General features: G+C 37.5%; 14 protein-coding genes and 2 pseudogenes across 19 annotated transcripts; 8 read left to right on the forward strand and 8 right to left on the reverse strand.

Annotated features, from left to right (window-relative positions):
• Positions 1-1,014: 1,014 nt before the first annotated feature.
• On the forward strand, positions 1,015-5,039 carry LOC137728086 (uncharacterized). Its single transcript, XM_068466972.1, has 2 exons — positions 1,015-1,186; positions 4,663-5,039. Exons 1-2 carry the CDS (start codon positions 1,015-1,017, stop codon positions 5,037-5,039), a joined length of 549 nt encoding a protein of 182 aa, XP_068323073.1.
• Positions 5,040-7,692: 2,653 nt separating this feature from the next.
• LOC137729905 (beta carbonic anhydrase 5, chloroplastic-like) lies at positions 7,693-10,844 on the reverse strand. 2 transcript variants are annotated; one of them, XM_068468957.1, is made up of 9 exons: positions 10,568-10,844; positions 10,415-10,482; positions 9,592-9,753; positions 9,457-9,505; positions 9,182-9,295; positions 8,989-9,042; positions 8,678-8,760; positions 8,444-8,546; positions 7,693-8,089 (listed from the first exon to the last, which is right to left on the reverse strand). In XM_068468957.1, exons 1-9 carry the CDS (start codon positions 10,661-10,663, stop codon positions 7,886-7,888), a joined length of 933 nt encoding a protein of 310 aa, XP_068325058.1. In that variant the 5' UTR covers positions 10,664-10,844; the 3' UTR covers positions 7,693-7,885. The 2 variants fall into 2 exon arrangements, with proteins under 2 accessions (XP_068325058.1, XP_068325057.1); XM_068468956.1 differs by having other exon boundaries at positions 8,444-8,549.
• Positions 10,845-19,402: 8,558 nt separating this feature from the next.
• On the reverse strand, positions 19,403-21,588 carry LOC137727960 (uncharacterized). Its single transcript, XM_068466823.1, has one exon. The coding sequence runs from the start codon at positions 21,442-21,444 to the stop codon at positions 19,606-19,608; it is 1,839 nt and encodes a 612-aa protein (XP_068322924.1). The 5' UTR covers positions 21,445-21,588; the 3' UTR covers positions 19,403-19,605.
• An 8,764-nt stretch (positions 21,589-30,352) lies between these two features.
• Positions 30,353-43,792, forward strand: LOC137729120 (probable ubiquitin-like-specific protease 2A). Of its 2 annotated transcripts, XM_068467951.1 has the most exons (16): positions 30,353-30,691; positions 30,986-31,179; positions 31,425-31,515; positions 31,624-31,673; positions 33,848-33,923; positions 34,522-34,597; positions 35,270-35,398; positions 36,071-36,271; positions 36,366-36,421; positions 36,506-36,599; positions 37,034-37,124; positions 37,490-37,609; positions 41,662-41,946; positions 42,063-42,101; positions 42,988-43,458; positions 43,541-43,792. In XM_068467951.1, exons 1-16 carry the CDS (start codon positions 30,481-30,483, stop codon positions 43,556-43,558), a joined length of 2,202 nt encoding a protein of 733 aa, XP_068324052.1. In that variant the 5' UTR covers positions 30,353-30,480; the 3' UTR covers positions 43,559-43,792. The 2 variants fall into 2 exon arrangements, with proteins under 2 accessions (XP_068324052.1, XP_068324051.1); XM_068467950.1 differs by having other exon boundaries at positions 42,988-43,792.
• A 3,468-nt stretch (positions 43,793-47,260) lies between these two features.
• Positions 47,261-49,743, forward strand: LOC137728087 (uncharacterized; annotated as a pseudogene).
• Positions 49,744-50,155: 412 nt separating this feature from the next.
• LOC137730300 (uncharacterized protein At4g38062-like) lies at positions 50,156-53,671 on the reverse strand. Its single transcript, XM_068469366.1, has 2 exons — positions 50,789-53,671; positions 50,156-50,386 (listed from the first exon to the last, which is right to left on the reverse strand). Exon 1 carries the CDS (start codon positions 53,669-53,671, stop codon positions 50,804-50,806), a length of 2,868 nt encoding a protein of 955 aa, XP_068325467.1. The 3' UTR covers positions 50,156-50,386; positions 50,789-50,803.
• A 2,678-nt stretch (positions 53,672-56,349) lies between these two features.
• On the reverse strand, positions 56,350-59,591 carry LOC137728864 (uncharacterized). The gene is made up of 6 exons (XM_068467649.1): positions 59,251-59,591; positions 59,041-59,136; positions 58,182-58,222; positions 57,791-57,908; positions 57,026-57,106; positions 56,350-56,780 (listed from the first exon to the last, which is right to left on the reverse strand). The coding sequence occupies exons 1-6, from the start codon at positions 59,452-59,454 to the stop codon at positions 56,718-56,720; spliced, it is 603 nt and encodes a 200-aa protein (XP_068323750.1). The 5' UTR covers positions 59,455-59,591; the 3' UTR covers positions 56,350-56,717.
• A 6,711-nt stretch (positions 59,592-66,302) lies between these two features.
• On the forward strand, positions 66,303-69,235 carry LOC137728958 (beta-ureidopropionase). Its single transcript, XM_068467773.1, has 6 exons — positions 66,303-66,631; positions 67,298-67,405; positions 67,701-67,889; positions 67,989-68,216; positions 68,299-68,523; positions 68,714-69,235. Exons 1-6 carry the CDS (start codon positions 66,509-66,511, stop codon positions 69,077-69,079), a joined length of 1,239 nt encoding a protein of 412 aa, XP_068323874.1. The 5' UTR covers positions 66,303-66,508; the 3' UTR covers positions 69,080-69,235.
• A 1,145-nt stretch (positions 69,236-70,380) lies between these two features.
• Positions 70,381-79,343, forward strand: LOC137729247 (protein EXECUTER 1, chloroplastic-like). 3 transcript variants are annotated; one of them, XM_068468118.1, is made up of 13 exons: positions 70,381-70,815; positions 70,955-71,071; positions 71,170-71,235; positions 71,406-71,512; positions 72,350-72,431; positions 73,976-74,677; positions 74,772-74,895; positions 75,602-75,771; positions 76,043-76,117; positions 76,258-76,350; positions 76,466-76,613; positions 77,434-77,616; positions 78,788-79,343. In XM_068468118.1, exons 1-11 carry the CDS (start codon positions 70,426-70,428, stop codon positions 76,556-76,558), a joined length of 2,019 nt encoding a protein of 672 aa, XP_068324219.1. In that variant the 5' UTR covers positions 70,381-70,425; the 3' UTR covers positions 76,559-76,613; positions 77,434-77,616; positions 78,788-79,343. The 3 variants fall into 3 exon arrangements, with proteins under 3 accessions (XP_068324219.1, XP_068324218.1, XP_068324217.1); XM_068468117.1 differs by lacking the exon at positions 78,788-79,343 and adding an exon at positions 77,833-78,216; XM_068468116.1 differs by lacking the exon at positions 78,788-79,343 and having other exon boundaries at positions 77,434-78,216.
• Positions 79,344-79,882: 539 nt separating this feature from the next.
• Positions 79,883-86,628, forward strand: LOC137729862 (KH domain-containing protein HEN4-like). Of its 2 annotated transcripts, none has more exons than XM_068468909.1 (7): positions 79,883-80,873; positions 83,414-83,845; positions 83,927-84,202; positions 84,346-84,642; positions 84,728-84,792; positions 85,462-85,576; positions 86,115-86,628. In XM_068468909.1, the coding sequence occupies exons 1-7, from the start codon at positions 80,232-80,234 to the stop codon at positions 86,250-86,252; spliced, it is 1,965 nt and encodes a 654-aa protein (XP_068325010.1). In that variant the 5' UTR covers positions 79,883-80,231; the 3' UTR covers positions 86,253-86,628. The 2 variants fall into 2 exon arrangements, with proteins under 2 accessions (XP_068325010.1, XP_068325011.1); XM_068468910.1 differs by having other exon boundaries at positions 85,465-85,576.
• A 430-nt stretch (positions 86,629-87,058) lies between these two features.
• Positions 87,059-88,731, reverse strand: LOC137728880 (costars family protein-like). The gene is made up of 2 exons (XM_068467675.1): positions 88,559-88,731; positions 87,059-87,597 (listed from the first exon to the last, which is right to left on the reverse strand). The coding sequence occupies exons 1-2, from the start codon at positions 88,637-88,639 to the stop codon at positions 87,385-87,387; spliced, it is 294 nt and encodes a 97-aa protein (XP_068323776.1). The 5' UTR covers positions 88,640-88,731; the 3' UTR covers positions 87,059-87,384.
• Positions 88,732-91,595: 2,864 nt separating this feature from the next.
• On the forward strand, positions 91,596-95,691 carry LOC137728878 (GATA transcription factor 18-like). Its single transcript, XM_068467672.1, has 7 exons — positions 91,596-92,023; positions 92,162-92,245; positions 92,362-92,495; positions 93,677-93,787; positions 93,939-94,044; positions 95,148-95,219; positions 95,330-95,691. Exons 1-7 carry the CDS (start codon positions 91,754-91,756, stop codon positions 95,435-95,437), a joined length of 885 nt encoding a protein of 294 aa, XP_068323773.1. The 5' UTR covers positions 91,596-91,753; the 3' UTR covers positions 95,438-95,691.
• Positions 95,692-95,873: 182 nt separating this feature from the next.
• On the reverse strand, positions 95,874-97,386 carry LOC137728879 (non-functional NADPH-dependent codeinone reductase 2-like). Its single transcript, XM_068467673.1, has 3 exons — positions 97,067-97,386; positions 96,256-96,679; positions 95,874-96,104 (listed from the first exon to the last, which is right to left on the reverse strand). The coding sequence occupies exons 1-3, from the start codon at positions 97,330-97,332 to the stop codon at positions 95,874-95,876; spliced, it is 921 nt and encodes a 306-aa protein (XP_068323774.1). The 5' UTR covers positions 97,333-97,386.
• A 2,986-nt stretch (positions 97,387-100,372) lies between these two features.
• Positions 100,373-101,800, forward strand: LOC137728088 (anthocyanidin 3-O-glucosyltransferase 7-like). Its single transcript, XM_068466974.1, has one exon. The coding sequence runs from the start codon at positions 100,373-100,375 to the stop codon at positions 101,798-101,800; it is 1,428 nt and encodes a 475-aa protein (XP_068323075.1).
• Positions 101,801-103,441: 1,641 nt separating this feature from the next.
• LOC137728089 (non-functional NADPH-dependent codeinone reductase 2-like) lies at positions 103,442-112,841 on the reverse strand (annotated as a pseudogene).
• A 17,524-nt stretch (positions 112,842-130,365) lies between these two features.
• On the reverse strand, positions 130,366-132,017 carry LOC137729857 (protein FLOURY 1-like). The gene has a single exon (XM_068468904.1). The coding sequence runs from the start codon at positions 131,545-131,547 to the stop codon at positions 130,699-130,701; it is 849 nt and encodes a 282-aa protein (XP_068325005.1). The 5' UTR covers positions 131,548-132,017; the 3' UTR covers positions 130,366-130,698.
• Positions 132,018-141,985: the final 9,968 nt, after the last annotated feature.

Here is a 141,985-nt window from a genome sequence, read left to right on the forward strand (position 1 = left end):
TATATGTTATTCCAGAATGCATGATTTTTGTGTTTGTTCATACCACGTAGCAGTGCAAGTACAATTTGATTTGAAGGGTACGCCAAATACAAGTGCAAAGAAGACCAGCTCGCCGAGGAAGAGGTGGTTCTGCTGCTGCCGTTGAGAAGAAAAGGTGGCCGAGGTTCAGGAGCTGGTGCCAAGGGAAAGAGATGAATGGGATGAAAGAAGAGATGAAACTTTTCCTTGCTGTGCTGTTGGCACGTTTTATAAGCGAACGTAAATAGATATTTGCTCCGTACATGAACATTTTTGGTAGGAGAGGAATGGTAGGATTTCCGGTTTTAGCGTCGGTTTGCAAGGTTGATGTTTATACTGATACTATTGAGCTCTAGTTTTAGTGTCGTTTTTAGCGCTTTAGAAATGTGTAGACAAGTTGGCTAGAGCAGTTACTTTTCATCTTCATTCCAAATTCAAATAGCTCTTTACGTAATTTAATTTAAATTAAATTAGAATATCGCTCAACTAACATTTTCATAATAGAAAGGTGAAATGCCAAATGTTTGGAGAAATGGGCCATAGCCGGTAATTGGTAAGTGTCGAAAGATTTTCTTATAATTGAGCAAGAGCAAGGATACACCACACCACAATATTATATGGAAATTGATCATGACAAAATTATTCAATTTTTCTTCGTTTTACACAAATTATATTGATAAATGACTAAAGTTGCCGGCAAAATACTTGTAGCTCAATTGACTAATAACATTCTATCAACACTGCAACACCAAACGATTGAGGTCCCCAAAACAGATCTAGCTAGAGGGATCCAATGAATCCACCTTTATTTAACTGCATTTGGAAACTATAATAATATCATACAATAGCAAGTTAGTGCCAAGATATATTGGCAGATGCCAACTTATAATATATAAAAGACATACATAATATATATATATATTTATTTATGTGTGTATATATTGATGGTTTTAAGGGGTGGTTGGGGTGGTAGTGGTAATTGAAGGTGGAGAGACGATGGGGAAAGTAAGAAGTGGAGGGAAATCTGGAAGTGAAGTAATAGGGGGAGGCAACCTGTATTCTGGCCAAAGTGGTGTGGGTGGCAGAAAAGGAAGGTCGATTGTGGGTGGCAGAGGAGGAGAGTTGAGTGTGGGTAGCAGAGGTGGAAAGTTGAGTGTGGGTGGCTCAGGTGGAAAGTTGAGGTTTGGAATATTAATATTGGGCACATTATAAGGAAAGGTTGGTGCTAAGAGTTTTCGAGGGGCGGCGCCGCCCAAGGCTGAAGAAATTAATAATGTGAAGAGGATAGAAGTGACAAACAACCACTTCCAGTTATATGCCATTTTAGACTTGTGATGTGGAACCAAACCAAAGGGAGTGAGCTCGAATTAGCTAATTCACGAGGAAACTCAACAAGGTTAACTTGAGGTAGAGAAAACCCAGGAGATGGTGAATTTATATACGAATGGTTGAAACCTAGTGGTTTTAATTTGGACCCCCCCGAAAAAAATGGAGTAAAGGTTTGGTAGTTTGATGGGGTACCATCGAATTTATATTTGGTTTTTAATGCTGTAATATTCTGATATGGGTGTAAATGAGTAAGACACATATGTCAGATGCAGGTTTCGGTCAAATTTAAGAATAGCAGCAGCAAAAGTACCAATAATTTGCACACCGCTCCTGTTGACCCTATAAATCACAGAGACTACTTGGTGTACATGCTGAAATAATTAAGGAGCTAATTACGTTTTTAGGCAGTTAATTGCTAATGTAGGCGTATCGGTTTGCTACCGAACTCGATTGGGCGAATAGTTTGAATGTAATGCATGTGGTCAAATGTGCTTTTGACTCCTGACTTGAGCGATTTCGGCCGAGAAATGAACACGGTAGGTTTTGAATTGTATAACTTGAAGACAAGGTTATGCAACTCACTATGAAGCTCTGGATCTTGTGCACCGGGTTCAGCAACCTTGACTATATTGGTAAGAGTATAGGTCCGTCACTTGACTATATTGGTAAGAGTATAGGTCCGTCGAAATGGTATCTATAGGGACAAAAGTACTCAAAGGAAATAAGCGTCTTTATTGTAAAAGTAGTTTGGCCGTCGCGGTATGTCGAACTCTGAATATAACTTGGGAGTATCCAATCATGAAAACACTTCATTTTGCCGAGAAGGCTAATGAAGTGACCTTGTTCGGCCAAAAACTTTTCACCAAAGACGTGAGATATATAATTAGTCGAACTTGGGAAACTTGTTGTTTAACTAAACTGTTAAGACTCCTAAGACGAACTGTTGCCTCTGAAATACTTCGTTTAACTACTTAGTATTTTTCTCAGAAAAATGAGATAATTTATGTAAAGCGCTGATTTGTATATTGAGTTGAGACCTCTTTACACTGCAAATCCTTGTATATTTGTAGAGACAAATTGTTTGATGCCCAAGTCGTACTGCAGAGTCTGACGGCATTACAACGCATCAAGTCCTCGTACTGCATGGACTGACGGCGTTACAATTCCTTGGAATATTATCTCGATATACTCGAAATCACCTCCAATTTCCTCATAACCAATCCAACTTTTGTTATCTTAATGCAATTTGCTACTAGACCTATATTCCACGTAGACACCAACTTTTGAAATAATCTTCAATATTATCTTGACAGTCGACCTTTTCTTGATAATTTGCTCATCAGACTACCAAGATAATTTCCCCATGGTCAGTAAAGCCTTATCTTGATATTCTAAAACCCGATAGCATCTCAATCTCCAAGACTCTTTAATTATCCATTCAATTTTAAGATAATTTTCAATAACTCCTCAGATAAAACCATAATTATTAAAACCATAATATCTAGAAAAATTATTAAAAATCACATTGACCGGTCGATAGTGAAAAAAATCGTGTCCAAACAGTTGCATTGGAAACTTTGTAGTTGGCAGTTATCTATTTATTATCATTGTCCCTCTTGGTTTATCCAATTATAAGAAGTTCATTGTCTCGGTTTTCATTTTAATTTTCCAAGTTATTCTACTTAATTTTAGTGGTTAAAAGTGGTTGTTCTATCTTAGTGTGGAAGTTGAATATAAAGAAATGACTAAGGGACTTTGTAAACTTTTGTGGTTAGGGAGGTTTGTCACAAAATTGGGTTTCTGATTGTGTGGTGAATCCATATGGCGACAATAAAATTGCAAATAACATTGCTCATAATTTAGTTCCGTACTAAGCATGTTAAGGTGGTCATATATTTCATTTAAGAGAAGCGAGAAGATTAGATTGTTCAATTCAGTTTGTGAATCAAAAGACCAACTTGCTGATATCCTAAGGTCATCTCCAACCAAAGGGTCCAGAGGGCCCAAAATAACCTAAAAACCGTCTCCAACCGAGGGCTAGGCCAAATGACTCGTGGGCCCCACGGAATCTGAAAGGGTTAAAGGGCCAACCGGCTGGCCCAATCCAGCCAGCCCCAGGCCAAGCTGGATTTTGCATTATTAATACTTTAGTGTCGGATATATCTGATAGTATTGTCATCTGTTTTTTCTTTTTTTTGAGCCAAATTTTTTTAAAAAAATTCCTCATTTTTTCCTATAAATACCTAAGCCAATCCTACACCATTTCTCACATAATTTTTACCCTTTTTTAAATTTAAGTTGTTTTAGTTTTTAGATTTAAGTTGTTGTAGTTTTTAAATTTAAATAATAAATTATGTTTGGCCCTCGGTTGGAGACGGTTTTTTGTGACAGGGCTAAAACGAGCCCTATGGTCCTTTGGCCCTCAGTTGGAGATGGAGGCAAATATGATCATGTATTGTTCATTAAAATATTAATATCTTGGAGAGCCAGAAGGCTAAAACGAGCCCCTTAGCCACTCTTTGATTGGAGATGGCCTAACGAAAACAGTTTCAAGTAAAGCGCTCTACAACTCACTTTTATAATTTCATGGAAATTAGGTATCCTATTATATTTATAATGACCTGTAAAGTCCTCTTGTATATATACTAGCATATGGACACACACAAAGTGTGTGAGAAAATTTTTTATTTTTGTTTTTGAAATAGAAGGAGAGAGGAAGGGAGTGATAGAGAACGTGGGAGTGGGATGTTTTTTTTTTTTTTTATAATTAGAAATATGTTAAGATTATATGTAGGTGAGGCTTTGAAAAAAAAACAACAAAATTTGGTTGTGTGAAATTACATTTATGCCCCATATTTCTTATTCATGTTCTGTTTTAATTAGAGAGTTAAATCGGTAATTTCATGAAGTTTTGGTTGACAATGAGTGTTTTATTAATTAGTAGAGATACTTCCACTGTAGATAGGAATAAGATATCAGAAATTTACATAAACTTAAATTTCGCATGGCGAAGTATATGAAGAAAACAAATTAGGTTATAGGTTCGATTTCACATTATAAAAACAAAGCACAAATGAACTTGAAATATGTATATGTATAACAACACACCAAATCAAGCTTCATTGGACATAAAGCATATCAAAGCATACAGTACATATTATAATGATAGAAATACTTAACCAATACCGTGCATAAACAAAAGCATATTAATAAAAAGAGAAAATGAAGATCCAATCCAACAGTAGCTAGTCAGCTAGCGTTGCTGCGTCTGCATGTGCGAACATATATGCATGACTTACGGTTTACGGGCTGCAGGTGGTGGAGAGAAAAATGGGAAAGAGGGAATTACGGTAGGGATAATGGTTGGGAGTACTGTGGGAAAGTTTGGTGGCAGTGGAGGCAGTGTAACCTTAGGGATTGTAGTAGGGAAATTGGGAAGTGGAGGCAGCTGTGTCTGTGTGGAGCCGCCGCCGGTGGGATTAGGTAGAGATGGTATTGGCAAGTTTGGCAAGTTTGGCAAGTTAGGCAATGTGGGTTGTGGCAGAGGAAGGAAAGGTGGCAGTGTTGTGCCAGGTTTAGGCAAAGACGGTGCAGTCGTCGTCTGGAGAAGATTGCGAGCCGCTACGGAGACATGGATGCTTGAAGAACACAGGATAATGAACAAGATGGCAGCAAAGAAGCAGTGCTTGTAATTGGCCATTGATTCAAACTGATCGATCTAAAAGGTTTGGAAGTAATTCGAATGAGTAACTAAGTATATATGACCAGTTGAGTTAATGTTGATGATGAGTTTGTGCATGTATATATAGCCAAGGAAATATATATTATATTTATTTTTTTCTATGGTTGTGCTGTTGTTGGTTTGCTCAAATATGGTTGGAAAAACTTGACATCATGACCCATGCATATTTGAGTTGTTAATTAGTTCACCTTCTTGTCCACTACTCGTCAATGAGATAGAGTCGGTCTCTTAAGTTGTTGGCTTCGGTTGCGGTTGGCTATATATAGCCAATTATGACTCACTACGCGCTCGTCTAGTCTAAAGATATATATTGCATGCAACGTAAGATTATTTCTTCCGCGGTAAAAAGTAGAGTTATTAGGTTATCTAATTTAGCTACTACGGCATCTTTTTGACAATCATGGAATCAAATCTTGACTTATATATTGCATTCTTTTATAAATTCATATTGAATTCAAAATTTTGTTCACTATTTATCGCTTAATACTACGATTTAATGATATTACTTTTTATTTGTAAGTGAAAGTATTACTTCGATTTTATAGATGACAAACCAATGCTTATTCACCTACGATTAATATTTACAACCAACTGTTACACAATTTGTAACCAGTTAAATTTAGTTGTAACAACAAAATCTACTTGCATCCAGTTAAATGTAGATTCTCATCACTTCCACACAACAATTCCATTTATCATTGCCTTCTTACAATTACTTCGATTTCGTACAATTACTTGGATTCAAAGGGCAATGTTATCCACATATTCATTTTTACTTCTCACACACGTCTTTTAATTTTTGACCGTCGGATTAAATAAATTGAAAAAGATCAATAGCAAAAAATTAATAAGAGTGTAGAAAGTAAAAATGTATAAATAGCAGCCTCCTTCACAAAATACCAATGTAGTTGGACACATGACAAATCACGGCTAGATTGACCTTCATTCACAAATATATCGACCACACCCAAACATAATTTTCACGCCCAATTTTGCACATTAACATGCCTCCGCAAAATTTCTGTACCACTCATGTTTCTTTCTCTATATCATTCAATTCTCATCCTTCTACGCATCATTCCATTGCATTTCAGTCAACCCTAACAAATTGTCTATCTTACTGCGGAATATAATCCAGAGAATCATACCCATCAAATATAAGAACGGCCGTCGGCAGCACCTACGCCTCTCCACTATTTTTTAGTGTGCATTTATAATGGTTTGGTATGTCATAGTACAATTTGTTGGAAATTTTTGTTTTCAAGTTTCCAATCGACTATATTATTACACTTGATGTACCAGACTGTATTCCTGGTACACTAACAAATCTTTCCCTGATGAACTACATGAGTTTCGTGAAAGAACATATACAATGACAAAAATGCCCTTATGACCAACCGTAGTAAAAAATGTGAACCAAACAGAACGAAGCACACAGGAAAGGTATTTCGCTTTAATTTTTTTTTTTTTTTTTTTTGTCAGACAATAGATTTATTAAATTAAATTTTAGATTAGGGAGCCGATGGGGTTTGAACCGACGCTGTGACTCAAAGGTATTTCACTTTGATTATTTAATTCCACCAATTTAATGAACAGAGATTACATGAATTAGTAAGGCGGTGGAGAGCTACTTGTCTTCCAAGTTTTGTAACGGTCATAACTGGAACTCTATCCTCAAATATTAAACCAACTCTAATGACTCCCTACTCATAATTTCATTATTCCCCTATCATATGAAAGCCTTAGACTTTAGAGCTCGCACAAGTTTTTCTCTCTCCCTTTCCGTCCTCAATCTGCAAACCAAAACCTTGATTCAACTTGAATCTCGCTCTCTCTCTCTCTCTCTCTCTCTCTTCGCGTCAAGCAACGTTGAACTTAGTACAAAGTACTGCCTTGAATTTCATGTTGGTAACTCTGATCATGATAGCATAGCAGTGAAATGAAGAACAATGAAAATGGTTTCTCTTCTGCAGAACCTTGTGCTTAATCAGTTGGGGAAACAGTTTCCCTTCTGTCCAGGCAGAAGAAAGGAGACGGCACACAATTAATCTGGAGATTGAATATACAAGTATAAACAGAACGCAGACACGAGTTTGAAATATAGCGACAGAATTATGGAAGGAGTCATCAGGCATTGACGCATTGTTGAACTTAGTAAACAGTAAATACTTGAAAATTCATTTTGTAACTTTGATAGCTGATGCAAGTTCATACCTGAGCTCTGAGAATCACAGAAAGGCTGGAGTCTGCACCAGCAATCACCAAACTGAATAACAGCAAGTGATACATTGACTTGGTCACGTAGGTCAACAAGAAATGGTTCTTCTTGGTGTTCTTAACTTCATGCTCCACACTTAGTAGAGAACTCTCGCTAATTGTCCGACCTAAATTTAAGTTACATCTTGCACCTAATCATACGATCGATGTCTTCAAATTGCTTCCTGCAAAAAAATAGCTTGATGCCAGAATGATAAAACGCTTAACACCTCTCATTCATAGAGTTGCGTTAAATTTAATTTTCGGAACTTCAGTTTGGATAACTACTGAATCACTGATCAAAAGAGTTTGGCAGTTTCTTGGCCCAAAAGAAAAGAAAATAAAGCAAAACAAAGAGCATCAACTCTATCAGATGGAAAACACAAAAAATTATACACATTGTTTTATTTTTGTTATTTCAATACAAACCAAATCATTCTAGATTATTTTTCGAATTGTCCTTAGCTTAATCACCGTTCAAACAACATATATTTAAATAATTTATTGGATGAATTAGATCATACAAGGCCACGGATGAAATCAGGACCAAAACAAATGATTTTTGACTGAAATTCTGCCATGTTTCTCCTTCAAGTTGCCTTCCTTATAATCGAGCGTCCATTTCTCAAATGAACAGTCAACAAAGTCATAATAACCACCATGTACAGCAAGAACACCTTTCTTCACTTTTTCTTCTATCCACGGATACGTGAGCAGGTTCAACAAGGAACGGTTGATTGATTCCTGCACAAGGATGTCATTCAATATGGGCAACGTTTTTTATGAATCTGGAGCATCCTTTTATAATACAAGACACCCGACATTAGTTACAACCCAAATTTATGCCGCAATGGGAGAATCTAACATGGCCCTCAAAAGAATTTGGTTTAACTCCCAGATACATACAAGGTCAACTACGACTAAAATAAATGGATCAGGAATTTAATATACCAGTAAAACAGAATGCTGATACAAGTTTCAACATATACAAACTAGAAGTTCATTTAGGTTATAGTCATATACTGATGAAATGAAGAAAAATACAAATGGAGAATAATTACGTTACTTTAAAAGAAAATAAGAAATATAAAATGTTACCTTCTCACAATGTTTGCACTGCTGGTCAAAACTGAGCGTGGAGGCAGCAGCCTTTGTCCACGACCTTGCATCCTTCCCAACAACAACCCAATTTTGGATAAAGCTACTGCATAAAAGAGTTTTGGCAAGTGAAAACTACAGCTCGACTGTACTTGGACAAACAAATCAAAGGCAACCGTACACATAGACCACATGCAACAACTTGAAAAGTATACAAGAAGAAATTTAGTGAACCTTTTCTCTATTTCATCATCCATGCCCATAAGAGCACGAATGCCTCCACAGCAGCTGTGACCAACAACCAATATGTTTTCGACCTACAAAATAACTACGGTTAAGGATTTATTTCCTTCTAGCTTTCCTTGCTTCCCTTTTCTATTAAGAATCGCACTAAATGTGGGAGACTCAACTTTTCACGTGGTACCTCTCTATTGCCACTCTATAGCCTTAAAGCCATCACTTAGATAGGGATTTGGTTGTAACAGATAAGACTAGCAAGGAAATAATTGGAAATTTCTTTTAGAATTTATTCCCAGAATACTTACTTTCAGAGAATTCACAGAGAATTCCAATGCAGCATTTGTTTCTGAGGGTCCACTCTGCAAAAACAGAAAAAAATAAAAAAACAAATGTAGTAGATAATAATATATCATTTGATTCGTGAGTGTTCACTTTTTCGTAACCTTCCACAAATCAGAAATGGAGCAAAATAATTCAACTTTGATTTACAATGTATACCTCAAAGGAGGGCACCAAATTCGCAATGTTGCGCACTATAAATGCTTCTCCCGGTTGGAATCCCAGAATGGTTGAGGGGCATACCCTAGAATCTGCACAAGAAATGACCATGAACTGTTCTAGAAACATCAGTACACACGCATATTCTCCCTGACACTCAACACCAGATTGAGGCAAACAGTAAATGAACGACATGTCCTAGTAATACTTATGAACATCAACTGTTAATAACTAAATTTGAAAAGAAAAAAGAATCTACACGTATACTATACAACCTTTGGCGCTTGACCCTTTGCAAGGTTTTGATAATGTTCCAAGTTTTCCCTATTCATAATAAAAGCCAAATTAGGAAACAGAATTACTTTACTTAAAACTAAACAACCTTCAGACCTGAGTCCTTGGCCGCTTACATGTATTTATGTTTTTTGAAGTCAAGAAACCGTTGTTTCATATCCTCAAACAATTCGCTCCGATCATCAGTTTCAGCTACTCTCTCCAGTTTGTTGTTTTTATGTTGTTCAGTGATCCCTAAGGACTCTCTTGAAGCCTTTACAGTCAAACCTGGACAACTGCTGCAAATATGCCGAACGGAAAGGATTTCAGCACCAACCAATTATCTTTGGGATTTTGAGTTCAACAGGTTACTCGGATAGCGAGTTAAAAAAAAAAAATAGAGACATTCTTATCTGTTAGATCAATCCGAAGGTTGCATGTAGTCGTAATCTTATATTGTAAACATCTCCTATATACAAACCATCAAACAAAGAAAATTAGAATCTTTGTGATGGCACACAACAGATCTAAGTAAATCCATCAAATTGATCTCACTAATAGAGTCCATGGATTTGTAGCTGAGGTATGAACAACTGACTAAACCAAAAGAATGGTTAATAACATCCAAGCCAAAAATCAAATTTTCCCAGATTATACCAGTAACTTTAGCCATGATTCTGGATTTGTTTTTTCTTACACAAATTTAAAAATTAAAAAATTTCATGGGAGCTGACAGAAATTCAATGTCATTTACATTTCCTTTCTCAAATCAGTAAAAAATAGTAAATTTTGGAGCTCAAATGGACATATTTGGAAAGAGGATATAAAGCAAAAGATTCAAAATAAAATATGACATAACTAGATCATGAATTGGGTCGGCTGAAACATATATACCAATTAAGAAAACATAACAAAAATAATAAAAATATGAGCAGAAAGGTGATGCATTCAGGATCTTACTCGGAAGTAGTCAGTAATCTTAATTGGGTCGGCTGAATTTTTCCTGACTGCAGCTTAGAACCAAAGATCTGCAGCAAAAATGACAACAAATAAACAAAACCAAGAAACAAATGAATAAATGAAATGGAAAAGAGAGAGAAAAGGAGGGTTTACTGGTCGTGTGTTGAATGGGACTCTGTGAAAATCCGAGGAGGAGGAGGAATTGGAGATTGAGTCTTTTGAGACAGAGGTTGGCGTGAGAACAGCCATGGAAGGGGGAGAGAGAGCTCTGAGATGGGAAATGGGGTTTCAGTTTGCAGAGAAAAGAGCGTTTAAAGGGATGGAAGGGAAACGAAGGGAGTGGGTGAGTTGGTTGGTCGGATCAAGAAACATTTGTCGGCCTCCCACAAAGACGGAGAAGTCGAAGTTAAAGTACATCAAATCTATAGCTTGTATGCTATTATGCTCTGCACACACGCAGACACTACGTAGCTGCTTCCTGAGTCCTGATGTTGTCCCAACTGTCTTCCGGAAATGACATATTTGGACATAGGTCTGGCAAACGGGTCGTGTATGTAGTATTTGTGTCATTTTTGTGTAACACCTGTTATCTTAACGGGTCGTGTCGTGTCATACCCGTTATCTTAACATGTCCTTAACAGGGGTAAAGTGACCCAACCCGTTATGACCTATTAAGAAAAATATATTTTTTTCTTAAATTTACACATACCACACATTACCATATAAATATTACTTCAAAACATTAAAACATATTTTTCATTTAAATACTACATCTACACTAAAAAATAGGAGCCTAATAAACAAACATCTATACACTATTAGTCTATTACAAAATATTAAATGTGTTAGGATATGCACAATGAAAGAGTTTTTGTTTTCAAGGTTATGAAGCATTTCTCAAAAGTTTAAACATTGACAATGGAACTCAAAATTTGCAGGTTATTCCTTTTACAAAATTCTCGATTTTCATCAATCATCATGACATAAGATTTTGTGGTATCCACTAGTGTGAATATTTTAAATTGAAGATCGATTTCATTCATGGTATTCATATAGGGTCAAGGAGTGTAGATGTAAAAAATATCAAAATCGAAGTTAAAATAACCGTTAAATCATGATTTTTCTTTGATAACCGTCGAAAAATTTTGTCCTGTTACTTAATCTTAAAATTTTTTTTTTTTTTTTTTTTTTTTTGCGATTTTTGGTATATGCGATCTTGAAGCATACACAAACAAGTTTGACGGTTGGATTGTTGAAATTAGTTTCGTAAAATGCATATCCCATCAAAACGATAAATTCACTAACATTTAGAGTTTATTTATACTTTCATTAAGTATACAGTAAATTACACTTTCATACCTCAGGTTTGGGGTCTATTTCAATTACTTACAACATCTTTAAAACAGTTCACTTTCATACCTTATGTACTATTTTATTTCAAAATAATATCTCCGTTACATTTTCCATCCATTGATCTGTTAAATGATGATTTGACTGCCACATATATGCCATGTGGCTGCCAAATGTCTGCCACATGGAAAATAAATTATTTTTTTAATTTCTTTTTAAAAACCTGAATTTTCTCAAAAAAAAGAAAAAAAATTGAAAAAAAAATAAAAAATTTGAAACCAGTGCCTCCCCCCCCCCCCCCAGCGATCCTAACCCAGAACCTAAAAACCTGCAAGAAGAAGAAGAAGAAGAAGGAGAAGGGGAAAAAAAAAATAGCCCCAGTTCGTCCCACTCAAGCCACCCATTTCTCCCATCCCTCATCACCCTTCCCAAAAATCCCCCATCACCCACAAAAATTTCACCTGAGATTAGGTGGATCTACCACAAAACCAGTCCAAAAATCATCTCAAACTCAAAGTATTTTCAAAACTCACTCATACTGAAAATCACGAGATCCTGACCCGAGGGGGGCGGGGAAGGGGGGAAGTCACACGGCACCGGGGTCGGGGGGTGGGGACGAACCAGGTTTGGGGTTTTTTTTTTTTTCCTTCTTCTTCTTCTTCCTGCTGCTGCTTTCTTCCTCCCTTTTCTTCTTATTCTTCCTGCTACTACTGTTGCAGGTCTTTCTTTCTTTCTTTTTCCTTCTTCTTCCTTCCTCTTCTTCTTCTTCTTCTTGCTACGCAACAGGTTTTTTGGGTTTTGGGTTAAGTATGTGGGTCGTTTTTTGGGGAAAAGGGGGGGGTGGTTTGGGGCGGGAAGGATAGTGGGTTTCATTTTTTTTTTCCTTTCTTTTTTGAGAAAATTCAGGTTTTAAAAAAAATTAAAAAATTATTTTATTTGCCACATGGCAGACATTTGGTAGACACGTGGCATATATGTGGCAGCCATTTCAGCATTTAACAGATTAATGGATGGAAAATATAACGGATGAATTATTTTGAAATAAAATAGTACTTAAGGTATGAAAGTGAAATGTTTTGAAGATGTTGTAAGGAATTGAAATAGACCCTAAACCTGAGGTATGAAAATGTAATTTACCCTTAAGTATAACATAAGATTTTGTGGTATCCACTAGTGTAAATATTTTAAATTGAAGATCAAATTCATTCATTGTATTCATATAGGGTCAAAGAGTGTAGCTGTAAAAAATCATCAAAATCAGAGTTAAAATAACCATTAAATTGTGATTGTTCGTTGATAACCGTCGAAAAGTTTTGTCTCGTTACTTGATCTCTGAATGTTTTTTTTTTTTGCAATTTTTTGTGTATGCGATCTCGAAGTATATACAAACATGTTTGACGGTTGGATCATTGAAACTAGTTTCATAGAATGCGTATCCCATTAAAACAATAAATTCACTAACACTTAAGAGTTTATTCATACTTTCATTAAGTAGAACATAAGATTTTGTGGTACCCACTAGTGTAAATATTTTAAATTGAAGATCGAGTTCATTCATTGTATTCATACAGGGTCAAGGAGTGTAGATGTAAAAAATCATCAAAATCGGAATTAAAATAACCGTTAAATCGTGATTTTTCGTTGATAACCATCGAAATTTTTTGTCCCGTTACTTGATCTCTGAATGTTTGTTTTTTGTAATTTTTAGCGTATGCGATCTCGAAGCATATACAAACAAGTTTGACGGTTGGATTGTTGAAATTCGTTTCATAGAATGTGTATCCCATCAAAACGATAGATTCAGTAACACTTAGAAGTTTATTCATACTTTCATTAAGTATAACATAAAATTTTGTGGTATCCACTAGTGTAAATATTTTAAATTGAAGATCGAGTTCATTCATTGTATTCATATAGGGTCAAGGAGTGTAACTGTAAAAAACCATCAAAATTGGAGTTAAAATAACCAATAAATCGTGATTTTTCGTTGATAACCGTCGAAATGTTTTGTCCCGTTACTTGATCTCTGAATGTTTGTTTTTTGCAATTTTTGGTGTATGCGATCTCGAAGTATATACAAACATGTTTGACGGTTGGAACGTTGAAACTAGTTTCGTAGAATGTGTATCCCATCAAAACAATAGATTCACTAACACTTAAGAGTTTATTCATACTTTCATTAAGTATAATATAAGATTTTGTGGTATCCACTAGTGTAAATATTTTAAATTGAAGATCGAGTTCATTCATTGTATTCATACAGGGTCAAGGAGTGTAGCTGTAAAAAATCATCAAAATCAGAGTTAAAATAACCGTTAAATCGTGATTTTTCGTTGATAACCGTCGAAAAGTTTTGTCCCGTTACTTGATCTCTGAATTTTTATTTTTTGCAATTTTTTGCTGATGCGATCTCGTAGCATATACAAACAAGTATGATGGTTGGATCGTTGAAATTAGTTTAGTAGAATTCGTATCCCATCAAGTTCAATGGTGTGTGTGTGTGTGTGTATTAAGTAGATTTAAATTTATTTATTTTGTATGTATAACACTTAAGAAATTGAATGGTATGTAATTTAAGCCAACAAATGGTCACCAATTTTTAATATTTAATTTAATATATATATATATATATATATATATATATAATTTTTATAGTTTTTAGGGGTATAAAATTGTTAAATTAATATATATAATTATTATAGTAATTTTTTAGGGTTATAAAATTATAAAATTAATATTTTGGTTATTAGGTATCGTGTTACTCATGTGTATACCCAAACCAACCTGTTATCTTAATAGGTGCTTATCGGGTTACTCGATAACAACCCTATTCGTTATCGTGTCAACTCGAACATCTGTTAATTTCGTGTTATGTCGTGTCGGGTTATCGGGTCATATCAGGAATGCCAGGCCTATTTGGACACCATGTCACGAATGAATTGAAGAAATATTATTTTTACCTACTTACTAATCTAATGAATATAAAATCGAACAATTTATTAGGAAAAGCTGATACACTTACCCTACAATCCTATTTCTTCACCCACCTTATATTTTCACCCCGCATAAAGAAATTAAAAAAATAAAAACACTATTTTCTCACCCCCTAATATTCCTAAAATGTCCTTGCATTAATTTAACTTTTCACTAAAAATTAAAATAAATAAAAATCGAGAATAAGAAAGCCACCCGAGCCTGACACCACCAAACTTTACTCGACGACAACCTCTTTCACTGCCAGCCGACCTTCTCTCTATGGAAATTTGGAGGAGAAAACATTAACTAGCAACGACATCCTCGATGGAATTGTAATTGTTCACAGACCGACAATGACGATTTCAGTTGAATTGAGTTTGATTGAGATGGAGAAAGAAAAATGATTAGGGTTGCAGAAAAAAAGAGGATGGCTGCAGTCAGAAGTCAATTTGATTTGGGAGTGGCTCTGGCTTGTGGTTTTGGGGGTGGGGGGAAGGGGTTGCTGTGATATTCCCTTTTCTTCTAATTTTCAGTTTTGTTTGCTTCCAATTTTAACATTGATTGGATCCGTGGCTCAAGCTTGTAATATTCTTCTCGGATGGGATTGTTCATGGCTTCTCATATTCTTCTCCGATAGGATTGTTCATGGCTTCTCATATTCTTCTTCAGAAATAAAAAATTGTTCTTTCACTTTTATTTTTATGTTTTTTAGCTAAAAAAATAGATTAGGGTTCATTTTTATTAGGGTTTTAAAAGTCATTTCACAAATGGCCAAATATGACATTAAATTTATTATTAAAAAGTGGGTGTGAAAAGAGGTTGAGGGGTGGATATAATACCACTCTTTTTAATACAAAATATTGAAAACTTACTTGTATAACTAATGCTTACTATTTGAACCTAAAGTTTTTTAGAGCTGTTAAATCCTACTTTACCCTAGCAAGGGACTTTTACCACAGTGGTAAAAACGAATTGAGCCCTTACATGATGGCTTGAGTTCGAATTTTGTTGGTAGCTAATCTAATATTTAATCTAACAAAATCCATCGTTTAACAAAAAGTAAAAACCTATTTTACCCTTTGACAAAAACTAAACTAAAAAAATATACATATAAGTAGATGCTAAGGCTATCTTCAATCGAAAAGTCTAGAGGGCCAGAGGGCCGAAAATAACCCTAAAACCATCTCCAACCGAGGGCCAGGCCAGATGGCTCGTGGGCCCCGCTAGACAAAAAAGGGCCAAAGGGCCAACCGGGCAACCCAAATGAGCCAGCCAGTTAGCCCCGGGTCTGGCTAGAATTCAAAAAGCAACGATCTGCTAGCCGTTATTTTTCAATTATTATTTTTTTTTTTTTACAAAATTTGTTTAATTATAGGCCCAAAAAGTATGTTTGGTTGAATGTTTGGGTGTTCTTTTTATCTTTAGAGCTTGCTCAAATCCCTCCTACAGCCGAAGTGGGACTCCCACCCACTTCCATTTTTTGTTTTTTTTTTTTTTTATACTTCTCCCACAGCCGATGTGGAACTCTCCCACCCACTTCCCTTTTCTTTTTCTTTTTTTTTTTTTTATTTTTTATTTTTATTTTTTTATACTCTAAATAAAACCTCTCACATTTGACTTGAAATATATAAATTGTATTTTTTAAATTTTAGTTGTAGTTTTTAAATTTAAGTTGTATTTTTAAATTTAAGTTGTTGTAATTTTTAAATTTAAATAACAAATTATGTTTGGCCCTATAACCCTCGGTTGGAGATGATTTTTAGTGACAGGGCTAAAACGAGTCCTATGATCATTTGGCCCTCGGTTGGAGATGGTAAAAAATATGGCCATGCACTGTTCATTAAAATATTATTTTCTTGGAGGGCCAGAGAGCTAAAACGAGCTATCTGACCAACCTTTGGTTAGAGATGGCCTAAGTTGGGAAGCCCCTCTCAAACCCAATTTTGGATTGTCCTACGGTACCTCCTTCACCGCCTTCCCGTTCCTTTCAACTCTCTCACCGAGTCCTCGGCATACTAGTATTAGTAGTCTAATAAGATCCATGTTAGCGATGTGCTGTTTTCACATCGAATTCTTAAATTTCTTTATTTGTGAATCCAAACACATAACTAGGCGTGTAATTTTAGAAGTTGTGTGTTTTGTTCATATTCCAAACTCATTTCACTCATCTAAACGCATGATCATAGAACTAAGATGGTCTATTTTGGTACGATTGCAAGTGTTGTTCCTTTTTCTATTGTGAAGAACCATTTGTAGAGCCTCCTGGAGCCGAGTTTCCATGACGTGACTCCACACCGGCTTTGTAGTAAGTAACGTGTAGAATTACAGGTACGAGACTTACATCTGAATGATGGGCAATGATGCCAAAGCAAACGTTTGATGGACGTGCACCCACCACAATTACAAACATCAATAACTGCGGCCGTACCCATACCAACCGGCCACCGCAGCATAAATGCAAGTACTAGGGTGAACACTGAAAACATATTTTCAGTGAAATCAGTACCAATTCTTCAGCATGACATTATGCCTCGGCATATCGATGCCGACCTATATTTTCCATCCTAACACTACCACCATGTATCCGTTATGAAAAAAGAACAAAGAATGGTAAGTAGATCACCCACAGTATAGCATAAAACTTCACACAATTTCACATATATTTGCCTCTACCTATAAGAGTGGAGAAATACGCACTAGAAAACATTTACCACACTAAACCGTAGACGACACTATAACCCGAGCATTGAGTCTCCTATTCCTAGTGTTTTCCTCAATACTCCCTTTACACCTTGCCCAACAGTGTGATTTGTAATCCATTAAACGACTGAATGATTAAGTGGACAACGAAAAGGATGAAGTGTTCAGATATTCGTTGACTAGACATGAAAAGACAAACCAATTCCAAAACAAGCAAGACATTGCCAAAGAAGATAACACCGTTAAACGTGCCCACGGGACTGTTTCCCCTAGCTTCCTATACTTTATGACATACTCCTTATGTACAGAACCATTGCAGAGAAGAAAAATGGGAAAGAAAATTAAAATAGAACTTCAAACGTCATAGCGACGAAAATGAAGAAATAATTCTCAATACAACACGATATGCAGATTGTTGCACAACAGGCAGTCATCAAATAAAGAAAGGAAGGACCATGCTGCTAAAGAGTAAATCAATTATCCACGTCTAGTAGAATAAGACACAAAAATTCCAGAATCAAAGTGCTGCTAAGCACCCAAGAATTTTTGTTTTAGAAATCAAAAGGCCGATACGCAGATTTGTTTGAGTTGTAAAAGAACGAAATGAAAAACCACCTCAAACAGCAACAGTTAATTAGTTATCCTGCCACAGAGCACCGGGACACTAACCTAGGAACAATACAGCAATCCTTTACTCTCTAATAAGTAAGGGCATATACAAGTGATTCACGGGAACAACAGAGCTCATCAAGACTGAAAAACATATGGTTTACTCATGACCACGGCACATCAAGACCGCAATACACATGGTACACTAATGACCGCTCTTCCTAAAATACTTACCATACCCACAAAAATATAGCCTCCTTTCCTCTACAAAACCCAACAGTACCCTTATGCAACCTTTTGAGTCCTCTAGCAAGTATAGATCGACATATTGCACTATATTTAAAGAACAAGAATATGCGGAGAAATAAATGATAATGGACCTTGTATAAATAGATTCTTCCACAGAACTAAAACATTGATGAATCACATCAGGAATCCATTTAGAAATGAAAAGCCTACAATCACTACGGCTTGGTGATTACCATGTTGCTCCATTTCCAGCTTTCAATGTCAATAATACCATTGTCATTAGTGAAAGAATGCAATTTGAATACCCATCTAAACTTGGAGCCGACTGGCTTTTTATGAGCCCAAGTTGGGCCAGTGCTATGATTTCCAACAGACATTCCATATGCTCCAGAAAGAACAACAAAGGCATCATTTAGAGCCAAATAAGCTTTACCATCATGTTCGCCAACTGTTCTTCTCCAAAAGTTTGGCCAGATACCTCAATAAACATGACCTCTTTGAATAACCCCAAAGACCTGGCAACCTCCGTCATGGTCGGGGAAATTAAACCCATCAAACTGCCATTCTCCCAACATACACGAAAATTATCTTCCTTTTCATCAGTTCATTGCCCAACTCAAGAGTAGCATCACTAAACATATTCCTTGTCATCAGTTCTTACTCCTTGTGCTGTTTTCTTCCATTCACAACTGCTACATTTTATAATATTTATAGTCGATCCCAAACCAGCTGGGAAAAACAGGTTTTGAGTTCCCTATAAGACACCTAGGGATAATAAATAATATATCAAGTAAATAACGCAAGGGAGGCCCATTCCATTTCCTTTCTAATCCCAAAAGAATGAGCTTATAGCACACCAACATAAAAAATGTTAATGGTCTCCTAACAAAATCCTAGTCATAAGATCAGCAATAAGATAATAAATAAACAAGCTTCAACCATGACTGACGAAAAAAAAAAGCCTCTGCATTATAATATACGAAGATTTCATGATTTCAGCACAATGGAAAAATCAGATTATCACCAGAACTGATGCCCCATGTTAGTCTATTTTGGGGTTGAAGTCCAAACTTCAAAGATCAATCCTTCCACCACAAGATAATCTACGGAAATCACATTAACATTTTCTAAAACTAAAAACTGAATTAAGTTCACATTGCTGCAGATTATATAACAGATTCAAACAGCGAGAGCCATGAAACAAAAGGCATAGAAGCTCTACATCATTCAATACAACATGCATCCATAAAGCAATTACAACAGCTAAAGCAGCAATGACAAAAAGGAAAACTCTTACCCTTACTTCCCTAATTTGCCTTAACCTTGTCATCTCCCACAACATTAAGTATGGGCAGACTACTCAAAAACTCGTCAAGACCTTCAAAAAACCCGATCCCTTCCATATTATCCTCCTCCCCATTTGCTGTCCCATTCCCTTCACTCATTGTCTGAGCCGCAGGCTCTTCCCCCTCATTATTACTAAACTCCACATTCAAATCCAACTTCCCCAATGCAGCAGCACTTCTCTTTCTTGCACCAGAAGTTGATTTCTTACTTGATTCTGCCTTCGACAGAGACCCAGCACCCACACTCCCACCAGTACCCTCCTTACCCTGCCCACCAGCATTCTGACTCCCCTTCCTTAATCTATCCGAAGCTCTCACCGGAGCCTTAGCGGTGGAAGCTTTACCTTTTGCCTTTACAACTCTCTTCTTCCTCCTAACCCTCTGCCACTCATCATCATCATCAGAGTCCTCACTTGGATCCGAAACATCAAGCAACGCTTCCTCATCATCATAATAGACCCTTGGCCCCGAATTAGCAATCTTGGCTCGTGCGGTATTCTTCTTCCCTTGTATTGGGCAAGCAAACATTGTCGAAAATGGTGTCCACACCTCCGCTGATCCGCCTGTATCCTTACTATTCTCCAGTAACCCCAATGGGAAATACCCCCAACAGCAGAAGTTCACATCTTTCCCCGCCTGAGGCGGTGCCGCTATCGCCATTGCATTGAATGCCCTCTTACAATTCTGGCACCGAAGCATGCAATCCTCGTAAGCGCTGGGATACTCGAAGAGGTTGTAACAGTAAGGACATGCAGTCCAGAAGCTCCCCGTTTTGGACACTGTTTGAGGCCGAGTCGACTCAGAAGGGGGAGCTGACTCAGAAGGAGGAGTTGACTCAACAGGGCCAGTTGATTCGGAGGGCGGAGGAGTTGACTCAGAGGGCGGAGGTGCAGGCTCGGTCACATTGATGGGAATCGGAATCGGCCTTTCCTCCTCCATCGACGGTCTTCCGTCCTTACTTCTAGGGTTTTTACTCACTTCTTGTTGCTGCTGTTGTTGCTGCTGTTGTTGCTGCAGGTGCTGCCACAGCTGGGGAAGTTCCTGATATTGTTGCTGCTGCTGCTGCTGAGGAGGTTCGTGGTGATGTTGCTGATGGTGCTGCTGCTGATGTTGCTGCTCTGGCGGTGGTTGTTGTCGCTTTTGTTGAAAATTCCATTGCGGCTGTGGTCTCTGCACTTCTGGTTGTGGTTGTGGTTGCGGCTGCGGTGGCGGTTGAGGCTGGAATTGTAGTAGCTGTGACGGTTGGGGATGAAATAGAAGTGGCTGTGGTGGTGGTGGCTGTGGTGGCTGCGGCGGCTGTTGCTGAACATGATGCATTTGCAAGAATTGCCTCTCGAACAGCTGAGTCGACCCGGATGGGGGCGAGTCGAACCGGTTGAACATGCTCAACTCGTGGTCGTACATGGCCTTCTTAGTGGGGTTAGAGAGGACGTTCCAGGCCTCGGAGACCAGCCGGAAGGCATGATCGGCGTAAGGGAAGCGATTCCGGTGGGGGTTCAGCAGAAGAGCGAGTCGGCGGTACTGAGTCGCGACGATTTCGAGGTTCTGAGTGTACTGGGCGAGTTGGAGAATAGCGTACCAGTCGGGCTGCTGGTTTTGGTTGTTGATCTGGGATTCAGCGGCGAGGAGAGTGTCGGCAACGGCGATTATCTGCTCAGTGGCCTCGAGCCTGGGGTCGGTCTCTCGGGCTCGGATCGCGAAGGTCTTGGTTCCCTGCAAGTCATGCGCCGACAGTAGCTTCACGGCGGTGCTCAGCCACCGCTCCGCTTCCGCCCTGTTGGTGTTGAAATTGAACTCCATTTCTCTCTCTCTCTCTCTCTTCTCTATCTCTCTCTCACTCCCCTCTTTGCCTTTCTTGGTTTTCGGTGAAGTTCGGACTGAGTAGAAGAGTGGGGGAATTTGGATGGACGAAAGAGGACCTGGGTTGTGACTGAAATGACGGGGATTGTTTGGTGGTGGGGTGGGAGAATGGGAGGTGCAGTAGGGGTATTTTGGGAGTTTGGTAAAAGTTTGATCTGATATATCCGGGACTGGTTTTTTATCTGGATGCGCAGTGAGAGTGACACGTAACACGTTGTTGTAGAGGGTTTTGAGCACACTTGGACTTGGTTAATGGATTGAGATTTTAAACCAATGGAACTGCTACTCTTTTGACTTTTGACTACTACTTCGTCCAGTGTCAACAGCAGAACTAGTCTTTCATGACATCAATAGATGTGATGTGAAATGGGGCGGATCATTGAACACCAGCACGACGACCCCCTGGAAGTCGACATTGGGTCTCCTGTTTTGATCACCGTAATGGTTCGCGTACTAAGTTGTTATCATAATATAGGTAAAATTGAATTGGCGAGAAATACAACTGAAGGAGAATTGAAATCCGATTGTCTAGAATTGAAGTAGAAATGATGCTGAAATTATATGATACTTGCGTTCCCTGTTAGAGATCAGCTCATTGCCCCTTTGACATGGACCTATCTAAAACAAGATAACTTTTATTTTGCTTCAAGAAGGAGAAAAAAGAAGGCTGAAATTTTCTAAACCGAATCAAAACAAAAATGTATAGAAACCGAAAATTACTGAACTTTTCGATTCAATGTTCAAAATTGAATTGAAATTATTAGTGTATTTGGATGAGATTAATCTCAACCATTGGTTCATAAAAGAAAATTCATTCAGTCATTCTCGCATTCAATCATAAGGATAAACGTAATACGGCCTATTTATTTATTCCTTGTCAATTTTATACCTAGGTATCTAAGTTGAAGTTCCAAATAGAACTCAAGGTGAAATACTACTTCCATTACCCCCATCAACTCATCCAACGCCTCAACAATATCCACCTCCACGTTCTGCAACTTGTTCAACTTCAAGAGGAAGGGATCAAGCTTCTACAAGGGTAAAAGTGGCAAATCAAACCATTGGGTTATTAATGAGTACTCGTTAAGACCTGTTTAATTTCATATCATCATAATATAGATGTGAGATTGGTAATAGTAGTTATAGTGTAAGGTGAAATCAAACTAAATAAGTGTTCATGGACACCCATTAACAACTAAATGGATCAATTTTCCACCTCTAACAAGAGAAAGGAGACAAAGGAGCCGAAGAAGCGGAAGGGATTAAGCTTCTACATCAAGCTTTTGAGTTTGAACCCTAGATTTATTTTGGGTCATTGCTTATACAATTGAACATCCTTCAGTCCATAAATTTGGGTCATTGCTTTTAATGATAGAAAATGGTCATTGATAGATATAACTTTACAGATCAAACCCTCTTTTAATAACAAATTGACTAAACGGAGGATGATCCATCTAGACTTTCTATGGCAGCACGAGTTTGACGATACCCACTCTCTATATTATGGCACATTAAATGAACAACAACTATTCATACTATATCAATCTGGAAAATGTGTACGGTTTCATACTTTAAGGAAGAAAAAACAAACTACGAACAATGTGTTTTTTGAAAGAAATATTAGTTATGTGATTTTTCAGAATCTACTTAAATTTTTACTAATGATTACTTTTAAAAAAAATTTCACTAAAAATATTTTTAATTATTTTAAAATTACTTTTAAATGAGTCTTTTATGCGAGCAGTGACAGAGCCACCTTAAGACCTGTGTACAGGTTACGCTCCAAGTCAAAGTTCTTTCGTAAACTTCTCCTGTCATTGATACTATATATATATATATATCAATAATTGACCCAAAAAATAAAAAATAAAAACTAAATACCAAGTGGATAAAGTTACTCCAATGTATCAGCTTGAGTTTGTATCATTTGGAATTATTTTCAATCCAACAGATAATGAGGCATAGTTTTCTGGAATCAGATATTCAAAATTACAATTTCATATAGGGATGTGATATCCACACACCTTATTTTACTTCTCACACACCTTTTTAATTTTCGGTTATCGGATCGAATGAATTGAAGAAGATTAACGAATAAAAATTATCAAATGATGTCTGAGAAGTAAAATAGGGTGTATAGATAGCACACCCCTTCCATATAATGATACTGGATGAAGATCTAAAGATCTTCTGTCTTTGGCCTGTTGCGCGCTTGTCCTTGCAGCCTATTTGACTCAAGCGTATGGTAATTAATATATTGTATAGTAACTTGTATAACCTTGAGATCATGTCGTTTATTTTGTTTGATTTCTTTATTTCCTTTATTTTCTAACCTATGCTTTCAAAAGAGAAAATGGTTTATGTGGAGTTCAAAATAAATCCAAATATTCTAGAGGCGACACGTGAATTTTTACTAAAAAAAAAAAAATAAGATTACTCTCATTAAATGGGCATGCTTCTCAAATACTTTCATGCGCAGTTCAACACCCTAAAGGTTCATGCTCACTTGCACATGACAAGAAAAAGTCAAAGCATTAAAGATAAAAATTAATTACCCAAATCCTATCTCTAATACATTCCAATTGAAGTTTGACTACATGTAAGTAATCTCTATTAACTCAATTAGGGAAATTTACAATTTTACACCATTATCTCAAGATATCATTTCCTACATAATATCTTGAGAATATTCTCTCCATGAACCTTGTCCAATAGAATGTCGTCATGTGTATGGTAAAACCCTAACAGCATGGTTGGCCCTCTCCCCTATATATATCTCTAATTCTACCAAATTTCGGGAAATTTTTGCTACCCCTAAAAGCCCTAAACACATACTCTTTTCAAAGAAACTAACTTAGGCATCAGATATTCATTGGCCTAAACCCCCCCACCTCGTGGGTGCGTGAGGCTTAGGTATTTGATCAAAGGTGTTGATTGTTTTCTAGGTGCATTTTTGTCAAAACAAAAGACGGTGGAAATTTGCATTGACAAATTGGTGCTTTCATTGAGAGATAATTCAAATACTCGAAGAAAACTCTCATAATTGATTTTTGGAATTTTCTGTTATGTTGAATTTCTCACACATTGTATCAATTAATTTATCCTAGAAAAGTCCATTGATCAATCCCTAGAGAAAGGATACAATGGTAGGAAATTCTGAAATCACGACAAACAAGACCTCATATGTTCAAGGATTTTGACCAGATTGGAGACGAGGACATGGCCTCACTACAATGATCCTCGAGGCTCAACACGTTGGCAAGAGGTGGCCCACCACCGCAGAGCAACATGACCACATGGCCGTAAACTAGCAACCACGACAGGGCTACCAGGGCATGCCCAAATAGCTGCATTGCTGCCCTTGTAGCACACGGACCCCCAAAACCTTGGGGCAAAAGGCCCAGGTTCATCCACCAGCCCACGGGCAGGAGGCCGAGGCCTTCCTAGTAGCAGGCTAAGCCAGGAAGCCGAAGCCACTGCAGCTCAAGCCATCAGCTAAACAGCTAGAGCCCAGCCAACAGCCAAAGCCGCAACGGCCTAAGCCCAACTTACTATAAATGCAGCTTGAGCTCAGCAGAAAGTGCGAGCAGCGCATATCTAAAGGCAAGTGGCCCACGTGTGAGCCCAACGCACTTTAGCACACAGCTCAGCCAGCTAGGAAGGTTGGCCCGCCCCATGACCCGACCCATGGCCCAGACCGGTCTAAGGCCATTTCAAGCGAGCCAGATTCCGACCACCAGATCAACGATCGACCCAGGGATTTTTTCACCTCATTTTTCCATAGGTATACCTGCTTCGGGCCTAAGTTTTGTACCTGCAACTCATTACACTTACACCACATATGGAGACACCCATAATCTAGATTTTTCCACTCCAAATGGTGAACATCACCTGCCTCGGTAGGTCAACAACCTAAGTAGCACCCTCACGCAACAGACAACCTTGGTGAATCAACTTTTTGAGTGCATCGAGACGCAATATATGCCCCAAACGAGGTGTTCAAAAGTAGGATAATGGCAGATGATCATGACTTTTTCCTGCGACATCTCGGTAAGCAGTCGTTTAGCCCGCCATGAACTAAGTGTTAGGATTGTTTATACTTTCGTCTCAGCCCTCAGGAAAACGTCTTCTTCTACCTTAATGCACAGAGAAACGTTCATTCCTGACTCAGCCCATAAGTCAATGTGCATTCGTGGTTGGGTTCACACTTTGACAAGCATTCCGGACATTCTAGGCAAAGCTGCCACACGAGACTAGGCCCATAAGGAGATCTTCATGCGAGGCACTAGAATAGGCAGTTGCACTAGGAGAGCACGAGAGCAGTCCTGCTCAAGTTTAACTTGACACGCCTCAATCCCATGCTAGCTAACACCCAAGGGTGACACAAGCCATTTCATGAATGCATATACTAAGAGCATGAGGAACATGCATAAAAAATTTCACGCATAACCACGCAATATAGTATTCAAGTACAACCTTAATAAAATATAATAATCAATTGCCAAGAATTTAAAAGTGATAATGCATGACATGTTCATAGCATACTACTAATTCGAAATACAAGCGGAATGAATATTAGAAAGTGCGATTACAAGAGATGTCTTACACAGAGAGGAGAACACAAATTCACTGATATGGAAATGCCTCGTAGCTCGGGTCGTATGACTTGTTCATAGGTCCTAAAGGGGGGCGCAAAACAAAACATGAGTGGACCAAGTTTATATATAGTAATACTAAATCAATTACTCTTTAAGCATACTAGCCTCAGTTTTAGAAAACTCATATAGCATAATAAATAGTAGGTTTTCCGAAAACCTTAGCATGCCATAAAACCTTCATAAAATATATATCGTATATAATATGCTTAATCTTGGTATCATAATCGCCTGAAGGCACTACATCACCACCTCGAAGGCATATATATCTTTCACTCGAAGGCACTACATCGCCCACCTGAAGGCACATATATATAAATATCCACCAAGTAAGCATAGAAAAATCCTGAACATAATCTTTCCAAAATATATCTCATCGGAGCTCAATACCTCAAAGTTTATGAAAACATCAATGTACTAACCCCCAAAGTTTATGAAAACTCAATAGTATAATATGTAGTAGGTTTTCCGAAAACCCTAGCATGCCATAAGACCTTTACATTAAACATATATCGTATATAATGTACTTAGTAGTGTTATCATAATCGACCAAAGCCACTACATCACCTAACCAAAAGCCAAATATAAATATCTTCCGACCGAAGCCATGTATAAGTATCTTCCAGCTGAAGCCATCTACAAACGCCAAGCCAAAGCCATATATATATATATATCATTTGCCCATATGCAATATCATTGAATAACCACTAAGTAAGCATATAAAAACATTAACATAATATTAGGTCGATTAGGGTTATGGGTCGGGTTTAACCACGCGCGGCATGGGTTATAGGTTAGGGACCCACGCGTGGCCTGGGTTCTGGGTTGGATCGAGTTCTATAACCCAATAACTTTGGGCCGATTAAGGTTATGGGTTAGGTTTAACCCGTTTTCAGGCCAAGGTTTGGTCGGTTTCTAGGCATAACTTCAAACGCCTATAACTTCTTGGATGCTCAACCAAATCAAGTGATTAAAAACCAAAGTTGTAGTACTCAACGAGATGAAGAGAATAATACCTTGCACAACGGCTAAGTCGTCGTGGTTTGGTTGGAAAATGCCTCGAAATTGGCAGTGCTCGCCGGAAAACTAAGAAAAGCTACCCTGAGTTATTTTTTGCGATTTATACGTATGTATAACTCAAAACAAGCTTCGATCTAACCTAAAATGCATCCCAAGGGTTTGAGGGAACTTACCAACTTTGAAAATGTCATGAAACATGTCGGAGTCCGACGGAGAAGATGGTGAACAATGACTTCGTCACTGTTGGGGTTCCACAAAGGTTTGCCTGGGTTTCTCGAGATCCCTACGTCTAGTGGGAAGGGTTATTGTTGTTATTAAGCTTAGGGATGAGGATGAGGATTCATTGCAGATGAAAGAGAGGGTTCGGGGAATGTTCGAGAAAAAGAAAGAAAGTGATTAGGAGAGAGAATGAGAGAGAGAGTTTCACAAGGGAATGAGGAAGAAGAAAGCCAAGTGGGCCGGGGGACAAAATCAAGGGTGGGCCTCTTGGGCACACCAATTAAGACCAAAAGCAATTTTAAAATAATTATCCCAAACTTAGTGCAATTACAAAAATGCCTTTTCGTTCCGTAAAATCCAAGATGGGTTGTTACACTTCGTTACCAACGTGCCGTTCAACAATAAGGATGACGGGGTCACCTCAAACGACACACCTAAGCACAAAATAGGACAATTTAGTAAACCCTAACATTGAATTTGAGAAAACAAAAGTCGTAATTGGATTCAGGACGTCGAAAAACCTAACAAGGGACCTCGAGTTCCCTCACGCGTCGTTACGGGGCGGCAGCCCGGAAGGCCATGCGTCACAGCACACACCGAGTTAAGTTGCTGGAAAGTTGGCCAAAAAGTCACCAGCGCAGCCATGGTCGCCGCATAGCACAGTACCTCCAAGAAGGCCTGTGTGCTCTATGCGCTGGCCATGGCAGCCCTTCACAAGCACCCATACGCCACAAGTACGCTGTACTTATCTTCTCCACGAATTCTACAAATTTTGCAGGCGGATGGGCTAACTTCCAAAGCTCATTCCGAGCTTGATACAACACCAAAATGAGTAATTTAAGGTCATATGTAAAGCTAGAAATATAGGGAAGAAATTTATACCCTTTCGAGGCTCGACAGAGGTTGGAGCTAGTTGAAAAAGTGACTAGAAGGTAGCCAAATAGCCACGGTTAGGTTTTCCAAAAATGCACAATGCCTCACATCAGGTTTTCCTTGTATCCACGCGTGGTCAACACCTAAAACTAGCTTGATTGAACACTATAACAAGATCTAAAAGGTTCTAGGGGGCTTACCTTTACCGTAGATGGCAAAAACTCGTCGAATGAGGGTTGCATAGTGACAGTGCACAGTGCAAGGAAAGAGAGGAACTTGGGGTAGAGGTTCCTCCTTCAATCCTCAGTTCGTGGGATTCATAGAGGACGTGGGGAAGAGGGAGATGGTGGTGAGTGGTGTCATTGCTAATGTTGTTGTTGTGTGTGGTACCTTTAGGGAGGGTTGGTTCGAAGAAAAGAAGAAGGCCAAGAGGTGAGGGAGAAAGTTTTTGAGAGAAAGATGATGATGAAGTCACGGGAAGAAATAAAAGAGGGGGAATGAGAGAGAAATGGTTGAGAGACAAGGGAACACGTGAGCCTCTAGTTACAAAATAGGGTTCACTGAAGGCAAAATATATAAATATCTCCCAAACGTGAAGTATCTGAAAAACGTTCGACGTCTCAAAATTTGTAAAAACTTCATTATAGCTCCAAATTCGAATCCGTTCCCGCCCACACGTTCGTGGCGATAAGTAAAATAAGAATAAATAAAAAAAGTTTAGTCACAAGCGTTATGTCGAGACGGTCAACAAAAGTCAACGTTTATGCCACAATGGCAATTTGATAATTTTATATGTTCGATAATATAACATACGAAAAATTAAGGACAGGGTATCACATAATTGGCGCCCCTCACCAAGCATGACAGCGAGCAGCTCGTACCCAGACCATAAACGAACCACGTGCACCGCACCCGCAACATAAATGAGTAGAACATGCGAAAAAGCAATATAGGGCAGCAGGTCAACATAATGGGTAGTTGATGGCTCCGCTGCCTTAGCAGAGGCAAATTTAGGATGAAGTACAAAGGTTCGTAGCAGAATAGCTGCACGGATTCCAGTGCATTAAAACCATCGATGAAGGTCAACCCCGTCAGGCGCATATCCAAAAAAGATCTGAATGATCCTGGATATGAAGTCCTCTACTACTCTAAAAGAGATACAAGGTCTTGCCAGACGAGCAGCAACACTCAACCATTTCTGCTTGTGATCTACCGACCAATGAAAGCTCTTTTTCAAGGCGATCAGGAAGGTGCGATGAGATAAATGTACCAACCGATGCAAGCTTTTTTTTGAAGAGGTACCTAGCATGACCTCCTCTATTATCTAACTTAGAAGCAGCGGAGGACCTATACATCTATGTGGTGATATCTCAAGTAGCAGTGAGCTTAACCCTCATACGAGAAGAGTTGGGGGCCCGACTACCTATATTCCACAGTTCAAAAGCTCTTCTCGATGTGTAATCTAGATGCTCGAAAATCAAAACATTGATTTTGGCGCTAGTTGTCGTAACTCGGAAGCTCAAGTCGTACCTTCAAACGTATGCAGTCATCATCATGACATAGTATTTCCCATAATCCAGACGTGTCATGATAAAAGCACAAACATTAGCGGACATTTTGATGAACGCAATAACTTAGCCCAAAGGCACGCTAAGGGCAGACTAGCACTAGAAAGATGGATCAGCCCAACCTGTAGGAGAGTTCCTCCAACTACTAAGGATCAGAAGCAAGCCTTATCTTCATTACCTAAACAATTCCATACATGGAGCAGCTTAGCACCAACAATCGAGCACCGCCTCTGATGCGCTCAACTCAGCCCTTGTTCCAGAGACAATTATGTCCAATTATTTTAATCGGAACCTTGTCTCCAACTTTCCACCAAAACCCACATGACTTTATAACAGTACAGATTTTTTTTATTTGTATTTTTATTTTTAAACAAAAAGACCGTATCAAAATTAAAAAAAAAAAAAATTGGAACGGAAGTAATGCAGTGGCGGTTCATGGAGCCCACCCCACTCCAGTCTCCCACTTATTCCCTTTTTTTTTTTTTTTTTTTTTGCAGAACTCTTCTTCTTCCTTCCATTTATCTTAGACTTGTCTAGTACGCTTCTCGACTTTCTCCTCTGTCTGTTTCTATATCATTCAAATTTCTCGCAAAATTTTTCGGCCATTTTTCTCGTTTGCGGGTTTTGAGTGACTCGGCTTCATGACTCGGCGGTTCGCGTCCGACTTGGAGTCTACGAGCAAGCGATTCGAGGCGTTCGAGTTCAGCACCGACGACCAGGTGGTGGAGACGCAATCCGCCAAGATGATGGCCAAATTCCGAAACTTCATGAAGAAGGTACCCAGGAACGCCAAAAAGGCCAAGAAAAAGTGCCTCGGTTCCCCACTCACCAAGTACACGTTCCTCCAGTACTGTAAGTTTTCACCGTTCGCTTTTCCTAATTTGCCTTTTGAATTGTGGTTTCTGACTAAATTCGGGAACAAGAAATTGGAAATTTGGGGATTTCGGAAATGCATCGTTCTAGCTCTCCAAAATTGCGCCAATTAATTAACTTCAAATTATCGAATTTAAATTCTGCTTCAAAATGTTGGAAATGAACCGATTGACTTCGACGGTGGAGGTAGTAGTAGTAGTAGGGTCATCACTGCCTGAACCCTTTTACTGATTTTTAAGTTTTCTGAGTTTTTTTCTTTTACTTTCTGTGTAGTTGCAAAAGAAGCAAAGAGTCCACAAAAGAAAATTAGCACTGTATTATTATTAGACGATGATTCTGGTACTAGTGCGGATCGTCAATGTGGATCGTCTGATTCCTTTCATGCGGGTACATTAGCAGAGGATGGCGCTGCAAGACGGATGTCTGGGTCGGATGCTTGTGCTCTTTCTAGTTCTTCAAATCATCAAGTAAAATATTCATGCTTTTTCCAATTGCTTCAAGTGTCTAACTCCTAACTTGTCCTACTTGGGCGAATTATTTTTAGTGAGGTTTGAAAACCTTAAAGCAACTGTATTTGGCCCTGAAGTTTTAAATATGATCATACTTGGTTTCTTTCCATTTTGCTAGACTCATCATTTTACTCGTTTTAAGGGGATGACAACTGTTCACTTTGAGCATATTGTTGATAACGACTTGATTTATATTGTTGCAGAGTAAGCAAGTTTTTATAATTTCAGATGACAATGACAGATTTGAGAAATGCTCCTCATCAACTTTGGCCGTTAGTCCATTAGAGAATGAAGGTGACTTTTTAATTCTGTGAAGTACATATCATATAGTTATGGTGCCTCTTTTTCTCATTATTTTGTGAATGCCATTTATCTTACCCAGTATTTTTTGCATGATTTTAGCTCCATTAGAAGAACAAGCATCAAAGCCAAGTTCTGGTGGATATGCAAGGGTAAGCTTGCCTCCCTTCCCCTTGTTATATTCCCCTTCTTCCTTTTAAATGGTAATTTGAATCTTGTTATGGTAAATATAAGAAACATAGCAAACAGGATGAGCAAGAAGACAAATATAATATAGAGCGTAGAAGTATGAAAAAATGAAATGTTTGATGAAAACTACCCCCCAATGTTTTTTTAATCTCCAGATAGTAGGATATCCTCTCATAATTCTATTCTAAATGTTTGAGCTTGGTGGATCACGAAGTTTATGATAACCATTGCGTCATCAGGACTCGAATTGAAAGGTTTGTTAGAGTTATTCCTATGAGGCTGGTTAAGATTTTGCATCTGAATTGGAGAACATAAAGAAATATGAATGAAATAACTTTGAAATTAACCTAACTCATTTTTATGTCAGCTGGATGAGTATCCGAAACACTTCACCTCTCCTGTCTTGGGAACTTCTTTGAACCAACCTCTTAATCAATAGCTTGATGCTTGGATTTTAGGTTTTAATTGTAAGAAGTTCATGAAAGAGTGGTGTACATGCGGAGGAGGATGCTTTAAAGGGGACATGTATGTATGACTAGTAAACTATGAGCTACATGCATAACAGTGTGCTGGAAAGATGTCATTTTGTGTCTTCCTGACAAACTTAGGTATAATATAAGTCTACTCGGGGGTTTTTCTGGATCGTTCCTCTAGCCTGTTTAACCTTGGCTTCATACCCTTTGCAATTGCGGTGGAGATCCCTAACCATAAGAGTTTGGTCTTTGGATGCCCTGAAGAAGGCTATTATTCTTTCTTTGCAAGTCTTCCTTAAACCAGCTGGTCTTGAAAGATATGTGAAGTGTTGCTGTTTATTTATTTTTTTTTTTCAAGAACCAAATGTGTCTAAACAATAGAAAAGTTTCCTTTGGGTTTTAGCCTCATTAATCATTATGCTACCGATATTAACTACGCATTTTCACATCTAGCTGCATTATGATCAAGCGTCCTGTTTCTTTTTTTCTTTTCATCCCTTCTAAATGCTTTTCAAGCATGGCTAAGACTAGATGTAACTAGGGTTCAGATGATTAGTGTTGGGGCATTCAGGTAATTTTGGAATTTTTTGAGATTGGAGTATTTCTCGATATAACACGTAGCTGCATAGTCATTCTAAGGGATGCTTTCAACCTAAGGTAGCTCTCGATCCTCAAAGCCTTGTTTAATAGATAACCTGTTTTCCGCTTTGTGAAATGGTTTGATGCTAAATATTTTGAATTATTGTTATTAGCTTAGTTGGATGATCTCTGGTTTATAGAAGATATGTATAGCACAAGAAGTACTACGTTTGATCTAATACCATTAGACCCGTGACAACCTTAATTGTTGACTTCCTAGTTACAAAGCTTACTAGCATGAATTTGGTATTGTGATGTTTATTTGGGCTACAAGATTTAGTTTTTGGGAATTGTCCCTTCCAATAGAGATCTCTGTATTGGAGGGGAATTATATTTGAGATTGTTTAGCCATATCTGCTTCTACACCACCCTTAAATAGGCAATTGGTAGAATAAATAAATGAAGGTGAAGCTGTGACTATATTACAGTGTCCACGGCCCATCATTATTGCCAACTGTGCCTTTAAACAAAAAAGTTGATGATCAGATGGATGTTGAAATGTGATTGATCTGTGATAGGGGGAGCATTATCAAGTTAAAAATTGTCTCTCTCACACCAAATAAAAAAAATTAAAATATCAATTAGTTTGCATTGAAGATTTATTGGTGTAAAGGAAACAAGAACATTCTATGGATAGCTGTTGTTTCTTTCTTTTGCATTAGGGGAGTTACATGATAGTATATTCACATAATGTGTGTGCATGTGGATAAAATACATTGCTTAGACATATCAGTTTTTTTCAGTTTACATTTAGTAACTTTTTGTAGTAAATTGTTATTTTGATAGATTTTAGATACTTTATGTGGGACAGAGAATCTCAGTTAATTTTTTTATGCTGTTGTCTTTAGGTAGATGGTTTAACTGTAAATGGGAATTTGAGCCAAAGGGAATGTTTATCTTGAGGTGGTAAATTGGTGATATTATTGAGATTTGAGTCAGAATGGTGTGGCAGGGTTGGCTGCAACTGCTTTTATGTTCCCTTTTATTTATAAAGGAAGACTTATATGCAATTAAATTTGGTGTAGGTTGAAGAAGCTACACTCAACCTTCATCTTAAATCAAGGGATTCTAGAGGAGCTGGAAATGCAAATAAAGATTCAGGTTCGTGCATATTTAGATAAATGGTATTGGATCTTTGTGATATTGGATTGTATCATGTATTTTTCCCCTTAAACTCCTTATAAATGTGTAGCGTTACATATTTACTTGAAAGATTCTACCTATTTGATTGAGCAAATAATGATTTTTTGTCTACAAATCAATGTGGTTTACACTTGAATATGGAGTGACTTAAACAAGCACGATTATTTTTAAAAAGGCCTTCTTCCTAACACTTATTTTTTTACTTTATAAAACTTAATATGTAGCTTCTTTCTTCCTCAATTTACACTAACATTAGATTTTATACTAAAGAATTGGTTTCAGCCTATTCGTATTGAGAATAGAAGATCAAATTTGATATTATATATATTTGGTTTTACTTTATCTCCATTTTAACCCGTCTTGCTTTGCCTCTCTGCTGTCTTGGATAGGAAGACATTAGATAATGGTATGTTTTGATGATTTACATTTTAATAAAATTTTTGTTTCTCTTCAAATAAAATCTAAACCTTTTGAAGAAAAGTGAATACTACTTTTGAAAATTAGCTAAACTACTTAAATGTTCCATGTGTAACATTTGACTTTGTTGTCAATGCAGGGATTGAGCAGTTGAGCTGTTCTGTTTATGAACCTCATGTGGACAAAGAGGAAGATACTAAATCATTGGATGAGAGGTATGGACATGGTGGAGTTTTTGTTTTGATGTTCACCAGATAGTTAACTATTAAAAAGAATTTGAAAGCTCACCACCTTGAATCTTGAGGAAGCAATGCACTTTCACCAAACTTAAGCTTGGCTAGAATACTAGACCTCCAAGGTTTGTTCTTGCATGGCACCAAACAACAGCAGAGTCACTTATCTGACCACAAATACCAATACCAGAGAACCAAATATTAGCATGGTAATCTTACCTAATTTAGCTATAAGGGACATGATAAGACACTCCAAGCATCAGGTGTCTAAGAGCAGCACATTTGTAACTGTTTCTCATCTGCATAAGGCAAAGCAATAAACTATACATTCTTAAAATTTAGATTAGCCATCTCAATTTTTTTTTCTCGATTTGTTTTTCATTATATTGTGTTAATTTATGTCATTGTAATTTGCAAACTATAGTTTTTTTTTTTTCTTTTTTTATTTTTTTTTATTTTTTTATTTTAAATCTTTTATTATTTCTTTGCAATTTTATACTACCTTTGTTGAGTGTATCGCCCATTATATTTAAAACTACTTGTTTTGGTGTTAAATTTTTGGCAATCTTCTTACACGTGCGTTTATTGGCTTTGATATTATCATTCTCATCCTTTTTTATTTCCATTATGATCCATGTTGGTTGTTTATTGTAGTGCCGATAAGCCTTTTGAAGTGAGTTATCCAGAAGGAGATCCTGATGCAGTTTCTATAAGTAAGAGAGATCTTGAGCTTCTACAGCCGGAGAAATTCATTAATGACACTATAGTTGACTTTTTTATTCAGTAAGTTTGACCTGGGCCACTTTCAAGTCTAGTTTCTCTATTGGAAGCATTAGAACTTCCTTTTTTTTGCATAGGCATTATAACTTTCAGAGAACTTCGTTAAATGTGTAGGGAGGCTTCTTGTATTTTTTTTATCTTTTATTTCTGGATTTGAGCTTTTAAATAGTGCAGAATTTCAAATTTGTTTGGGTTTGGGCTGCCTTCGTGTTCCATATAATTTACCATATTGTGTAGATCATCAAATTGTCAGGCACACATGATGCTTTTTCCTTGCCCAATCCTTATTGATCTGATGCTAATTGATATTTACAACTTGAATGTCTATATTCATTTTGAATTAAACATCAGCTTCTTTTTTTTATTTATTTTTATTTTTTTTGAGGAACTCATATAACCATATTAATGTGTAAGTAAGACTTTCAGGACAGGTACTTCAGAGAGGAATCTATTTCGTTGATGAAACAAGCCATTCCCCTTTCTGAGATCATAGTATTCTTTTGATAGTTTACCACCTTTACCTTTAATTATCAAACTTGGGAACTACAAAGTGTAAAGATCTACTTGCAGTTTGGTTCTAGCTCCTATACCCTTTCCTTTTATCTGATTGTACTTCCTACTTCCAGATTAAAAATAGTCGATATTGAGTAATTTTGATTTTTAACTTTCTCACAGATATTTAAAAAGTAAAATTCAACCTGAGGAAAAGCATAGGTTCCACTTCTTCAATAGTTTTTTCTTTCGGAAACTTGCTGATCTAGACAAAGACCAACCAAATGCCTGTGAAGGCAAGGCAGCATTTCAGGTTGTTCATAAATGGACTAGGAAAGTGAATGTGTTTGAAAAGGATTATATCTTCATTCCTGTAAACTACAGGTGAGAAAATGCCGTGCATTATTTTTGTTGCTGCTTGTGGCATTGGAGAATTAGAACACCGTTTTAATATGAATTATTACTATATCTTGTGCAGTCTCCATTGGAGTTTGATTGTCATTTGTCATCCTGGAGAAGTGGTTAATATCAAAGGCAAGATCTTTTAGGACTGTGATTAATTTCCCTTATGTACTATGGTTTTATTGTTTCAGTTTGTTTTGTCTAATTATCTTGCAGATGAGAAAATTGAAAGCTTATCAAAGGTTCCATGCATCTTGCACATGGATTCAATTAAAGGAAGTCATAGAGGCCTCGAGAATCTTGTTCGAAGGTAGCTTCTTATAGCTCAACCTCAATAGTCTCCTTCTGGTTGCCAGCCATAAAAATTCATTGTTCTGGATTTCAACAAAAGCTTTTATGAATTTTTTATTCATGCTTCTACTTGTGTCTATTTTGGATTCTATCAGTCTTCTGATTTTGTTTACATTTGGTTGATGCGGAAGTTAGAATTCCCATTCTAAAAAATTAATGGGCCCACTTGTGCAAATTTTTTCTATCAAACAAAAATAACGATTTCATTAACTAATAGTTGAGGTGTTAGATGTAAAAGAATATATTGCTTATATTGGAATTTGTTCTCTTATCAAATTATAAATTAATCCCAATGATATGCTATAACATTGAAAATTTGAAACTATGTCCTTCAGTTTGAGACTACTGATCACAAGGATTTCCCTGATAATTTACATTGTCATGAGATGACAGATACCTATGTGAAGAGTGGAAAGAGAGGCATGGTGACACATCAGAAGATGATTATTCAAAATTCTTACATTTGAGATTTGTAGCTCTGAAGGTAATGCCTTGTGTTTTTAGTGACATCCGTATCATTAACTAAAGAAACAATCTCTTTCCACTTTAGATATCTAACTTTTTCTTAGTATTAATCATGGAATTTTTTTAAATATTGGGGAGGAGTTGGATATTCTGGGGATGATTGGCAGCTTCCATATCAAAACATTTTAGACTCTTCAGTTTGATTTGTCTTGATGGGGAAATATGATTTATTGTTGTGTTTATGCAGTTAGTTTTTAGTTCTCTTCTCCAAGGTGTCCTTTTTGTCATTCTTTCCTTGTGCCCTTTTTTCCTTAATAAATGTTTGTCTAACAAAGGGAATTAAGTTACCATTTGTGATATTTGCTTTTCTTTCATATTATTCAGTTACCACAACAGGAAAATTCATTTGACTGTGGCCTCTTTTTGCTTCATTACGTGGAATGTTTTCTGGAGGAAGCTCCTGTCAACTTTAGCCCTTTGGAAATCACAAAGTCCTCCAAATTTGTAAGTCATCCTATCTCCTTTCACCAGAGCCTAAGCAAAAAGATTGTATATGTTCTGTTTTCCAGGCCTTTATGAATGATACAACTTTTCTTAGTCCTATGATCCTATCTCCTATCAGCATAAAAAAGTTTGTTTCGTTGTCAAATTTTCCCCTGTACCTTCTGTTGCTCTCTCGTGTTTTTTGGTTGACTTGTTCTACTATTATTTATTGATTACACTCAAATTTAATCCATAGTAATCCTTAAGTTGTCAAGCTTATGTTGCCTCTGCATGTTGTCAAAGTCATGTGCACCATCCATAGTATATACTGTTGGCCACATTTTTTATGAAGCATTGGGTTTGAATGGATAAGCAACTATTTTCAAAGGAATGATGAAACAAGAAATGACAAATTTGTTGCCAACTTGGTGGTAGAAGATGGATTACTCAAGAAGAAAACTTCTCCCTTCTAATCCTCTAATTCCTATTCTAATCTCCTTAAAGTGAAAATCATTCTCTTTGACCTTAAATTTAGAGGGTTTATCCATTCTAGTCCAATCCTCTACCAAATGACGCCAAATAGGTTGGCAGATATCCAATACATCATGCCTCATGGTAAGTTCTTCACCAAAGAGTTCTTCACCCTAGCAGCTTTTGACGATATGTATAAGCAACTAGATACCAAAGAAGGAGAGTTTGATATCTATAAACTAGCTAGAGCAAGGGAAAAGAAGACAAGGGACCTAAACCAGGTGAGGTGCATCAAGGATGAGAATGGAAAGGTTCTTGCTACAGAGAACGCGGTCAAAGACAGATGGAGAGGTTATTTTCATAATCTTTTCAATGAAGGACATGAAAGGAGTACTTCTTTGGGGGAGTTGAGTAACTCAGAAGAGTGTAGAAACTACTCCTTTTACCATTGAATTAGGAAGGAAGAAGTTGTAGCTTTGAAAAAGATGAAGCATAGAAAAGTAGTGGGCCCAGATGATATACCGATCTAAGTGTGGAAAGTCTTGGAAGAGACGGGTGTAGCATGGCTCACAGACCTTTTCAATAGGATTTTGAAAACGAAGAAGATGCCAAATGAGTGGCGAAAGAGCACTTTGGTGTCTATCTACAAGAATAAGGGCGAGATACAAAATTGCATGAACTATAGGGGTATTAAGTTAATGAGTCATACAATGAAGCTCTGGGAGAAAGTAATTGAGCATAGACTGGGGCAAGAGACATGGCTCTCGGACAACCAATTCGGGTTCACGCTAGCACGCTCTACCATGGAGGCAATCTATCTGTTATGAGGATTGATGGAAAGATATAGAGATATGAAAAAGGATTTGCACATGGTCTTTATAGATTTGGAAAAAACGTTTGATAGGGTCCCAAGAGACATTCTTTGGAGGATTTTAAAGAAAAAAAGGAGTACGAGTAACATATATCCAAGCTATAAAGTATATGTATGATGCAATGTTTTAAAGAACTCGCCTCGGGGCGCGCCTAGGGCGCCCTTGAGGCTGGGCGGAGAGGCAAACGCCTCAGTTTTGCTGGAGTAGGCGAAATGCTTCGCCGGAGACGCCGAGGCGGCGGAGGCGCGCCTCAAGGCGTCTGGACGCCTTGTCAGACCTGTTTTTTTTTTTTTTTTAAAAAAAACCATCCAAACCCAGTCTTCTACCCTACCTTCGAATTCGATCCCATTTTTCTGCCTCTGCCTTTTGCCTTCTGCCTTGTTGCGTCTTCTTCTCCCGCGCGCCAGAGGCTCAGAACGTCCGTCCAGTCGCCACGCCGCCACGCTGCCATCACCCCGCCGCCGTCACCTCAGCACCATCAGCCCAGCCTCAGCGCCGTCAGTAAGATCCCAAAGGTTAGGGTTTCTGAAATTAGGGATTTAGTTTTCTGGGGAAGGTTTTGCAACTTTTGCTATAGAGGGGTTAATAGTTTTCTGGGGATTTAGTTTTCTGGTTCTGGGGAAGGTTTTGCATTTTCTGGGGAAGGATTTCTGCGAGAGAGTGACAGAGAGAGAGACAGAGAGAAAGAAGCCGAGTAGAAAACAGGGGAATAAGCCCACGGTTTTATTTGTCTGTTTTGCAATTATACCATAAACTGTTTTGCAATTATGATTATACCATAAACTGTTTTGCAATTATAATTTATACCATAAACTGTTTTGCAATTATGATTATACCATAAATTGTTTTGCAATTATACCATAAAATGTTTTGCAATTATGATTATACCATAAACTGTTTTGCAATTATAATTTATACCATAAACTGTTTTGCAATTATGATTATACCACTGTTTTGAATGACTATGGATTTGAGTGAAAAATTGAGAATGGATGTTTATTTTACATAGTATTATTTTTTATACAATTATATGTATAATATATAAAACATATATATAAAAAAAATTAAATCCTGTAAGGCTTCGCCTCATGCCTCACGCCTCACGCCTAGGCTAGGCTTCGCCTCGGACGCCTCGCCCACGCCTCACGCTTTTAATACATTGGTATGATGGAGTGAGGACTGCCGTAAGAACTCATGAAGGACAAACCAAAAGCTTCCCCATAACTGTAGGGTTACATCAAGGCTCATCTTTAAGTCCTTACCATTTTGCATTGGTAATGGATGAGTTAATGGGACATATTCAAGATGATATTCCTTGGTGTATGCTTTTTGCAGACGATATAGTGTTGATAGATGAAACTCATGAAGGAGTAAATGCGAAGCTTAACCCTTGGAGAGAAGTGTTGGAATCTAAAGGTCTTCGTCTAAGTTGGTCAAAGACAGAGTATATGGAGTGCAAGTTCAATGCAAACGGAGGCTCAAATGAGTTAGGGGTGAGGATTGGAGACCAGGAAGTACCAAAGAGTGATCGCTTTTGCTACCTAGGATTTATCTTGCAAAAGAACGGAGAATTGGATGTAGACCTCAACCATAGAATACAAGCTGGATGGATGAAGTGGAAGAGTGCATCCGGCGTGTTGTGTGACCGTCGTATGCCACTGAAGCTCAAGGGAAAATTTTATAGGACGGCAATAAGGCCACCAATGCTTTATGGCACAAAATGTTGGGCGGTGAATTATCAACACGTACATAAAATGGGTGTAGCAGAGATGAGAATGCTTCATTGGATGTGTGGGCACACGAGAAAGGATAAGATTAAGAATGAGGATATCCGAGGTAAAAGTAGGAGTAGCAGCCGAAATTGAAGGAAAGATGAGAGAAAATCGATTATGGTGGTTTGGACACGTGAAACAAAGGCCTATTGACGCTTTGGTTAGAAGATGCGATTACGGGACAGAGGTTAAGGGCCGGAGGGGTAGAGGAAGACCTAGGAAGACTTTGGGAAAGACTCTAAGAAAAGACTTAGAGAGAAAGGATAAGATTAGGAATGAGGATATCCAAGGTAAAAGTGAAAGTAGTAGTCGAAATTGAAGGAAAGATGAGAGAAAATCGGTTATGGTGGTTTGGACATGTGAAACAAAGGCCTATTGATGCTTCAGTTAGAAGATGCGATTACGGGATAGAGGTTCAGGGCCAAAGGGGTAGAGGAAGACTAAGGAAGACTTTGGGAAAGACTCTAAGAAAAGACTTAGAGTACTTTAGATCTAACGGAAGACGTGACACAGAACCGAGTGCAATGGCGTTTTAGGATTCATATAGCCGATCCCACTTAGTGGGAAAAGGCTTTGTTGTTGTGGATCATCTAACCGCTATTATCCCAGCTTGAAAACCCATCTTGTATTGCACCCCAAATGGGAACAAACAGATGAACAAATTTATTATTGATAAAATGATGGATTGTGGGGCCTAAGGTTACTTGTTCCCTACTATTTCCTTGTGTTTAGGATATGGAGGCAGGGAATTCATTGTTCTTCTACCCTCTGCCAAGGTTGATAAAAATTTTACTGTTTCTTCACTTGTGGAAGAAACTAACATAAATTTTTATTCTACTTTTCATTTGAGAGGATTTACTGATGCATTTGACCAAGTATTTTTATCTTTAACTGGTGTATGACTTTGTAACTGTGGGAAATTAATTTGATATGCTACAAAAATGTTATAATTTTTCAGCTCACAAAAAATTGGTTCCGTCCTGAGGAAGCTTCTGCCAAACGATCTCATATTAAGAAGTTAATTTGTGAAATCCTTGAAGATCATTCTCGGGAAGCACTAAATGCTGATTGTACCGATAAGCATCCTTCCTCTCAAGGGATGGACGAAACACACAAGCTAGAAACTGGCATGAAGTGTCCTGAAGATCTGTCCAGCTTAACAAAAAAAGTTCATGGTAATTCCTCCAGTTCCAATGCTAGTGGAATTGAAATTTCGTTGTTAGGAGATTCTCCTCCTGTACAGGTACGGTGCTTTAGAAAAGGTTTTTTTTTTTGTTTTTGGGGGGGTGGTGGAGGGGCGTGGTGTGGGTTGTAACAAGAAGTTCTTTCGGGTTAATTTCTGATGTAAATTATCTGCAGGTTGCTTCTCGGGTTATGAGTTTAATGTCGCCAATAGAGGTAATCCTTTTTTATTTATTTATGATCCAGAAATTCCTTTGGCTTTTGGGTGTTATTATTTGCAAGTTGCTAATAATGCGTACCATGTTTTTGGAACTTGACTGAAAATTTAGTGCTGGATGACATTACGAATGTGCTCCACCATGATTATATTGCATCAGTTTGACCACATTACATGCCATTTATATGTATCTGATCGTTCAGTGTACCCATGTGTGCTTTGTATTTATTATGATTCCAAAGATACTTGACATGCAACTGATTATAAACTAACTGCAAGTACAAAGAAAATGATTTTGCTATTTTCATAGAAGATTATTTTACATAGAAACAACGATGGTGCATTGCCAAAAAACCGTCCAAAGAAGATTATTTTACATAGAAACCGTACAAAGAAGATTATTTTCCATAACAAATATTTTGAAGACAAACTCTGCTAGTCTCCAAAATTTTCCCAGAAACTGTTGGAGCATCTGCCCTTTGGCCATTAATAACATCAATGTTTTTTAGATTTTACTAGATGCTTTGTACGTTGCATAAAGTTCGCAAGGTGTCTGTGATCCTTGCTCCCAAGAGAAGAAAAAATAGTTTTACCTGCTTTTATTCCTTGACAACTCGTCAGGCATGTTTAGTTATGATATCTGGGAATGCTGTCTAAAGTTGCAATGCCTCTTCAAAGCTTATATTGCCTTAACAATAGTGTTCATATGGATTGTCATAAAAGAGTAACGTCAGACACGTGTGCCATGCATTCTATGGAAATTTGCTTCCAGATTATGTCGTGTGTAGTGTGCACTATTATTAATTTTGTTGACATTATACTCTGAGAATGGTTGAAAATATTTCCAAACAACTAAAGGTGTCCACTTTATCTTGCTTGATACAGGAAGTTGACGATGGTGATGATCAGATTGCTGATTCACCGGTCAACGTGGAAGATTGTCAGCAAGGGACTGGATTAGCTTTGAAATCACTCCCAAAATCCTGTTTTGAGAATAGATTTAGAGTTGCTAGGCATATCGGGGGAAATGTTGATGCATCTAGTAGCGGATTACAGAATTTATCTGCAGTGTGGATAGATGAAAACCGTTCGATAATGGAAAATGAGGCCTTGAACTATCCAAGGAAAACAGATGCACCTGAATCTTCAAGTGAAAATTACAAAGATTATGTTGTGCTGGATTCTCAAGATGAAGACGACATGCAAGGCGACTACAAAGATTGCGTTGTGTTGGATTCTCAAGACAAAGATTGCGTTGTGTTGGATTCTCAAGACGAAGACGACATGCAAGGCGACTACAAAGATTGCGTTGTGCTGGATTCTCAAGATGAAGATGAAATGCAAGACGACAATGAGGTTAAATACTTTTCTTCCTCTCTAGAAAACGAACCTTCATTTCATCAAGATTCTGACTCAATGCAAAACATCGATCGCGAAGGAATTCAAACGCGAGTGAGTCGTGAGGATCCAGAGGCGGGATCAGTCGACCAGCAGCCTCGAAAAAGGCAACGGATCACTCGTGCAGGACGTAGAAGACGGCTTACGCCCCTTTTAAGGGGGTTGCATTTGTTCTGGTCGTTTTGGTAATACAGCACTAGTGATGTTTTACTGTATTAAGAATAATTGCTTAGTAAAAAGCAGTGGAAAGGGTAACGAGTGTTCGGAAGTAAAAAAGCTAACACAATGGTTCCGTCGTGTATGCCTCCAAGATCTTACGGTGGATGAAGAAGTGATTTTCGTTTAATTTACTCCCTCGAATAATTTTGCCAACGAAGAAAACAAATCTCATCACCTGCAAGTGGTCTTTTACTACAGTGGTAGAAAGGTGTTGAGCCTTTGTATGACGACGTGAGTTCAAACTCCAGCGGTGGCTAATCTAACATATAATCTTACAAAAATTCATCGTCTGACCAAAAAAAAAAAAAAAAAAAAATTCTCACCACCAACACTACTTTTTTATTATTATTAGATGAGTTTAAATTTTAAAATTTGTGTAGTTTTGAGCGGTGATGAATACGGTTGTTAGAGCATCTTCAATGGAAATCCTCATTTAGGGACTCTCACCACTATTTTGAGTACTTATTTAAAGACTTAAAGTGAATCTTTGTGTTCCTAAAAGAATACAGTCTCCAATAGTAAAGTCCTTATAATAGAATCCTTAAATTTGAAGTTTTTAGGGGGCGTTTGTTTGCCCTCACTAAGTTGGACTGGACTGGACTGGACTAGCTATTAGTCCAATACTGTGTTTGTTCAATGCTGAGACTAACATTAATGAGACTAAAGGGGACTAGCATGGACAAAACCCTTCACTAAGAGGTCTTAGCGAGACCCCCCAATAACCATGGGACTAGCTAAGACTATCTTCTCTTTCTCGTCCTCGTCATGCTCAACGACCACTCTCGACAGACTCCTCGTCATCTCCGGTCACCTAAATCAATCATTAACTTTCCGACTCTCTTTCAGATCCATTTCACAACCAACTTTCATACAAAATATACCAAATTGAAGCTGGGAGTGACAAGATTACGATTTTACTTGAATCGAGGCCAAAATGTGGTCGAATGTGGCTGGAAAATGGCCTGGAAGTCTCGGCCTGTTCGGGCTTCTTCAAATCCATGACAGATTTGAGCATTCAAAGCTAAGATCTCGGTCCAGGAATGGTGATAAATTTTTTGGCGGTGCTAACTTCATCCAATTTAACGAGGAAATGGTAGGAAAAAATGAAGAAAAAGATAAGATCATAATAAAATATTAATAATTTATATATTAAATAATATAATATTATAATTTGTTATTATCCAGCTTCTTAGTCCAATACTGCACCAAACGCTTCACTAAGTTAGTCCAGTTTAGTCTAGTCTAAGCCAGTCCAGCTTAATCCTTGAAGCTAATCCAGTCCGAGATAGTTCAGCGCAACAAACGCCCCCTTATAGTTTTACGTGATAATTTGATTTGGTGCACAATTTTTGCTTATGTTAACTCTTCTTTTTTAATTAATTAAAAGCATTAAAAGAAAAATCTTCAATCAAGATTGTGAGTACAGTTTTCCACTCAAGGTGTACTGTTTTTTGTTTATGTTAACCATTTTTTAATTAATTAAAAGCATTAAAAGCTACAATCAAGATTGTGGGCTTTGTTTTTTCACTTAAAGTTGTCCCTATAAAGTCCCTATATGTGGGACATACACTATCTCACTTTCCGATCCATTACAGATTTATTTTGTCCCTATATTTTTATACTCATTTTATACGATGATTGTTTCTATTTAGGGACTCTAACGGAGATGCTATTAGCAGTACCCCATTTAAGGATGGTGAGTGAAAATGCATCCAAACAAAGTAATTTCTAATAACACACGTATGTCTAGCGTGGCTTTCTCAATTTCTTTATTAATTAGGTAATGCCAGTGTATGCGTACATGTAGTCCACATAGAAATAAGCCTTCCAAGTTTTTGTGTCCTCTGTTACTTTAGTATTATGGTCTAGTCGTATTCCTTTTTACTTGTAAGTAAAAAGTTTTAAATTCGATTCTCGTCAAATGTGCATTTGAATCATATTATTATGGTTAATCCATTGTAAGACTTAGAGGGGTGTATTCAATTAGGAATTTAAGATATTTTAATGGATTTTTATGGAGTTTAACTGATTTGCAGAGATTCTATGTAAAATTTTGAATTCAATTCCCTCAAAATCTTATGGAGAGAGGTGAGATTTGTGGATGCTTAAAATACATTACTAAATCTCTCTAATTCTTTCTAATTCTTCAACTTTTCCAAATTCTTTAAATTCTAATTCTAATTCTAATTGAATACCCTCAAATGTTATAAAATTATAATTGAATTTACTTGGATTTCTAAGGATTTTAATAAACTATCTTAAAATTCTGATTGAATACACATTAAATTTCAAAGAATCACTTAAAATACTGTCTAGATTCATGAAAATAATTAAAATCCCTCAAAATCTCAATTGAATGGTTTCCTACCTTCTTAATATAAATACTTTGTTAATAAAATTCCGCCACAACCAGGAACCGACAAAGTATTACTAGCAGGTTTAAAATTTTTGAATTAAATGGTCCGGACCATATGGAAGCCGCCAAGCCGGACCCCAAAACAAAATTAGAACTTAGCATAATATCTTTCTATACAATTTTTTTGGGAAATTTTATTTTGAACCCATGTAACCTCTTTTTACACTTAACTTATTTTCTTCACCTATATTGTTTTTTATTAAAGAATTAATCTCTCTTTAAACCCAAATTTATTACCAAAACTATCATCTCAAACCCAATTTAAAATGTTAAATTATCTTTACAGTCATTCCCTTTATAAAGTAACATTTGTAATTGAATATTAAAAAAAAAATAAATAAAAATAACATTTGTAATTGAATATTAAAAAAAAATAAAAATAAAAAATAATAAAAAAAAGATGCATCCTTGCTCCACCCCCTCTTCCCAATAGCCTTTCCATGGCTACTTTTTTTTTTTTTTTTTTTTCTCTGCTACCAAACTCAAACATTTGCTTTTTTTTATTTTATTTCTATTGATGTGCATAAGTAACAAATCAAACAATTCATCCTCTTACATTTATCAACAAGCAAGAAAGTTTATGATCTAAAAATATTGGTAAGAAGTTTTTCCTTAGAATTTTCCAATTGCAGAAAGTTTAACAAACCATTCGGGATATTGATAAAAAAAATTGAAACCCAAATACTCATCTTCTAAACTTTAAAAAAATTGAAATCAAACAAACAAAATATTCATAAATTGAGTCATATCTTAGTTGGAGGATTCAAAACTTCAAAATCACCATCCATCAATAAAAAAGTTTGTTTTTCTCTACAAGACCTATTAGGGTTTTAGCTAGAATGAACATAGGATAAACAATAAGTGATAGTAAGGTTTAATGGGTTTATTGATAAATTTGAATTTTATTATTAATTTAATTTTATACTTAATAGTAATTATGTAATAGGGTAAAATAGACAATTAACAATTTAAATTTAAGTTGGATGTAGAAAGAGATTACATGGATTTAAATAAATCTCATTTCTTTTTTTATTTATTTATATGGCCTAATTCATCCAGGAACGCAGGCAAACTGGAAGCTTTACATTTGAAAGTGAGAGAAAGAGAGAGAGAGAGAGAGAGAGAATGGATGACGACGATGGGGTGAAGGCAGAGGCTTTAGAGATACTGGGAATGTTCCAAGTGCTTCCGCGATTGGTTGTGTTCGACCTTGATTACACCATCTGGCCTTTCTATTGGTACGCCATTTTTTCTCTTTTTTTCTTTCCCGACTACAACTTGTTTGGTTGCCCAGAAAAGTCAAGGAAATTCTTGTTTTTCTCTCCTTTTCCCATGAAGCAGCGAAAAGCTTCCATTAATTGTGCTAACCCAGATGACTAATGAATATATGTAATCCTACTTTCCCTGTCAACTGGAAACAAAACCATGATTTGAGGTTTCGGATGTTGTGAATATTCTTCTGCATGGTCCATTATGAATCCTAGAACGCCACAACTCTTGGTTTTGTACATTTATGAATCCTAAAATGCCAAAACTCTTGGTTTTGTACATGTATTCCGTTAGCTCCACATACTTCGATTCTTTTCTTAAATCTCTTTTCAAGTCTTCCTAGGTTTAGGGTTTAGGGTTCACATTTGTAGGCTATAAACCATGGACGGAGCTAACTTGCGCTAGGGGGGCGGATGCGCGTGCTCAATTTTTTCGTAGGAAAAAATGTCCATGCTTGTGACATTAGTAAGGTGTATCACTAGTTAACTTGCTTGTAACATTAGCATTTATTTTTTTTTAGTATATCCATATTTTTACACTAAGGGAAGAGAGAGTTAACTCTTTTAGTTGCTACTGTCAACGTTGAAAGAGCATGTTCGTTCATGAAATTTTTGAAGAATCGATTGAGAAATCGAATGAGAGATTTGAATGATAACATGATTATTTTTATAGAGAGATATTTGATGATATTGATAAAGAAGTTGTCATGATATTTGATGGTCTTAGTAAATACTTTAGCCTTTTAATTTATGACGGTTGTTTGAGGATGCCCCCATCCGTCCAAATCTCTAGCTTCACCCTTGCTATAAGCTATCCATGGATAGACACAAAGAAAAGAGGAAACAATCTGTGAACTGAGTTATGTCTAACATACACAGTTTAGCATGTTCTCTTGCAAACAGTTTTGGCAATTTTATGTTCAGCTCAAACTTACATTTGTATTCTTTTTTCAGTGAATTGCGCTCCGAAAGTGAAATGCCATCGATGTATCCCCATACTAGAGCAGTATTGAATGCACTGAAAGAAAAAGGAGTCGACCTCGCCATTGCTTCGAGGTCACCAACTGCGGATATAGCAAAGACATTTTTTGAAAAATTGAACATCGAGTCAATGTTCGTTGCCCAGGTGATGCTTCAGAGCACAATGCGTTTTTCTTCCTTCATTTCAATTGGGATTAAGAGAGCTGCCAAAGATGTGCTGACTGTAACACTTCGTCGATTGAGTTTTATTTGTAACTCTGAATTGCTGTTTATACAGGAGATTTTTTGGAGTTGGACGCACAAGACAAATCATTTTCAGTGAATTCATACGAGGACTGGGGTCCCCTTCAACTCAATGCTTTTCCTTGATGAGGAAAATAGGAACGTCCAAGCGGTAAGATCATGCCTTCCATTTCTTCTGTTGCAATTGTTCTTATTGCTATTGTTACGATTACCTTTTGGATTTGTGTTATCAACTTTTGAATTATTATATTTCTCACCATCACCAGCACCGTCGTCTCTTAATATCATGAAAATAAATATGAATAAATCATCTGTTGACCCTTGATCGTTTCCAAATACATGACTTTTGCCGAAAATATTTTAATTTAAAAATAATGAAGAAAATTTGTGTGAATTATTTGTAGTGTTTAAGAACTTATTTCGGCTTTATATTTTGATGCTTACGGAGGATGATGGTATCAAAATGTTCAGAAAAAGAAACCCTGGTATTGGCTAAAGTGGACTGAAATTCAGGAGAAGTGATTAGGGTTAGTAACGTTAGTTTTAAGTGTCGGCACTATGCGTGACACACTTGGGCAAAGCTGAAAGGGAACAGTTTACGGATCTAATCATAGGCAACTTTTACAACACTTAGAAGCTGGTGTGAACCAACTCCCTCTTTTTTGGTGCGGAAATAGCCCCGCTCCTTTTCCCTTCCAATTTTGCTTCTCCTTATCAGAAATCACTGTTTATCTATACACTTTGTGACAGAAGTGTTACTTCGCATCAAGTCTCCGTGCCAAGAGATTTTATTTTTATACTCAGTCTCACCCATTTATCAAAATTTTGTAATGGTATTTACAGGTTTCAAAGATGGGCGTAACAAGCATTTTGGTGTTCAATGGGGTAAATGTTGCAGCGTTGAGGCAGGGTCTTACAAATTACGCCGAAAATGTGAATACATGCAGAAATGGCGCACAATGTACCCCAAAAGTTCAAGCTCTTCTGGGAAGAATGAGAAGGAATAAATCTTCCATAGATGTTGAAATACGTACAACTTGAAACTTATTGATACGGTTCCCTGTATTGTAAGCCGGTTATGGCGATGATTTGTTGTATCAATTACCAAGAAACGCCCTAGACGGCTAGAGCCCTCCCATCTCGCTGTCTCCTTCATGTGTATTGTAAGCTGGATGTTCAGGAAACGGTATCAGTCAACCAAATAAAAATTTGATGTTATTATGAAGTAGTAATTTTCTATGCCATATATGAGTTTTGAGTAGATTTTGGGTCCCAAAGTGATCCCTCTGTGTTGTTCTTGTAGCAGCAGCTTCAAGGTTTCGGGTATATTCCGATGAAATATAATTTCTCAGACCGAGCTGATAATCGTTTAATCTTCTTGCATTCGAAATCATCGTTGTGATTATGTCGAATCTTTGATTCCAAACTACAGTATCTCCATTACATTATCAAATAACAGCTGCTCAACTACTACTCGCAACATTTTTAATTTTTTTTAACAACTGAAATTTACAATTTTCAATAACACAAGGATTTTATAGGGCTGATTGCATTTGGGAACTGAATTCCAAGTGCATGTTTCGTCACAGCTCAGTCTCATACAAAGGAAAATTATAAGAGCTTCGTGGCAACTCACAAAACAACACACAGCAGTAAATACAAAATATTTGTTTGCCCTTGCCATTCGCTAACTGGTTCAAGCTCGATACGGTCTCAAACCCTTTCACATTCGGAGTACATTCCTTCGATTCTGGCGCCTCTACACAAACAGAAAACATTACAGTCAAATTTCCCACAAATATTGAATGCATGAGAATGTGTTTCTGAAGACTGTAACAATACTCGATGCCCTCGACACATTGGTTGCATTCGACTTTGATATGCACTCAGCATGATCTATGAGAAACAAATAAAATTCTGAAACAACTATCTCTTAACTCCAAAGCGTAACCTTTAAGGCGCTGCATTTTCATCCTGCCCTCACCCATTTGCCCATTACAGAATATGCATAATATCCCAATAAGTGGGAAGATTGCGTAAAAAGAACGACTCACATATGCATTTAATGTTCCTGTATATAATAAACTAAAAAAAATTTCGATAACTCTGAAAATTAAGAATTAGAAGATGACAGTAAAAGAAGGCGTGGGTTTTGAATTACCTCGTGTCATATTCTTTAGTGAAAACTTGTATTCCTTCTCTTAGTTACAAACTCCTGCTGATTTATTTCTTTCAGTGGTGATCTTCCAGTGATACATGCTTCAAGTTTTCTTGCTGAGGGTGATCTAGAATTGTTTTCATTCTCTTGGGTAGAATCATAGAGCTCGTTATCCACTTTCAAATTCATTGCTGGTTTCACCTCTTCCTTGCACGTTTGCAATATTGTATCCAAAAGATTCATCATCTCCACATTCTCACAAGTGAAGTCCCCCATACGATCACAGAATTCTTCAAATTGACCAAGAACGTGATCCCTATCTTTTGATAGACTTGCGGTGTCTTGAAAGAGAACCCGTTTTTCAAACTCAAGCTGCTTGCTTATGCCTTCCAGTCTCCTCTGTTCACCCATCAGTTTGTCATTTTCCAGTTTGTTGGATTCCAATAATGCTTGAAGTCCAACTGCTTGTCGTTTTTCAGTAAACAAGGCTTCCTCCTGATTTTTCAAACTTTTTCGCAGACCAGATACTTCCTTCTCCAACTCAACAAGTCTCGTGTTCTTCTCTTCAATCTCTAGCTCTGTCATATGTTTGGCCTTCTTCAAAGCTTCAGTAAGCTTTTCAATTGTAACCAAATTTTCTACAACTTCTGAGAAGGACGATATAAATGCACTTGTCAAGTCTTGCTCTAATGACGATGCCAGTACCTGAAGATTTTTTATTTCCTCATCTTTCTCATTTATAACCTTGAAAAGCTTGTCTTTCTCTAGTCCAACAGTTTTCTCTGCGTCGATGCTTGCAAAAATTGCTGCTTCCACTTCTCTTGTCATGGCCTCTTGCTCCATCTGCATGATATCATTTTGGAGTTTTTCTATGCAGCTATCCTTCTCCTGCGCATTTTTCATAAGGTTCTCTGTGATTTCTGGGATGAATTCCACTTCCTCGTTCTTTGCTGCAACTGTAGCTTCTAGAAGGACAATCTTCTGCTGCAGAACTTCCCTTTTTTTGGTTTCCTCTTTGATAATGGTGATGAGGCTGTCTTTCTGGTGCTTAAGGGTTTCTTCATACTCAGCTTGTGCAAGAAGTGAATCCTCCAATTGTCTACATTTTTCTTGATTTCCTTGCCAGCACACTTTCAATCTTTCAGCTCGAGATTTCCAATTCTGTAATTCAAATTCTAGCAGACTTGCTTCACAAACTTCCTCAGCCAATTCAAGATTTGCCTTTTCTAAAGCCAAAGATACTTCTCGTTTCTCCACTTCCATCTGCACAAATTGTTCTTTCATGTAAAGTTGATGCACAGATGATTCCTCAAGCATCTTTTTAAGTCGTTGAACCTCTTCCTCCATGATAAGCTGCTGCCGTTCAGCGAGTTCCAAGGACCTTACCCTCTTCATTAGCATTTCTGCTTTGACGTGCTCTTGTTCAAGCTTAAGATGAGCATTTCTTAAATCCAACTCTGTTTGAAGAAGATGAGCATTTCTTAAATCCAACTCTGTTTGAAGTAGAGAGATCTTGTCATCCATTCTATTACACAGCTCCATCTCAGTGTTTTCATCAGATTTGTTGGAGTAAGCCTCTGAGAGTTCTGATTTAAAGATCGTAAGTAGTACTGAAATCTCTACATTTAAAACGTCAATCACTGAATGGCAGCATGTTAGCTCCATCTGAAGCTTCTGCATTTGCTCCTCTCTATCCTTCAATTCAAAATTGTGCCTGTTTACATCTCCTTTCATCTTCTCTATTAGGAGACTCACTTCAGATTCTTTTGCCTTCAGATTTGTGGAACAGTTGCTATGTGTCTGCTCCATGCCCCTAAGCTTGTTTCGCAACTTTGTTAGAGCAGTTGGTGCACAATTTCTGATTTGAGCTTCCTGCAGTTCTTTTATAGATTCTCTCAATTCCCGATTCTCTTGCTCAAGGTGAACAATTCTAAATTCCATTTCTTTGGAGAGTGATTCTTTTGTTGACAGTGAGTTTCTTAGCTTGGCGATCTCTTCATCCCTTTGAACGGTCAAGCTATCAAACCTTGACCTTTCTTCTTCACACTGGGCAAACACATTCTCGTAACGTGATCTGAATTCAGACACTTCAACCTCCAAAAACTTCCTCTTGCTTTCTTCATGAGCTAAAGCATGGTTGCACATTTCCAAACGTTTTTGAACGCCTTCAAGAATTCTAGTTTGGGAATCCAAGTTTGTCTGCAACAAAGAGATCTCTTCAAGCAAGGCTGATTTTTCCCTCTCCCACTCCTCTTTAGCCAACTGGAACTCAGCTCGGAGCCGTCTATGTGCTTCTTCAAGATGTGTAAACTGTTCTTTTTTCCATTTCAGCTGATCTTGAGCATTTCTATTTTCCTCCTCTAACCCCATTATGACGTCATCTCTTTGTCTCATATCTTTGGCTTCACGAGCTTTCTGCTCTGCCTCGAAACACTTCCTCTCTATAGTCGATAAGAGTCTTTTAAGGCCCTCAATCTCTTTAGTACTTGCACCAAAATTCTGCTCCAACTCTATGTTTCTCTCAGTAGCTTCATCTAAGGCAGATACTAACTCTCTATTTTCCCCTTCCAATTCTTGCAATTTCTTCTCACTATCAGCTCGGAGTTTTTCATGCAAAGTAGTCAAATGCCTAAGCAACGATTCTTTTTCAAGCAAACGAGACTGGAGGGTTTCAGAAGCCTGCCTTGATTGAGAAATTTCCTCAAGCTTGACATTTAGTTCTTGAGCTTGTTTCTCATTCTCCCGCTTCACTTCTTGAAACTTGATCAACTGCTCATTGTGAGCTTTCTTCAAAGCATTAGAGAGTTCAGTCTTAACCCGGACTTCAGTCTTAAGCCTCTCCACCTCTGCTTTAGCTTCGTCTAGTTCTTCATATACGTCCTCCATTTCCCCTTATCATCAACTTGTGAGAGGCTCTAATGCAGTAAAGATCTGAAGCACGAAGAAACACATTAACGTGAGCATTTTCGTATAGAAAACTGAATACAACCAACCACATAGACAGACGCATGAGAAGAAAAAGCGGGGTTTGAAGTATTTAAGACTAAGAATTCCATGAGTATCATGTGCCTTTGGTAATCCCACATCTGCAGCATATGGGATTAGTTGTGGTGGGTATATGGATCATGGCACTCTTTCCTGCAACTTCTGCCCCGCTAGTTGACACCCTTTGGTATCGAAACATACACTAGGTCGTGTACAGAATTGGGCATAGTATGGTTATGACTCCATTGCTACCTACCTATAGAAAGTTGGGATCTGCTGCTAACAGTGACTGGAATGGGGCTCCTTAGTTGTGAAAAGGGCAAATTGAGCCATAAATTAGACCAGATTTTCCGAATATAATTTGATCGAAAACTTGCAAGTATCTACTGGAAATAGACAAAAACCAGATGAAAAACACAAACATGAACCTGATTCTCGAAACACCAATCAATAAATGGGGCAACAGAGAAAACCCACATTAGGATTTCTTATCAATGTACTTGTCTGAGTGCAAGAAATTTCACCGAATCGTCGAACGGGTTAACAAAACTAGAGCTAAACGATGGTCAAAACTCGAGATTTTCATGATTCAACTTCGGTTTTGGACAGATTTGGGCAATAAGAAACCTAGAACACCAAAATTATGACCTTGGAAGTGGATTTATTCAAAATATAAGCAAGAAATTAAAAGAGAAAACGAGAAATACCTGGAACGGAATGAGTGAATCGCAGATGAAGGGGGTTTATGTTTCTTTTCTGTTTCTGTTTCGAATCTGGATTTGTGAGTGTGGGATTCAAATGGTTGAGTTGAGTGGGAAGCAAATTCGAATGGTTTCAAAATCTGATTTGAGGGCCAAAATGGGAAAATTCGTTTTTATATCTTTTCGGAACCACAACGGTCAGAAATTTCTTTTCGCACCACAACGGTCAAAAAAACTCTTTTAAAAGGATAACCTTCTTAAAACAAAAATATTATTCTTCTATTTCTATAACATTTATATTATCTCTTTAACTAAGATGAGATCCAGATGAGTAACTGTAGTATTACTCTTCTTAAAGTCATAAAATATTTCGGTTTGAATGTGGACTAGTTACGTATAGAAGTAAACTACATATTGTAATAAGTTATAATTTTTTTTGCCCCAATTAAGGGCACACCTCTACATAGTAATAATTGTCAATGAGTTCAAAAATTTTGCAATATTTTTCGGTTGCAGAGTCAAGGCTTCTGCTGGCTTTGTGATTAGAGATGAAAATCAAATCCATATTGTTGCGGGTGCGAGAAGTATTAGGAAAAACAAAATTTCAATTGCGGATGCTCTCGCGAGGCATGATGCTCTAAAAGGTGCTCAGAATAAGGGCTTTAAGAATGTAAACGTGGAGGGGGATTCTAAGCTAGTCATTGAAGTGGTTAAATACAGATACAAGACTCCATGGAGAATTCGATCCATTAAAAAGGATATTAGAAGCTTGGCGGCTTCCTTTCAGACTATTTCTTGGAATCACATTTTTCGGAAGCGAATTTCCTCTCAAATGTAGTCGTAGTCACTAGTTTAGGAATTGATATTACTGATAACTACGTTTGGAAACACAGTTCCTAGTGCCAAACTTGCTTATGCTTTTGATGGAGTTGGAATTGGTTATAATTGTGGTTTTTTTAGTTAATGAAGTTATTTTGACAAAAAAAGAAAGAAGAAAATATGTAATATCACAAATAAAAGTTAAAGGTAGCCTAAAATATTCCTCTAAAGTTGTTCGGGGCAATGCTTTACTTTTTAGTTGATGTCACGTCTTTGAGCTTAAGAGTACATAATACTTTGTCAATATGGACACTTCTTAGTACAAGAACTCAATTTTTCTTACCATTGGAAATCAAATGATTGAGAACAAACCATGTCGACCACTTTCAGGGAGTTGTGAGTGCGTTGCCAAGTGGGCTCCGCCACCTACTTTTGGTCGGCTCACTCGTTATCTTTCGCACCCGAATGCCACACGTCTGACACAAAAGGTAATATGATGTGGACAACGTCACCAAATCACCTCAAGCAAAGCCTCTAGCCATTTTAGCCCGACTGCTTGGTACACGGAGTTGGGCCCACAATACGTGGGGCAATTGGCATGAGCTGGAGCATGTTTTTGGCGTTCAATGGCCCATTGGGTAGTATAATTTGTAGAGGTGGAGTTGCTCTAATGGCCGGAGATCAACCTTTGACTTTGAGGGGTCCCCGAAAAATTTCAAGCAATGATTTCAGATCGCTAAGGAGTCCTGAAACCGCTTAGGTGCCCTATAAAACCGCCATTGGCTCTAGATACCGGTTTATAGGAACCAGCAGTGCGTATAAAAAAGCAGGGAAAGAAGATAAAGGAGAAACAAAAAGAGGCTGTTTCATTTCATGGAAACCCAATTGACATTGACAAGCAGAGGTCTGTAAACCAGAAGCTAAGTCTCACACTCACAGCCGGGCAAGCCGGTCCCCAGCTGAGTCATCCAAATACAAAAACACATTAAAGCTACTATTACAATCCAGCTTATTAGTCTAACAAAATGAGCCTTACATGAACCAAAAGCTCAACAATCATAAAAAGCATTATTCTGATAAAAGCATGGAAGATTCAAATTCACAGGTTTGCATCTTCTTGAAAGCATTCGTGGAAGACGATTATGTCTCTGCCGACATAAAGGGATTTCGCGCGTGAACCCTTATGGTTTTTTTTTTATCAGTTCACAGACTCGTCTTTCTTCACGAATGAATAACATTTAACATCCTGGATCCTCTCCTTTTCTTAGGTAAATAACATTGGCAAATACTTGCTGGAAACAATCAAGAAGCACCCAGCATGCCTTTTCACACAACCATACAAACAACGAATACTAATTCAAATGCAACTCACTAACAGAATCACAAGATTGGAAACATGAGCAAGGTTCACTGGTGTCACTTTTTGCCTACGTACGGTCTCTTTCCTCAATAAGCAAGTGTTCAAGTTCTTCCCTTCGCCGCTCCAAGTCCTGTGATTGTTGCATACATGTGAATGAACGTAAGCAAGCTTCCGTGATAGATTAAACATACATAACGTTGACAAGCACAACGTAACATAACTCAAAACAGACTATTTAGAAATACTAGTAGATTTTAGCAGAAATCTTAGTGATTTAAGCCTTTGATGTCACGGGCCTCACAGCTAAAGCTTTATATCCCTACAGTAAGAACCATACAGAAAAGGAAGCATGATAGGCAAATGGTGAGAACTTACCTCAAGATCCTTTACTGCTTGCTCCCTTGAAATTTCTGTCTTCTGCCGAGACCGTTTGAGAAAGCCAATGCATAGGATTCCCTTAAAATTCAAATATTAAAGATTAGTAGTTTGAAGGGGCAGAAAATGAGGAAGAAAAAGGGCACACTAGACTTTAAGTTATAATTGAAGTGCCAAAGGCAGGGCAAATGGCTCTCAACATATTGATGTAATATATTCAGACCAAAAGATATTGAACAAACGGGATAAATGATTTGCGAGGGATAAAGAAAATATAAAAGTTTAGGGAATATCCATGCATCTCCTACTGCTAGTTAATCATAATTCATGAACCAGAAAACAAGGGCGGCGCTATAGATAGCCTAAGTGGAGCCATAGCCCCTCCAAGACCTTTACAATCCCCCTATGGTTGATGTTACACAGCTCATATATATGAAGGGAAAGTTTAAACAACTAGGTGAGTGCCCTTCCACCCCAACGCACAATAAATTCCCTGAAGTCGTGAATGTGTTAGTTGCTTAGCAACAATTACCCAAGCACTCATGGAATTAATCATGTTCATAGAAGAGAAACGTTAACCTGAGCTAGCAACAGGAGCCATGCTGAGTCCTAGTTAAAGAAGAATCTTAGTTTTGATTACAATCGGCTTCATCGAACCAAATAAACATTGGATTCTTCCAATTAAAAGAAGAAACAGACAAAACCACATGCATACTCACGCACAAGTTTTCAAAATTGTTATAGGATTCGGCTATTTAAACCTACCGAAATAACATAGATCCCACCACAAGCAAGGAGCATATAGCTCGCTATGTCCTCTAGAAGAACTAGATTCCTTTTTGTACTGGAAGTGCTAGGAAAAGCCCTTGTCATGACCGCAAGGCTGGTACAAAGAATCACAGCGTCAGAAACCATGTAAAATTTACGCAACAGCCATAAAAAGGACTTGCTTCAGCGTAATACAGGCATACGCTATCCAAATTATGGCACTAAAGCAAGCTTAACTTTAATGTTAGCCCCAACATTATTATACTGTTACAAGGCTAGGCAATATACAGATTGGAACGAATTCAGTCGTGCTCCAAAATCTCGAGGTGCAGAAAAAATACTCTATGAGAGTGAAAAATGACATTTCTCACTACATCTGCAAACTTACAAGATTTGTAGCATACCCCTACCAGCCCAATACTCCAATACCTGCAAACAGTTAACACAATATTAAAATTAGATCATGGATGCAAAATTAGGCACCCTAGCACCAATATTTCAGTTAACTTTGATGCAACCCTTAAATAGTAAATTGCTGATTTAGCCTGAACAGAGTCGGAACGAGAGAAATGGAGACGAAAATTCATCATGACTGCCGTTATCAGCAAAGATTTTATGTTATCAGGTGCCAGTTTTGAACGTTGATATATGCGCCACTAGCTAGAAAAACATATAGTTTCAAAAAGATAGTTTATTTGATATTCAGTTTTTATTGTTTCAACATCTTTGGAGTGGAGATAATGATAGCATCTTAGAACACCCCCTTCCATCAGTTGTTGGAGAGAAATGGGGTCCCGATCATCGCAAATATGTGAGGATCCCATTTGAGAGATTATTTTCATAGACATTTGAGGTTCAAGGAATCCGAAGGGAGATGTCTTCTTACACTTCGTTTGGTATCAAAGAGTGAGGAAGAGAAAATCAAAGTTCAGAAATTGTAAGGTTCTCTTGTGTTTAGTCACATGAAGTGCATAAAGCGCAACCCCAAGCTAAAAAGGCTCTTGCTTTTGCGGGAACCGGGGAAATGTCTATCATACGCAACGTTACTTTTGCTTTGCAAATAGATTGTTTTCACGACTCATAAAGGTCACAAAGCAGAGGATGCAACACGAGCACTTCACAGGAAGTACGTGGCAGGAAAGTTTGATTAGAAACTACAAAACTTGGTAACATGTTAATGGGTAAAAATCGGTTCAAAATTAATTTTGAATAATCGTAATTTAAATTTTATAAAAGTGAAAACGAACCTTCCAGAACTTCATAACGAATCCCCATTCCGTCTCGGCCACCACCACAATCACTCCAATCACGACGGCGTAACACCGAAATATCCCATCGAAAACCTGCAATTCACAACCACACACACAACCCCATTTGTAACTAACTCCACACTAATGCATAGTTCACATACATACATACATACATATATACACAGGGAGAGAAGAGAGAGAAAGTACATCAGATCCATCACTGAAAGATTGAATGGCAGAGAAGACATTGACGACGATGCAGAGAAGGGCGGTGAGAGCGGTGAGGACGCTGAAGCATCTGCAGAAGATCAAGAAAGGGTCGGGTCTCGCTCTCGGTGTGGTTGTATTCGAAACTGGAGACGTTCTCTGTCCTAGGCCGCTTTCTACGTCGGCTCCATTGTTTGTCGACATTTTCTCGCGCTTTCTCAGCTCCGAGAAAATTTACAAGTAATGACACCAATCAATGCAGGTAGTAGCTCATATTTACGAATCCTAATGCATTGTCGGTTTCTGTCATGGCTATCAGGTTATGGCTTTGGCGCTCTCTCTCTCTCTCTGTGAGCGGGATATTTTCCATACTTTGACTTAATGGCGAAGGAAGGAACTGTATCGAACCGCAACGTGGATCGTTGATGGTAGGGCCTGGTTTGATATTTTATAACATCTCCTTCTTATCCAATCTTCAACGCAATGATATTTTAATAAACGGATAGTTTATTTTAAAGAGATACTATTTATTTTTCTTTTTATTTTATCCTTATTATTAAAACTAAAAATTTTCAAGTCATTTTCATTAATTTTCTTTTTTTTTTAAAACATATTTCTACACTCAACTTACTCTTTACATCTATTTGGTTTTTAACCAAACTATCATATCTCTTTAAACTCAAATTTATTATTTTATATATCCTCATAAATCCAATTCAATGCGTAAATTTCTCTTTACATCCGTTTGAAAAATTCAAAATTCAAAATCATAGCATTTTATTAACCTCAAGTCCGACAACTTAATTTTCTTCTCTTTCACAGTCTTGTTCATAAATATCTCTACCAACTTTATAAATTTTGACGTGTTCATCTTGATCTGATTTCTCCCCTATTCTTATAGTTATTCACACCTGCATAAATCACTTTCAGCTTATCATGCTTTGCCTTAGATGCCTTGGTTGATATTTCACCTTCTAATGTGCTAAAATATGAGCCCCTTTTAGGGTTCTTTAGCCTGTTATGTCATGTTTGGATGTAAATTAATTGAAAGGAATAATTGTTTGTCCTGAATAATTCATAAATTAAGTCTTGGAGGATTCAAAAGTTCAAAATCACTATCCACCAATAAAAAAAACTTGTTTTTCTCTATAAGACTATTAGGTTTTAGCCAAAATAAACGTAGGATAAACACGAGTAATGGTAAAGTTTAATTATAGTGTGGATTTATTGATAAATTTGAGTTGTATGAGTTTAAATAAAATTTCCCCTTAATAAATCTCCTCCATCTTTTGTAACTAAACTGCCGTTTAATTTCACAATAGGAGATTTATTAAAATTAATATGGATGTCTGATTTTTTTAAGTGATAGACTTTCATGGATGCATTAATTTTTTACTGATTATTACGTACTCTATAAAATTTTAGACTTTTAATTATATACTTTTGCAAAAAAGAAAAAAGTTACATGATAGATTTTTGCAGAATTTTAAAAAAGTTCAATGCTAGAATTTTTGAAAATTATGTGGCTGCCATGGACTTTTTAATACTAATTTTACTAATAAGTATTATTATTTTTAAGTTTTTATTATTGAAATGATGATCATGACCATGACAAAGAGGTTTTATGAGGTGGTGATGGTGACAAAGAGGTCTTACATTGGCATCTCTCAATTTTTTTCTCAATCCGCTTGGACAAAACTTTACATTCATAGTATTGAGGCTGTATGGAGAAGAGTATTAGAGCATCTCCAATGGAAATCCTCAATAAACTTCCGACAATAGTAAAGAAGAAAAGGCTTCTAATGGGTTAGAATAAAAGTTCTCAAAGTATCTTAATATATAAGAATTCGTCGAATATCTCAAAGCAATCCTCAAATATGATAGGGACTCAAAAAGTGAGTCCACCGTTAATTTTGAATTAGAAACAAGTCCACCGTGTGGGAATGCCTTCTTTTTTTTGGTATTTTTTTTACTTGGTTTTTCTCTTCCAAAAATGGAGATAACTTTTTTGGTTTCTATTAAAAGCAACAATACTACAACGAAATAAACCATGATTTTTTAATATTTTAATTCCTACATTTAAGAATTGGAGGTCACAAAATTCAAGTTTTTTTCCATGCATAAATTCTAATTTTTTTATGTTTATGATTCTAAACAAGTGAATTGGTGCATGTCGTTTTATAAATTCAGAATATTATCAAAATTCTAAGTTTATTTCATCATGAGATATGTTACAGACTCGAATATTCCTCCAAGTTGACTGTCAAAGTCTCTAAATAGAAACTCTCATATAGTCTATCATCAATGTGTAGTGAAATACCTCATGAAAAAAATCATTTGTTTATATAAAAAAAAAAAAGGAAAAATTACACATAGAGTATACTTTTAATACTTAATTGTATATTGAGACAATACTTTTTAAACATTACAATGAGAGACAAAAGTTAATACATGTAAAATATGACATTATTGCCTTTTTGTTCTCTAGAGAGTAAGTTACAAAATTATCTTTTATAGTAAAAAAGTCTTTTTTCACACTTTTATCTCTTCATTTATTGCTCTATTCTCTCTCTCTTTTTAAAAAAGAAATATTGATTCCAATTCATTCGGCTCATTAACCAACCGGAATTCCACCACCTCATTTTTCACACAACCCATAATTTAAAGAATTATAAAATAAAACATATTGGGGATTGCCCCATTATCTCTCCTTCCTTTCTCTTCCTTCTCCAGGAAACTAAAAGGGTAAAAATCACCACCACCTGCATCCAAATGTCTGCCGCTGCCACTCCCAAGATCACCCACTTGATATCGATTCCTTCCACCCAACAACCACATCATGCCCACCACCATGAACACCCACCCGAAACTCCAATCTTCATATTGAAATATGAAATTGGTACATTGTGCTTCTTTTTCTCTAGTCATGCCAACTGAAAAATGATTTGTAAGAGACATCATAATTCTGAAATCAAATAGATTTTGAATAATGTAAATGCAAAAATCTTTTTTGTTCTTTCAGTTTCCTGGAGAATGAGAAAGGAAGGAGTGGGGCGCAAACCCCAAAATGTTTTTATGTTTCTTTAAGCAGTGGGTTGGTGTTAAAAATGAACAAGTGTTAAGTATAGTTGGTGGACTCCAGGTCAGCTAACGAGCCCGGAACCTAGAATAATTTCTCTTTGTTTGGGGGCACCATTCAAGCAATATGCATTGTTGAGAGATCCAATAAATGGTGTGGTTTTATAGTCACAATTTAAAAAGAAACTTTTTTGATGATTGGATTTCTCTGTGGTTGACACTTGTGATCAAAATGGTTGAAATTTGTTTACTTTTCAAGATAATATTTGTTTTTTGTTAATTTTTTTTTTATGTATTAGTTTGTGCAATGTTGAATTGAATCTCAAATCCACAACTCACTGGCTATAAAATTAAAATAGAAAAAGAAACCAACTTTATTAAATTACTAATATTAAGAACAATACTAGGCTGAGTAGTTTGAAAACAATAGTTGGTGTATGGGTGAGTTTTTAAATGGATGACAACAAATGTCCACACATAGGCATGGTGATATATGATGACAACAAGTTGAACTGATTCTGCAAAAGTGGTCGAGGACGGGATAAACTGATTCTGCAAGATTGAGGACGGGATTAATTGATTCTGCAAAAATGATGGATGATGGGTTGAACTGAATCTGCAAAAGTAGTCGATGACTGATCGAACTGATTCTGCAAAAATGATCGCAGAAAGATTGAACTGATTCTGCACAAATGGTTGAAGACGGGTTGAACTGATTCTGCAAAAATAATCGAGGACGAGTTGAACTGATTATGAAAAAATGGTCGATGATGAGTTGAGTTTATGACACATATTAATTTTGTTAGAGTTATGAAGGTTGGTTTCATAAAGGCTTAGGGGTATGGTTTGTATTTTAAAATATTAGTTCCATGTTTTTAGGCGAGGGTTTAGTTGTTTTTGTTTCTCATTGACATGTTTAAAAACTAGTGAAGTTTCTTGAAATATAGTGAAAGTTTTTGTCTCTACATATAAAGCTCTAAAAAAAAAAAAACCATTGATTATAATTTCAATATAAAAGAGAAAAATAATGAATACACACTTTTCTAGGAAGCTTTAATGAAAATCAATTCTCTCAACTTTTTATTAATAAAAATTATACACTAACTTTATTTAATAAAGAGGGTTTAAATTTTAATAAAAAAATACTTAAGTTTTAATAAATAAAAAAAGGACAAAAATTTAACATAATAATTAAAAAAAATCAAAAACAAAATCTAACGCGCATGTCTCATCGCTCAGTCACACATATTTTCCCTACCTCTCTCTTTCTCCCTCCACTATTATTAGCTCTTCTCTCTCTCTCTCCTCTTTCACATATTCCCATCAAATTTCTCTCTCCTCTCACCTCACTCATTCACACCAATTTTTTTTTCCAGAGTTTTAACGAAAAGTCCGCGGTACTAAACCATATTTTAACATTAAAAAGTCAATCATAGTACTATTCACTTTACCCTTTATTTTGTCTTTATCATTAAAACTCAAAGTTTTCAAATCATTTTCATTAGTTTTTTTTTTTCTATCATCTCTCATATCACTCTACTCTCACTTCATAAATATTACAATTTTTACTTTTTATTTTATTGTATGTTTATTTGACTATTGTTTCATAATTTTTTTGGAACAAACTAAGTAATAATATTACAAGACAAAAAATAAAGAAAATTTTTCATTTTTCAGTTTGATAAACAATGCTTACTTCAATTTCGAAATAGTGATTTTATCTTTAGTCTGGACAATGTTTTTAAATTTGTGTCATGTCATGTTAACACTAGTTATTTTTACAACTGAACATTGATTATTTATAGAATCGAACACTGATTATATTTAGAACTTAATACTAACTATTTCTCAAACCAAATAATGACTAACTCTTAAACCGAACATTAGTACTATCATTATTTCTTAAACTGAATACTAACTATTTCGTAAATTAAAAACTGACTATTTATTAAACTGAACACTAATACTATCATTATTTCGTAAACTAAACATTGGCTATTTCTTAACCCGAACACTATTACTGTCACATCCCGGCCCGGGGTGGATCACTACCCGAGCCCGCTCCATCACCGTAGCACGATATTGTTCGCTTTGGGCTTACCATTCCCTCACGGTTTTGTTTTTGGGAACTTACAAGCAACTTCCCAGTGGGTCACCCATCATGGGATTGCTCTAGCCCATTTCTCGCTTAACTTCAGAGTTCCTACGGAACCCGAAGCTAGTGAGCTCCCAAAAGATCTCGTGCTAGGTAGGGATAGGAATATACATTTAAGGATCACTCCCCTGGGCGATGTGGGATGTCACAATCCACCCCCCTTAGGGGCCCGACGTCCTCGTCGGCACATACGCGGCCAGGGTTAGGCTCAGATACCAAATCTGTCACATCCCCGCCCGGGCGGGACTACTTCCCGGGCCCGCTCCACCACCGTAGCACGATATTGTCCGCTTTGGGCTTACCATTCCCTCACGGTTTTGTTTTTGGGAACTTACGAGCAACTTCCTAGTGGGTCACCCATCATGGGATTGCTCTAGCCCCTTTCTCGCTTAACTTCAGAGTTCCTACGGAACCCGAAGCCAGTGAGCTCCCAAAAGGCCTCGTGCTAGGTAGGGATAGGAATATACATTTAAGGATCACTCCCCTGGGCGATGTGGGATGTCACAATTACTATCACTAATTTGTAAACTAGTACTATCATTATTTTGTAAATTAAACACCAACTATTTCTTAAACCAAACACTAGTATTATCACTATTTCTTAAACTGAAAACTGGCTATTTCTTAAACTAAATACTAATACTATCACTATTTTGTAAACTGAACATTGACTATTTCTTAAACTAAACACTAATATTATCACTATTTCGTAAACTAAACATTGATTATTTATTAAACTGAACATTGGTGCTCTCACTATTTCATTAACCATGGCAGAGAAAACAATGGACAACAAATGAAGCTCAACTAGAAAATGCACACTAACATCTATGGTTTTGGGGGCCAAGAAATTAGTGGGCAATGGTTTGAAAAATAAACTTGGAAAATGCAAGTCATCAACATTAACTAGATACAAATGATTAGTTGTGTTTTCTGATTAGTTGTTATACTGATTAATGGATGAGTCGTGAACATTCTAACAATGAATAGCAAACCCAAATAATTATTCTATACACGAGAATGTCGTCAAAAGTATTATGATGGTCGAATCTCTTTAAGAAATGTCATCCAAAGCAATTAATCATTTAAGTATGAAGATAGCAGGTCTTTCTCTAATTTTAGAAAAGATGAGAGCCTATTCCATTCTCTCAAAAAGTTCAAATAGGAAATCATTAGTTAAGATTATTATGGGAGATAGTTTATTACATTTTCGTTGAAAATGACAAGAGCGGGAACATGAGGGGGAACATGAGGGGAGCATTGAAAGTACTAACTATCATCATTAAAGCTCCTAAACATGAAATAAAGAAAGAGGAAAGAGGCACGTGGGGCTATGAGGCTAGAGTTTGAAGCTACTAAAGAAAATAATAATAAAAGGTGTAAAGCTGCAATATATATGGTAAGTTTACAGAATTTGCAATGCACGCGCTTTTGTGAGGTTATTTTTTGTTTTTATTATTTTTTTGTCTTTATTATTAAATAAAATTATAGGATGATTTTTTGTTAAAATGCAAACTTTTGAAGTACTTTTCATTAGTTTTCATTTTCCTATTCCTCTTAAACCATGTTTCTTGTTTTAATTTGATTTATTCTATTTGTTGCATAAAAAATATACATAAAAAATCGAATAATGCATTTGCGTGGAGAGGTTAGAAAAGGAATTGGATCCCCTCTGAGGTAATACCTCAGGATCTTACTGATTGGACAACATGAACCGTTGGATCAAAACAAACAGAGAATCTCTATAAAATTATAATAATTATAAACTTTAAATCAAAATCTAACCATCTATGTTGTCCGGTCAGTGGATCCCGAAGCATTGTCACGGAGAGGATCCAATTCCGTTAGAATATTCATAGGAGTGGAAGCGGTTTTTTGTAAGTTTCAAGTTTGTCAGACAATTTCAATAATTTAATAATCATCAGCACCAGCAGCACCTGGAGAAACGTATCACCTACTACTACTCCGCAGTTTGCGGTCTGCAGTCAAAAATCCAGAGGAGGAAGAAGAGGAGAGAGACGAATAATGGAGAAAACAGACGCCATCGATGGAAAAGTTGACGAGGCTTCTTCTCGTGAGGGTTTCGTTTGTGGGTACGACTCACTCCATCACCTCTTGAGCGCCAATCTCAAACCCCATCTCTTCCAGGTGATCCATTTTCTCATTTATTTGATTCATTCTTTCAATATTTCTGGGCTGGGCTGCCTATCGATTCTGGAGCGGCTCAACGATTCCGATCAGGATCTGCTTTTCAGATTTGCACGGTGGATTGTTCTGTTCATTACCAAATAGGAAAATAACTCAGCTAATCCAGTTGTTCATATCCTTCCTCTTATACAAGTGAAGCGATTGTCTAAGACTACGGGAAGGGAAATTCAAACTCGAGTGCACTAACATTTGTTCGTCACATTTATTTAGAATATAGTATCTCTCTCGACTCTAAATACCATTTACATTAAATTGGCTGTTAATTTGCTTGTTTGGCATGGTTGCTACCTGAAAAAAATTTGGATGTGTAATGGCGTTATAAAATTCATACAGCGGACCTCGCTTAGCAAGATAAGGCTTGGTTGTTGTTGTTTGGTGGTGGTGGTGGTGGTTATTGAAATGTTATTGTATTCTTCTGTTTCTCGTTTCCCTTTCGGGAATTGAATTTCTAAATACTGATCCCGGAGTGAATTAAAATTCTTGCAGTTTCCGTATAAATCAGATTATATCTCTTCCGTGATAGTTGGTTTTATTTGTTATTTTGCATTGAACGGACTCGGACATGTTATGGCTTATCTTTTTTTATGATGCAATTAACTTTTTCAGGAAGTCAGCCGTATTCTTTTGGGTCTGAATTGCGGCAAGGCACTTGAAACAATTTCTCTCCCAGAATCTGCTAAGGCTCTCTCTTCAGGACATGATTTTGACCTCCAGGTAGGAAGTTACTCTTAACTTTTTTTCTGCGATGGCATAACTGTAGCGTTCACATACGAGTAATTCACAATCAATGGAGGTCTGCTAAGGCTCTCACTGCAATTTGCAAAAGTACATCAAGGCGTATTGAGTCTCGAAATTGTTATGGAAATCATCTCTTTTGTTACCCTTTAGCTCATTGAGCTTTTCTTTTATGCAAATGTAATGGAGTTTTTATACTTGTGCGCTTTCATATGGCTTATCCTGAAAGCAATTTCTCCCTGACTAGTCTGAATTTTTTTATCTATTCTTTCAGGCCTACTGCTTTCTTGCTGACAAAGAGTTGTTGAGAGAACCCCGAATAGTTAGGGTTGGTCTCATTCAAAACTCAATCGCTCTTCCAACTACTGCCCACTTTTTGGACCAGAAGAGGGCAATCTTTGAGAAAGTAAAGCCAATAATTGATGCTGCAGGTGCTTCAGGTGTCAACGTGTTATGCTTGCAGGTTGGTCATGCCCTTGTGCCATGTTGGGTGAAACTCTTTCTGATTTAATTTCTACTGGTGTCTGATAATTTCAAGCGAATTCATTTCAATTTAACACAGGAAGCATGGACGATGCCGTTTGCCTTTTGCACGCGGGAGAAGAGGTGGTGTGAATTTGCAGAGCCTGTAGATGGGGAATCAACGCGATTTATCCAGGATCTTGCAAGGAAGTATAACATGGTCATTATAAGTCCAATTCTTGAGAGAGATGTCAATCATGGAGATACTATCTGGAACACTGCAGTCATAATTGGTAATAATGGAAACATAATTGGCAAGCACCGAAAGGTAAGCGAATTAGTTTATCTGTTGTTATGTTATACGTTATATCTTTTCTGTTTAATGCATACTGAAGAATGGTAGCGGACAGAACCATATACCAAGAGTTGGCGACTTCAACGAGAGTACTTATTATATGGAAGGGAATACTGGGCATCCAGTGTTCGAGACGGCTTATGGAAAAATTGCTGTTAATATATGCTATGGAAGGCATCATCCTTTGAATTGGTTAGCATTTGGCTTGAATGGTGCTGAGATTGTTTTCAACCCTTCCGCCACTGTGGGTGAACTCAGTGAACCAATGTGGCCCATTGAGGTTAACTATTGCTCATCTGTTTCATTTTCACGCTTCACTGCTTTGCTTTAATTTCTCTCTTTTAATCTGCAAATCCGTCTGGCCTGAACTAAGTTACTGTTTAGTGTTTACTCATTCTTCATTTTATAGGGTCCACTATTTCTTCCCGTAGTCATCAACTAACACACGGTTGGACTGTTCTGTGTTATAGGCTCGTAACGCTGCAATTGCAAATAGCTACTTTGTTGGATCAATCAACCGTGTAGGAACTGAGGTTTTCCCAAATCCATTCACTTCTGGTGATGGGAAGCCAGGGCATGCAGATTTTGGGCATTTCTATGGATCCAGCCATGTTTCAGCCCCAGATGCCTCATGCACTCCATCTCTTTCACGCCATAGGGATGGCTTGTTGATCTCGGACATGGACCTCAACCTCTGCAGGCAGTTAAAAGACAAGTGGGGATTCCGAATGACTGCTCGTTATGACCTGTATGCAGACCTGCTTGCTCGTTACGTGAAGCCGGATTTTGAGCCCCAAGTCATTTCCGATCCCTTGTTGCATAAGAAGTCTCCCTGAGTTTTAGTTTCAAGTAGGCATGCAATCTGAACATGTAACATGTGATCTCAAAAAATGCATTTGTAAGAATCCATTTCTCATCAGTTTCAAAATAAAAGTGTTGGGTATCTGTAGAATCCAGTTCTTACAGATACTTCCAACTGAAGTTTTCTTCAATAGCCCGTGAGCAGTCCTGGAAGTGAACGGTGAAGATTGACTAAAACAAATGCAAAAGTATACATGAGCAGTCGAAAAAAAGACGAGAAGGGATGAAAATCACCATCATCAACACCAAATCAATATAGGTAGTAAAACTGCTTAATTGGGTTTAGGCCTAACTAAAGTTTAGTCTAAGATTACAATTTTGAGTTAAAAACCGAAACAAACTGGGTGAATTAGTTCGATTCGGCTGGTGGAGCGGGTTGGTCCTTTTTGCTTTATCCCCCAAGATAGAGGTGTACATTTTGAGCCTAAAGCATCCTCTCCAGATTCTTTTGGTAAGAATTTTGAGAATTCGTGAATTGTGTCCGTTCATCGTTTAAATAAAAATATTTAAAATTATTTCTAACTACACGATGTACGATGAACGGACACGATTTACGAAGTCTTAAAATCCTCACGGATCTGACGAGGATTGAAACTCTTTCTTTTGGAGAAATTCTAATGTACAAAATCAAATGGATATACCATGTCACCGTGCTGTTGTGGCACGTTGTATTATCCACAGAGTAGCGCATAAAAGAATTCCTCCTTATGATCTTATTATAAACTTTGAATTTTTTTTAGTGCTTTGTAAATTGAGATTCTAAAATTTTTAACTATTAAATATTTGGTAAAAAAGCACAAAAATAAAGATTTTACTGTTAAAATTTTGAAAAACCTTTTTTTCTTTTGGTTGCTTGCTTTTGAATAAATAATTGACATTATTTTCAGCAGCATATACTGCGTTACAAGTTTTCTATTTGAGTGTTCTGACCACTGTAATATTTTTATGTACAACTTATTAGATCTAAATTTTTTTTCTCATGTTACAAATTGTAAGTGAAAAGTTTTATGTTCAATTATCGATAAAGACGAATTTGAATTACATTATTACTAGTTTATTATAAGACTTAGTTTACCTCTCTGATATCATTTATTATAAAAAAATGTATTTGAATTTCATAAATGATTGGTTTATTGTTTTCATGTTGTTCTAACAATTGAACATCACGAGTGTGTAAGACGACCTTATCCACTGGTTTGGCGGCCACAGCGGCCCCTCTCGCCCCTCTTTTTCATGCACAAAAACAAGACGCGCGCACGCACCAACGCAACACATATCCTCCTTCTCTCTCTCTCTCTCTCTCTCTCTCTGTGCTGTATCAATGGCTTCCGTATCTGCTCCCACCCCAAGTCCTCACAAGCTCAACTTCCCCAACCCCAAACCATACCCCTCCTCCGTCGCCAAAAGAGCATTCTACCCTTCCTCCCATTCCCAAACCACCTTCTCCTCGAGGTTTCCCGATTCGTCCCTCTGCCGATGCCAGAAGACCCCTTCTTCCTCCTCCGACTCAACTCAATGGAGATGGAACTCTGCGCTCCAGAACCTCATCAAAAACGCCGTCAAAGGCCTCGATTCTTGCGTCAATTTTAGACCACAACCAGACGCCCAATCCGCATCGTTTCAGACCGACGACCCTGATTGGGACTGGGATCGCTGGCGCCGCCATTTCTTAGAGGTCGAACAACAAGAGCGCCTTGTCTCCCTTCTCAAGGTCTCTACTTTTACCACAATTCCTTCTCTCTCTCTCTCTCTCTATATATATATATATGTATGTATATGTGTATTTATATATCTAGAAGCGATGATGATTTTGCTTATTTATGTGAATTTTGTGTTTGAAACTTGAACAGTTGCAGTTGGGTCGGGCTGTATATGCAGAGGACTTTGAGGATGCTGCGAGGCTCAAAGTTGCAATTGCCGCTGCAGCTGCAAACGACGTCGTTGGAAGAGTCATTTCTCATCTCAATGTATGTGCTTTCACCTCCCTTCACTTACTTTCTTTGTTTGCACTCTAATTTTGGTTTTCATTCTCTGAAAAGAGATTTTGTTCGTTTTCAAATTTCAGAGAGCTATACAGGAAGAACGATACCAGGACGCCGCATTTTTCCGAGATAATGCTGGTGCCGGATTGGTTAGTCAATTCAACAAGGAAATGAGTTTCTGATTACTAATGTGAAAATGTACCTGTGTTTCAGTTTGATGCATTTGGATTAAGTGTGTTTGGGTTGTCGAATTTCAATTGGGCATTGATAAAACTGCGCTTGGTTTAATTATATGTGTACTTCCAATTTTGGGTTCTAGGTGGGTTGGTGGGCTGGTCTTTCTGAAGATAAGAAGGATCCCCGTGGCATAATTATTCGAGTAACTGCGGAGCATGGAAGATATGTCGCAAGGAGTTACAGTCCCTGGTAAGTTGTTTGCTTTGTTTAATTTATGGTGTACCTTTTGTTTTTTGTTGTAACCAAGACCAGCAGAGAATTGGTTATTTGGTAACACTAGCTTCTCAACCAATAAAAAGTAAGAGAGTTCAAAATTAATAGTTTATAGTTTCTTTATTTTGAATTGTAAGACCTAAAGGTTTAATATGAAGCAGTGGGGAGAAGTATGGGGGTTGAGAAGACAAAGAGTCGATGCACGTTAGCATAGGGGAATCCAAACTGATGAAGACTAATGAAATTGATTTTCAGCATCTTATTCGTTTGTTGTTCGTGAAGATTTATAAGGGCCTGGAATAACCCCTTTTTCCTTTTCTTAAGCCGACTTTTATCTATACCCATTTTAGATGCTAGTTTGTCCGAGTGGCTTTGCATATGTTCTCGCCAAAAAAGAACAGGAGTCTAAAAACAAGGGATGCTACTGAATTGGATCTGATTATACTAGGAGCAAGATACTGTTTTAAAAATTCCCCGTGCATGTCCCTACTTATCACCAGTAATCTAAAAAGTGGTTTAGGCGGTGCTCTGCCGCGATTAACCCGAAATCATCATTACATCAGCAAGGCTATTAGGTGGTTCTCCACCACGATTAACCCAAAACACTGTATAAGATATATTTATGGAATACTTCTCATGTCTCATTTTTTGTTATACTTCTGGTTTTGTTAAGACTTATATATTATTATGTAGTTTCCATTTAAAATTTTACATTGGGTTTTAAGTAATTTCTGCAGAACGGATTTTTCCATTCTGCACGCTACTGGTGCTTCCTGCAATATGTATTTTTTTATTAACTTTCATCTTCTTCAGGGAGCTTGCTACTGCTGCAGCTGGTGTCCCACTCTTTGAGATTTATTTAACAGCAAATAAGAATGGTGAATACAGACAGCAGGTAATCTTGTCATGTAGAATTTTTTAGTTTAATCTAATGCTTAAATTACAACTTTCTAGTGGTTGAAATTTAAAATGGGCAATAATAGGCTTGCATTTTCCAGTAAATGCTTGGGACTGTTTTGACTTAATTACTTTGCATGCCTTTGAAAAATGTCAAGAACCATAGGAAAATAGAAGAGAACTCTCTTTTTCAATATTGCTTCTCAAAACCTGCCCCTTCAAAATCTTACATTAAAAAAATTTTTTAGGCAGCAAACCCTAAGAGAAACCTTTAATCTTCAATAATAACAAGCAGTGAAACATAATGGACGAAATATAAAAGAGTAAGTAATGTTCCACAACGAAAAAGGGTAGGCTTTTTAAACATATAAAAATCACACAAGATCCCAAAACAAATAATGGTAAGATGCCTTTGAGTGTTCTTCGTCAAATAGACAGATTTGGGTATTTTATTTATATAAAGAATCTGTTATCACATGCATCTGAAATCCATGGTCGATGAAATCTTGAATTATGAAATTTTATCTTGCCGGATAGTCTGGCACCATAAGATGGTTATTTTGACAAACTGAGTTTGGACCGTTGACTAATTTGAATGTGCTGTCTAGATTCATAGGATGATATCGTTATGTTGCCGAACTATATTATCTTCAAAACAGAAGAGGGACGGGCAAGCGTAGAGGTTTGACCAGGGCCAGTTTGGAGGTTCAATTAGAATGACATAATATACGCACATCAGTATTTTAATTGTAGTGTTGAATATTCAACTACAAAAATTTAGATTGTTGAATACTTTTTAAATTTTGTCAAATGAAAATTTTGAAAAATAAAATTCTGACTTTTATGACAATTAACATTTGTTTTCCCAAAAAAATCTGTGTAAGGAGAAGGGAGAAAGTGCTGATGATTTACTTGTGCACTGTCCACTAGCTGTAGGTTATGGTCAAAATTATTCAGTGAGGCAGGGTGAGCTGTGTGGTTCCAGCAGGATGTTGCGCATTGTTGACTGAAAACAAAGGACCTTTTCCTTTTGGTGGTGGAATGAAGGGTAAAATCCTGTGAGGATGCAGCTCTTAGTGGTAATTGGATCATTTGTCTGGAAAGGAATAGGACATTAGAGTATTATAAAGGTGTAGTGTGGAAGAACTATGGGTACAGTTTGTGCTTCAAGTTGCCTATCAGTCTCTAGATATGAAAGAAGTTACTTTTCTTACTAACAATTTTGTTTAATGTTGGTTGAACTGACCAAACCCGTTTTGGGGGTTAGTTAATGAAGTGGCCAGTTGTTCTAGTTCCTGGTCAATCCTATATTTGTGTCGATCCAGTCTGGTTTTAATATATAAGCAATGCCATTTGGTGTAAGTTAGTGAAGACCTAAATTATTCTTTGGTGTGAAATAGGATTGGAATAACAAATGATAATTTTGAAGTGGTATTTCATTAATTACTTATTGCTTGTCTAATGCACAAGTATGATTTATCAATTTGTATGCTTAGAAATTTGCAGCTAATGTACTTAATATTTCTATGCCATAAATTTCAGGCTGTGTATTTAAAGCAGGGAGGGGTGTTTCAGGATTCTTCACAAGTTAGCTCCAAATCATTGGATGCCAGTGGCAGCTTGAATCCCTTTGATTCAACTGAAGAAAAAGGTGATCTATTTGTTGCAGATAGTGAAGATGCAGATGATGGCTCTGATCTTTCTGAGGACATCTCTGGTTTTCAAAGTTTCTTGAGAGATATGATTCCTAATGTGAAGGTCAAGGTTTTGAAAGTGACCTCACCAGGGAAGGTAGACAGGGATCTATTATCGAAAGTGATTGAACAGATTATTGAGGAAGATGATGAAGATAAGGATAGTGAAATAGAGAGTTTAGATGCTGAAGATGAAGAACTGGTTGAAGGTGACGAAGAGACAGATGTCATTGAACTGGATGCTGATCCTGGAATTATTCAAAATGCAGAACGACGTGAAATTGCTGTCAAAGTTGTTGTTGGTGGTCTTGGGCAGAAACTATCAAGCAGACCGCCTACTAAAAATTTGCTCCGAGTACCTGCTAAAATAGAGAAGAAGGGACGTTTATCATTTTCCTTTACTGTTGAGAAAGATATTAACCAACAAGATTCCCGTGGAAGGGAACAGTCTTCTGTGGATAAAAAAGCTAAACTTGGAGGTCAACAAAGCATTGATACTGTTATGTTTGATCTCTCTAAGTTCATGGGTAAAGAGAAGATACCACAGAAGGTGGGCTGAATTTTCACTGTACAATTTGAACAACATCCACCACTGTTTATACACTAAAAGTTCTTGCTATTCTATTTTATGTTTTGACTATCAGGTACTCAAAGATGTTGGCGAGTTAATAAATCTTGCTCTCAGCCAGGTTAACGACCATCAACCACTGTCAGGAACAACCACTTTCAATCGCATTGAAATGCCGGCTTCTCCAGATCCTTTAAATGGTGATTTTCTTCAAAATTATGTTTTATCTTTTACACTTTTTGATGCTATAACGAGGAGGAAAGTGAGAGCACAAATCTGTTTCCCCAACCCAACATCCATCCCAAAATTTTACTGTTTCTCCTTGTCCCACCATAAAGTGACAAGAAGAAGAAAAAGAAGTTGATCCCTTGAGAATTGTGTATCCATAGACAGAGACATCATCCCTTGATCACTATCTTGGAATCCCAGCCATATTCATGCGACTCATATGTGCCTGTTTAATAGAGATCTCCACAACCATCTCCCAAGTAACACTTAATTTCCTTTCATCTAATGTCCCACCCTAATCTCTTTTTCCATCACTCTAGGTATATCCCAAATAAGCATATTGTCCTTTCCCTTCTTTATAATTTTGGGAAGTTTTTTGTACACAACTTTTTATTACCGGAGGGTTGCTATTCTTTAAAAGGATTTATTGCCAAACTTGCTTGTATTATACTTTTATTAGTAGGAGCTTGTTAGTTTGTAGACTCTGAATTCAGTGGATTTATTTTCTTTTCCACCTTTTGATTACCGAAATCTGGTTTCTGATCTCTCCCTCCTCCGAAAAAAGGGAGAGAAAAAACTAATGTTTGATGCTGTGCAGAAGTTCTTATGGTTGATTACCCTGTTTTGTTTCTAGAATCCTTGATAAACTCTTCAGCTCACATAGGTTCATTTTATCAGGGATTTACATTGGTGCTCATGGGCTCCACACCTCAGAAGTTATTCACCTGAGACGTAAATTTGGTCAATGGAAAGAGGATGGAGGGACTGCAGAGCCTCTAAACCTTGAGTTTTATGAATATGTAGAAGCCTTAAAACTTACTGGGGATCCTTATGTACCTGCTGGCCAGGTAATTTAATTTTTTAATTATTTCTAGCTTCATAACATTATATTGAAATAAAACCTCATAGGGTATTTTGTATTGAAACAAAACTTCGTAGGCTATTTTTCTTGCTGATACAAGTTGTTAAGACTTGGTTGACTGGAAACCACCTTAGTTATTCCAAAGCGCTGGTCTCAACTTTGGAATGAGCATTTGGGCTTAAGTTTTGTTTTTCATTGACTAGTTACCTAGTTTTTCTGAAACTTGGTCCTTGTACCTTATCAATTGGTTTCTGCAGGTGGCATTTCGTGCAAAGATTGGGAAAGGATATCAGCTTCCTCATAAAGGGATTATACCAGAAGAATTTGGAGTGGTATGGTCTTAGAGCTTGTTAGATAGAATTTTTTCTGATCACTTATTATTTTTCTTTATCTTTCGTCCACTTGGCATGCGTGTGTTTCCTTTCTTCAGAAGAGTTTCTTTTCTTGATTTTTATTTGTTTTGGAAACTCAGGTTGCTCGATATAAAGGACAGGGGAGGCTTGCTGAGCCAGGGTTTCGCAATCCCCGATGGGTCGATGGTGAACTTGTTATTCTTGACGGGAAGGTTTTATACTTCTCTGCTTTGTATATTTTCCTGTGTTTTTATTTCAGAAAGTACTCATTCAGTATCTCTAGAATGCATAGTGACTATATGATATACCTTTATGAAACTGTTGCAGTACATTAAGGGTGGACCTGTTGTTGGATTTGTTTACTGGGCTCCCGAGGATCATTTCTTGGCGTTCTTCAATTGGTTGAGGCTTCAAGAGTAGCTTTCCATTGTACATAACATTGCAGTTGATAGATATTTTTGCGAAATTTTGTAGGGTAAGTTCTTTCTCATTAAAATTATTCATTCAAACTATTGATATTTTAGAGTAATACCACAAATGTTGCTGTGTTTTCTGCTAATCAACTCTGCAATTCGTCATAAACTCATATCTTGTCTAGGGAGTTAGTTCAATCCCTGTTCTCCTGAAAGTTGCTTGCATACATTGGAGTTCTCTAAATTCCAGTGACAATTTTTTGCTACATTACACAGCATCATTTTAATTTGAGTTGGTAATTAACTTTTGATACGTAATGTAACAAACCATAAGGTGGGGTGTTCGATATGATTATAGTGTACTTATCTGAAATTTGTATTAATCATCTCACAAGAGGGGTGATCAAACTTAAAAGGGGATATTAAGGCACCAGGCCTATATGTTTCATTACTAGATTTAACCTTTTTTTTTTATAGTTGGTGCAATAGATTTGGGGTGGTGTAATGAGTAGATGAGTTGGTGCAATAGATTATACTGCGGAAAGGCTTAGACTATATATACAGTTAGTTGTGAGCGTGGTATAATATTATGTAGGATTTCTTTCTAAAGAGCTGATAAGAGGTGATGTGCGGATGTGACAGTGGCCTTATTATAACCCATCAACTATAACCAGCCATGCTCTTTGAAAGGAGGGACGTTTTGGTGGTTTTCTTGTATGGACATCCGTCGTGAATTTACTAATCATCGTTAGCAGGCTTTCCTTTGTGATTGTATTCCTATGTAATATGTGAATAACAAGTTATTTGAATACAACACCAGTATGATAGTTGATGCATTCCCCTCTGATGAAGGTTTCCTTTGCTGTCTCTTGTGTTATGCAGTTTAGAAGATATTTACTATATGTCTACTGGTGCATTTGCAAGCATGTTAACTCGAAAGCAACTGCGCTGAAGCTTTGGAATGCAATAGAATAGATAGCTCAAAAGCAACGTCGCAACGTTTTGGAGCTCTGTGCGATTGCACCTTTCGCTCCTCCGAAGCAGCCTCTGAACAACGTATACCAAGTACATTCTGCGTACTTCTCTAACTTATTCGGATGAGCACAAGTGCGTGCATAAAAACACACACACACATGTATATATTCCATTTAGCTCAAGTAATACTCCTCCGTTTAGAGACCCATGGGTTTTTTAGCTGCAGCCAAACACAATTGGCTCGCTGTTTTGGCTCCTCTTTCTTTTTACCACTGACCAGCACAGAAGCATTGTGTTACTGTGTAGAGACATGTTCTGTCTGATTTACCTGAGGATGAGTGTTTCTGGCAACCTGAAGAGGATCATCGAATGTGGCGTAGGCGCGCGAATAAACGACTGCATTCTTCGAAGGAGTAAGAAACGGTGGTTTCATGCCAATAAAATCAGAGGTTGGGGTAGGCAACTCGTGTCTGGGTCCGTAAGGATGAACCCATGCCAAATAAAGAAGCATTACAAAAGGGGGTGTGTGGGTCACGTGCAGAAGTGCACAATCCCCAACACGGCAGTCTTGGGTCCGCGTTTGTGAATAGCATGATGGTAATTAGAAGATGATGAAATGTTTCTGTGAGGTTTTTTGGTTCTTGAAAAAATAAACTGCGAAGTTATCATTTGATCACATTTTAAGAAAAAGGAGAAGATTTTTAACCTTTAAAAATACACAAATATCAGTTTTTAAAGAAAATTTCAGACGTTAAAAACTCATACCAGTTGGCCGAAGTACCCACAAAATTGAAAATCAAACAACAAAAGAGAAGGGCTTTTTCTTTTTGGGTAAGCTGTGGTATAACTTCTTGAATTATTTTTTTTAGTAAATTAACCCTTTGAACTACTAAAAATCAGTCAATTAATCTCTTGCAGTTAGATTGTGAAATCAATTCTATCAAATTTAAGGGAAAACTAGTCGTCTCATTATTAATTTGTCAGCTATAACTAATTAACTACCAATAAAATTTTGACATATAAACACAAAATAATTAAAAAATGAGAGAAATTTTCCTATAGTTGCTGAGCTGGAATACCACCGATTAACATCTGACACCTAAGATGACTTATGACACTTATTATTTATTTTTAGAATATAATTCAAATTAATTAAATAAGGAACCCAGATTCCTCCCATCATCTTCTGTTACACCCCACCCCATCTCTTCATGTTTTGTTTTTCTTTCTGAGATAAAACTTATGATTTTGTGGGTTGTAGAAAATGCAGCGGGTCGTGAAGCCCAGGACTCTGCACATGCAGCGGATCGTGAAGCCCGGGACTCTGTGGCTGCTGAAAATTGCAGCTTTCATGGGTTGGAGTTTGTGGGTTGTAGAAGGAGTGGGTGAATGTTCAGAGCCTCCAACATTGCCATCTTCAGAGCCTCCATCGCCTAATCAACCACAAGATCTTGTTCCCCACTCTCCTCACCAGCCTAAAATCGACAGCACCGGATCGCCCCGCCCTTCACAGCCTTCATCTTGCTCGCCTGCTCTCTGTCACGTCCTCGGTCGAGTTGTCCACCATGCGCAACACCAACAAGGGCTTGAACCCGGCAAAGAAAAAGGAGTTTGTATGTTTGGGAGTTGGGCGAATCTGCAATCTACCAAGAAAGAAGATGAACAGATTGAAAATTTTATGGAGTTTAACTTTTCTTTTTTTTCCTTTTCCCCCATATGAAATACTTTATTAATAGACTTATCTCGAACAAAACAAAAACACAGGCATGAAATTTAATAGAAAATAAAATTGCCACCTGTCAGACATTTATTGGATGGGTACTCCAGCTGTCTCATGGTACTCTGAAAAAATTTTCCAAAAATATATAGCATATAAAAAATCAAACGTTTACATAACAAATATTCTCTTTATTACACGTTATTTTATTTTTACATGTTATAATTATATTATTCGTTATAATTTAATAAAAAATTGATGAAAGAATGACTCACTTTCCTTTAGATTTGACAAAAAAGTAAATAGAATCAACAGATAAAGTAATTTAGGAATAAACTTTAATTAAAGTATTCAAGAAGTTCAACGATAATTTTTCTTTTTTTTTAGGATTGGAATTTTGAGAATTTTAACACAAAATACTTTCAATACTGTTTAAAAAAATTATATTTTTACATTTAAAAATTAATTCTGATATTATTTACTTAACCATTTATTTTATTATTTTCGTTAAAACTTAAAATTTTTAAATAATCCTCATTAGTTTTGTTTGGTTTTTCCCATACGGAAAAAGTAAAAAGAGGAGCATGATGATTGAGAGGGATTCGTTTTAATTGAAATTGAGCCAATTAAATTGTCAGAATTAAAAAACCTACAACCAAGACGATGATGAAAATTTCACAAAACTATAAAATCTGTAAATTAATTAATGGTTTCCTGAAAATTCGTAAAAAACTTTTCTAACAGTGTTCTTCAAATATTCGTTCTGATGGGAATTAGCCCCAGTTTCTGCAACCCAACACCAAAGACTCCGGTCTCTTGGGGGAGACGAGAGTAAGTGAGAGAAAGAGAGAGAAGCTACTTCTGATCCTAGAGAGAGAAAAACCGCAGCGGCAGCAGGTATGTATATTTAGAGAGAGAAAGAGAAAGATAGAGAGAGAGAGGGTGTGTAAGCGAAACCGAAACTTTTTGTAGTGGGAGAGAGAGTATTATGGGAAGCACCTTTCTCTCTCTACCAGCGAAGCGTTCCCTATCGACGACAATGTCTTCTGACTTCAACCCCAACTTCGAAAACGGACCCTCCAAGCGCTCCAGGCCCCCTCCTCCTCCCATCAGCGTCCCTCCCGCCCACGTCGCCTTCCGTATGCTCTGCCACGCCTCGCGCATCGGCGGCGTCATCGGAAAGTCCGGTAGCGTGATCAAGCAGCTCCAGCAAGCCACCGGAGCCAAGATCCGAATCGAAGAACCCCATGTCGAATCCCCTGACCGGGTCGTCGTGGTCATCGCTCCGAGCACAATCGGCTCCAAGGTATTTCTGAGAGCTCCAGTTCTAAACAATGTCTACAATGGTGGCGGCGGTGGTTTTGAAGAGGAGATTGAGGTTTCCAAGGCGCAGGAGGCGCTTCTGAGAGTGTTCGAGAGGATTCTGGAAGTTGCAGCGGAGACGGGGGCGATTGCGGCGGGGTTTGGGGTGGTTTCGTGCCGGGTTTTGGCGGAGGCGGCGCAGGTCGGGTTAGTGATAGGGAAGGGGGGGAAGGTGGTAGAGAAGATTAGGAAAGAAACTGGGTGTAAAATTAGGATTTTGAATGAGAAGCTACCTGCTTGTGCTGCTGCCCCAGACGAGATGATCGAGGTAAAGGTTGTGTCTTTGCTTTTCTGAAATGGGAATTGAGTTTTATGTTTTAGTTAGTCGGATTGTTTGTGATTGAGTGACTCCTGCATTGTTTTGGTATTGATATTTGTGTATGATGTGGTGAATTAGTCCCATATAGTATGGACTCTCGAACTTGATTTGTAAGTTCTGTTTAGGGTTATGTGGAAATCGAAACTTGTTGGTGCACTCGGTGTATGTATATGCGACTGAACTAGTAGGTTGGGAAAGGTGTAGTTTAGTTTTGCTCGACTTTGTTGCCAATAGGACCAAAACATTGAGTAAGATAGTATGGCAGTCTGTAGCTATGCTGAATTTCAAAAGTTGTTTGTGGTTTCGGGTTTTTTTGCATGTTTTCAGTTACATATACAAATAGAAATGGACTGTATCTGGGCTAATTGTTTTGAAGTAGGACTTGATACCAAGAAGACAGCAATAGAATACTAACTGAGCTGAAGGTTTACATACCAAGAAGATAGCAAGTAGAATACTGATGAAACATTGTTAGAGACAAGGGAAAAACTAGAATATCTGTTTTGTCATCCAAAGTGGTACGAAGAGCTTGATTTAGGTAATGTAATTTCTGGAAATAAAAGTTTTCAATTGGATATTGACAATTATGATGCTAATTTGGAACCAATGTGATAGGATGTGATAACACAAGTGGTTTCTACAGATATCAGTGATGAGGGAGGTGGATACATATGTACGATTACTTTTAGAATGTTCCAAGGTTTATCATGTCTGCTCTGCTTATAATTAGGATTTTAATGACTATTTATCAAAATGAATGAAATCTTTAGGGGGTTATAAATGGTAACAATATCTGTCAGTTACTGATACAAAGGCTGGCAGTTGTAGATCTGCTAGGTTGGGTTAGTTGGGCATGTGCCATTTTCAGGATCTTCTTATGTATGTACAATTTATGTAGCTTAACTTCTGACTTCACTTGCCTGAGAACTAGTCCAGTTCTAAACAATGTCTATAATGGTGGCGGCAGTGGTTTTGAAGAGGAGATTGAGGTTTCCAAGGCGCAGGAGGCACTTCTGAGAGTGTTCGAGAGGATTCTAAAAGTTGCGGCGGAGACGGGGGCGATTGCGGCAGGGGTTGGGGTGGTGTCTTGCAGGTTTTTGGCGGAGGCAGCGTAGGTCGGGTCAGTGATGGGAGGGGGGGGGGGGAAGGTGGTAGAGAAGATTAGGAAAGATACTGGGTGTAAAATTAGGGTTTTGAATGAGAAGTTACCTGCTTGTGCTGCTGCCACAGATGAGATGATCGAGGTAAAGGTTGTGTCTTTGCTTTTCTGAAATGGGAATTGAGTTTTAGGTTTTAGTTAGTCAGATTGTTTGTGATTTAGTGACTCCTGCATTGTTTTGGTATTGATATTTGTGTATGATATGGTGAATGAGTCCCATTTAGTATGGACTCTCGAACTTGATTTGTAAATTCTGTTTAGGGTTATGTGGAGATCTAAACTTGTTGGTGCACTCAGTGTAAGTATATGCGACTGAACTAGTAGGTTAGGAAAGGTGTAGTTTAGTTTTGCTTGACTTTGTTGCCAATAGGACCAAAACATTGAGTAAGATAGTATGGCAGTCTGTAGCTATGCTGAATTTCAAAAGTTGTTTGTGGTTTCAGGTTTTTTTCCGCATGTTTTCAGTGACATATACAAATAGAAATGAACTGTATCTGGGCTAATTGTTTTGAAGTAGGACTTGATACCAAGGAGACAGCAATAGAATACTAACTGAGCTGAAGGTTTACATACCAAGACGATAGCAAGTAGAATACTGACGAAACATTGTTAGAGACAAGGGAAAAACTAGAATATCTGTTTTGTCATCCAAAGTGGTACAAAGAGCTTGATTTAGGTAATGTAATTTCTGGAAATAAAAGTTTTCAATTGGATATTGACAATTATGATGCTAATTTGGAACCAATGTGATAGAATGTGATAACACAAGCGGAGTCTACATATATCAGTGATGAGGAAGGTGGATACATATGTACAATTATTTTTAGAATGTTCCAAGGTTTATCATGTCTGCTCTGCTTATAATTAGGCTTTTAATGACTGTTTATCAAAATGAATGAAATCTATAGGGGGTTATAAATGGTAACAATATCTGTCAGTTACTGATACAAAGGCTGGCAGTTGTAGATCTGCTAAGTTGGGTTAGTTGGGCGTGTGCCATGCATACTTAATTTTGACCTCAACCATAGCCCGTTGACTGGATTGAATTAGGTACCAAATAGGCATAATGAACTTGATAGTTGTTAAAGGCCATCATTTTTTTTCAGGATCTTTTTATGTATGTACAATTTATTTAGCTTAACTTCTGACTTCACTTGCCTTTAAGGTTTGTTTTAACAGAAAATAGAAACAAAATATTCCTTTCCCTTATGTTATACTAATGCTTCTGGTTCTTGATTGTTTGTTTGCCTCCACCTTAGCGTACTTTACTAATTAAAAAGAACATCATAATTTTTTTTCTTCCCCGGAAATTGATTCAGTGGTGTGGCAGATAGAAGGGGATATTTTGGCTGTAAAGAAAGCACTTATTGCTGTTTCTGGCTGTCTTCAACAATATCCACCAGTTGACAAGACAAGGATGAGTGTAAGCAGGCCTGAGGCAGTTCCTCGTGAGACTCTACCTGATCTGCGTTTAGATCATCTTTCACAGAGGAACTCAATGCTTAATTTGCCAAGCAGCTCCATGAGTTATGTTTCAGGAGTTCGTCCATCATCAAGAGAGGCTGAAAGGATCCCCACACTTGAGACAAAACAACAGGAAGTTTCTTTCAGGATTCTTTGTGCCAATGATAGGATTGGGGGTGTAATTGGAAGGGGGGGTTCCATTGTTAGGGCTCTTCAAAATGAGACAGGTGCTGCAATAAGTGTTGCTGCCTCTGTGGCTGAGTGTGATGAACGATTAATTACTGTTTCTGCATTGGAGGTTTGCCATTCTGTCTTTTTTCTTTTCTTTTTCCTATTTTTAATATCTATATTTTTCTTATATCTGCTTCATATTCTATAGAATCCTGAATCAAGGTACTCGCCAGCACAAAAGGCTGCTGTTCTTGTCTTCTCAAGGTCCGTAGAGGCAGGCATTGAAAAGGGGCGAGACTCAAGCTCAAATAAAGGGTCACCCCTTACTGCACGGCTTGTAGTTCCATCAAACCAAGTTGGTTGTTTGCTGGGAAAAGGGGGTGTAATAGTTTCAGAGATCCGGAAGGCAACTGGCACTGGTATACGAATAGTAGGGGGTGACCAGGTCCCGAAGTGTGCCTTAGAGAATGTTGAAGTTGTACAGGTGTGGTGTTATCACATTCTTTAAGGAAGGGATAATAATTGGTTTTCGATTTGGTTCTTTTGGTGAAATTCGTTATATTTAGGGATCTGAAGTTGATGATATGAACTTGCAAGTTTCTCATATATTTATCATTTGTTTCCCAGATTTCAGGGGATTTTTCAAATGTGCAAGATGCTTTGTACAATATTACTGGTAGGTTACGAGATAACCTTTTCTCCAGCACAGTAAGTAATTCTGGAAGAAGGAGCAGTTCATCCATGCTAACCGATATAAGTCCTTATGGAAGACCCAGGGATCTGAATCCTATTGGATATCAGCCATCATCATCGGTTGGTGTTACTCGTGATCTGAACCGTCATTCAACACTAATTCAAAATATGGATCATCTTGGTCTTTCCCATAGTTTAGATCCTTCCCCACCAAGACCATGGGCATCACAGGTAAGTCTCTCTCACATGGTCTCAACTGTATTTTTTTGTATTTTGTTTTTTTTATATTTTAGTTGATTTACGGATTGTATTGCAGATGTCAGCTTTCACAGATGTTGGAAGGGGTGTGACTTCTTTAAAAAGTGGCACAGATATTGGCAGGTTAGAAAATTATGAGATTGGGCTAAGCTGCTAAGCTATAAATGGGTCTGAAAATGAAATGGATGTTGTTTTGAAGCATGAGTAAATAGCTTCAGATCGTGAGAACTGAGCTGCTTGGTGTGAACAAAGTTGTTAGATAGGAGGTCATCCTGTTATAATTTTCCTGGCTTGAGTTACCATTTAGTGGGCTGTATCTGAATTTATGGATATGAAGTGAAACTGAAATTTGTATAATATATTAGGATTAAAGTCGGCTAGTAGTTAAATTAGACATTGTTAGTAATTTCCTTACGGACTGCACTCTTTGCTCTTGCAGTTAACATCAACTAATGATATTAGGCGTTAAAAACATTTATATCTAGATTCACATTTCTCCACTTTCTAGGAACTTGACCGCTCAGGCTAGTCAATTGTCATGCACAGCCTTATTTCATAAATAATTGAAATACCCTGGACTGTCACCTAAAGGTAATAATAGACTAGTTACCTCTCTATTATTCCATATCGCACCTCAATTTGTCACTTAATTGAAACACCCACCTCATTCGGTTTCAAATGGATACTGAAAATTCGTGCAATTATGTACTTAAAAGTTTCTAATGGGATGCGCTTTCCATTTTTTGTTTGTTTTTTTATTTTTGTTTCTTGAACTCTGTCCTTTTGTAATAGCAGTGGGAGCAAATCTGCTGTTGTGACAAATACAACTGTAGAGATCGTAGTTCCTGAAAATGTTATTGGCTCTGTGTATGGGGAGAATGGTGCCAATTTGGCTCGTCTGAGACAGGTATATATCATGATTTTATATTGCTTCTTTGATTTTGTTTTAAGGAAACCGTGCTCTTCGTGTGTACCTAGCAAGCACGCCCTTCTTTATAAGGTTTTTGCTCGCTGGATTTCAAACTTCAACATAACCAGTTTGGCTCTATTATGTTTTGAGGGCTTCCCATGTCTACTATATTTCTAATCAGTATTTTATTCCTGATAAGGAATTGTGCAAAATTTAAGAGCACATTGAAGTGGCTGGGAAGAACACAGTTATGTTGCCATAGAATAGTTGTTTTTTCTTGGGCGAAGGGGCCTTGTGTTGTTATAAGAGTTGTTTTTGCTTGGGCGAAGGGGCCTTGTGTTGTTATAAGATGCTTGGGACCGTGAATTGGGGTGGGTTGCGGTGTGGCTTTGACCCGAGTATCTTTGTAGTGAACGCCATCATGAACTTCAAGGATATCACAGTTGCATACTGTTTCAAACTTCACACGTCTGTTTCTACATCAACTTAAACTTATCTTTCGTATTTTTCCTTCTTTTTTTCCCTGTTGAATCAGATTTCTAGTGCCAAGGTCATTGTGCATGAGCCCCGTCCTGGAACAACTGACAGGATTATTGTCATATCTGGGACACCTGATGAAACCCAGGCAGCACAGAGCCTTCTACATGCATTCATTCTTACTGGACCATCATGACAAATAGTTTGTCTGTGAGACATGTTTGCAGGAGGATATTCCACCAGGTTGCTTGGTAACCAATTGGGTTTTGATTTTGTCAAATACTGTGCGCTAGGTAGGAAGATTCATCCTTCAGGGTTCCTTTTAATGCCGATCCAGAACTAAGCGACGTAAATTTTGCTCTATCGGCTTTGTCATTTTGTTGCATATAGAAGTCATTCTGCCATGATTTACTATGTATTCTTCAGAAACAATGTGGAAAGAGTTTGACAAGAGAGCCTTTGCCTAGTTACCTCCGTCTTTTAATGAATTAATCTTTTTTGCTCCATGTAAATTTTATTGTAATGTGACACTTCTGAAAGAGAAAAAAAATGTGTTTCAATTATTCTGTGAAGGTTAACAAGGTGATGTGTTGATGTGCATAATTCCTCTCCTTAATTTAGATGACAGTGGAATTAAGCGTTAATGAGTAGGGTTTTGTTTGGGTAAAGGGCGGAATAAGACAAAGGAAACGAGTGCGGGAAATTTTCAAAGCATGTGAATGTGAATTAGGTCAGTTATTTAGGGCAGTGCTCCTACACTCATACTCAGGCACATGAGTGCGAGTTATCTTTCTCGTAAACTAGTGTAGATTACAATATTGCTTTGCCAGTGCCCGTACTTTTTTCATTTTTCTTCTTGGGGAGAGGTAAGACGGGTTCGAAAGCACAACAAATAAAACAAACAATAGAGGATCAAGAGAGGTTTATGCCAGCTAAAGGCCTTTCACAGTAGGCCGGAAAAAGTGAGAATGATGCCAATATATTGAACTCGTACTAATGTAATAGTAGTGTTAAAGAAATTAAACTTAAGATGCCTGATTCCTATCTATAGTTATCACATTCACCTGAATCACCGTGAAAGGCCTAAAATATGATCGATATGGTTTTAGGATCAAGAGAGGATGACCTTGGAGTCTTAGACGTCTTAGACCCTTCGACTCTTCGTTTCTGTTAGCTCAACTTATTGAAATGAACACTGTCACATTAAATTACTGGAAGCATACAAGTAGATGGAGGCAACTCAACTGGCAAGTATGGGTCTCTCAAAAGTATTTTACAGTCTCTTTCACACAGACAATACATGAAATTGAAACAGGTGCATGATACTTCTAACTTGTCCCGACTGGCACTGCAGTAGTTGCCTCTGCCGCTGCTGCCGGTTTTGGTTTGAGTATGATCTCCACATTGTCATGGACACCCTGCAGCAGTAGCTCACCGTCGTATGTGAGAAATTTCCGCCTCTTTGCTGCTCTTAGCGTCCCAACCAACGCTTCGAATATGTTTGCACATCTATCATCATTAAACAGCACCCCAAATGTGACCTACAGAAATAGCACCCCAAATGTTCATACATTGTAGGAAACAGAAGGATGATTTACACAAACATTGAAGCTTAAGGTACACGAGTAAAAGGTCGTTAAAAAATAGTTATAAATCTTGTTGGTGAGTGTGTGTGTGTCAAAGTTTTGTACTCTTTAAGGCCATTGAACTGACATAGCCCAAACAGCAGAGTAGATAACAGAAACCTGAAGAAATCTGACAATCAAAATGAGCCGAATTGACAGACGATGATTTTGCAACATATCAAACACCAAATAATTTAATTATCCTGAAAATGCATCAGCTATAATTGCTTCCTTCAATCCAGACAAGGTCAGTTCTTTCTCCGTCCCTCTCAAGTGATAAATGGGAAGAAAATTGCGGTTTTACGACGCGAGGGATGCAGAATGAAGAGAACATTCTAATACAGTCCGTTTTAAAATTAAAGGTCTGCTAATCACAAAATTTATAAGCTAATATATGCTCGTTTGTCACAGTTTTTCTACTTCAAATTGAATTATCATCCTGTGAACGCTTTGTATTTACCCATTTTTCACATACCAACTGAAAAGATGAAATACATTTACAAAGTTGAATCAAAAGAAGCAAACATCTTGATTCGAATCACGAAGAAATGCGTAAAAATACAAGGAAATCATATCATCTTGAGTACCAATCGATTCGAGTCTTTTTTTTTGAAATTATATGTTTTGATGAATGATCAATTACTCGGCCAAGATCCATGATACCATCAGAAACTTGTAAACAAGTAGAATATTACAGATCCAGCATTGACATGGCCCGACAATTTCTAGATCCAAACAGTGAAATCAATACTTGTAATTCGAATTCTAGAGCAGCATTACAATTGCAATTACATATGAACAGTAAGAAAAAGGAAGAGGAGAGGTGGAAAGAGTGGGATTGGATTGCATGATGGTGTTTGTGTGTGAGCGTTGTTACCTTGTAAGAACCATCGTCTTGGAGCTTGCCGAGCCTCTGGATTTCTTCTCTGAGACGCTCGACCTCTTCTTCTACATTCATGGCTGATGATTTGATGGCTTCACTTCTGCAATCCTCCTTGTCTGTGTTTTCTGCGTTGGGTGTGGAAAAAGACTCAAGGCCGGATCACAACCCACCAGTTGCTTAATCTCTAGCCTTCGGATAACGTAAAAAAAAAAAAAAAAAAAAAGTTGCTATCCATGTACTTTTATCGAGTTTCAACCGTCGGATCAAATGTGTGCGGTAAAACAAAGATGTGAAAATCATTGCCTAAAAGAAATTTAGAATAATAACAAAAACACATCATTATTTAGTTTCTCATACCTTTGTTTAATATTTTTTGGTGGAAAAACTAGGCTGATAACCCAAACAAAATTATTTAATAATAAATCTAAACCGGAACATTCCAAATTGATCATCATGAACAAAACTAAATTAACGAGAATGAGAATTATCGAAGTAAAAATTGTCTAGATCTATACTCTTGTTTAACATTATTTGATATTTTTGTGTGATTTATTCAAGAAAAAATTTGCCTAGATGAGCAAATTTTGGGCTACATTTCATGATGGGACAACACTTTTTTTCTAAATAGCAAAACTAGGCATGAGAAAGACCACACGAGCTCCCACATTAAGGTTCGAATGTTCCAACAATATCACAATAATCCAAGAATATGTTCCAACTCATTAGCAAGAATATGTTCAAACTATCAAGGCACTTAGTTGTATACAAAGAATGTTGTATTCAATTATAACACACTGAGAAAATGTTTCAACCCTCTGCTCTCTTGTATTGCTCTTTTTTTTCTTTCTTTCTTTTGTGTGTTTCTTTAAGTAGGCTTTCAGCTTAAATACTATTGTAGTTATATTATTATCTTGTTAAACTAACGATCATATTTTGTTTGAGCACTATGTTACAGTTGAATGATTGCCATAAAGATAACTTGACATTAACAAGGGTACAATACTTGGTACCTATGAGTTTAGCCATTGTGGCCTCATATGAACCACATCGAATTTCTTGTGCAAGGTTTTATATCTAGTTCTTAACTTGTTATAATGGTCATTTCACGATTTAACTAAGCTTCAATGCAAATTTGGTATCAAATCCCTATTTTAGCATTTTAATAGTATAATTACAATAATAAAGTACATTGAGGACATAAATTATCAAAACAACTGATATCACACACCCACTTATTTTGCATGAATATGTTCTATACTTTTCCTTGTAATCCATTTTACAAACCATTAGCAGAAGTTAATTGTCCTAGACACTCTACTATTACTAGCATAAGAGATATTTAGAACATAAGAAACAAAAATCTACTAGCAAGGTAAAAGAAACTCACCATAAGTTATTAGAAGCAAATATTCATACTTTAGAAACTTTAGGAGGAGAAAGAGAGTATTTACAAAACCAATTAGCAATAGACTTATAAAATGGTAAGTTCTAGTTTATGATAGATTATTTCAATTTAGATTAGCGAGCAACATAAAAAGAAAACCACTCTAGATCAAAATAGTTTAGTTTATTATTTTCACTTACGAAACACAATCATATTTTGTATAGTGAAAACAAATCCCAAGTAGATAATATTGTAGACCTTATTGTTAGTCAAACAGAAAATATAAACTAAAACAAGAATAAGCATAATAGTTTATTAAATCAATATATAAAGATTTTCTATTAAGAATTTAGATTATATTACATCTCAATTAGAAAATTATAATGAACACATTCAAAGATTTTCTAGTAAGAAAATAAATAAATAAAAGAGCTCATTGATCTCATAAATATAAACCTAAGTACATTTAGAAATAGTTGAGAAATTAAAACTAAAAGTCCAGAAAATTCAATTAGTACATAAAAAGTTAATTGAACAACTCTTAGGTTATTTGTTTGATCACTGATTCTTGAACCAATAGAAAATATATTCAAACTTTACATGAAATTAGTAAATTAGATAAAGAACAAGTTGGTTTAACAAATTTTGCATCATAAGTAGCTAAAAAAATTATTTCAATTTAGACAAATAATTTAGTTATCCAGTTAGTATTAAATTTAGCATAAAAATTAGATCGAGTTGATGAACAAATAGTAAAAATTATTAAAGTTTTACATAACACATTTTCTTCATTACCACTGTCTTTAGTACAAAAATTAGAAAATCCAACATTGCACAAATAACCATATTAGAAGACGTAAGATTAACCTTTTTGATAAATAGAAAATGAAACTTTTCAGGAGAAAAGGAAAAGACATAGTGAGAGCAAAAAATATTTATCCTAATGAGGAAGAAGTACAATAATTTATTAGATATTTATATGGCAAAAATAAAACGACTGATGGGAGAAAGAATTTCGACAAATTGTTAACCCCAACACTTGGAGCTGCTGGAAGAACAATGCATTTCCTAAGACACTTTTTTTCTTTGAGATGCTTTGAGTCTAGTTCTTGCTATAAAATGTTGACGTGGTTTAACCGTGACCACACATTACAGGAGGACATGAGGAGAGTATGGAAATGGGAGGGCAGACAATCCATCTCCCACCAAGACTTCATTTTCTTCTTTACGGTACAAGCCCGAGATAACTTTCTAACAAATGCGAAATTTTTCAATGTGTCAGGAATACGATCCGGTATCTTAAATGTCATAATACAAATAGTAATATAATTGAATTTTTTTCAACCACTTGTATTATAACACATGGTGTACCAAACCTTGTTGCTAGCAAAGTCCCCAACAATGGCGGGTAGGCTAGTTTGCTACGGCAGTCTGCAAGTTCGAAACCTCATTCTGTGAATTAACTTCAAGTAATTTACATTGTCCTCTTGTTAAAAAACAAAATAAATAAATAAATAAATAAAATAATTGTCCAAGTCAGTGGCATATCCTGTAAATATGACAGACTTGCAGGGTCGTTTTCCTAACCGGTCATCCTCCTCAACCTCAAACTCCCACCTCCTTTTCTACAGCTTTCAGATAAAATTTTGTTGTTGTGTTTTTTAATATAAAAAATTCAAGGAAATCAAAATTAGGGTTTGGATTTCCCCAATTAAGTTCCATTGCTTTCAATCAACTCATAATTTGCGCGTGATACGACTCGTTTTGAATTTTGGGTTCTGGGTTAAATATTTTTCGTATCAGAAATGGCAGAATCTGATCACCAGAATTCAATGTACAGCACCGGAGGAGGAGTGACACAGAGTAACCAAGTTGACGACCAAGACGACGACGTTGAAGAGCCCATTGACAACCCTAACATACGCTTCGAAGATAGCACCGCCATTCCTCCAAATCAACTCTACCTTCCCAGCTCCGAATACCCTCCGCCGCCCGCCGCAAACGGTGCCTCTGATCAGCTTACTCTGTCCTTCCAGGGCGAAGTTTATGTCTTCGACGCTGTTTCGCCCGATAAGGTAAGGTTTAGTGCTCAACTTGTCCAGTTTGGCATTCCTGAAATGTCTTCCTTCTTCTTCTCTGAAAGTTTGATTTTTGATCAACTTGTGAGAAAGGGTTGCATAAGGAGCTTGAGCTTTTGTGGTTCTCTTTCACAGGTGCAGGCGGTACTGCTACTTTTGGGTGGATATGAAATCCCTTCTGGCATTCCTTCCATGGGGCCGGTTCCTCTTAACCAGCAAGTACGTAATTTTAGATATGTATAAATCATGACAAGTTTCTCGAAATCGTAGTTTTTCGGTTGGTTTTAACTTTTACTTTTCTTTTCACTTTGCTGCTGTAATGACTTTTCTTCCAGGGTATGAATGACTTACCTGCAAAGCCAATTCAACCGCAGAGAGCTGCATCTTTAAGTCGGTTTCGCGAGAAGAGAAAAGAACGTTGTTTTGATAAGAAAATCCGTTACACCGTCCGGAAAGAAGTTGCACTAAGGTATGGCAAGATCATTACTTGTTTAATCATTTTCTTTAACTTTTCGTAATTGAAAATTGTTTCTCCTTCCTCTCACACAGACACTCTGTCTCCTTCGGAAATGTATATCATGTTTTTTAACGCTGTTTACCACCACAGCTTCTGATAATATAGTTGTTTTTATTTTATGAGACAAAATATATACTGAAGAATGAGAATTGGTATAATATGTAAATTGCGGTCATTAGTGTTCGTATGGTCTTGATGTTGGTATGCTCATCATCAAGCAATCTGTACTATTTTAAAGAATAGTAAGATGTCTTCCTATGAGGAATTTTTGTTGTATAGATTCATGTACATATATATCTTTTAATATTCAACTATTCATATTATTTTCAGTTTGCTAAATTGCAGAGAGAAAAAAGACATTCCTAAAATTAATGTAGAACGACCCTCGAGTCTGAAAATAAAACGTAAGATGATAATTCCCAAAACTCAGAAGAAACTGAAGCCTAAACGATCACAACCTTACTTCATCTGAGGAAACGTCGACCACTTCTCTATAATTTTCAAAACTTATTATGTTTCTCCTCCAACCCAAACTAGGCCAACACTGCACGGTTCCATGTAACCGTTTCTTTTTTTCCTCCCCCCAAAGAGTTAAGTATCTCCCAGGAAGTAGATACACGATCAGCTGGAATTACCACCTCAGCCCTCCGCTAAACACAACTTCATCCACAATCTAAAGCAATAGGACAGTGAGGAAATAATCCTCCCTTCTTTTTCATGTTGTCTTTACTTATTGAATAGTAAAGATTTTTTTAGACATTTTGATAACCTCATGTGAGGACAATTACCATAAGCTCGTAGCGCATAAGAATCTGTGTGCAAAAGACTGGTTGGATGGTAGATATTTTGTATATGATTTTTTTCTTTCTTTCCTCAGTTGAGTACTTTTAAAATGAAATGTAAAGGTTATCTCATTCAATAGCACAGTGCAAATGACATGGATATGAAATGAAAATGAAGGTCATGATTTATGTAGTTATCATAGACCTGATAGACAACTTAAGGCAAATATTAATGGAAAACCACTTGTCCCTTACTCCTGTGCCTTTTTCTTTAATGAATTGACGTTTGTGTTATTTCAGAGTCCTTTTTGTCCTAGCCAACTTTAAATATATGGTGTGTACATATTTCAGAATGCAGCGTAAAAAGGGTCAATTTACATCGTCCAAGGCTAGTTCCGATGATGGAGGCCCTGCTTCATCAACACAGGCCTCTGGTCAAGATGAAAGCATGCGGGAAACTTCGTGAGTGTCATTCATTATTCTCATATTGCTGATTATGTTTTTAGTACAATTAGATTTTTATTTTTGTTGTACTCTAATTGTGTATTTGTTATTTCAAGACAAATACTAAAATCCTCTGTGTTCTGAAAAATAATGATTAATGCCTTTTCAGGTGCACACACTGTGGGATAAGCTCAAAGTCAACTCCAATGATGCGTCGTGGCCCAGCAGGTCCAAGGACTCTATGTAATGCATGTGGGCTGAAATGGGCCAACAAGGTTTGTAGGATTTATAAATCCTTAGTTATTATTGTCTTTTAATCCTCTTTACTATGTATGCATATTTAAAAAGTTATATATGAGTGCAAATTAGACATTATATTGTTTGCGTTGTCATAACTGCCTTATGGAATATTCAGACGCGTAAATGAGAGAGAACAGATCCATCTAATTATAAGAGACAACATACTTATAGCCACACAAGAAACATCAAGTAATGAATGCACAATAAGAAATTGATTCTTTACGTGATCTCCACTTCTGCATTCTTTTGTTTCACTTACCTACTTAAAGTGTTTTGAGAGGTTGGGGTTAAATTCTAATTTCTTCTTAACTGCTTATGTCATTTTTCCTCTGTGTAACAAGTGTCCTTAGAGCATCTTAAAGCATTTCAGTCATTTATATCAATCCTAAGAACTTCCTGTTGGGGACCTTAGCAGAGAACAACTCTTTGGTCTACAAGTTCTTAGTTGAAAAAAGTGACCATTTCTATTCCTTTACATTTTATTCCACGGTTGTGACAAACACCTGCAGTGGGAATGTTTTCCTTTGAAAAAAAAGAAACTTTTATTAATCGCAACCTTTACACCAATGTAGTGGACAATGTGTCCAAGGTCAGAACAAAACAAATTTTTGTCAGCTTGCAAAATTTCAGTCCTGAAATAAAAGAAAATAGCTGGCTGGCAAGTTACCAATAATCGGAGAGACTTTAATTGTTATATACTGAAATGAAAAGCTTAGAATGTCCCGATGTAAGACTTCATGCTTTCAACCCACCCCTAATGGATGGATAGAGATAAGCATGTGGATTAATTAGTTCAAGTGTATGGCGAAACTGGACCTGACTTGTAGAATAATTGCCCTCTATAAAATGCATTGTTGAACAATGTTTTTGAATCTTTTGAACCAAAAAATGGAAACAATGTTAAAGGAGTATGTTTACCAATCGTTAGGCTAAGACCATTTCAACCACCTTGCATCTCATTTGTGTACTATAAATATGATGGAGTTGGCAGCTTTGTTGATCGTGGATACTGAAACTTTATCGAAAGTGATTGCTGGTGATTATTCACTCATCTCAGTGTATGCTCAACATTTTGCAGGGATCTCTAACAGGTGTTCCTAAGGTTTTAAATGTAGGTATCCACGATCCTTCTTTAAAAGGAATTGAACAGGTACATCACCTCAAGCACCCCCTCAAAAATGATAAGGAAAGTTTTTTATTTTTTATTTTTTTATATCTGGAATTTTCTTCATGGATTCATTTTGTGTTGTTGTAAATCAGAGTAACGGCGAAGTTCAAGACTCTGATGTTGTAGCCATGGGTGCCAACGTTGCCCCTTCCTCAGCTAATGGCGATAATCCAGCCATGACCGTAGACAGGAAATTGTGAAGTCCCTTGCAGCCTGGCTGTTTTCTGTTTGCTGTATTATTACAGAGGATGTAGATGGAAGAAGTATGTCATCGAGAGTACATACAGATTAGGGACTTAGAGCTATAAATAAGTTGGTTTGAAAACTCTTTATTTTGTGTAATCTTAAGTATTGGGACCATTTAGAAGCTAGCATTTGCAGTAGCAGTGGTAATACCCTTGCCGGTTCTTCCTTGTCTACATTATAATCCATAAAGTTAACTACTAGTGATCAATGCAATCTTTTCTTTTGGTTCGTCAAATGATCAATGTAATCGATGTGTAGCGCCCAAATGATCAATGTATCACTAGACTAATTCTTAGTCTAGTGATAGTATTTCTCTCCTCAACGTTGAAAGAAAACCGAAATGTCAATCTCCCATCACTGTGCATGCTAACATAACAAAGGTTAAAATTCTTATAGCTCTCCATCCCATAAATCTTCAAGTGACTTGTATGGCGATGGGCCGTTCGTTGAAACCAGGTCTTCTCTAAGCATCATTTTGCGCTGCGGGATTTGGTTGATCTTCTCAATGTCATTTTCGGAAAGCTCCCAGTCAAAGATGTCGACATTTTGCTTCAACCTCTCCTTGTTGTAGCTCTTAACAGCAAGTGTTGCTCCTGCTTGATACACCCATCTAATACATACCTGCCAAAAGTACCAATTGTGTGTTTAGGTTTAGGGTGGGATTTCTTCTCCTAGTTGTCTTTGTATTCTTGTAAAGCAAGTAACCTTACCATCATTGACACCTCCTCGTAACAAATTAAAGAAAATGAATGACAAGGTAATAGAGCATTACTTGAGCGATAGTCTTTCCCCGTTCCTTCGCGATCTCCTGAAGGACTTTACTTTCGAAAACATGATTACTGCCCCAGCACGACCCTATGCCACCCAAAGGAGAAAATGCAGTCACAATTATACCATTGGCTTTGCAGAAATCTCTAAGCTTCTTTTGTTGCCATAACGGGTTCATCTCGACCTGATTCACGGAAGGACGAATCGTAGCGAAAGAGAGTATATTTTCAATCTTTTTGGTAGAGAAATTGCTGAGTCCAATGGATTTGGTGAGGCCGAGTCTCTGGCATTCTTCCATGGCTACCCACACAGCCTTGAAGTCCATGGGCGTAAGGTCCTCTGCATTCAGTGGGTACACCAATGTTCCTGGCTTAGCACTGATGGGCCAGTGAATGAGATATAGGTCTAGGTACTCCAGTTGAAGATTTCTGTACACAATTTAGAGTATTTACATTTTTCAGCACTGGATAATATTATCTATATGAGTGCCTCGAGTAAGTTTTGTTTTAGTGGGGATTTTTCGGTGCGTTGATTCGGGTGTGATTCTATCTATGTCATTTCGGCTTTGCTTGCACATTCATTATGAATGTGATGTTAAGATTAGTCAAAGAGGAATGTTTTTAATCCATATTCAAATGACATGCTTGTTTTTCATATCGATGTCTCTTGCAATTGAGATACGTAGTACCCTTTTTCATGTTACATTGCTTTTGCATTGCAGCAAAACAGAAAAATTTGAATGCTTGAAATAATTAATGAAAAAATAAAACTAAATTATAAATATTGTGATGAGATAGTGAGAGCGGAGTACTCACTGAAGTGATTTGTACAAGGCAGGAACAACAAGATGAGGGTGAGCATCAGTAATCCATAACTTTGAAGTGACGAAGACTTGGTCTCGAGAAGCAACCAGACCAAGTCCAAACGCTTCTTGGATGGCTTCTCCCAGAGTCTGCTCAGACCCGTACATAGAGGCCGTATCAAAGTGCCTGTAACCGAGCTTGATGGCTTCGACAACCGCTGTTTTCAGAACATGAGGTTGTAACTTGTCCGCTGCTGTGCCGAAGCCAATCACCGGCATGCTCCTCGAGCCGGTCGCCGATGCCAGCACCACCTCTGGGATTTTGTCTGCAGCTGCCAACACATCTGGTGCATTCGCCATCTTTTGTTTCTTCTCTATGAAATGTTTTTTTTTATTCGTTATTACAAGTAATATTTTAAGCTAATTTTTCTTTTTTTGTTTATAAAGTTGCTTTTAAACGTCTGAAATTAATTAATTGTCGGATTTTTTTTGTCAAACTTGGTTGGAAACCGAATTAGGATTATGTAACTCTCCTCTATGAGGCTGTTAGGATAATTGATTATGTTATTAATTAGGCTGAGTTAAGAACGGTCGAAGAAGTAAAAGTGAACGTTCCCGATTTGCCATTTTCTTCCTTTCAGTTTTTTAAATTTTTAAAAAATTAGTTTTACGTGATTTTCTACTGAGGTTGCCATCTTCCTTCCTGCACTTCACAACTATGATCCTCTCCTGTATATGTCAAATGAATGTCATTATTCTTCTGCATCGTTGCATCGAACCAATTACAAACAAAAATGATCTTTATATTCATGTGAATCAAAATCTTAAACTTTTTTTAGTCAAATAGAGACAATTATCACTAAAATCCCTTACCGATCAGCCAATCCTAACCCCCTTAGGCCATCTCTAATCAGGAGGGTTAAAGATACAAAAGCCAAAATATGATATGATTTGTCTAAAAAAATCATCTTCAACTGATGGCTGAGCTATAATTTTGTGGAGCCCACTAAACTATTATTTAGCCGAAGGATGATCAATCTAGCCAAATGTAGCCCCCCGTAGCCCTTTTTTGGTACCTAACTATAATTGATTCAAATTCAATAGGTATATTTAAAAATTCCAAAGGTAGTTTAATTAAATTAACCAATAAATTTAAAGTATAAACTTAAAACTAATAAACTATTGAGGGAGCTATGTTTACCCCTTCGGTTGAAGATGATATATGAGTATGATCTAACATGTTCATTTAAAATTAATTTTTTGCAAGGCTATAATTTTGGACGGAGTTATATTTAGCCCTTTCAATTTGGAATGACCTTATACGAAGATTTCTTGACCGTTGGTTCATTCCCAAGGGAAACTAGTTAGAAAACCATGGGAAAAAGGTGTCTTACACAAACTGATTAAATGGAATGAATTATCTTCATTTTTAATATTTCTGGTGGAATCTGGAGCTTTTTTTATGCCTCCATTATGATTTATTCTTGACTTCGCCACTGTATAATGTGCTTTCAGGGCTTATTCTTTATGATAGCCGACAGAGCATGAGTTTACTTAATTACTGGTCATTCGAATTTCTTTTCAGATCAAGAAATTAGTTACTCAAAAAGATATATCAATTTGACAACTTAATGTATTTGTTATGTTCTTACTAGCCTTCATGCAGCTCACGCGTGTGCATAAGGTATTTTTTGAATCACAGCATACTACGCACGACTTACACATTTTAAATGTATTTATATGCATGACTTGACAAAAGGAAAGTCAAATATTTGAAGTAAATGAATAATCTTAGATCATACTAGAAAAAACCCCTCACAAACCAATCAAAGCAGCTGAATTCACATAATAAAATCGGTCTTTCAAATTCCATCTACATTCTATTGAATTCACATTAAGAATAGAGAAAATAATATTTAATAAACAACTGATTAAATCACATTATTGTTAGCCCATTGTGAGGCTAAGCCCACCCTCTTCATCTTAATGTAGATAATATCGTTTGTCAATAAAAAAAGAAAAAAAACCATAATTTGACAACTAATTTAATCACATTATTATGACCGTACGAAAGACCTTTTTTATAACCGGTATTACACGTTTCTTAAGATGTTTTGAACGTGTTTAAAAATAGATAAAATAATATTTAATTAACAATTTATTGAATCACATTATTGCTAGCTTATTGTGAGGTACTAATTAAAAAAAAACACACAAAAATAATTCATTATTAAAAAAACACTGTTAAAATGACAAAAAAGCATTGCATTATTTTGGGCTGCTTTTGAAATTTTTTGTTTTGAGGGTATTTTTATCCAAAACTTTTTGGTGAAACTTGTGATTCCAAAAGAGATTATTGGCTTTATATATAGAGATTAATGAAACATCCGCCAAAAGAATAGGATAAAAAAAAGCCCAAGCAAATTAAAGACCCATTAGTGATATGAACTTAATAGTTAATATCGCTTGTGGTGTATCGTTGAAACATAGAATGTGTATATACTCCTTCTAATTGATGCATACTAGGCTAATAGCAAACTGATACTAGATATTTCTTCTGTTGAGCTACTCCTCATACTGCCAATTAGTTTTATAGTGAAACCTCAACTTTCTTCATGGTATCTGAGCAAGTTGTCCTATGTGTGAAGCCTAACAGCCACACGTCCTCTATGTTATTCAAATTGTGTTATCCACGTGTTAGACTTGAAAACTTGCCACATATGAGGGGATGTGTTGAGAATGGATCACAAATTAATTTTTATTTTTTTTGTCGAAATGGATCACACATTGATGGGATGAGAGACTTTGTCTGGGTTATAAATAAGTTGAGTTACTCCTAATACTGTCAACAATGGCGGAGCCATAAATTATTCGGCGGGTAGACTAAGCTAAAGGGTTGGAATTTAATACTATTAAATTCTTGAATTGATCAATTTATTTAGCATTTAATTAATCCTTAGTTTTTCTGAAAGTAGTTATATAGTTGAGACTTTTTATTTGCTACAGTCCACCGGGGCCTTGTACTTTGCTTTTCTAGCGACTACTAATTGATTTTATGGTGGAACCTCAACTTTTTTCACCTTTACCAGTGAATGAATTCATGGTAGGAGTTTCATCACACCATTTGAAACGTTCTTGTCTCTCTTAATTTTTTGAAGCCATAAAACCATTAAACAAACCAGTTAGAAATAAATCTCCAACACATTCTTATATATTGTTTGTTGAACACTTGAAAGGGCATTCTTCTTGAAAATCCATCCATTCTGTTAGTAGGATTTCGATCCAAATTTCTTAACCTTTCCTCATTGACTCATCGACTATGTCCGTGATCGAAAACTCGGAACAACGGCATGTTGCTGTTCTTGCATTTCCATTTGGTGGCCACATTAAGCCCCTGCTTAACTTGGTGTGCAGGCTAGCTAGCAGCACATCCCCAGATATGTGTTTTTCTTTCCTCAACTCAGAAGGATCAAATAACCTGCTATTTTCGGAGAAATCAGAATCCAACATTCCTAGCAATATAAAACACTACAATGTGTCAGATGGTGTACCTAAAAATCATGTCTTGAAAGGGCATCCAATGGAGGCAGTGGAGCTATTCCTCAAGGCCACACCTGCAAATTACAAAATTGGAATAGAGAAGGCGGTGGCGGAGACAGGCAAGAAGGTTACTTGTTTGGTTACAGATGCATTCTTGGTCTTTGCTGGAGAGATGGCTCAGAATTGGGGTGTTCCATGGATTCCTCTTTGGATACCCATGCCATGCAACCTCTCTGCTCACATTTACACTGATCTTATCCGCAGCAAGCTCTTCCCAAATTATGTTGGCCTCGACAGTGATAACCAGATTGGTAATGACGACCATCGTTTGCACAATGATAATACACTGGAAATTGTTCCAGGGCTGTCGGCAATGCACATTGCGGACTTACCTGAAGAAGTAGTTCCATGTGATTCACTTTTGTCACAAATGCTAAGTCAAATGGGGCGAGTGCTGCATCAAATGACAGCTCTTGTCTTGAATTCCTATCAAGAGATAAATTCCAAGCTCCTGAATAACGATCTCAAATCGAAGGTCCCCAAGTTACTCAACGTAGGTTTTCTCACAGCCTCATTACCAGCAGTCCCAATAGTTGCACCATCAAGTTCGGATGCCACGGGTTGCCTTTCGTGGTTAGATGAGCAACCAGCTTCGTCTGTGGCATATATCTGTTTTGGGACTATCGGCGCTCCATCTCCGAATGAGATGATAGCCTTGGCAGAGGCATTGGAAGTAAGCGGCGTATCATTTCTTTGGTCTCTCAAAGACAATTTTAAGGACCTATTGCCAAGCGCATTTGTAGAAAAGATCACATACAAGCATGGAAAACTAGTGCCGTGGGCACCCCAAGCTCAAGTGTTGGCTCATACTGCAATCGGTGTGTTTATTACGCACAGCGGGACAAATTCGGTGTATGAAAGTGTTGCAAATGGGGTGCCAATGATCTGCAGGCCATTATTCGGAGACCAAAGAATGAACGGGCGGATGGTGGACGATGTGTGGGGCATCGGATTGAAAATTGAGGGCGGAATACTCACAAAGAGTGGAGTGCTCAAGAGCTTGGAGTTGGTTTTGGGAAGTGAACAAGGGAAGAAGATGAGGGAGAAGGCCAGAGTTCTCAAAGAAATAGTAGCAGAGGCTGCTGGACCTCTAGGGAGTGCTGTACAACATTTTACAACTTTCGTGGACGTAATTTCTTCGCATTAGCGCACGGTACAAGTCTCATAGATATCCAAACAAAAAGAAAAACTAGAAATAAATCTAAAATTCTAAAAATTATTGTAAAATTTAGTGATTGTTATGAAATTGAGGATGTGTGCAGCGAAATAAAGTAAATGAGACACAATATTTACGAAATTCGGCAAGTGTGCCTACATCTTCGGGGCTTTATTATTTAAAATAATAGGATTACAAAATAATTGTCACTATTTTCTCTCTTCTCTGTAGCCTGGTTCACTAGTATTTTCTTTTGCATCTCTCTTCTTTCTTTCCTTTCTATTTCTTCTTTCTTTTCTCTTCTTTTCATCTTTTCTTTCTTTTCCTCTGTATATTTCTCACTTTTCTTTCTTTTATTCTTTAATCTTTTATAGGCAAAAGGTCTAACAGACCTACCAAACCTATTAAGCCACTCTCTTTGACAATATTGTCCAGATATGATCATACTTAATTGCTTATTATAATGAACATTCATACCTTCATTTCCAACATTTTTCTCAATATTCATCACTTTTTTTTTCAATGCAAACACTTCAAATTCCCCATCCTCGCCGTAACCAATACTGTCAATATCGTCACCATCACCATCGTCGTTAATACCGACATGATCTCTCTTCTACATTAACATTTTTGCTTAACAACAAGCAATCTGCATTTGGCGAAGTTTCCAATGATTCCACCTTTGAAGAACAGACATCATCACCAAAACCACACTTCGAACAAACCCGATTTCTGAAATCTCTTGATTTACCTCTAAAATCAAATAAAAATTCCGTAGAAAATTCCGAATGAACCCAACTTGCAAAACCTTTAGCCCCAAAATAAACACCAAAAACAACCCCAACAAGTTGAAAACTGGCAAGAAACGGCCAAACATGAAAAACCCACATCCAAAATCACTTCCCTGATTCAAAAACTTGATACATGAAGCACTCCATCCCCTAAATCCCTAGAAATATCTGCAAAAGCCTCTTAAATAACTGAAGAACAGAACAAAACACAAGCAGCAAGCAAAAACGACCGAAATCTGCATCTACCTTCTCTGTAGCATCCTCTAATCGAGAGTACATACAGTTTAGAGACTTAGAGCTATAAATGAATTGGTTTGAAAACTCTTTATTTTGTGTAATCTTAAGTATTGAGACCATTTAGAAGCTAGCATTTGCAGTAGCAGCTGTAATTCTCTTGCCAGTTCTTCCTTGTCTACAATATAATCCATAAAGTTAATTACTAGTGATCAATGCAATATTTTCCTTTTGGTTCGTCAAATGATCAATGTAATCGATGTATAGTGGTCAAATGATCAATCTTATTCTTTTCGGGTTTATCGATGTAATTTTTTTTGAGTTATATGGAGTAAGAAATAAAATGTGGTCGCTATATTTATTGCGGAGGCCGTGTTGGGTGAGAGGGATTTCATTAGCCTTTACAAAAATTCTCGGTTTGAAATTGAATTCAGTTCTAACAATCTTTGCAATTCCCATGGTCAAGGGAGCTTGTCCCGTTCAAAATTTGTTTATTTTATAACTAACTCTTAGTTTAGTGACAATATTTCTCCCCTTAATGTTGAAAGATAACCTAAATTCGAACCTCCCATCACCATGCGTATTAACATAACAGAGGTCAAAAGGCTTATAGCTCTCGATCCCATAAATCTTCAAGTGACTTGTAGTGTGACAGTCCATTTGCTGAAACTAGGTCTTCCTAAGCATTATTTTGAGTTGCAGGATTCGGTTGATCTTCTCAATGTCAGTTTCGGAAAGTTCCCAGTCAAATATTTCGACATTTTGCTTCAACCTCCCCTTGTTGTAGCTCTTAACAGCAAGTGTTGCCCCTGCTTGATACACGCATCTAAGCCCCAGTTTGGGGTTGAGGTGCTTTTTAAAAAAGCTACCATGAAAAAAAGCTGGTAAGGATTTTGGTGTTTGGTAAACATCCCAAAACAGCTTAATTTCAAAGTTTCACATGAAAAAAAGTCAAAAAGTGCCAAAAAGTGGAAGCTGCATTTTGCAGCTTCCAAGAAGCCGCTTATTTTTCCAAAACGCGGAGCTACAGTACCCATTAATGAATTTTTTCAATTTACCAAAACTGCCCCCTCCTTTCTCCTTTCTCCTTCTCCCGATCCTACACTGCACTTTCCTCTGGAATTGAACGTTCACCAAATGAGGCTGCGCACCGTCGGATCTGCAAACCAAGAACAAACAAACAAAATTAAAGTTCAAAGATTTCAAATTTTTTAGGGATTAAAAAAGGGAAAGGGGAATTGACGCAGAGACTGCCAGTAGGTGTCGAGATTGTCGTCACGGAGAGACGAAACGCCATTGCCGGCCTTGCAGGAGCTGACGCTCCAAGCAGCCTTCTTGCCCATTTCTCTGAGATCGTCGTCGACTACCAGCAGCTGGTTCCCTCCCGTCAGCTTCGCATCCTCTTCTCCCTCCGATGACTCCGTCGCCATTGCCTCCTCTTCTATGATTGATTCTTTGAACAGGAATTAGAAGAAAAAGAACCGTAATTTGATCGAGTTCCTAAAACCCAAAAAAGCCTAGCTGGATAGCAGAAACCAATCAAATCAAAACCCTAAATCCAAAATCTGCAAAAGTGAAGCGATTGCCTCGGTGAGGAATTTGAATTGTGGCTTCCGTGGCCTTTCAGGGGTATGAATGAAAAAAAAGGAGAAGTTTACAATATTGTACTAATGAATTCTAACTATTCAGTTTAAAATATTTCAATTGAAGTAGTTTGTCATACTAATTAATATTTAAGATAAAGTTTATAAATATGTTTCTTTTACAAATAAAGTATATTTAGTAATTCACCTTTATTGGTTAAGAAAATTAAATTAATGACACATCTAGTATTATACCCTTTTTGGTCATTTTACACAGTCACAGCTGTTTTACATAAAAGTTTACCAAACACTATCATACTGCTTTTTTTTCCAAAAGCACTTTCACAAAAAAGTTTACCAAACACTCTGCTGGCTTTTTTTCACAGCCGCTTTTTTTCACAGCACAACAGAAGCAGCTTTTTTTCAAAGCACAGCAATACCAAACCAGCCCTAATACCTACCTGCCAAAGTACCACAATTGTCTGTTTACTGTTAGAGTAGGATTTCTTTTCGTAGTTGTCATTGTATTCTTGTAAAACAAGTAACCTTATCGTTATTGACACCTCCACGAAAACTAAAAAAATTAAGAAAATGATGAAGAGGTAATAGAGAATTACTTGAGCGATAGTCTTTCCCCATTCCTCAGCGATCTCTTGAAGGACTTTGCTTTCGAAAACATGATTACTGCCCCAACAGGACCCTATACCACCCAAAGGAGAAAAGGCAGTCACAATTATACCATTGGCTTTGCAAAAATCTATAAGCTTCTTTTGTTGCCATAACGGGTTCATCTCGACCTGATTCACATAAGAAGGGATTGTAGTGAAGGAGAGTATATTTTCAATCTTTTTGGTAGAGAAATTACCGAGTCCAATGGATTTGGTGAGGCCGAGTCTCTGGCATTCTTCAATGGCTGCCCACACAGCCTTGAAGTCCATGGGCATAAGGTACCCTGCATTTAGTGGGTACACCAATGTTCCTCACTTAGCACTGATGGGCCAGTGAATGAGATACAAGTCCAGGTACTTCAGTTGAAGATTCTTGTACACAACTTAGAGTATTTACATTTTCAGCACTGGATAATATTGTATTAGGTATATCAATGTTCATATGACATTTAATTTTGTTTTTTTTTTTTGTTTTGAGAGTAACAAAATTGTATAGACTCTTCGCTACCTAGAAGAGTTGTTTTTTTTTTTTTTTTTTTTTTTTTGGTTTTAATTTTATTTTATATTTTTTTACCATGCTTTTTGTATGGATATGTTGCTTTTGCTGATGTCTGGTCAATCTACATTAGGGCCTCGAGTAGGTTATGTTTAGTGGCTCGATTGGGGATCTTTCGATGTGTTGGTTTGGTGCGATTCTATCCATAACATTTCGGCTTTACGTGCACATCCATTATGAATGCGTTGTCGGGTTTAATAAAAGGGAAATGCTTATAACCCATATTCAGTGTCATGTTTGCTCTTCATATCGATGTCTCTTGCAACTGAGATAAGTAGTGCGCTTTTTTCATGTTACATTGCTTTTGCATTGCTGCAAAACACAAAAACTCCCATGCTTGAAATATGCAAAATAGTGAGAGTAGAGTACTCACTGAAGTGATTTGTGCAGGCAGTAACAACAAGATGAGGGTGAGCATCAGTAATCCATAATTTTGAAGTGACGAAGACTTGGTCTCGAGAAGCAACCAGACCAAGTCCAAGTGCTTCTTGGATGGCTTCTCCCAGAGTCTGCTCAGAACCGTACATAGAAGCTGTATCAAAATGCCTGTAACCGAGTTTGATGGCTGTTAGAATTCCTCTATCCCACATCAGTCAGAAGGCTTGAGAACTAGCCTTTTAAATAGAATTACCCCACTCTAACTATCACTGAGACCTTTTGTATTAAAACCCCACACCTGACGGATTGTGCAGGTGCCCAAGTGGGGACAATATCGGTATTGTTGGAGTGGGTCCATGACCTGTCTACTTGAAATTTAAGATGGTATCAGAGTCAGGAGACAAGTTCGTACATCCACGTGAACGGGTGGGTCCCCTTTGGCCTCGTGCAAATGGGTGAGCCCCGACATGGCTCCACATAGGCCAAGAGATGTCACATGCCACTGGCCCAGAGCGAACGGGTGAGCCCCGGCTTAACTCCACGTGGTTTGCCAATGTGCGAAACTTCACTTGTGACCCATAAAATAGGGTCTCAAATGGGGGGGAGTGTTAAAATTCCTCTGTCCCACATCAGCCAAAAGTCTTGAGAATAAGCCCTTTAAATAGAATTACCACACTCTAACTATCACCGAGGTCTTTTATATTAAAACCCCACACCTTACGGATTGAGCAGGTGGCCAAGTGGGAACAGTATTGATGTTGTTGGAGTGGGTCCATGACCCGTCTACTTGAAATTTAAGAATGGCCTCCACAACCGCTGTTTTCAGAACATGAGGCTCGAACTTGTTCGCTGCTGTGCCGAAGCCAATGGAGGGGCATGCTCCAATTTAAGAATGGCCTCCACAACCGCTGTTTTCAAAACATGAGGCTCGAACTTGTTCGCTACTGTGCCGAAGCCAATGGAGGGGCATGCTCCTCAGGCCGATCGACGATGCTCCAACACATCTGGGATTTTGTTTGCAGTTGCCAACACATCTGGTGCATTTGCCATCTTTTGTTTCTTCTATTTGAAATGTACATTTTTAATTTTCTCTTTTTTCTTTTTCTCTAAAAAAAGGGACAACTGGTGGCAAACCATGGTAATCCACCTCTTACGGGGGCTGAGAAGACTTACAGAAACATTTTAGCCTCCCCTAAATTTTTTTTCTCTTTTTTATTACAAGTGACATTTTGCACTAATTTTCATTATTTTAGTATTAAACTAATTAATGTTGCTTTTAAATGTCTAAATTAATTTGGTTGGAAGCAGAAAATAGTATTAGGTAAGCCCTAGTTTGACACTGAGGTGATTCTGAAAAAAGTGGCTATCAAAAAAATTGGGAGCTTTTTTATGTTTGGTAAACATTCAGCTTCAGCTTTTTTTCACAGTTTTGGATGAAAAAAAAGCCAAAAACACAAAGCTGCAAAACCCAGCTTTGAAAAACCAGCTTTTTTTTCACATCTATTTTACATAAAAGTTTATCAAACACTATAATATTGTTTTTTTTTTCAAAAACACTTTTACAAAAAAGTTTATCAAACACTCTGCTATTTTTTTCACAGCTGCTTATTCTCACAGCACATCATAAGTAGTTTTTTTTCAAAGTACAACAATACCAAACTAGTCCATGTCGCTACTTAGTACTACAGTCTAGTGGTATTCCTCTTCATTTTTAAATAAGAGGTCTTATGTTCGATTCTCGCTAAAGGCGAACTTGAACCACATTGTTGCTAGCCCATTGTGAGGTTAAGCTCATCCCCTTCTCCTAGTGTAGATAATATTAATTGTTCTATAAATAAAATAAAAATAAAAAAACACTATCCTACTATGTCTTTTCCAAAAATAAAAAACTCTCCTCCAACGAGGGCGTTAGGATAATTGATTATGTTATTAATCAGGCTGAGTTAAGAACGGCTGAATAAAGTAAAAGTGAATGTTTCCGATTTGCCATTTTATTTCTTTCAGTTTTTTAGCTTTTTAAAAAAATAGTTTTATGTGATTTTCTAGTGAGGCTGCCATCTCTTGCACTTCAACAATTCTGATCCTCTCCTATATATGTCAAATGAATGTCATTGCTCTTAGTCTTAGGTATCGAACTATTCACAAATAAAAATATTCTATTCGTATCAATTAAAACCTTAAATCTTTTTTAGTCAACTAGAGACAACTATCATTAAACTAAAAACTGGTTGTTAAGTGTTACTAATGAACTCATATATCATTTGCCAAGAGACAAATTGTTAAATCTTTTTTTTATTTAATTGAAAAAATTGGTATATGTAATATACATTAGTATAGTGACAATGGTAATGGTAAAGAAATGCTACGGATACAAATTTGTTGTCTTTGTGGTAAATATGTGCATGCGGGGCTTATTTTTTGTGGTAACCGACGTAGCATGTGTTTACCATAATTATTGGTTATTCGAATTCCTCTTCAGATCAAGAAATTGGTTATTCGAAAAGATATACAAATTTGACACCTTCATGTTAGTAATGAAATATCTCCATCTGCCACAAAAATAAAAAGAATAAAAAAAAGCCCCGGCAAATTAAAGACCCATTAGTGATATGAACTAAATGACACATGTGATATGGCATTTGAAACATAAAACGTGTATATATTTCTCCTAACTGATTCAGACTAATAGCAAACTAATTCTATATTCCCTCTACTAGTGATTGGATTCATGGTATGAGTTTCATCTCATCATTTGAAATGTTCTTGTCTCTCTTGAGTTTCTTTGAAGCCATAAAACCCTTAAACAAAACTAGTTAGAAATAAATCTCCAAAACATTCTTATATATAGTTTGTTGAACACTTCAAAAAACTTTCTTCTTCAAAATCCATCCAATCTGTTAGTAGGATTTCAATCCAAATTTCTTAACCTTTCCTCATTCAATCATCAGTTATGTCCGTAATCGAAAGCTCGAAGCAACGGCATGTTGCTGTTCTTGCATTTCCATTTGGTGGCCATATTGAGCCCCTGCTTAACTTGGTGTGCAGTCTATAGAAACCCAAGTTTTCTAGAGAGCTTTTCTTAGTGAAGAAGAAAAGTGTATATTCACATTAAGTCATCAATGAATGATACAACCACTAATAAATAGCCTTTGGTTATTTACATTGTAACTGACTAAAACTAATTACATTGTAACAAACAAGTAACAAACTAATAACAAACTATAGTCATGATGTGACATCATCATCTTTACACCCCCTCAAGCTAGACTTGGAAGAGTCAAAGGTTCCAAGTGAAGGCTTGGACTATAAGAACAGAAACCTATTCTTGGACAATGATTTTGTATGTATATCTGCAATTTGATCATGACTACAAACATACTGAACTTAACCAAATTGGCAAGAACTAACTCCCGGTTATAATGATAATCAATTTTGACATGCTTAGTTCTAGCATGGAAAATGGGATTAGATGTAAGAGAAATGACATATATATTGTCACACCAGAGAGTAGGCTTTTGAGAGGAAAGAAATCCAAAGTCTTTGAGCGCTTTGCATGTCCAATTAACCTCTGTAGCAGTGTGAGACAAGGACCTATACTCTGCTTCAGTGGATGAACGAGCTAATGTGGATTGCTTTTTGGCACTCCAGCTGAAGAGATTTGTGCCTAGAAAAATACAAGAACCACTAGTTGACCTTCTGTCAAAAGTATAACCAACCCAATTTGCATCAAAATAGGCTGATAAGTGTATAAAGCTCTTTCTAAACCAGAGTCCATGTGAGAGTGTACCTTTGAGAAATCGAAGAATGCGTTTAGTTGCATGGATATGAAGAACATTAGAGGCATGCATGAATTGGTAGACCTGGTTAATTGCAAATGAAATATCAAGTCTGGTCCAAGTTAAATATTGCAGAGCACCTATAAGTGATTGATATTCAGTTGGGTTGGCAAGTAATTCACCATTGTGATCTAACTTTGTACAACTAAGAGGAGTACAACATGGTTTAGCTCCATCCATGTTAGTTTTCTGGAGCAAATCAAGCAAATATTTGCTTTGATGAAGAAACAAAGCATTAGTGGTTCTTTGAACTTCCAGTCCTAGAAAATAATGCAATGACCTCAGATCTTTGACAGAAAATAGAGTGCTTAATTTGTGAATGAACGGCTTGCAGATATTAGAATCAAGTCCACTAACTAGAATATCATCCACATAAACCAAAACTATAACCAATGTTGGAGCTTGAAACATAAAAAGAGATGCATTAGATGAAGACTGATTAAATCCCAGAGATTTGAGAGTTTGAAATAATTTGTCAAACTAAGCTCTTGGAGCTTATTTAAGTCCATAAAGGGACTTTTTGAGCTTAAAACATGATGTGGCGTGCTGGGATCTTGAAAACCATGAGGCTGTGTCATAAAGACTTATTCTTTTAAGCCACCATGAAGGAATGCATTGCTTATATCCACCTGGTTTAGAAACCAGTTAAAATGAACTGCAAATGTTAATAAAAGCCTAATAGTCACTGGCTTTGCAACTGGACTAAAGGTCTTCTGGTAATCAAGACCTTCATTTTGATGAAAACCTTTAGCCAGATGGTGTGCTTTATATCTCTCAATGGACCCATCAGGGTTCTTTTTTATACGAAAAACCTATTTGCATCCAACCACATTTTGAGAAGTGAAAGGAGGTACAAAAGCTTAGGTGCCAGTAGACAAGAGAACAATGAACTCATTGTGCATTGCCAACCTCCAATGTTCAGATTTAGAAGCTTGAAGATAGGTATTTGGAATGATTTCTATAGAATGAGGTAGTGTATGCTTAGTGGCAGTTAAAGCTTTAGGCTTGTAGATTCCTTTTTTGGATCTAGCAACCATAGGGTGAACATTTTGTGCAGTTTGGAAAGAGTGCACAGGTTATATAAACTGAGTGGGTTGGATATGAGAATCAGGTTGCATAGCTTGAGATGATGACAAACTTGAAGTTGAAGACAAATCATGATGTGGAACGCAAGATTGTGATGGAGAAGGATTGAGATAAGTGAATTGTAGGTCAATATGTGATGAAATAGATGAGGAATGATCAACAAATGATGAGATAGGTTTGACATCTTTAAATGGAAATGTGACTTCAACAAATATGACACACCTGGAGATATAGACACGATTTGTTTCCAAATCCAAGCACCTATAGCCTTTGTGTTGTAAGCTATAGCCCAAGAAAACACATTTCTTGTTTTTCCCATCAAGCTTAGAAGAAATATATGGTTTTAATCATGGATAGCAATTGCAACCAAATACCTTAAGCTTTGAATAGTCTGGATATTTGTGAAACAACAACTCCCAAGGTGACTTAGTTTGTCCAGATATAAGCAGCCTATTGATAAGGGAAATTACAATGGTCAAGGCTTTAACCCAGTATTGATGAGGAACACTTAATTCAACCAACAAAGTTCTAGCTATCTCAATAAGATGCCTATGTTTCCTCTCCACACAACCATTATGTTGTGGTGTGTGTGGACAACTTAACTGATGAACAATGCCATGAGAATTGAGAAAAGATTTGAAACACAAACTAGTAAACTCACCCCCTAAATCTGAACGTAAAGTCTTGATTTTATTTCCAACAATATTTTCAACATAAGCTTTGAACAATACAAAAGTATAATGCACATCTAATTTTGCCTTCAAAGGAAAACACCCACTATATTTGCTAAAATCATCAACAATGAGAAAATAATACCTAAAGCCACTCACTGAAGGTACATGAGCTGGACCCCACAAGTCACAGTGCAAGAGTTCTAAACTATGAGAAGTTGATGGTCCAAAAGGCAGTTTGTGATTCTTAGCTATAACAAACTTAGAGAAAAAGAAATCAACAAATGTTGTACCATGAATGGCAAGCTTATTACTAGTTACTACTCTTCGAAATATGGTTAAGGAATGATGTCACAGCCGGTTATGCCAGAGGTTAATTGAACCTTTAGTACTAACAAAAGCTTGAGAGGAGCTAGGAAATGAACCAGTGGAGTGACAACTTTGCAAAAGGTAGAAACTATCTTTAACTGGATCCTGCAAAAGCGTCATCCCTATATAACGATCTTTTACAATTGATCCATCAGAGTCAAAAGTCAAGGCAGAGTAGTTTTCATTAAGAAATTGGTATGAAAATAACAAATTATATTTCATTTGAGGAACATGAAGCACATTGCTCAATTTAAAAGCAACATTAGAATAGTGCATGAAGAAGACCCAATATGTTGAATAAACAAACCTTTACCATCACCTATGTAAACTTTGTCTTTTCCAATGTAAGGTGTTGGTGAAGAAATGTTGGCAATGTCATTGGTAATATGAGAGGTAGCCCTAGAATCAAGAAGCCAAGATGTAGAAGGCTTGGAGCTATAATGAGCACACATTGCTGCAAGTTTGGCAAGAGGAATTCGACCAGAAATGTCAGGGTTCATGCGATCAAAGCATTCGATTTCTTCATGGCTTGTAGATCCACATATTTGGCAAGGAACATGATTTTGCAGAGGAGGAAGAGTTACGAAACCCTTGATTTTGATTTTGATTGGAGGAATTTCCACTATAATTGCCTCTGTGACCTCGATTGTTTCTATAGCAATTTGTATTGTTGAATTGATTGCCCCGATTATGATTTCTTCCACAAATGGAGTTGAATAAAAAAGAATTCTAATTTTGAGCAGCATAAACTTGAGGCGGCTGAGTTGGGAGAAGAGGCGGTTTAGCTTAAACAGAGAACGCCTGAAAAGGCTCAATGCTAAAGGAAGAAAGCTTCTTACGACGAGACATTGAAGGCTCATTTGTGAGTAAAAGACCATGTAACTCATCTAGAGACATTGAGGAGAGTCGTAACATGATAGAATCGATGAATGATTCGAACTCATATTGCAATCCAGCAATTGTAGCCGTCATTAGATCGCGATCAGAGACAAGTGCACCTGCAGCTGAGAGAGAATATGAGATTTCTTTCAATTATTGAAGATAATCCACCATAGATTAAGAACCTTTCTGAGACACCAACTATAAACGAAATTATATCTTCCGAGAATGTAGAATTCAACCAAATTAGAAGATTTTGATCTTTCTCGTACTAGATTTCGAACGCAGGGTTGATAGAGCGATTTGGAATAAACAGCGACGGGCATGATTCAATACCTTTAACAATGTTGAGAACTTCGTACCACTAGAGAATCAGTGCAAATAGAGCACACTATGGGAGATAGTTAGACCACTTGAGCTTAATTGGAACGATGTTTTGAATTGTGAGAGAAGCATACGAATTCGACAAATTAGGGTATGACGAATGATTTGGGGATGAATTTTGAAGAGATTCATGTGGGGAAAAAGAATAGAGGGAGAAGTCATTGCAATTTGATGCAAGAAATCGATCGAGAATCAGAGATGTGAAGCGGAAGAGACGATTGAATCGTCCATGAGGCAAAAGGTGAAAGATACCATATAGAAACCCAAGTTTTCCAGAGAGCTTTTCTTAGTGAAGAAGGAAAATGTATATTCTCATTAAGTCATCAATGAATGATACAACCACTAATACATAGCCTTTGGCTATTTACATTGTAACTAATTAAGTTGTAACAAACTAATAACAAACTATAGTCATGATGTGGCATCTTCATCTTTACAGGCCAGCACATCCCAAGATATGTGTTCCTCAACTCAAAAAGATCAAATAACTTGTTTTTTAAGAAAAATCAGAATCCAACATTCCTAGCAACATAAAACACTACAATGTGTTAGATGGTGTGCCAAAAAATCATGTCTTGAAAGGGCATCCAATGGAGGTAGTATTGGAGTTATTCCTCAAGGCCACACTTGTAAATTACAAAATTGGAATAGAGAAGGTGGTGGCAGAGACAGGCAAGAAGGTTACTTGTTTGATTACATATGCATTCTTGGTCTTTGCTAGAGAGATGGCTCAGAATTAGAGTGGTGCATTGATTCATCTTTGGATACCCATGCCATGCAACCTCTTTGCTCACATTTACACTGGTCTTATCCGCCACGAGCTCTTTCCAAATTATGCTGGCCTCGATAGTGATAACCAAATAGCTAATGGTGATGGTAACGACGACGATCCTTTGCAAAAAGATAATACTTTGGAAATTGTTCCAAGGCTGTCCACAATGCACATTGCGGACTTATCTGAAGAAATAGTTCCATGTGATTTTCTTTTGTCACAAATACTAAGTCAAATGGGGCGAGTGCTGCATCAAATGACAGCTCGTCTTGAATTCCTATCAAGAGATAAATCCCACGCTCCTGAATAGCGATCTTAAATTGAGGGTGGAATACTCACAAAGCCAGGACTGCTCAAGAGCTTGGAGCTGATTTTGGGAAGTGAACAAGGGAAAAATATGAGGGAGAAGGCTAGAGCCCTCAAAGGGATTGCAGCAGAGGCTGTTGGGCTTCTATGGAGTGTTGTACAAGATCAAAGGGAAAAACTAGAAATAAATCTAAAATTCCAAAAATTATTGTAAAATCTAGTGATTGTTATGAAATTGAGAACATGTGTGCAATGAAATAAAGTAAATAAGACACAGTATTTACGAGGTTCGGCAAATATGTCTACGCATTTGGAGCTTCATTATTTAAAATAATAGAAGTACAAAATAACTCTCACTGTTTTCTCTCTTCTCTCTAGCCTGGTTCACTGGTATTTTCTTTTGCATCTATCTTCTTTCTTTCCTTTCTTTCTAGCTCTTCTTTCTTTTCTTTGTTCATTTTCTCTTTTCTTTCTTTTCCTCCTTATGTTTCTCACTTCTCTTCTTTCTTTTACTCTTCAATCTTTTATAGGCAAAATGATGCAGTGCCATTAATGTAGTTTGGTGGCTGGTTCAAATTTGATTTAATACTTCCTAGTGTCACGGGATGACTCTTTAAGCCTTCCGCCCGTGCGGCACTTAGACTTGAATACCTCAATGAACAAGCTAAGTAAGCCTTCGAAGCCTCGCTTCCCCGGATTGAATCACAAAGAAAGCTAAGATAGCTTGGAGAATGCTAAAATTACTTAGAAGATGGGAGAAAGGAAGCTTTGTATTGAAACTTAGGAGAACTTTACAATTGCTTACAATTCTTGGATGCCTTGACCAAATGGCCTTGCCTCCTATTTATAGGCCTAAGTAACCTCCTCAATTGAGGGTTCTAGAATTCCCTACTTACATCCAAAAATATCTAGTATAGTTCTAGATACAACTTGCCTAGTCTAGATTGTTCTAGGTGAGGCTTGAATTTGTACACTTGTGTGGATTGTTCCGAAATGCCCTAGATTATCTTGAACGCTTCGCCAGGTTCTTGATTTTTCCGGGATGTTCCAGAAGCTTCTATGAAGACAAGGCTTTATGGGCTTAGATATATGATGTCTTGGGCGTTTTCTTTGTTTGTAACATATGGCCCGTGACATCCTCCCCCACTTAAGCCGTCGACGTCCTCGTTGACTCTTGCCTCTCGAATGTATTAATCAGGTCCTTATATTGCCATAAGGACGTCTCATTCTCCCATGTTGCTTCGGAGTATGGTAGCCCTTTCCATTTGACAAAGTACTCCACATGCTTTGGTTGTCTTGGTCGCACCACGACACGCTTGGCTTCGATGCTCTCCACTTCTTTGTCAAATGCCTCCGTCATCAAAGGGGGTGCTCGATAAGACTCACCTCGGCTTGGTTCCTCATTGTCTGCATGATAAGGCTTCAAGTTGCTCACATGGAACACCGGGTGAAACTTGAGACGGGGTGGGAGTTCCACGACATAAGCGGCTTTGCCAACCTTCTTGATGATAGGGAATGGTCCCTCATATTTCCGCAACAAGCTCATGTGCAAGCCACGAGTACTCTTGTGCTGAGACGCATTAAGCTTCACAAAGACTTGGTCGCCGGTTTGGAACTCCACATTCCTTCGCTTACGATCCGCCCATTTCTTCATCTTCTTTGAAGCCTTCTCCAAATGAACTCGAGCAAGTTCGTGGGCTAATTGCCACTCCTTAGCGGTTTTGAAAGCGGCTAGACTATTCCCCGTGTAGCCAGTCACGACCGTGTTCGGGGTCAAGGGTTGTTGCCCTATAGCCAACTCGAACGGACTTTTCCCCGTCGACTCCGAACGTTGCAAGTTATAAGAGAATTGGGCAACATCAAGTAACTTAGCCCAATCTCGTTGATTGGCACTAACATAGTGCCGCAAATAAGTCTCTAACAATGCATTAACCCGCTCCGTTTGTCCATCAGTTTGGGGATGAAAAACGGTGGAAAAGTCTAATTTTGAGCCAAGTAGCTTGAAGAGCTCCTTCCAAAATCTACCCGTGAAGCGAGCATCTCGATCACTGACTATGCTCCTCGGAACACCCCAATACTTCACCACGTGCTTTAGAAACAAGAGTGCAGCTACTTCGGCTATGCACTCCACAGGTGCGGGTATGAAAATGGCATACTTGGTGAATCTATCGACCACGACGAAGATAGATCCACATCCATCAGACTTGGGCAAATGTGTGATGAAATCCATGGTTAAACACTCCCATGGTCTTGATGGGGTGGGAAGTGGTTCCAACAGTCCTCCCGGTTGCCTTTGTTCCACTTTGTCTTGTTGGCACACAAGACAAGTCTTCACGTATGAATCTACATCATCCCGCATTTGTGGCCAATAATAAGCATCGCTCACCAAAGCCAACGTGCGGTGAGTGCCAGGATGTCCTGCCCACATTGAGTCATGGCACTCCTTCAGGATTTCTTTCCTTAAGCTTCCCCACTTTGGGACGTAGATCCGCTTGCCCTTGGTGTATAGCAAGCCGTCCTCAAGCCAAAGCCTTCTTGTCTTCCCATCCTTGACAAACTCCACAATGTTCTTGGCTTGGACGTCATGTGATAAACCTTCTCGTACACGGCCCAAGAGATGGCTTTACGGCTTGAGTACCGTAGCCATTAACTCTACTCGTCTACTTAGAGCATCGGCCACCACGTTCTCCTTTCCTTGCTTGTACTCTAGCTTGTAATCAAATTCCGCTAAGAACTCTTGCCACCTTGCTTGCTTAGGTGTGAGCTTTTGTTGGGTTTGAAAGTAGCTAGTGGCAATGTTGTCCGTCTTGATGATGAAGGGAGTACCAAGCAAGTAATGCCTCCAAACTCTAAGGCAATGGACGATGGCGATCATCTCCTTTTCATGGGTCGGGTACCTTTTCTCGGCATTGTTTAGCTTGCGACTTTCATAGGCTATCGGATGTCCCTCTTGCATCAACACTCCTCCTATGGCAAAGTCGGAAGCATCAGTGTGCAACTCGAATGGCTTACTAAGGTCGGGCAACCTTAGTACAAGCTCCTCCATTAGGGCCTTCTTTTGTGGGCAATCTCGCATCATGTGAGGGTCGTCGCATAAGTAACAAGTGGGTTGCCAAGACTTACCCTTGCTTTTGTCATGCTTATCGGCTTTCTTCTCCTTCGGTTTGCTTGTCTCAGCCTTATCCTTCGGCTTATGTTCTCCCCCACTCTTCTCATGGTTACCCCTCTTCCCCGTGGACTTGGAATCACCTTGGTGGCTTGATTTAAACTCAATCAAGGATTCGGTGGCGGCAATGGCATCAGACAATGTTTGCACGTGTCTCCTTTGTAGTTCGAGTTTTGCCCAATTTTGCAGTCCACTCATGAAGTACATGAGCTTGTCTTCCTCTAACATGTTGGGCACCTCGAATAACAAACTCACGAAGCTGTTGACATAGTCTTTGACGCTCCCCGTTTGCTTGAGCCACCTTAGTTTCTCCTTGGCTTCGTACTTGGCATTTTGGGGATAGAAGTGCAACATAAGATCTTTCTTAAATTCATCCCAAGTGGTGAGGGAGAACGTACCTTGCTCAATCTCCATGCTCCGACGACGCCACCACATAAGGGCAGTGTCATCTAAGAACATGGTTGCCGTTGAGATTTTGGACTCGTCATCTTCAAGCTTCAAGTACTTGAAGTATCGCTCCACGTTCCACACGAATGTGTCGAGCTCCTTTGCTTCCCTTTTCCTATTATAGGATTTGGGTTTAAAGGAGTCGATTACCTTGGAGTCCAACGCCTTGATTTTCCTCGGCCCTTGCACGAATTGCTTCACGACTGCTTCTTTACAAAACGCCACATCTCCCTTAAGTTCCCTTGTGTCTTTTATCTCTTCTTGAAGCGCCACAAACCTTGCCTCTATGTTGTCAAGGTGAACCTGGACTTCCCTCCGCATCTTGTCTGCCATGGTGTTGAGGGCGCCAAGGAGCTCATCTCGCAGCCCTTCCACCAAGCCATGCAGTTCATCCTTACCATTGTCCACCATGGTTTGGATTTCCTCCTTGTCGACAACGTCCTCATCAAGTCGAGTATCGAACTCGAGTATGGTTCGTTCCACCTTCTCGAGTCGCTCCTCCATGGTCTCCATCGATGCTTGCAAGTCCTTTAACTTTGGCTTGCTCTTGGCAACGTCTTGGACCTCGGCAGTACGCTCCCTTAGATCGGAGACTCCGGACACCATCTCTCCACTTGCCATATCCTACTTTCCTTCAAGTGATTCACGAATTAGGCTCTGATACCAGCTGTCACGGGATGACTCTTTAAGCCTTCCGCCCGTGCGGCACTTAGACTTGAATACCTCAATGAACAAGCTAAGTGAGCCTTCGAAGCCTCGCTTCCCCGGATTGAATCACAAAGAAAGCTAAGATAGCTTGGAGAATGCTAAAATTACTTAGAAGATGGGAGAAAGGAAGCTTTGTATTGAAACTTAGGAGAACTTTACAATTGCTTACAATTCTTGGATGCCTTGACCAAATGGCCTTGCCTCTTATTTATAGGCCTAAGTAACCTCCTCAATGGAGGGTTCTAGAATTCCCTACTTACATCCAAAAATATCTAGTATAGTTCTAGATACAACTTGCCTAGTCTAGATTGTTCTAGGTGAGGCTTGAATTTGTACACTTGTGTGGATTGTTCCGGAATGCCCTAGATTATCTTGAACGCTCCGCCAGGTTCTTGATTTTCCGGGATGTTCCAGAAGGTTCTATGAAGACAAGGCTTTATGGGCTTAGATATATGATGTCTTGGGCGTTTTCTTTGTTTGTAACATATGGCCCGTGACACTAGTAACTTAATTTCCTACAAGTGGTGTTTTAATTAGGAATTGTGCTGTCATTTAGTAATGGTCATTTACTATGCTATAGTGGGCTAGGAACATGTGTTTGTAGTTATTACGGTTGCTGGCTAGGCTTTCTAAGTACTCAGAACATTAGAGACAGCAGGGGATTTTGAATTTTGAAGTGTATGTAAGCAGATAGTATTCTCTAATTGTTTTTCCTTCAAAGTTGTATTCCAGATTTCAGTAAAGTCCTTTCTCTATCACCAACCTCAATTATCTGGTACCAGAGCTTCATTACGCTCTTTGGGTTTGCTTATGCCCATTTGTTTCTAAATGGCAACAAGGAAAGGTAGAGGAATGAAAGGTAACCATGGTCTAGAAAATCACAGGGATGAGAGAGACGATGAAATTCAAGAGTTGCAACCTTGCAACTTGAATGCCAAAATGCTCACAGCAAGCGTGGAGGATCAAGTCAAGGTTATTCAAGTGATGAATCTGACCAAAATCCATTGGGCAGACATGAAAGAGGTCGTGCTAAAAGATTCACCCGTGACTTTGACACAATCAAAATTGATTTGCCAGAGTTTCATGGTCGGCTGATTTCTGAAGAGTTTCTTGAGTGGCTTAGTGTCATTGAGAAGTTTTTTTACTATAAGGACATACATGAACATCAACAAGTCAAGTTGGTTGCAACAAGACTTCGTGGCTATACGTCTACATGGTGGGATAAAGTCCAAGAGATGCGGCTATGTAAAGGAAAGCCTAAGATTTCCTCTTGGGAAAAGATGAAAACAAGATTGCAAGAGCAATTTCTCCCACCATACTTCACTCAATATAGTTTTTCACAATTCAACCTTCCTCAGGAAACTAAGAGTGTCATGAAGTACCGAAGAGTTTTACAAGTTGTCAGCATGTAATGATATCCAAGAAACTGAGGAACAACTCACTACAAATCATGGGGCAGCTGCGGGAAGTCAAAGAAATAATACCAACAACTCTAGTTCTTGTTTCAAGGGTGGCCAAACCGGTCATCAATACAAGAGTTTCCCAAAGCAGCAAGTTGATACATGAATGCATTTTGGCTATAAAGACCACGAGCCTGAATACTTTGATGATTCTGTTCAGCCTAATTTTGATAAGGACAATGATGTGGAACGTGAGGAAATTAAACCTGAAATTGGTGAGAGTTTGGTGATTGATTGAGTGCTTTCCAGTTTGGTGATTGATCAAGTGCTTTCCATTCCTAAGTCAGAATCAAATGAGGACTGGCTCCAATCAAGCATTTTCAAGACATGTTGCAAATCTCATGGCAAGGTGTGTACTCTTGTAATTGATGGTGGCAGTTGTGAAAATATTGTTTCTCAAGACATGATAGATAAACTGAAGCTCCAAACGGAACCACATCCACAACCTTATCGAATCGTGTGGTTCAATAAAGGAAATGAGGTAAAAGTTTCCAGGAGATGTCTTGTTTCATTTTCAATGGGGAAGAATTACATGGACCAAGTTTGGTGTGATGTAGTTTCTATGGATATTTGTCACATACTACTAGGAAGACCATGGAAATTTGATAGGTGCACTACCTATGATGGTCACAAAAACAGCTATACCTTTTGTCACATCCCGGCCCGGGCGAATCACTTCCGGGGTCCGCTCCATCACCGTAGCACGATATTATCCGTTTTGGACTTACCATTCCCTCACGGTTTTGTTTTTGGGAACTCACGAGCAACTTCTCAGTGGGTCACCCATCATGGGATTGCTCTAGCCCCCTTCTCGCTTAACTTCGGAGTTCCTACGGAACCCGAAGCCAGTGAGCTCCCAAAAGGCCTCGTGCTAGGTAGAGATGGGAATATACATTTAAGGATCACTCCCTTGGGTGATGTGGGATGTCACACCTTTCGAATGGGAAAAAGTGAGATTGTTCTCTTACCTGGCAAGGAGGAAGCAGCCATTCCAAAAATCCAGCAAGAGAAAGGTAACCATTGTCTTACTTTGTCCAAATTCTTAAAAGAAAGTGAAGATATAGGTATTATGTATATGTTGGTTGCCAAGGAAGCAGGGAAATCCACAAATGTCTCTAGAAAAGTAGAGCTTGTCTTGGACGAATTCAAAGATGTTATCTCGGATGAGTTGCCTAGTGGTTTTCCCCTACTTAGAGACATCTAGCACCAAATAGATTTGATTTCTGGTTCAAACCTTCCAAACAAAGCTCACTACCGCATGAGTCCTAAAGAGCACGAGGAGCTGAAAAGATAAGTTTCAGAATTGCTTGAGAAAGGTTATATCAGAGAAAGCATGAGTTCGTGTACGGTACCAGCTTTGCTTACTGCAAAGACCGATAACACATGGCGTATGTGTACAGACAGTCGTGCTATCAATCGAATCACTATCAAATACAGATTCCCTATTTCGAGGATTGATGATATGTTCGACATGCTTGTTGGTGCCAAAGTAATCAAGATTGATCTTCGAAGTGGGTACCACTAAATCTAAATTAAACCTGGTGATGATGGAAGACTGTCTTCAAGATGCGTGAAGGCCTCTTCGAGTGGATTGTTATGCCATTTGGGCTCTCTAATGCCCCGAGCACCTTTATGAGGGTAATGAATCAAGCACCGTGCTCTTTCATTGGTAAATTTGTCGTTGTCTACTTTGACTATATACTCATTTATAACGTTGATGAAAGAAACCATATGGAACATTTGAAGGTTGTGTTAACTGTTCTGAGAAAGGAGAAGTTTTATGTGAACCTCAAGAAATGTTCTTTCATGATCGAAAGCCTAGTTTTCCTAGGCTTTGTCGTAACTTCTACAAGTCTGAAAATGGATGAAGAGAAAATCAGAGCTATCAAAGATTGGCCCACACCAAACAGCTTGCAGGATGTAAAGAGCTTTCATGGGCTACCTTCATTTTATCATCAATTCATTAGAAATTTTAGCTCTATTTCGGCCCCTTTGACAGATTGTATGAAGAAGGGGGAATTCAAGTGGAGTAAGGAAGTTGCGAAGAGTTTTCAGCTTGTGAAAGAAAAATTGACCAACGCTCATGTACAATCTTTGCCTGACTTCGAGAAAGTGTTTGAAGTTGATTATGATGCATCTCATGTGGGAATAGGCGGTGTACTCAGCAAAGAAGGTCATCCAGTAGCTTTCCCTAGCCAAAAATTAAATGAAGCAAAGAAGAATTGTTCCATTTATGTTCTGGAATTCTATTCCATTGTTCATTCACTTCGTCCTTGGTGGCCTTATCTTATTCAAAGGGCATTTATCTTGAATTCTGATCACGAGGCTCTCAAACACATAAACAACCAAGGAAACTTGAATAGAAAACATGCCAATTGGCTTGCATTTCTACAAGAGTATACTTTTGTAATAAGGCATAAGAATGGGAGATGCAACCAAGTTGCGGATGCTCTTAGCAAACGGGTGTCACTTCTCAATACCTTCCGTGTTCAGCTGAAACGCTTTGATAACATTAAAGAAATGTATGTTGGTGATACTGATTTTGGGAAGGTTTGGGAGTTTTGCAAGGAAGGACATCATAAGGATTACCTTGTCCAAGATGGTTTTTGTTGAATGTTTGATGTATTTTTCATATCTGAAACCATTACACGATGCAACATATATGGGAGAAGAAAAACGTGAAGAAGAAAGGAGGACCATGGCAGCTAAGCCAACATAATGATGACCTCCAATCCCACTAATCTTAATCTATTATCTAACTTTAGCTTTACAGTGAAGAAGGGCCGAAAGCAATGGATAAAAACAATAGATGATGGAGGACCGAAAGCAACAGCTAAACACCAACAGCAGCTGAGCTGTTATCCACCCTACTTTTAATAATGACACATCCAATACTCCCCCTCAAGCTGGATCCAAAAGGTTGATAGATCCAAGCTTGCCAAGAAGAAGCTGAAACTGATGAGAGGCTAATGATTTTGTGAATAGGTCCGCAAGTTGATCCGAGCTCCTTACAAAATGCGTTTGGATAACCTGAGATTGAACTTGTGTACGAACATAGTGACAATCGACTTCAATGTGCTTGGTTCTCTCATGAAAAACTGGGTTGGAAGCAATGTGCATTGCAGCCTGATTGTCACAGAAAAGGGACATGGATTGATGATTGAAAACACCTAAGTCACACAGTAAACCTTTGAGCCAGATTAGTTCACACGCAGTAGATGCCATTGCCCGATATTCTGCCTCAGCATTGGATCTTGCAACGACAGTTTGTTTTTTGCTTTTCCATGAGACAAGGTTGCCTCCCACAAACGTGCAAAATCCCGTTGTAGACTTACGATCAATGGAATTGCCAGCCCAATCTGCATCACAATAACCTGTAATCTGAGTGCTTGCATTTTTCTTCATGATTATACCACGTCCCACAGAACCTTTTAGATACCGAAGTATCCTTTTGACTACGTTAAAGTGCTCCATCGTGGGAGAGTGCATAAATTGGCTAACAATACTGACAACATAGGTAATGTCGGGCCTTGTGATGGTCAGGTATATCAACTTACCAACCAACTGCTGATAATAACTTATGTTTGGAAGAGATTGACCCTCTAAGCTGACCTTAAGTTTAATGTCAAGAGGTGTAGGGACCGGTTTAGCATCACTCATGTTTGCTTCCTTAAGGAGATCCAGAACATATTTGAGCTGGTTAAGGAAGAAGCCCTTGTGAGATGTAGCCATTTCGATGCCAAGGAAGTATCTCAGAACACCAAGATCTTTTATTGCAAAGCGTTGCTGAAGGGAGTGCTTGAGTTCTTTGATTTCTTCAGGGTTATCTCCGGTGATGATCAAGTCATCAACATACACAAGAACAACCAATGTACCAGCGGTGCCTGAGCGTACAAATAAAGAGGAGTCTGCATTGCTTCTTCCAAAACCAACACTGATAAGGACTGAACTGAGCTTAGCATACCAGGCTCTCGGTGATTGTTTAAGACCATAAATCGATTTGTGCAGTTTACACACAACATCCTGTTTATGACTTTGAGAGTGACCCGGTGGTAATCTCATGTAGACGTCTTCTTCAAGCTCACCATGTAAGAAGGCGTTTTTTACATCCATTTGATACATAGGCCATCCTTTGTTGACAGCCACAGACAAGAGTACGCGCATTGTGTTCATCTTTGCAACGGGGGCAAAGGTTTCCTTGTAATCCACATCAAATGTTTGAGTGAAGCCACGGGCCACTAATCGTGCCTTGTGTCTTTCAATAGACCCATCCGAGTTGAATTTAATCTTGTATATCCACCTGCAGCCTACTATCTTCTTTCCTTTGGGCAGTGGCACAATGCTCCAGGTTTTATGTTGATCGAGTGCATGCAGTTCATCCTGCATTGCTTGCTGCCACACTTGGGATTGGTTAGCTTCTTGAAATGATTGAGGCTCTTCATGCGCAGATATATTACTCAAATAGGCAGTGTAATTAGGTGACAACTTTTGATAAGAACAGTAGTTGGATAAGGGGTGCTTGAGCTTGTACGTAACAAAGTCTTGCAGTCTTGCTGGTGGGTGCCTCTCACGAGTTGGATTTCGTCGAGGTATGGTAGGAAGAGACTTTTCTGAAGGTTCTTCAGGACCAATACTACATAGAGTTTCATCTTCTACAGGCATGTTGCTGTCGTCATATGAATCCGGTTGATTTGGAGCCACAAGATCCATTGTGTGAGTTTGATCACCCGCATTGTTGAGTATCTCAGTCCTTGGCAGTGGAAACATGTCCAAGATAATCTCCCCCTGACTTGTACTATCCAGAGACTTACTGTAATAAGAGTTAGTTTCATGAAATTGAACATCCTTTGAAACAATTAATCTCTTAAGTTGTGGATTATAACACTTATACCCTTTTTGTGTGGACGAGTATCCAAGGAAAATGCATTTAGTTGCCCTAGGATCAAGTTTGTCTCGATGTAATGACTGAACATGAACAAAACAGATGCATCCAAAGACTTTAAGGTGAGACAAGTCCACCTTTCTGTTCTTGACTATCTCCATTGGGGATTTGAACCCCAAAACCCTACTAGGTAATCTGTTGATCAGGTAAGCTGCTGTCATGACGCTTTGAGGCCAAAAACGTTTTGGTACATTCATTTGTAACATCAATGCCCTAGTTTTTTCAAGGAGATCTCGGTTTTTTCTCTCGGCAACACCATTTTGTTGGGGTGTGCCAACACAGCTAGTTTGATGTATGATGCCATTGTTGCTCAAATATTGAGTCATGACTTGGGACATGTATTATGTGCCATTATCAGACCTTAGGGTTTTGATTTGAGAAGAAAAATGATTTTTGACAAGGTTGTGAAAGTCCTTAAACACTTCCATCACCTCACTTTTTGATTTTAACAAATATAACCAGGTGGCTCTTGAATAATCATCAACAAAAGTTATGAAATATTTATAACCATCAAAAGATTCATTTGTTGGTCCCCATATATCAGAGTGTACAAGCTCAAAAAGATGAGAAACTCTAGACATCGAAGACCCTAGAGGTAGTCTTGTTGCCTTTGACAAATGACAAGTTTCACAGTGGGTTGATTCTTTGCCTAAGTTAGGAAATAAGGTGGATAAGATAGGTTGAGATGGATGAGCTAGTCGTTGATGCCACAAGGTGGAAGCTTGAATGGAGGTATGGATGGACTTTGACTTGGCATGGAACCCACAGGAAGAGCTTTTTGATATGTAATAGAGACCATCAAGGTAAAACCCCTCACTAATCGTCCTCTTGGTTATACAATCCTGAAAAATGACAGTTTTTGGTGAAAAAATGGCCAAACAATTTAATGAATTTGTGATTCTTCCCACTGAGAGAAGTTGAAATGGAAATGATGGGACATATAGGGCCATAAACTCTATTTGATCAGATATCAGGTGGATTTTTCCCTTTCCTACAATCCTAGCACCTTCACCATTAGCAACAGATACATGTGAAGGATTATGTAGTTTCTCAAATCTATGTAACTTTGACATTTGATTAGTCATATGGTCTGTGGCACCAGAATCTACAACCCAAAAATCATGTAACTCATTTATTTTAAGAGCAGTTTGGAAAACAGTTACGATACCTTTCAAGTCTGTCTGAGGTACATAATCAGCATCAGCTAAAAAACCTGCAAATTTGCCCATCAATGCAGTAGTACTTCCATCTTCATGATCAACCGATCCATCCTCTTTTCCCTTCTTTTGTTGGAGATACGCTGCGAACTCATTTAAAAGGATGGCAGGATTTGCAGTGAACTGTTGATAGGTATCAACATTGTTGATAGATGAAGATGTTGCAGTGTTGGCACGAGGGTGTGCTCGACTTGTCTTTGGTGCGGATTTATCCTTCATGAAGTCAGGTTTGAGTTCTGGATGTAGGATCCAGCACTTGTCTCTCACATGCCCGATGTTTTCACAATGTAGGCACTTTAAATGAGGGTTTTTTCCTTTATATCTTTTTTCATTTGTCAGGTAAGCCCTAGCTTCTGTCACGTTGGTTTTTATACCATTGTTCATGACTTTTCTCCTTACTTCCTCACGTTGGATAGTTGCACAGATACTAGTGAAGGATGGTAGCTCCGAGTTCATGAGAATGTGACTTCTCAAATCCTCATATTCTGAGCTCAAGCTAGACAATAATTGAAAATTTTTATCTTCTTCAGTTCTTTTAAGGAGCACAGAGAGATCAGTTGTGTGAGGTCTGTACACATCTAACTCATTCCACATGCTTCTCAAAGAACCAAGATGTTGAACAAAGCTTTTACCTTCTTGCTGTATGTTGGAGATATCCTTCTTAAGTTGAAAGATGCGAGCTGCATTGTTTTGATTTCCATACATCTCCTTCACGGTGGTCCAAAGGATGAGAGACGACTCGGAATAGCTGAAGATTTCAGCAATATTCCTTTCCATAGAATTTAACAACCATGACATGACCAGTTGATCTTTACATAGCCACCCTCCATATTCTGGAGAAGAAGCATCTGGTGCAGGTTGACTGCCATTGATGAAACCGAGTTTGGATCTTCCACCGAGAGCAAGACTAACAGCCCTTGCCCATGGCAAATAATTAAACTCATTCAATAATACTGAACTGAGTCGTTGGTTTGGATTGATATCCATTTCAGAAGCGCTTCCAGATAAAGAAGCAATGATACTTCCATCTGCCATTGTTTTTGAAAAATAAACACAGCAGGTTCGATATACAGAACTGGCTCAGGATGATGCCCGCTCTGATACCATGTTGAATGTTTGATGTATTTTTCATATCTGAAACCATTACACGATGCAACATATATGGGAGAAGAAAAACGTGAAGAAGAAAGGAGGACCATGGCAGCTAAGCCAACATAATGATGACCTCCAATCCCACTAATCTTAATCTATTATCTAACTTTAGCTTTACAGTGAAGAAGGGCCGAAAGCAATGGATAAAAACAATAGATGATGGATGACTGAAAGCAACAGCTAAACACCAACAGCAGCTGAGCTGTTATCCACCCTACTTTTAATAATGACACATCCAATAGTTTTTCTTTTTAAGGAAGCATGTATGTGCATTCCTAAATGCTCATTTCGGGAATATATAATCAAGGAACTGCATTCGAGAGGTTTAGGTGGGCATTTTGGGAGAGACAAGACAATCTGTCTTGTAAAAGATAAGTATTATTGGCCTACAATCTATAGGGATGTGACTCACTACGTGAAAAGGTGCAGAATTTGTCAAACATATATGCAAAGGCCAATCACAGAATACTGGTGCTTACACCCTCTTACCACCTCCCAATGCTCCATGGGAGGATATTGGCAAGGATTTTGTGGTTGGTTTGCCAAGTACTCAAAGAGGAAATGACTCCATCTTTGTTGTTGTTGATCGCTTCTCCAAGATGGCTCATTTTATTCCGTGTAAGAAGATTATGGATGCCTCCTATGTTGCTGATCTATATTTCAAAGAAGTGATTAAACATCACGGTATTCTAAAATCTGTTGTTTCAGATAGGGATACCAAGTTCTTTAGTCATTTTTGGAAACACTTGTGGGGTAGATTTGGCACTAATTTGTTGTATAGTAGTGCTTATCACCCTCAAACTGATGGCCAGACCGAAGTGGTTAACAGAACATTAGGCAATCTGCTCAGAGCATTGGCAGCCAAGAAATCAAAGCAATGGGACATGACTCTTTCTCAAGCTGAGTTTTTTTTATAATTACGTTGTAAACCGTTCTACCGGAAAGAGTCCTTTTGAGATTGTTCACAGGAGGACTCCAACACATTATCTTGACCTTGCTCCCATTCCAAACTCTTCATTACCAAAACCGAAAAAGGCTGAAGATTTTGCTGTATCCATGGCCAGAATACATGAAGAAGTGTGGAAAAAGCTTGAAGACAGCAATATCAAGTACAAAGAAGCTACCGATAAACATCGCCGTGTGAAGAAATCTGATGAAGGTGATCTAGTGTGAGTATATTTGAAGAAAGAGCGTTTTCCTGGTGACTACTATAATAAGCTCAAAGAAAAGAGGATTGGTCCATGCAAGATCTTGAAGAAAATCTATGACAATGCTTATAGGGTTGAGCTTCCACCAGACCATAAACACTCACCCAACTTTTAATGTTCAAGATTTGTCAGAATATCATGGAGAGTTAGGTTCAAACTTGTGGGCGAGTTCTCACTTGGCAGGGGAGGATGATGCAGTGCCGTTAATGTAGTTTGGTGGCTGGTTCAAATTCGATTTAATACTTCCTATTAACTTGATTTCTTGCAAGTAGTGTTTTAATTAGGAATTGTGTTGTCATTTAGTAATGGTCATTTACTATGCTGTAGTGGGCTAGGAACTTGTGTTTGTAGTTATTATGGTTGATGGCTAGGCTTTCTAAGTACTCAGAACATTAGAGACAGCAGGGGATTTTGAATTTTGAAGTGTATGTAAGCAGAGTGTATTCTCTAATTGTTCTTTTTTCAAAGTTGTATTCTAGATTTTAGTAAAGTCCTTTCTCTATCACCAACCTCCATTACAAAATGTCTAACAAACCTACTAAGCCACTCTCCTTGACAATGTTGTAAAGGTATGGTCATACTTGATCGCTTATTACAATGGGTATTCACACCTCCATTTACAACAATGATTACAATATATATATTGCTCCATCTTCCACATAACATTTTCTCTCTTTTTTATTGTGTTGTCTCTTTTGTGCCCCTTGACAAAGTTACGTAATTTTACAGGGTTTCTCTAGCGTGTATACTCTGTTTTTATGACAAGGGAAGAGTTAATATTTCTAGGAGTTATGGTTTTTTTTATCTTTTAAAAAAAGTGACTAGCTGGTAGTTTTGCCACGACAGTCGACTCTTCCGAGGACGGGAAGTCTCACAGAGGCATTTCAGCCTCTAGCCATCACCGTGTAATTCACTAGTATTAGGAATTGAACCCAGGACTGCCGTGTAGAATACGGGTATATAATTCGTTCTCAACCACTAGACCACCCTGTAGTGGTTTAAGAGTTAAGTTGGTTTAATTTTGAGGCTATTTAAAATATGGAGCCTCACATAGAGTGACAAAAACATAACTTACATTACCTAGAATTTCACTACTTTTCAATTATTTCATGGAAAGACAAAAAATCAAAACACGCTAAACCCAAACTGAAAACAAGTAAAATCATTTTTCCAGCACTTCCTCTGGAAGTCCATTATTCAACTAGGGCACAATTGTAACTGGAAATTCAAAGTATAGACATAGGTGTTCGAGGGAATATGTAACATAGAGGGTTTCTATATGGAATTGTAGAGTGTGTCGAGAATACAGTCCAGTACATTAAGTATAGTAAACAATTGAATGAAAACCTGAAGAAGAAAAAAAGTTCAAACAAATTGTATTATACCACTGAATATATCAGCTGTGTTTTCGAGAAAAATTTCCCATGAAATTGTTTTTACCGGTTTTACATTGACAATTAACCTCTCTAACCAGAAGGACATTTCGTACCAATCCACTAATTAATATATCTTCAAACCAAAAAATAAATTAATAAAACATGTGTAACATATAGGACATTGTCTGTGGTCCCCTACTAATCCACAAGACTTTTGGACCATTTTCAACCTACAAAGCTAAATCATAGAGGAATGATTAAATTCACACGATATTCTCTTCTTTTTTTCATTGCACGTCAATAACAGAACATGACAACATTAGAGTTTTTAAACAAAATCATCTAAACACCAATTACCAAATAATCATTTAAAAACAAAGAGTGCATGTAGCACCTTATTTACTTAATTTACAAGATTACATGGATAAAAGAGAAGGTCACATTTGTGTTCATATACACAAATGCCCCCTATTTGATTCAACAGAAAGACAAAGAAAAGTATGTTTTGTAAATGAAATTACTCGATATGCATTTCGGAAAGGAGCAGAATTATTTGTACCGCATTTACGATCTAAGTCATAAACAATATTTATCTATTTATATTCACTGATTCGCATGAAGCACATCATCTTGGCCGTCTACGGCATTTTCCACATATAAGCGGACTTCAGGTTATTGATGTTGTGATCCACAATGTGGTTCATAATTGCGGTCGCACCGGCTCCCACGGATCGACGTCAAGCCGATCATCCATGCAATTCTCGATTAGGTTGGAACTCGGATCAGCTTCTTGGGATTGTGCCACCGTTTCATCACCCTTAAGACATTGCTGCAACTTTTGCCTGTACAGCCTCAGTTGCTCCTCCAGTAGACTCCTCTCCGATTCGTGTTTCATTATAATCCACTGCATCGATTGGAACATCACTTCATCGTACTGCTGCTTCTGCTCCGCCATTTGACGGTACTGCTTGGCTTGGATTTCAATACAGCTTTTCTCGTTTTGAAGACGCAGGATCATGGCCATAGCTTCCTCAGCTGCAGATGCGGAAGCCATCCTTTCCTTCTCGAGCTCTACGCGAGCCTCATTCCTCCTTCGCCGCTCAAGCTTCACCATTTTTCTCAATGCAAACACATCAAATTCCCCATCCTCGCCGTAACCAACACTTTCATCATCACCATCGCTATCCCCATGACAGTCGTTAATATCGACATGATCTCTCTCTTCTGCATTGACATTTTTGCTTAACAACAAGCAATCTGCATTTGGTGAAGTTTCCAATGATTTCACCTTTGGAGAACAGACATCATCACCAGAACCACACGTCGAACAAACCCGATTTCTGAAATCTCTTGATTTACCTCTAAAATCACATAAAAATTCCATAAAAATCTCCGAATGAACCCCAACTTGCAAAACCTTTAGCCCCAAAATAAACACCAAAAACAACCCCAACAAGTTGAAAACTGGCAAGAAACGGCCAAACATGAAAAACCCACATCCAAAATCACTTCCCTGATTCAAAAACTTGATACATGAAGCACACTCCATCCCCTAAAACCCTAGAAATATCTGCAAAACCCTCTTAAAATAACTGAAGAACAGAACAAAACACAAACAGCAAGCAAAAACGACCCCAAATCTGCGTCTACCTCCTCTAGAACATCCTCTAATCCAATCTTCCCACCACCTTGATATATACACTAATACTTTAAATATAATTAAGAAATAAATTAAAAGCTTTACGAAATTAATGAGAGGTGCCTACGCAATGACCCAATTGGACTTGGGCTGTTGTTTCTTTGTAAACTCGATTACATAGAAGCTTTAAAGGCACTAATTAAGCTTCCATAGCAAGAACAAGCCTTACCATTCGAGAGATGGCCATAAAGTTGGGGACTTGCATAGGATGTATGTAAACAGTGACAGTGAAGAGTTGAACTGGGTTGGGGATATTGGGATTCGAGATAAACATGGGGCGTAGAAACGAGGAGTGAGGTGCGACCAATGTGGATGATGTGGGGCTGTCTATATATTGGTGTTATTTATATGACTTTTTGTCACATGCCACGCTGCAGTCCGATACGGTGAGTAATTGAGTCCCTCTCTGTTGCAGAAGACCGTTGAAACGTTACGATCCCGTTCGGTGGGCATTCTTTCCTGTAAACAGTGTGTCGTCGGCAAGTGGCGGCCTAACCCTAAGGATTGTTTGTCTTAATTAGTGTAAAATATCGATATCGGTGTAAATATTGATATTTATATTTATAAAAATATTTATGAATATATTAATATTTATATTGTGATTGCAATGATGAAAATTTGCTAAAAAATGTGAAAATTTAAAAGGATATTGTTGTTGTTGTTTGAATTGTTTTTAATAAATAGAGGAGGAGGAATTCGAAACTATTGCATTAATTTAGGAGGGGGAAATATCGAATTTGGACGCATGACTGGAAAGCCAACACTCTATCTACAATGATATTGAACCACATGCTCTTATTTGAGTTAAGAATGTTCTTATTTGAAGATTATTTGAAGGGTAATGCTATGGAGACTAAATTTGAAAACTAAATGATGCGTCACCAATAAGAATGAGCACGTTTATCAATGCTTAAGTAATAATCCAATCATCAACATCCATGTCATTTAGTTTAGTAAATTTTATTTACAAATTTAGTCAGTGAGATAAGATTCAACAAAAGAAAAAAGATTATTTGGATAATGATTCCGTTTTAGTCTCTTATATGCAAAAGATGGAAAGTTATATAGCATTTAATAATTCTTAATTAATACATGTATTATAGTTTGATATGACAATACAGAGAGTACTAATTTGAAGATGGAAAGCTTTAATTGTATTGGGTACATCAACTCATTCATATTTAGTTGAAATTAAAGAAAATTTTATCAAATTTTTTTTAAAAGTTCAAAACATGCAATGTGTTTTAGCAGAATTTCCATAGTAAATCGGTAAATATAGTCTATATTCATGGATTTTCCATTATCTCGTCAATATAGAGTGACTGCATTCTCCCCCCCCCCTTTTTTTTTCTATATCAATTCTCTATTTTTTGGGTATTTCGACTAAAATGTCAACAATTTCCAACACACTCCAATACCTCCACCTATAGTAGACTTCACCGTCTCTTCTCTCAAAAAAAATTCTCAAGACACCCATCTTTACACCCTTCACTGAATTAGACCATGATCGAGACCAACTTTGATGGCTTGGATTGACAATGACTTTTGTGATAAAAACCCGTAAATATCATGGGACCTGTTTATGTGTCACATCAGCATATGACAGAATTTTTGACAAAATTGTGACTGAATGACCATATTGATTTGAGACATCTATTTTCAAGGACTATATTGATAGATTTTTAATTTTAGAGATCATCTTGATAATGTGGGTCAATTTCAGGGTTCATTCCTTAAATTTATGTTTCTTTTTGTAACTTTAACCCAACAGTTAAATTACCCAGATGATAAGGATCAAGTGCATCTAATTCCAAATTCTAATGGTTCATTGATTCAATCCCATTGCGCTATCTGCATTGCCAAGAGAGTTATCGAATTGTGCGTTTGAGGACTAGGCTAATGAACATTTTGGTGGAAAGAGGAAGCCTCAAGAGGCCCAATCCCTTTTTAATGGGTTAATTGAAGGAGGCGACACATGCCATCGTTGATATCATACACTCCTCTCTTGGCTGCCTTGAGTGCCCAGAAGCGCTTCGAGTCCATTCGTTTTGTTATAACACAGGTAGAAGAAAATGGGATGAGTCATAATTTGATATTCTTCAATGTTGTTGTCAATGCATTTTCTGAATCCCGGAACGCAGTAAAACTTTTAGGAAGATGAAAGAGGGTGGATTGAAAGCCACCACCAGCAGTTACAACGAAACTTTGGTTTGAGATCTTCAACCAACTCGCCTAATGTAAATTAATGTAAAAACTATATATTATCATACGCAAGGGGAGCAACTAGGGACAAATTTTCAATGTTTATGAATGTTTTATATGCAAAGGTGAGGTTAGAAAGTTCTGAAGTGCCGATTAGCGCGATTAGTAAAGAAGGAAGTTCTACTATATATGTATCTAGAATATTTTGGACAATGAGCAGTTCAACACTGCTTTAAACTTAAAAAATGTTCTCAACCCTACCTTATGTTGTTCCTCGTTATAAAGGAGGTTACATAATAGATTTTTACATGTATGTAAATATTAGGGGAGCTTTATACATAAAGACAAAAGAATTCACTATATTTTAAAGAACTCCACCAATTATTAAACATGTCAAGGAGAGACAAAAACATAAAAACAACTAAAGCACGGCCTAAAAGCATGAAAACAATGTTTTAAAATACCATCCATAACCTTAAGGCCTTGGGGTATTAATAGAACTCAACCCTCACAACTCCGACAAAATTAATGTATTATAAGCTCAACATATCTTCGATTATTTTTGCAAAATCAATTTTGAAACTATATGTAGAATCAATTTGTATCATTTACTACTAGAATTAGTTTAAGCCGTCATCGACCGTTTTCGCAAAATCAATTCAACCCATCCTCGATCATTTTTGCAAAATTAGTTCAACCCGTCCTCGACCATTTTTGCAGTTTTGCAGAATCAATTCATGAGCTAGGGTGTGAGCCATACCTTAGCTATAGAAATAAATTCTACAACCAAGATATGGTGGAAAAATTAAAATAAAATTATTTGGAACTAATTACACAATACATCATGTAACAAAATCTTACATAAAATTCATCGAATACGCATCAGGATAACTTAGTGCACAAATTAATTTACAACAAGAACTACCAATTAAATAATAATTAAATTGTAACAATTCTTTCAAATGCATGAAATATATGCAAATGAGATGGATGAATGTACTCACTCCCTTATAATCCCGCTAGCACATACCTAGGGTACCCAAGCCTGCACGTCTCATACCATGCTTATACCACTTGGTTCCGAATACCTTAGAATATGAGATAACTCCCATTCATCCTTTAGGCCCAATTTTTTATAATTAAATTCTCAATTTCCACTTTATTATACAGGCACTTCCCTCGATGCTCAATTGTATATTCAAACCCTTCCCCCGACGCTGACATATACAAGATTTCATTATTTTATAACCATACTATACTTATACCACTTGACTCCGAATACCTTAGAATATGAGCTAACTCCCATTCATCCCTTAGGCCCAATTTTTTATAATTAAATTCTTAGTTTCCACTTTATTATACAGGCACTTCCCCTGACACCCAATTGTATATTCAAGTCGTTCCTCCGACGCCTGACATATACTAGATTTCATTATTTTATAACCAACCGGTTGCATACTCAAGCCCTTCCCCCGACGCCTGGCATATACAAGGTTCATTATTTTATATTCAAGGTAAACTTCAGCCCTTGAATATCCTCACAACTCAAACACAACTTAACTCTTTTTCTTACTTTACAAGAATGCTTATGTATATGCCATGTAACAAGAATATCAATAATCATATGCTCTAAAATATCTACAACACTAATCAAATTGTTAGTAACCAAAATTGTATTATATTATCAATAATATAGTATTGATAACACACAACAATCTAATTGAGAAATATTACTTTACCATTTTACTCCATCCCTCTTTAGGTGATATTGATGCATGACTCCATTTGAGTTCCATAGAGCAATTCTATTGGGTAAGCTCTCATGCATTTTCTAGGTTTTGTCTCTTATTTTACAACATTCTCAAGGGAAGTAAATGGATATTTTTTATGGTTTGGTGGGAGTGTTTTTCATAGCAATGGCATGTCCCAAATTCTTTGCTACACCTAGACATCTTGTAATTGGAAGCAATAATATCTAATCATGTTATAATCATTACCATGCATGTGGACAAATGCTCAAAAGCCATGTCCAAACTCTGAGGAATATGAATCCCACCCGTTCTCACCTCATTGGAAGATTTGAAACAGAATTGAATAGAGAATATTGTAACCAAATGATTAAGATTCCTCTTACCCTTGTGAATCAACACTCTAAAACCATAAAATATTGCCAACTCATGCACTTAGACACACGTATAAGCCAAAGGCTTCCCACCTCCACATTTAGAGTGGTGAATAATCACCAAATCGTTAACTCCTAACGATTACAAACTTTCCAACTCATCCTTATGTAGACTTCCACCTCTTATTTTAGAATGATGAATAATACATACTCTTTATTCTCTAATGATTGTCAAAACAACATCTTGCCTTTGTAAGAAAAATCAAGCCAAACTCATATAATCTCAACTTAATCTTAGCTCTCCAATTCAAGCTAAAGACCTCTCTAATTAAATATGAAATAATATATACTAGCCAGTGTTGAAATAATTTTGTAGCAAAATAGTCTTACATTGAGACTAGTTTATATAACAAAACGAGTACTTGTACAAAAATACGAGTCCTTGTAGAAACATAGTGTAATAAAGAATTTTAAAAAATTACAATTTGAGGTAAAAAGAGTTGCGCGCGCACACACACACACACACACACACACACACACACACACACACACACACACATATAACCATTTTTATTAAATAGGGGTATTACAAGTTCAACCCATCCTCGACCATTTTGCAGAATCTACTCAAACCGTCACCACCATTTTTGCATAATCAGTTCAAACCGTCACCGACCATTTTTGTAGAATCTATTCAAACCATCACCAACCATTTTTGCAAAATCAATTCAATCCATCCTTGACCATTTTGCAAAATCAGTTTAACCCCGTCCTCGACCATTTTTTTTAGAATCAATTCAACCCGTCCTCAATCATTTTTTTGCAAAATCAGTTCAACCTATCTTCGACCATTTTTGCAGAATCAGTTCAATCCGTCCTTGACCATTTTTCAAAATCAGTTCGACCATTTTTGCAGAATCAGTTCAACCCATCTTCAACCAATTCAACTTGTTCTCGACCATTTTTGCATAATTAGTTCAACCCTTCGACTATTTTTGCAGAATCAGTTCAACTCATCTTTGACCAATTCAACCTATTCTCGACCATTTTTACAAAATCAATTCAACCCTTCAACTATTTTTGCAAAATCAGTTCAACCCATCATTAACCATTTTTGCAGAATCAGTTCAAACTATCTTTGATCATTTTTGCAAAATCAGTCACCATCGACCATTTTTGCAGAATCAGTTCAAACCATCTTTAATCATTTTTGTAGAATCAGTTCAATCCATCATTGGTCATTTTTGCAGAATCAGTTCAAACTATCTTCGACCATTTTTGCATAATCAATTCAAACAGTTTTCAACCATTTTTTCAGAATCGGTTTCAAATAACTTGACCCTAGTAAAAATTATGGAGTTAACACTGCTGCACTAATCTAGGTACATAGTAAACAAAGAGAGATCCTTAAATCCTGTCGAGCCGATGACCAAAATCTAATTTCTATTCCAAGCCAAAATATTGCTACCACCACTATATTATGTCATTAGACTTTTAGCTTTCTTCCCCCTCCATAACACTTTATGCAGTTGAATGGTATTATGTATGACATTGAGAAATAATAATAATAATATTAAAAATTTTAATAAAAAAATAAAATTTGCGACTAGTTTTGTCGTTAAGTCTCCATGCTTTTCTCACACTAGCTAAACTATTACGGTTATAATAATTGTATATAAATATTTGCACCAACAGGTCGACCACCGTGGGCTCCCCATCAACCATAAATGTTAATGACCTTGCTTCCACTAAGTCCTACATCACCCATGTCCAACTTGCACATCTACAATGATTGTCGTTCCAAGCATTGGATAGATTTTGACTAGTATTTGATGTTGTTTCCAACACCATTTGTGTCTAATTCAAGCCAACTTTCCTACTACCAAATAGAATGACAGTGCATAAAGCCTTTTTTGTCGATGAAGCATTCCTCTCCAGTCTAATTAATTCAGCAAACACAATTTGTATATTTACTGCGATCAACTCAAATAAGTGAATTCCTTCACTAATTGAGATGCCAAAGCATGAACCACATATCATGCATTACCTGCTCGATGCAGTCATATGATGGATAAGAAAGGTCATGAAATTGAAGAAATTATTGTAAATTTTATTTATTTAAAAATAAACATAAACAGTACCTGACGAAAACTGGTTGCATGATGTAGGATGAACAGACATGATCAAAGGATCCCATCTTCCAATCACAATCGTTCATCGTACATCGTGAGATCAGAAATTATTGTAAATTTTTTTATTTAAAATTAAATATAAACAGTACCTGAGGAAAATTGGTCACACGATGTACGATGAACAGACGTGATTGGAGGATCCCCAGAATCCTCACAAAGAGGATCCTCGTTCGTGACTAATGAGGATCCTCTTCGAATCCTCTTTGTGAATACCTCGAGGATCCTCCAATCATATCATTTCATTGTACATCGTGCAGTTAGAAATTATTGTAAATTTTTTTATTTAAAATTAAAAATAAACAGTGTCTGACCAAAACTGGCTGCACAATGTACGATGAACATGCGTGATTGGAGGATCCCCATGATCCTCACAAAGAGGATTTGAAGAGAATCCTCGTTCTATTGTGACCTCACTCTTCTCTTAGCTATTTCATCAAACAGTTATGGTGTATGCAAATAAGACTTTTAGAGGTATTTTTACGCACTTTATTTGCACATACAATCTCAATCCATCCATCATAATTTGTAGAATTGAATTTCCCATAAGCATATCTAATCAAACAATAAAAGAACTTTGATTTGGAAATTAAGAAAATGAACATTTGATTTCAAGCCTATTCATGCTTGGGACATCCAACAAATATGCACATTCACCATTAACGAGGCGCTAGCTTGGGGCATTTGATTTCGAGCCAGTTTATGCAATATCACCATTAACAAGGTGCAATCTAGCAAAAACAATGCGGGTGGTGGTGAGGAAGCTACAACTAGGGAGGTGGGGATAGCGACCACGGGAGAAAGTGTGAGAAACAACAGATGAAAGGAGATAGAAATGTGAAGACATTACTAGTATAGAGGATATTTTCGTAATTTACACTCAAAACAAAAAAAAAATAAAACAAAAAAAAAAAGCCTTATAATATCCTGTTTTGCAAATATTAACTTTTGTCCCTCCTTAAAATGTTTAAAAAATGTTGTCTCAATATATAATTAAGTATTAAAACTATACTTTATGTGTAATTTTTCCTAAATATTATTGCTTATTATATACATATTTAGAACATTTTATATGTTTTATACTGTAAACACAAAAATCTTGTATGTCTACATATACCATTTTAAAACCCGCAACATGGTGCGGGCACCCTCGTAACCAATGCACTTTGCCAAATTTTGCAAGTGTGCGGTACACGTAAATACCATTAGCTGCCACGATATAGGCAAACATGCAGCAGGACCAATCGGTTTTGCTCGTCTAAGAAGTTTTTAGTGGACAGTCTAAGCACAAAAATTTGTAGCTTTATCTTGCCAAAACTTTGCAGCTATCTTATAGTCGAAGAAAATTTGTAGGCCCCTAATTAACATGTATTCCTATTAATATGTTGGTGGCCACCACGAGTGACAAGAATGCTTTGTTTCGGAAATAACCCAAACAATAAAACAAATGTAATAAGACTCCTAACATATTTTGTATTTTTATTACATCCAATTTTACAGTTTCACCCATACATTTTAGGTCATTAGATGCAAGATTTGTTTAGGTAATTCTTCTAGATGTTATTGTAATATTAATAGTCATGGTAATTATCTACAAGGTTATATTGGATATGTTAACTTCTTGATAATTGTTGAAGTCACTCCAAGGGGATTGAATGGAGATGGTGTTCGGGCAGGAAATCTCGAAGGTGGGCGTTCCTGGCTCGAGCACACAACTCCCCGAGGAGTTGGCACTTTAGTTGGTTGTCGAGCTCCTACTTGTCGGGATGCTGTAAGAGGAGAACACAGTTAGTTCTGAAAGGTGTCTTTGTGGGGTCTTAGGTGTAGGCCTTGAGGCTCGCAATCAAAACTAAGTGCTAAGGCGTGCCACTGCCATCTTTGTGTGGCAGATGTAGGACAAGTGTATTTAAGCCAAATACTTGTGCCCCAAGTTATTTTGACTTCTTATTATCAAAGGATTGTCGTAAATGGGTTAAGTCTACATTAAGTTCTTTTCTGTGCCTTGAGATCAAGGACTTTTAGTTCTTTATCTTGTATGCTAAAAGGGCGGAGATCAAGATCTGATCAAGTCATCAGTTTTAATCACTTTAAATCTTCTTATGACCATAGAACCACTAAATGAACTAGATATGAGAACTGGTGGAACTTTGGATCACCAAAAGACTAGAAATGACTTGAATATGTACTAGGGAATACATTATGACAATAGATCTATTGATTGAAAGACAAAATAAAGAGAGATGGGCAAGATTTCACCTTGTCGAACAAGGTTGAACGTCTTGCAATTTCTTTGTTGTAATTCTAAAGCGTTAGGTACTGAAAGAGGGTTGAAAGGTAAATGGGTTTACAAAAGAGAATCGATACTACATCATTTGAAAAAGGTAGCAAAGCTTTTACATAGACAAAATATGTCTTTCTAAAGGAAGTCTAGAGCTAAAAGGGTGCAGAATCTGGACAAAGCACAGCTTTCTGGATATTTGCTTGACTAAGAGGCAAGTTGTATGTTTGTTTGTTTGATTGGTTGAGTGTCCTTGTCCTTGAGCCCTCTTCCCCTATTTATAGGTGAATTAGCCCGACTGTGCTGTTTCTGCTCTTGCCCGAAAGCAACTGAAAGGTAGTGAATCATTAGCATTTTTACATGTTCTGTCATTCGGAAAAGTGCTTTTAGGCCAAGAGTTGGTTGATTTCCATCGATTATCACTTCCATTGTAAGCACCTAACCTTTGCATTTAATAGGGAGCCGTCATATTGTCTTGAGACAGGTATTTGGGCTTGACTCTAGGCCTTGGGCCAAATCTCCTCTATTGAGTTCTTTTGGGCCTCCTCCCCTTTAAGCCCAAAGTTAAATATTAACTCAAACAGATGGTAATTAGCTTTGTGAGTTGGCTTATCCTCCTACTTGCACGTAATGCCAAAAGAGGTATGGGAACTGTGAGGACATAAATTAATTATATTCAATAGGAATAGGTCATGTGGATACTAGCTTAAGATGATGGTTTTACCTTTGATATCGTGAGCAAATCATCTTTTTCATCTCAATAGATCTAGCAGAATTGTCCATCACCACCATGCTTTTCCGACCTGTTACAGACATCATGAGATTGGACCATAAAGTCTTTTTCTTACCTTTTGCCCATATGGCTTAAGTAGGCTAGGAACAACTCTACGGAGTCCTCTTGGGTATTTTCCCCGTTGCAGCATGCCAATTACCAAAAGACAAGTCTTCCACTAGAGATTTGCTTTTGTCCAACTCAGTGTATCCCTGCTAGTAGACAACTTAGGGGCAATCTCTCTTATAAGTAACCAAGTCTACCAGAGAAATCGATAATTGCTTCTTTACTACTAAGAACTCTCTTCTTTGAATTCAGTTTCTCTCAAACTTTTTTCTGACTTAGGCATGAAAGGCCCTTTCACAGACAACTTTCTCCTCCTCAAGTGTTTGTTAATTAGCCTAACAGTGTTATTTGTTTTGTAGGTTTTATCGTAAATTATCCTTGGTGAAATTTACATCCACAAATTGGTTCTTTCATTGAGATATTCGAAATATACTTATTGGGTGCTTTGGGTAAATCTCAGTTTACTACCCTAAAGTTTCTTGGTTTTCAACATTTCATACATCAAGTTTTTTTCATCCCAGTTTGGTACCTAAAGTGATCATTCTGGGACACTTTCATACATCCATTAACTTTCTGTTAAAACAGTCGTTAACCTATGACGTAGCGCCCAAGTGGACAATGATTGGGTGCCACGTGTCAATTTGGATCCACGTGGATAT

The sequence above is a fragment of the Pyrus communis genome, chromosome 3 (assembly GCF_963583255.1).
Source record: "Pyrus communis chromosome 3, drPyrComm1.1, whole genome shotgun sequence".
In the NCBI taxonomy this organism is placed as follows: Eukaryota; Viridiplantae; Streptophyta; class Magnoliopsida; order Rosales; family Rosaceae; genus Pyrus; species Pyrus communis.

Coding starts and splice junctions, on each gene's coding strand:
- LOC137729120 (XM_068467950.1), top strand. CDS start 30,481: ATGACTCGGCGGTTCGCGTCCGACTTGGAGTCTACGAGCAAGCGATTC. Junction 34,598..35,269: donor ACTAAATCATTGGATGAGAG/GTATGGACATGG, acceptor TGTTTATTGTAG/TGCCGATAAGCCTTTTGAAG. Junction 36,600..37,033: donor CTCGAGAATCTTGTTCGAAG/GTAGCTTCTTAT, acceptor ATGAGATGACAG/ATACCTATGTGAAGAGTGGA.
- LOC137729862 (XM_068468909.1), top strand. CDS start 80,232: ATGGGAAGCACCTTTCTCTCTCTACCAGCGAAGCGTTCCCTATCGACG. Junction 84,643..84,727: donor CAAGACCATGGGCATCACAG/GTAAGTCTCTCT, acceptor ATTGTATTGCAG/ATGTCAGCTTTCACAGATGT. Junction 84,793..85,461: donor AGTGGCACAGATATTGGCAG/GTTAGAAAATTA, acceptor CTTTTGTAATAG/CAGTGGGAGCAAATCTGCTG.
- LOC137728880 (XM_068467675.1), bottom strand. CDS start 88,639: ATGAATGTAGAAGAAGAGGTCGAGCGTCTCAGAGAAGAAATCCAGAGG. Junction 87,598..88,558: donor AAGACGATGGTTCTTACAAG/GTAACAACGCTC, acceptor CTATTTCTGTAG/GTCACATTTGGGGTGCTGTT.
- LOC137728879 (XM_068467673.1), bottom strand. CDS start 97,332: ATGCCGGTGATTGGCTTCGGCACAGCAGCGGACAAGTTACAACCTCAT. Junction 96,680..97,066: donor GCCTTGTACAAATCACTTCA/GTGAGTACTCCG, acceptor AATTGTGTACAG/AAATCTTCAACTGGAGTACC. Junction 96,105..96,255: donor GGGGAAAGACTATCGCTCAA/GTAATGCTCTAT, acceptor TACTTTTGGCAG/GTATGTATTAGATGGGTGTA.
- LOC137729857 (XM_068468904.1), bottom strand. CDS start 131,547: ATGGAGTGTGCTTCATGTATCAAGTTTTTGAATCAGGGAAGTGATTTT.
- LOC137728878 (XM_068467672.1), top strand. CDS start 91,754: ATGGCAGAATCTGATCACCAGAATTCAATGTACAGCACCGGAGGAGGA. Junction 92,496..93,676: donor CGGAAAGAAGTTGCACTAAG/GTATGGCAAGAT, acceptor TACATATTTCAG/AATGCAGCGTAAAAAGGGTC. Junction 94,045..95,147: donor GGCTGAAATGGGCCAACAAG/GTTTGTAGGATT, acceptor AACATTTTGCAG/GGATCTCTAACAGGTGTTCC.
- LOC137728086 (XM_068466972.1), top strand. CDS start 1,015: ATGGGGAAAGTAAGAAGTGGAGGGAAATCTGGAAGTGAAGTAATAGGG. Junction 1,187..4,662: donor GTTGAGTGTGGGTGGCTCAG/GTGGAAAGTTGA, acceptor TACGGGCTGCAG/GTGGTGGAGAGAAAAATGGG.
- LOC137728088 (XM_068466974.1), top strand. CDS start 100,373: ATGTCCGTGATCGAAAACTCGGAACAACGGCATGTTGCTGTTCTTGCA.
- LOC137727960 (XM_068466823.1), bottom strand. CDS start 21,444: ATGGAGTTCAATTTCAACACCAACAGGGCGGAAGCGGAGCGGTGGCTG.
- LOC137730300 (XM_068469366.1), bottom strand. CDS start 53,671: ATGGAGGACGTATATGAAGAACTAGACGAAGCTAAAGCAGAGGTGGAG.
- LOC137728958 (XM_068467773.1), top strand. CDS start 66,509: ATGGAGAAAACAGACGCCATCGATGGAAAAGTTGACGAGGCTTCTTCT. Junction 67,890..67,988: donor TCAACGTGTTATGCTTGCAG/GTTGGTCATGCC, acceptor AATTTAACACAG/GAAGCATGGACGATGCCGTT. Junction 68,217..68,298: donor TAATTGGCAAGCACCGAAAG/GTAAGCGAATTA, acceptor GGTAGCGGACAG/AACCATATACCAAGAGTTGG.
- LOC137729905 (XM_068468956.1), bottom strand. CDS start 10,663: ATGGCTGTTCTCACGCCAACCTCTGTCTCAAAAGACTCAATCTCCAAT. Junction 9,754..10,414: donor AGATTACTGACTACTTCCGA/GTAAGATCCTGA, acceptor GCATATTTGCAG/CAGTTGTCCAGGTTTGACTG. Junction 8,761..8,988: donor TCTCTGTGAATTCTCTGAAA/GTAAGTATTCTG, acceptor GTTATTTTGTAG/GTCGAAAACATATTGGTTGT.
- LOC137729247 (XM_068468118.1), top strand. CDS start 70,426: ATGGCTTCCGTATCTGCTCCCACCCCAAGTCCTCACAAGCTCAACTTC. Junction 71,513..72,349: donor GCAAGGAGTTACAGTCCCTG/GTAAGTTGTTTG, acceptor CATCTTCTTCAG/GGAGCTTGCTACTGCTGCAG. Junction 75,772..76,042: donor CTTATGTACCTGCTGGCCAG/GTAATTTAATTT, acceptor TGGTTTCTGCAG/GTGGCATTTCGTGCAAAGAT.
- LOC137728864 (XM_068467649.1), bottom strand. CDS start 59,454: ATGTCGACAAACAATGGAGCCGACGTAGAAAGCGGCCTAGGACAGAGA. Junction 57,909..58,181: donor AGGGGTATGCTACAAATCTT/GTAAGTTTGCAG, acceptor TCTTTGTACCAG/CCTTGCGGTCATGACAAGGG. Junction 57,107..57,790: donor GTGGGATCTATGTTATTTCG/GTAGGTTTAAAT, acceptor TTGAATTTTAAG/GGAATCCTATGCATTGGCTT.